The sequence below is a fragment of the Cydia strobilella genome, chromosome 21, assembly GCF_947568885.1.
Source record: "Cydia strobilella chromosome 21, ilCydStro3.1, whole genome shotgun sequence".
Classification (NCBI taxonomy): Eukaryota; Metazoa; Arthropoda; class Insecta; order Lepidoptera; family Tortricidae; genus Cydia; species Cydia strobilella.
The window spans coordinates 10,690,706-10,830,246 of record NC_086061.1 but is presented as its reverse complement, the minus strand read 5'-3'; the positions used below and the strand labels follow the sequence as shown (position 1 = coordinate 10,830,246).

The following is a 139,541-nucleotide window of genomic DNA, read 5'->3' as shown; positions in this document are numbered from 1 at the left end:
GAGGGAGGGGCCTGACCGACTCTCGGGGGTATGGGACCCAAGGGACGTCACTTCCCATTCAGCTCGCCACAAGCTGCCCTGGGGGCTTATTATTATTATTATTATTTGTAATGCAGGCAGGCAGTTTAAACAACTGATAATGCCTGTATCCAGAGTCATAAACCAAGTTCTCAGTGTTGAGTAGAATTTGCTTTGTGCTTATCTAATTTATTCTTTAACTCATTGACACTTTGGGCCGCTACTACATCCCCTGGGAGTTTGTTCCAAGCGATGCTTGCTTGTTGCTTTTTTCAATGTTTTGATTATTATAAGAGTTAGGAGTACAGAAACAAATTTTAATAATAAAAAAATCAATGAAAGAGCATAGCTATGGTGAATGTGCAATTGTGCATCAAAGTCAATACAAATAACTTCCATTATGTCAATATCCATAGAGGAAAATGTGGACCACGTTTGTATGGAGAACCGGTCGTCGACCATGGTTTGTAAAGTTTTATGAATCGGGCAATTAGTGCAGGTCCGCAAGTCATGTACGAAACACTATTTGATATTTAGGTACCAGTTGCTTTGACGTTAGTTTGCTGAAGAAAGCCCTCGTGAGGAAACCTGCACATTGAGAACCCAAATCCTCTTGTATGTAGTACATCTATATCTCTCTCGTTCTAATGCTCTCGAGCCGCAGTTGTCACCGAGACGGCTGTGTTAGAAATTATAAATAAGTAGTTTGTATTTGATCGTTATTACTAGAATTAATTGAAATTATACATATCCTTAATTAAAAAGTGCTATTTTATTGTACACTCCCGCCCTCTCCTTACCATTCGTATACACTCGCTGACGTATGGTGTCGTAAGTCGTCGTCAAGCGGCGCCACAGAGTAGATCGTAGTACTGCGACCCACTCACACCTATGGCTGGTTTTAGTGTCACGCGGACCGTCCGTGCGGATCGCTCCGCACCGCCAAATTGTGAGAAAGCTGTCCCGCCTGACCACTCTAAAACGCTCCCTGAACTTGAACTTAATACATATTGGTCCGGTGCGGAGCAATCCGCACGGACGGTCCGCGCTACACTAAAACCAGCCTATATACTCATAGAATCGCACACAGCGCCAGTGCTAGTGTTGAAGGGCTACTCTGGTTTGTGGATGCTGAATATGAACTCCAATGTAGTTACTATGAGTTTAATTATAAAAAATATACAAAAATGATCGAGCGCGGCCGAATGATCAAGTGCCATACCAATGGATACTATACGTAATTGTACAAACATGTAAAGTTAAGAAAAAACGTGCTCCTAATTTAACCAGATGGAATAGATGGCGCTGCACTGCGCCATATTTTTCTGTGTTCATTTTCTCAAACGTCAACTTTTGAGAACCATAATTACCGCATAATACCGCCGTATATTCTTTATTTATTCTTAACAATAATAATTGTATCGAACATAGTCTCTTAATAATTAAAATTATGTACATTGTACCTATTAATATTGCGCCATCTACACCAGCTTCCAAATCCAAAGCTTGACATATGATTGTGTAATCATTGAATCTTTGATGGAGGGATGTTTCGTAAGTACTTATCTTAAGAAAAGTAGAAGGTAGGAAATTGCTCGCCTTGTCCGTCTCTGCCTCAACGAGTGTCTCGTCACATGGACGGTGATGGAGGTATAAAAAGTTTCATTTCATTTAATTTATTTCAATCAGTACAGTAATAACAGCTAAACCTTACGTGCTAATTGGCATTATATTACTTAGGGCCACTTGCACCATTCACTAACTCGGGGTTTAAATAAATTAAGAAAGCAATTTTGAAAATATTCTCATTTAGTTTTTTTTTTTTCAATATTACAAAGTGACACAGTTCTAATTCAATACCTATTTTACAAGACTTATGGAACTGTACTGCAGATACGGTACATATTAATCATAAAATTGGCTACTCCCTTACTATTATTTTCCGTAAATCGTTATCCGAGGGTTGTTTCCCGTCTGTTTGGAAAACGGCTTTAATAACACCAATACATATAAGCGGGGATAAACATGATGTTACACAGTATAGACCCATATCTAAATTATGCATTTTTGGCAACATATTAGAAAAAATAGTTACATCCGAATTGACAAATTGTATCATTCGTATAATTTCCCCTGACCAACACGGTTTTCTTCGTGGCCGTAGTGTTGACACCAATCTTATTACCTTCACTGATTTTATTTTGAACGCTATTGGCAACGGTCATCAGGTTGACGCCGTGTATACCGATTTCTCAAAAGCTTTTGATAAAATTAATCACACTATGTTATTACACAAATTATACGAACTCGGTATACACGGAGACCTCTACAGGTGGATTGAATCCTACATCCAGAACCGATGCCAGGCAGTATCACTAAGAGGCTATACTTCCAGATACTTAACCATTGATTCAGGGGTCCCTCAAGGCTCTCATTTAGGACCGGTTTTATTTATCATATATGTAAACGACATGGGTTCATCGTTTTCTAGTTCAAGACATCTAGTTTATGCAGACGATACAAAAATTTTCAAAATCATAAAAACAAAGAACGACTGCCTGGACATGCAACGCGATCTTGATAGCTTTGCCGCATATTGCGGTTATAACCAATTGCTTCTGAACCCTGATAAATGCAACTGTATTACTTTCACTCATAAACAAAGTCCCCTTCTTTTCAATTATAGTTTCTCAGGAAAGATCATAAATAGAATCACCAAGGTCCGAGATCTTGGTATTATTTTGGATTCTAAGCTTAACTTCATTTCACACATAGACCACATCTCCGAGAGGGCCTACAAGAAACTGGGCCTGATACTCAGACTATCTCAACCATTTAAAGATCCAAACACCCTAAAAGTATTATACTCCTCTTACGTTCGCAGCATTTTAGAGTTCGGTAGCGTCGTCTGGACCCCTCAATATACCGTTCACATAAAAAGAATTGAAAGAATCCAAAAAAAGTTGTTAAAGTCGCTCAATTTCCGCCACGGTCTGAATATGTCAGAGAATAGCACACACCGTCGTAGTCTAGGGCCACTAGATACACGACGTGTTTATATAGACCAAATGTTTCTGTATAAACTCTTAAATGGCCTTACTGATTCTTCCACTCTTCTTGAAAAAATTGTCTTTAAATTGCCTCGTATTCCCTCGCGCCACCCCCAAACATTCCATATCGATTTTTGTAGATCTAATTTCGCCAAAAATACTTTTTTTAGACGAGCCTGTCATGATTACAATGTTAATTTCATAAATCTAGATATCTTCTCATTGTCTTTCGGTAAATATAGTAGTGGTCTGCGGAGCTTACTTTTTCCATAGCAGTGTAACTTTGCTTTAAAAAAAAAATTGTAATTGTTCTAGTCTTATGTAACGTATGTATGTTTGTAAGCATTTTTGATACTTAGGTACTTTATTAGTTGTGTATCCAATTGTTACTTCTGTGTATCTTCCTATTTATAGGCAGTGCCGAACAAGCCCTGTTTCTACTTGTTATCAATATCAGTATGTTATAATTAATGGAACTATAGGTCTTATTGTATATCTGCAAGTTTAAACTTATCTGTATGTGACTGTTTGTTTCCTAAATAAATTAAAAAAAAAATGATACGTGATATCCATATATCCAACGGGAAATAACCCTTTAACTGCGCCTTTTTATTGTACAAAAAAATCAATTGGGAATACCGTATCTTAAGGAGCCCAACCTTAATATATATATATATATTTTCCTTACAAAAAAAATGTTTTAGCACTCCCCTCCTAAGGGATTTTTTTTAGGAACCGCGGGTCAAAAATTTTGTTTTGACTTTTGACCTCTAGTATGCGTGTGCCAAACGGCTAACCTGGACATCGATTTGCGGTTTTTCTTTGAAATTGGGCTTGTACCGCTGCCGCTAAAATTACTGTAGCTCTACACGAAAAGTGGGGATGTTTTTTTTTCCACAAGCTGTCCTGCGTTATTATTCTTTATTATTATGCATCGTTTGGTGATTATTTATTTGTCATTTCTAACTGCATTTGTAGTCGCAATCGCTACATTTATGTGTCATCAGGTGTGCTTTTAGGTCTGACTTCCGACTGCATTAGGCTTATCGCCAGTATGTATCCTTTCGTGTTTGCATAAGTCTGAACTCCGATTGCACTTGTAATCACAGTGGCAACACTGAAAAGGCTTATCGCCAGTATGTATCCTTTCGTGTCTGCGTAAGTCTGAACTCCGATTGCACTTGTAATCACAGTGACTACACTGAAAATGCTTATCGCCAGTATGTATCCTTTCGTGTTTGCGTAAGTCTGAACTCTGATTGCACTTGTAATCACAGTGACTACACTGATAAGGCTTATCGCCAGTATGTATCCTTTCGTGTTTGCGTAAGTCTGAACTCCGATTGCACTTGTAATCACAGTGACTACACTAAAAAGGCTTATCGCCAGTACAGCGATTTACAGAATTGCACCTCAATTAATTTACTTACATTTGATAGGCTTTTCTCCAGTGTGTATCCTCTGGTGTGTTTTTAAATGTGAACTCTGAATGCATTTGTAATCACAGTGGCTACACTGAAAAGGCTTATCGCCAGTATGTATCCTTTCGTGTCTGCGTAAGCCTGAACTCCGATTGCACTTGTAATCACAGTGACTACACTGAAAAGGCTTATCGCCAGTATGTATCCTTTCGTGTTTGCGTAAGTCTGAACTGTTACGGAACTTGTAATCACAATGACTACACTGAAAAGGCTTATCGCCAGTATGTATCCTTTCGTGTTTGCGTAAGTCAAAACTCTGATTGCACTTGTAATCACAGTGACTACACTGATAAGGCTTATCGCCAGTATGTATCCTTTCGTGTATGCGTAAGTATGAACTCTGACGGCACTTGTAATCACAGTGACTACACTGAAAAGGCTTGTCGCCAGTATGTATCATTTCGTGTTTGCGTAAGCCTGAACTCTGACTGCACTTGTAGTCGCAATGACTGCATGTGTACGGCTTCTCTCCGGTGTGTATCCTCTGGTGTTTTCGTAAGTTTCCTGTCCACCTGAACCTGTAGTCGCAATAGCTACATTTGTAAGGCTTTTCTCCGGTGTGTATTGTTATGTGACTTTGTAAGTCGCGTTTAAAATTGCATTTGTGATCACAGTAGCTACACGTATAAGGCTTCTCGCCAGTATGTGTCCTTTCGTGACTTCGTAAGTGTTCACTCTTACTGCTCTTGTAGTCGCAGTGACTACATTTGTAAGGCTTTTCTCCGGTGTGTATTCTTATGTGCTTTCGTAAGTTTGATTTGTCACTGCTTTTGTAATCACAGTAGCTACATGCAAAATGCTTTTCTCCAGTATGCACCCTTTCATGTCTTCGTAACCTATAAATAGTTCTGCAGTTGTAGTCACAACTACTACATTTGTAAGGTTTTTTTCCAGTATGTATCATTTGGCGTCTTCGTTCGTGCATCTTCTGGTGACGTCGCAGGTTTGATTCAGTACTGCATTTAAAATCACAGTCCCTACACTTACAAGACTCTTCTTCAGTATGTATTGCTTGGTGTTTGTGTAAATCACCTTTAAACGGACTTCCGTAACTGCAGTGATTTATTAAATGAGTTCGCAAATTTCTCTTGTTAATCGTTGTATAATCACATTCAGCACACATGAAATTTCTAACACCGTGTTCGCTGTTTTCGTGCTCTAATACAAGCGATTCAGTTTGGAATGTAGAATTACAAAAATCACAAGCAAATTCTTTGGGTCTACTCGACAAGTGAGTATTGTGTATGTGTTTCCTTAAAATAGACTTCTTTATGAAACGTTTTCCACAGTGTTCGCAGCTATATGGTTTGTTTCCTCTGTGAACAGTCGCGTCGTCGCGGAGGCGCTCGAGCACCACGAAACAACCCATCGCGAGCTGTTCCCTGGCGCGGGCGGCGCTGCCGTCCGAACACACTGAAACACATTTAACAAGACAATTTCAACGGATTCATAATATCGTTCTGGCATTGTCAAAAAGAGTTAAGTCAATTAATAAAACAAAATGTTGCATATCCTGTATGTATGTATGACCTGTGTATATCGATAGTTTGGTACCCATCAAGCTTTGCTTTAGTTTGGGGCTAGGTCGATTTATGTAGGATTGTCGTCAAATGTTTATTTACCTATTTATTTTAATTTTAACCGAGCTATAACAGCCACAACCATCGTAACCAACCAACACACAATTGGCGTACAATAAAAATATCATCACTTTATTCCACGAGTATGGGTGCTACATCTAATGAATATTGGTCGTACGTGTACAAGTATGTATAATGTAGTGTGGTGTGTGTATGGTAGTGTTGCAGTACTCACCCGACACGCAGTCCTCGTCACTCGCCTCGTCCGACAGCTCCGACTTGACTGCCCGCTCCTCCACTACAACAACAACTCTACTTCATGCTGTGTCTTACATTACAGAACAGATATATTTGGACGTATTTTTGCAAACGAGAACCGATAAACACCAAATACTCAAATGTTTACTACATTGTTTTCACATTAAGGTTCGATTTTCAATGAGCATTTGGTGTGGCACGGTTCCCGTTTGCATAAAAAAGTCCATAAAATTAAATACTATTAAAGACTCGCATTTGAGAGCGTGGATTACCGCGATTGTATTTGGACAAAAATAATGCGTGAATCTATGCAATTGCATAGGACTTGCAAGGACAGATGGCAGTCATTTTTGTAAAACCCAGTGCTTACGCCAAGTTTTGGGATTAGCTGCCAAGCGGACCCCCGGCTGAGTATCCACTTTATTAATATACAGCTAGTATGGCGACGTGAGTATGAGTACTACACTTGGGGCACTTACTGTACAATGGATCTTAAGTCAAAACAATGTCTTATCACTGAATTTAAACTGTCGTGATACTAAAATTAAGCTAATTATACGGTTTAACACACGTGAGTCAATTTCTTAGCATCAGGGGTGTAGCTAGAGGATATGGCGCCCGGGGCAGTCAACAATTTGGCGCCCCCCCTTGGATGGCGCCCGGGGCACTTGCCCCCTCTGTTACGCCACTGCTTAGCATAATCTACCGGTAGCCGGGAGTACAATACCTACTGGTACTTACATAACATCTCATCTTCGTCCACAGTTTCTGGCTTGATTATGAGCTCTTCATCTGAAACAAAAATTCGTTATAATACTATATCACTACATCTTATAAAACATAGTCCCCCGCCGCGATTGTCAGTATGTATGTTCGCGTTAAACTTAAAAACTATTGAACGGGTTTTCATGCGGGTTTCACCTAGGTATCAATAGAGTGATTCTTGAGGAAGGTTTAGGTGTATAATTTTTAAGGGTTTGTGTAACCCGTGCGAAGCCAGGGCGGGTCGCTAGTAATATAATATTCTATAATCTATATAATATGTCAAAAGGTTATGTTTAGTACAATCAGCAGCAGAAGTTGCTAAGCGGTCGAGGTGTTGTTATCCTAATATCCCTAACGAACACTTAAAGAAGACAAGCTCCTGGTGGCAGAAAGGAGAATACTTAGAAAGATCCTGGGCCGTGTGAGAAGAGAAGATGGCAGTATTAGACTCCGCAAAAACGTCGAGATTGAAGATCTTGTGGCTGCACCCAGCATTATAGGCGGGACAAAAGCTCACCGTCTCCGCTGGCTCAGCCACCTTTTGAGAATCGCAGCGCTAAAAGGGCATACTTGGGATGCTCGCTGGGGCGATGCTATTGAAGCGGATTTGAGCGATCTCCATGCCGATAACTGGCGGCAGATGAAACAGGATTGAGACATCTGGCGTGTACTCGTGTCGGAGGCCAAGACTCTTTTTGGGTCGCTGCATCATTAAGTAAGTAAGTATCTTAATAACCATAGGTTTTCGAGTAACTTCACTGGGTGTTCAGTCCAATTTTGTAAATGTAATCTTAGCCAGCTGCTGTCCAGTCACGCCTTCTAAACCTGTCGTTAAAACTAAGTACTCACGCAACATATCAGGGGCTCCATCTTTATCCAGCGTCTCTAGTTTGACTTGTATGTTGTCTTCACCTGAAACAAACATACAAGTGTATAAGCAACAGGCTGTTAAGCCACAAGCTATTCAAACCTAGTAATCACTACTGTGAACCAAATGCCCATTAGCAACCACAAGAAGTGAGGGTTTGGAACAAACCAACAGAAGTGGTCACGGCCCATAATGTCAACAACTTAGACAAGCACATACCATCACCCAAACTCTTAACTGTCCATCGGTGGAGGCATAAGCCTTTTGAGGTCCACCTATGGACAGTTAGATGTAGTAGTGTAGGGACTCCCAGCCGGAAGCAGGCGGGCTATCAATCATGTGTCACTTTCATTCAGCCCATATTCAGTTAAGAGTGTTGCTGTTTGTAGATGTGTCTTCTAAATCTTAACAATCTTAACATCACTTAAATCTAGAAAGGCATAGGTCTCACAGTTACCCTTACAAACACTTTCTGAGCAACCAAGTAGTCCGGGCTTGGAACAAACTCCCGGAAGACGTAGTTTCAGCACAAAATGTGAACCGGTTTAAAAATAAATTAGACAAGCATAACACTACATCTAATACTCGTTCATGATAACTATATATCTTTATGATTACTGGATACAGGCCATATCAGTTGCCATAACTGCCTGCCTGCTCGAAGGGTTCGAAATGTTGGGATGTATTATAAATTCAATATACGCGATATAATCCGTTTTCATAGTTTTATTTCACGCCTGCCTGCTTATTAAATAATAACAATAATAATTGCTCTATCTAATGATTGGGGTTATTCTCACTAGGTACCACCAAGTTGTTACCACTGGTAACAACTTCAGTTTTTATCACTGCCATTCAGCATACTCATACTCATATATTCATAATATTCTTAAAATATTACATATTAAATACTGTTAGGTAACGATTATTATTGATGTCTTTCCCATCACGATTATTATTATTTCACTTATAGAGGAGTAGACTTACCCGATACAGGATCACTAGTCCCGTCTTCATCCTGCATTTCTGGATTTTCTGACTTGACTGCAGATTCTTCCTCTAGAGCAAATAAACACAACACTGATTACGTAATCATTCTGTAAAAGTTACGCTCTAACATTGATTTTAAAGAATTTGGCAGGATATTGGACAGTCAACCCTTAGCAGAAGTGTGTATGGTGCCGCCATTTAGATTGCAAATCAAGTGTCAACGTAACACTGCTATTTAATGGACTTCTGTATAGTTCTCAAACAGAATGACTAAATTTTACTACTTGTTTGATGTGTGGTGGTTACCTTCCATGCTGTCTCCCTGCGTGCGCGCCTGCAGCTCCGCCTGGCTGCGCTGCACTTGCAGCTTAAAGTCGCTCGCATCTCGCAGGCGGCCCACGCACGCCGAGCAGATGCCGCACGAGCCCGCGCCGCCCACCACCAGCTGCAAGTTATTCAAACAAAAACACCTAAGTTTCATCATTTTTGGTTAGTGTAGATGTTTCAATAACTAGATTGTCACTTACATGTATATCAAAGCTCTCTCTGATCATGTCAGCATATATCTCTGTTTTGCCGAGATGAGTGTACGGTGCCGTCAGGTCCTTGTCCGGAGCACACTGCAGGCAGCAGCGACACGCGTGCGTCACGTCCATCACGGCAGCCGTGCGGTGTGCAAAAACAAATATGCTCCAATGGACTCAAAACAAATACCACAACGAGACGAGCGTACAGCACTATTATTATATTGGAGAAATAGAAGCCTCTAGGGCCTTTGTCAGAGTCAGTTAGAAGTACGAAATAAGTATCAACAAAATTAAATAATTATATTATTATTAGTAAGAAAGACCAGCGTACTCCCGATGTCCCGATACAAAGGAAAAAGAAATGACACGAACACGACACTGACAGTTAACATTTGACAGTGACAGATAGCAGAGACGCAGCGTACGTTCAGAAAAAGAAGTAAGTCTACTGTAACAGACGGGCGTACCGGACCCTTAACTTGGTCCGAAGACTGTTCGATCGTGTGGTAGATAGTTTAATAAATAGATCCACACTCGTGAGCGAATCGACTACTTTATTTTTTTTTACTATTGTGATGTGACATTTTGGCGTTTTTCAATTCAATTCAATTCAATTATTTATTTCGAATAATTTTGATCCATATAGTGTTAGTAAGTGCAACAAAACTAATAATAATTAATAATACTAACCACCACCACCAACCAAGGGATATCGCTTTCTCCCTCTTACTTATGGGTGCGTCGCACAATGACCTTGGTGCGCTGCGATGGTGAGTTATAATCTTAAAAATTGCACGGAGCAATGCTGAGCCAAAAAGGGGTTAAGGCGTATGAATTCGCCGCTAGGGGCGCTAGTGTAGATAGTAGTCTTTTCCATAGTTCGAAATGTCAAATGTCACTTGTCACTTCAATGACTGACAGCTGTTCTTTAGTCTTTTGGACCACCATCAACAGAGGCGCCAACTGGTGAGCAAAAAAACGATAGCCCTAAACGGAGCCGAGTTTGTCCGGAAGGAGTAGTGTCCCCCCACTGTTTATGGTGGGTCACAAATAACTTAACTAAATTACGTAGGTTGTTGTTGGTATGTTGTCAAGAATATTAAAACCATAGAGCTAGCATTACATAGATGCGGCCTACCGCGTGCGCCCGTAAGGGATGTCGCGACAGACGCGAATTTATAACACCCAAGACGAATTTCCTTGCGGCAACACCTAACAGCGCCCTCTAGGTGGAATTGTGGTAAGTTAATCCGATGTGAAGGTTAAAGCAGTAAAAGACAATATGGCGTGTGTGAATGAGCAAGGCGCGCGAGTTCTCGAAAGTGATATAAAGTGAGGAAGTCTACAGCTGTCCAGAATCATCTAAAGCTAAGTATTTTATCTGCTTAGTGGCTCGCAGTGGTGGTATGGTTTCTCTATACGATTATCTCCTTATTTGTTTCGGCTTGCCACGGTCTCCGCCGTGGAAGCAATAAGTTTGTGTGAGTACAACTTGCTACGGTCTCCGCCGTGGAAGTTGTGTGGAGCCCATCTTAGGTAAGGCGGACTAGGTAATTTATAGATTATGTAGGAAAGGGGTGGCTTCGGCTGCTGACGACTCCTTTATCAATATGTAAGAGTGACCACAACGGTGGCCGACTCTAGGAGTTCTGTGGCCTTGGCTGCTAGGTTCTCCTTTATCCTGTGCAGGAGTGCAGAGATAACTACGGTCGCTTGGTATTCCATTATCAGCACGTATTATGCATGTACTGAGCACACACTTTGCGAAGGGCGGCTACATTGGTAGCTGATATATCCTACATCCGGCCGGGTAAGATGTGGCTCGCTAGTAAAGATGTTATATTTATGTGTGGGGTTAATTGTTAGGAGAATACCATGTTCATAGAGCAATTTCACCCACAGATCTCGGTGCGATAATACAGCCGCCATAAATTAAGCGAAGCAGAGACTGAGGCTCCTCTGGCCCTGGAGTAGAGCAGAGGTCCAGAGAGAGCGAGGATGAAGAATCCTTCATAGTATATGAAGGTATGTATGCTAAGCATTCTATAACTTTTACACCCATAGTAACATTATATTTGTTGCCGCCTTTCCCCTTTTTACGGTCTCATTTATATACCGTAGGCGGCTAGGGGAGAGGCGGCCACAATGGTGGTCAATGCTGGGATGCAGCAGATAAAGAACCAAGGCTTATATTATACATATAAAGAATGCAAAGCATACATCTTCACTATAGGCATACATTTACAATCGAAAATTATAGATGGCGCTACGAGTAGCGAAAGTTTTATATTTGATGTATACGTTTTAAGGTATTTTCTTACGATGTCTGGTTCGGCATTAATTTGGGCTCGATTAAATAAAGAGGCTGGCATTAATACTTACTAATTGAAGATAATTTGAGTAAAAAAGGTCATGTTTTTATTCGCGTAACCGGCAGAAAATAGACATTGTACGGACTGCCAACATGAAGAAATTGCATCATGGTGAACGGAAATGGCAGAAAGACGTTTCTATTAAAGATGTATTTATTTTCCAATTAGAAAGGAGAAGCTAACTAGCAAGAAGAATATACAGAGATAAAAATAAAATTTACTGAAGCATTTGTCTGTATTTATCAATTATGATACTTATTATTTTTATATTAAGTGATACTATTGAGTAATAGTACCTTAGAGTTACCAACATAATCGCAAGAATAGACTAGGCTAGACACCTAGAAAAGGCCCGAAGTCAGCGACAGGTGTTGCCACTTCAGGAAGACTACCCAAGAAGTCGGCGGAAATACATGGATCATCGGGACTATCAAGATAACTAAAGAAAAGGAAAAAATTTAGTTACTAAGTGGATTCGACTTTGAAAAGTTATGCGATAATTAATTACCAATTAGACGGTTAGGTAGTTACGTTGTAGCAAACTATACCTAGTGATAAAGAGGTAATATATTTAAGTTTATGAATTTAAGATAAATTGATTGTTTAATATTTTTAAAAGATTAGCACATTCAAAAGGAGTATGATAAGAAGGTAAAAAAGAATCATAATGACTAATTGGTATCTTATAAGAAATATACGCGTAGTAAATGAGAGTTTGTATACTCTTTATTTGCTTCGTGTATCATATTATACCTTTTATCTGGTTCCAAGAAATAGAGTCTATCATCATTTACAAGGAATTAGCTTGGAAAACGTGAGAATTTTCAACAAGAGTTCGAGATTCGTTCCGTATTTGATAAAAATTTAGGGAGAAGCTGAGTCGACTTTGGCAACATTGACTGCTGAACCTTACACTTTACTCGCTTCGCCATTTTAAATTGTTGGTGGCCGGTCCTGATACAGTCGCAAGCTTCCCCAAGAAGGCTCAAAATTTAAAGGTAATTATTGAGAATATTGTAATAAAAGGGGCTCCGACAACGGGGCAAGCGTGTATATATGTAGGATCTTCAAAAATGTGTACATTTACGTTCATAGGTACAGGGAATTCGCCGCCGCCAACCATACCGGACAAGACAACCTCGGATTTGACAAAAACCCCTGATTATACAAAGTTACTCGGACTAGACTATCTCGGTAAGTTTTTAAACATTTTCTTTGTAGTGATAGTACCTTATTCTAAAATATAGGTACAGGATCATCATTTACACCGGCGTGGTCGAGGACAACCATGCGGTGGCCATGATTATTTTAAGGTTAAAACAAAGAAAAGTATTAAATTTAATGAAGTTTCTTTCGTTATTGTGTGAATTACGGGTCTATTTCATCCTTTTATTGAATTGTTTTAACTTTCTAGAAATTTACGAGATGAATAAGCTTATACGGTATGGTAATAAAGTTCAGTCGTAGAAACTTCTAGAACATGGCGGATCTTAATATTTTCACAAGTTACAGGACCTTTTAGAACATTCTCACGGGTTCTAAGATAGATAGTTCGGTATTTTTCCATTTCATTATACTCTTATTGGAAATTCAAAATACAGTTAACTTCCCTTCTAATTGATCTTATGAGTTCATAAGTAAAGTTTTATTTGAGGTTATTTTGAATAATCACAGACATGGAAAGATTTAGTACCTGTCATTTGAACTAAAATTACTTGAGGGAATTTATACCCAATTTATTTTACATAAATTAGCTACGAAAGGCCAGGTTATGTTATATTATATCATTCATAACAATTGTGCTGTGTATAGATATAAGCTGACACTTTCTTTGCAGGTATTATAATTATAATTATGTGTTCCTGGATTTATTGAATAAGTGTTTCTTTCAAGTGTTCAAATACCAATAAATAATCAAACAAGTGAAGCAAATAAAATAATAATAATTATTTCAAGAGTTCAAGTGGTAGCTAACGTTAACGGTAGATTTTGTATTGTGGTAACAGTGTACAAACGTCATCGTCACTTACTGATTTTAACAAGGCCTCAGGCTTGGCCTGGTGGAACCTATAAATGATATAAAAGAAAGATAGGTCGCCGAGCACATTCATATGTCAGTATGTATGTTATGTTGTTAATCACTTTTATTTTGTCTTCTTTCATGGTAATTTTGAAGGAAACTTTTATTCGATTAAGTCAATGATTTTAATTAGATAAAGTAAATTGGATTCAACTTTATCTCTTTAAGTTTCAAATTTGAAAGGCTTGTAAGGGTCTTTAGTTGAACCTTGATTTCAATATTTGATTTTATTAAAATAAATAATGAATGAAATTACTAAAAAATTAATAAAACTAAATTATTATAAAATAAAATTATTGAGTTAATATCATTAAAATTTTAGATTAAAGGAATTTAGGTTATATAGGTTTGTCTCTGTACTTTACAGGCTTAGACAAGACTAAAGCTTAAACAAAACATCAAAATGGACGACATTCTTTTAAGAAGGCTTAGGCTCATTAACGACAAACTCACTACGGACTTAGAAATAATTCCTGATATAGTAAATTCAGAAAACTTAATGCAGGCTCAAATTGCATACAGTAAATTGGAAGCGTCTCTGAAAAGGCTTGGCAGCGACCTGATAGAATATTTCAGACTAGCTTCGACTCCCGCGTCCGATGAAATCTGCTTAATAAGTGAAGTACAACTTCAAGCCGAGGAGACTTTAGCGGAGCTTAAGGTGAAGATCGACCAAGTGACTTCGACGAACAAACCTTCCGAGAAACTAACAGAACCGAACTCCTCATGCCGACTTCCTAAACTTCAACTGCCGGTGTACAGCGGGGACGTACTAGCCTGGTGTGAATTCTGGGACGTCTTCAGAAGCAACATCGATTCAAGGAACCTGCCTGAAGTGGACAAGCTATCATATCTTAAGACTTCAGTGGCAGGAGATGCCAAGAAAGCCATTGACGGACTGTCAACTACTAATGCCAACTATGATATCGCAGTTTCGATATTGAAAGAGCGGTTTGGCAAGACGTCTCATTTAATAGATGCACACTATGCTGCACTATATAAGGTTAAGATGGCAAAAGGCTCCGCTGAAGATTGCAGGAAGACATTCAACGAAATTGAGAAGCATCTTAAAATTTTAGAGTCGTTAGGTGAAGATATTAACCACAATCATCTACGATTCATGCTATTGGAGAAATTTCCTTCGGAACTAGTATACGAAATAAAACTAAAAGTTAATGATGAATCTATACAGGAACTCAGAGGCCAGTTAGATAGAATTATCACCGCTAAGGAGGATTCAGAAAGGATCTCGGGCAGGAAACGCCCTCATGAAACGGAAGATAGTACCGTTGGAACTCTTCATATAAACGCAAAACGTGCGAAATACGCAAACCAACCCCAACCACAACACAGTAATCAGAAGAAACAAAACCAACAAGGAGGCTTTGATAGAAGATCGGTGCAGATCAAGAAGTTTATTGGTTTTAAGAAACAGAATAAAGGGAACAGACCGAACCAAACTCAAACTTCAAATAAAGGTCAATCCGAACCTCAGCCAGGCCCCTCTGGAGAGAAGAAAGAATGGGTATGCGTCTTTTGCAAAGGGAATCACTTTAATGACAAATGCACTGAAGCTACTACCTTGGTAGAAAGAAAGAAACGACTAGGAAAACGATGCTTCCTATGTTTTAAGTTAAATCACTTTATGAAAGATTGCAAGATCGGTCGTAAGTGTACCGTTTGCCACGGTGAAGTACTGCATAACCGAGCTTTATGTCCTTTAAATTTTCAGAAGGAAGGCCCGGTGAAGAAACAGTTGTGACTGTCCTAGAAGAGGGTATTACAACGCTCCAAACAGCAATAGTTTATGCAAACCCCTTAGATGATAAAGATAAACAATATAAATATAGACTTCTTTTAGATCCCGGTTCTCAACGCTCCTATGTCACGTTTCAAACGGCCAAAGAATTGAAGCTTCCCGTCGAAGAAGAAAGTCATTTAGTAGTGTTCACCTTTGGTGATGATCCTCCTAAAGAAATACACAGCCCTATAGTTACTCTACAGTTGCTGTCAAGAACAAATAAGAAGATAGTTATACGGGTTAACTGCGTAGAACGTATTTCAAGAGGGTACATACCTAATGTCAAGATGAAGGACTTACCGGAGACATATGTACTAGCGGATGACGGTTCGTTAAGCGGACCAGTACAGATTCTGGTCGGAAACGAGTACTATTGTAACATAACCTATGAGAAGAAAGTACAATTGGACAGTAACCTGTTTCTGATCGACTCTGCCCTTGGTTGGATAATAAGTGGTAGAACAGAATCACAACTTAGTGACGAACCGTACGTAGTGACTTACACTCAGACTTGCATTGAAACGAAGCTTCATCAACCAGACCCACCTCTTTGTGATGCTGACATAAAGAGCCTTTGGGAACTAGAATGTATAGGTATCAGTGATTCCCCAAGAGCAACTAGAGAAGAAGAAGCGATCAAGTATTTCAACGATACTACAGTTAACCTAAATAATCGTTACACGGTAAGCTGGCCTTGGATAACTTATCCACCTGACTTACCTAACAATTTTGGAATGGCCTTTGGTCGCTTATCAAGCTTATTGAAGCGTATGGATCAAGACACGTTACTAGCGTATAGCGATACTTTTAAACAACAATTAGATAAAGGTATAATAGAAATAGTACCTACTTCAAGAATGTCAATGGGTAACCTCGTGCATTACTTACCTTTCCACGGAGTACATCATCGAGGGAAACCTATGAGGATAGTTTATGATGCTAGCTCTAAGAGTAGCAAGGATACGAAAAGTCTGAACGAATGTTTGTACAGAGGACCACTCATGTTAGAAGACCTCACTGGCTTACTTATAAAATTTAGAACCCATCAAATAGGTTTAACCTCAGATATTGAGAAAGCTTTTTTACAGATGGCGTTGCATGAAAAGGATCGTGATGTTACCAGATTCTTGTGGCTCAAAGATACCTCTAAACCGGTATCTCAGGACAACCTACTATACCTTAGATTTTGTAGAGTACCATTCGGCGTCATTTCTTCACCGTTTTTACTTAATGCAACTATCAAACACCACCTGTCCAAAGCGGAAGACCAACAAGTCAAACAGAAAGCGAATGACATATATGTAGATAACTTTGTATCGGGTTCCAACACTACGGATGAAGCGATGGAGCTCTACAGAAACCTAAAAGGGTCTTTTCAAGATATTTCAATGTCACTCAGGGATTGGAGTTCGAATTCTAAGGAATTCATGAAGAAGGTTTCTGATACATATAAAAAAGATAAAGTAAAGGTACTTGGGTTAGAATGGGACATCAAAAGGGATACTCTTCAGTTGAAGCCTAACTTGCAAGAGGAAGCGGTAACAAAAAGAGGAGTACTGAAGACTATCGCATCAATCTACGATCCATGTGGTTATGCTGCACCCTATACCCTAGCGTCTAAACTTTTTCTACAAAGACTTTGAAAGGCTGGAGTATCATGGGACTCACCGTTATCAAGCGAACTAACGGAAGAATGGAACATAATCCGACAGAATTTGAAAGCCATTGGAGAAGTGTCGGTGGACAGATGCTACATAAAGACACCAATGGAAAGGAACTACCAACTACACTGTTTCACAGATGCCTCTCTACAGGCTTATGCAGCATCAGTTTTTTTAGTTTGCGGTTCAAAGAGAAGTTTCATTATGGGAAAATCCCGTCTGATACCGGTAAAAGACCAGGAGAGTCTCAAGATACCCCGTCTGGAACTTTTAGGAGTACTGATTGGCAGTAGGCTAATAAAGTTCGTTCTTAAGTTTCTTCAGCAGAAGATAGTAAGGCAAGTCTTGTGGACCGACAGCCAGATTGTTGTAGAATGGTGCAAATCTGATAAACTGTTGCCGCCCTTCGTTGCCAGGCGGGTAGAAGAGATCAGAAAGAATAAAGATCTGGAGATCAGATACCTTTCAACAGACCTGAATCCAGCAGACGTAGGCACCAGACCCACCTGTTCGAGAGAGGACAGAGAGAAATGGCTGACTGGTCCACAATTTATAGTAGAAGATCCTAAGACGTGGCCAACTACATCTAGCAGTGGACCAACCAGTTCTCTCTTGATTGGGGAGGGTCTTGGAATCCAAGAAGAAGAACCGATGGAAACAGTTGATCCAGACATACCCGATGTTAGTCTGATGGAAACGAGACATAGTGCAACCGCAAAAGAAGTAACCGCACAAGAAAATGATCAGACGCCAGATGATAAGTTTCTAAGGTTGAAAGAAATTCAAGCTGAATACTTTCCTCTAGAGGTAGAAGGAAAAGTAACTAGTTTAAGTTTGAATTTAGGCGTATTTAAAGACATAGATGACTTACTAAGATGTAAAGGTCGTATGAAACATGCAGACTGGTCATTTGATAAACGCTACCCTATACTTATACCGAAAAATTCAGACTTCACCAACGAAACTATAATGAAGATTCATCGAGAAAATATGCATGTTGGCGTGAGTCACACGTTAAGCAAGATAAGGGAAACTTACTGGATACCACAAGGAAGAAGCAAAGTTCAAAATATTTTGAGGAAATGTCCTGAATGTAAGAAACATGACGGAGGGCCATATAAACTACCGGAAACTCCTGCTTTACCGAAAGAGAGGGTTAATTATAGTTCTCCATTTACATACGTTGGCACAGACTACCTGGGACCACTTCTAGTTAACAATGGGAATGGCAGTTGCAAAAGGTGGATTAGCCTCTACACATGTTTAGCTGTAAGAGCCATTCATCTAGAAGTTGTAAAGGACCTAACGGCGGAAGAAGGTTTAATGGCCTTACGTAGAATGATCTCAACAAGAGGAGTACCTTCCTTGATAACGTCTGATAACGCGGCTCACTATAAGTTACTCTCAGAGATTCTTCAGATCCCATACTGCTTAGATAAGGAGATAAGATGGAAATTTATACCACAGTTAGCACCATGGCATGGAGGTTTCTACGAAAGATTGGTCGGTTTAGTTAAGAACTGTATGAAGAAAACTTTACAGAAACATCTATTGAACGACAGCCAGCTCGTTACAGCGGTAAAAGAAATTGAAGCAGTTCTGAACACAAGACCATTAACATACGTGGATTCAGAGCCTGATCATGTACTAAAACCATCAGACTTCCTTACCATGGGAAAGTGTATTACTATGGAAACGTCGAATAAGGATCCTACGTCACAAGGGACGGTGACTAAAGATAACCTAATTAAAGGTTGGAAGAAAGCACAGATAATTCTACGAGAGTTTAAAGAGATGTTTGAGAACAGGTACCTCCTAAATTTGAGAGAAAGATATTCCCACCACCCTAAAGAACCTAGGGTGACTTCAAAGTTAGAACCGAAGATAGGTCAAATCGTGCAGATTAAAGGTGACACGAGGAATAGGATCAACTGGAAAGTTGGGAAAATAGTATCTTTAAGGGAAAGCGCCGATGGATTATGTAGGGTTGCCACGGTACGAGTAGGAGATACCGAATACACAAGATCTATCACGCATCTCTACCCTTTAGAGATCGAAGAGAGAGAAGAACACTGTAAACAAACATCACCTTATAACGAAAGCGCAGAAGAACCTCTGCAGCTTCCTGACCTTCCACCTCCATCTTGCGGGAACGTTGACGTCCAAGACGTTGCTGAGTCTCCTTCTGAACAAAGATTCACTCCAGTAACAGCTAGAGATGATCCAGAAGAAGAAGTTCTACCCTATGCCTCGCCAGTAGAGGAAAGGAGTTCCTTCAAACAAGTAGTAGAGTCTACATCTAGTAAGTTAAACGAGCCTAAGCCTAAGTCTATGTCCGAACCAGAACCACTCACAGTCGTCGACCCCGAGTATTACGACCACACTGATCCCGAGCTACACCACTTGGAGGAAATTGCGCCAGAAGGACAAGAAGACGAATCAAGACCTAAAAGAGCCGCAGCTCTTCGGGCCCTTGAAAAGATTAAAGAATGGACCAGCAATCTAGTCGCTGTGCTTCTGCCTGAGGCGGGGAGTGTCGCGACAGACGCGAATTTATAACACCCAAGACGAATTTCCTTGCGGCAACACCTAACAGCGCCCTCTAGGTGGAATTGTGGTAAGTTAATCCGATGTGAAGGTTAAAGCAGTAAAAGACAATATGGCGCGTGTGTATGAGCAAGGCGCGCGAGTTCTCGAAAGTGATATAAAGTGAGGAAGTCTACAGCTGTCCAGAATCATCTAAAGCTAAGTATTTTATCTGCTTAGTGGCTCGCAGTGGTGGTATGGTTTCTCTATACGATTATCTCCTTATTTGTTTCGGCTTGCCACGGTCTCCGCCGTGGAAGCAATAAGTTTGTGTGAGTACAACTTGCTACGGTCTCCGCCGTGGAAGTTGTGTGGAGCCCATCTTAGGTAAGGCGGACTAGGTAATTTATAGATTATGTAGGAAAGGGGTGGCTTCGGCTGCTGACGTCTCCTTTATCAATATGTAAGAGTGACCACAACGGTGGCCGACTCTAGGAGTTCTGTGGCCTTGGCTGCTAGGTTCTCCTTTATCCTGTGCAGGAGTGCAGAGATAACTACGGTCGCTTGGTATTCCATTATCAGCACGTATTATGCATGTACTGAGCACACACTTTGCGAAGGGCGGCTACATTGGTAGCTGATATATCCTACATCCGGCCGGGTAAGATGTGGCTCGCTAGTAAAGATGTTATATTTATGTGTGGGGTTAATTGTTAGGAGAATACCATGTTCATAGAGCAATTTCACCCACAGATCTCGGTGCGATAATACAGCCGCCATAAATTAAGCGAAGCAGAGACTGAGGCTCCTCTGGCCCTGGAGTAGAGCAGAGGTCCAGAGAGAGCGAGGATGAAGAATCCTTCATAGTATATGAAGGTATGTATGCTAAGCATTCTATAACTTTTACACCCATAGTAACATTATATTTGTTGCCGCCTTTCCCCTTTTTACGGTCTCATTTATATACCGTAGGCGGCTAGGGGAGAGGCGGCCACAAGGGATAGACATAGATGACGTCATAAACGTGGGAATACCATATTGGTACAAATTACCCCAATATTTGATATCACGTTGGGGCGATTAACCTGGAGGCAAGTTTGACGGTATTAAATTAAAATTGTTAAATAAAATGTCAATGGGCCGTTCTTTTTAGGCGTATGAACAATGAAATACCTCCTATAATTCGCGCAGGTGGTACAAAACTAAACATATATTAAATCACATTTAGAAACGGGTCTATCGCGAATTTATTTTGTTACCTTTATTTACCGACGTTTCGACACAGGTTTCACTGGTCGTGGTCGCGGCTAACTGACGTCCCAGCAAAATGTCAAAACAGAGATTTGTGTGACTACCTCACGAAAAGTGCATTTAAAGTTCGAGGTAGACATCACATTTTCAAACCACCCACTACACATAAAAGTTAATTATTGTCAATAGTCCGACACACAACACTCACAACATCCGCGCACACATCCGAAGATAGATCCCTTGGCTTTAACTTCTGGATCACCCAAGAAAATGCCAAATGGAAGCCAAGGGATCTATCTTCGGATGTGTGCGCGGATGTTGTGAGTGTTGTGTGTCGGACTATTGACAATAATTAACTTTTATGTGTAGTGGGTGGTTTGAAAATGTGATGTCTACCTCGAACTTTAAATGCACTTTTCGTGGGGTAGTCACACAAATCTTTGTTTTGACATTTTGCTGGGACGTCAGTTAGCCGCGACCACGACCAGTGAAACCTGTGTCGAAACGTCGGTAAATAAAGGTAACAAAATAAATTCGCGATAGACCCGTTTCTAAATGTGATTTAATATGTGTTTAAACCGCGAAAGTTTTAAATGTTATAAAACTAAACATGTTTAGTAAATAAAACGTAAAATAAAATGTATTATGAGTTTTAATTTTATGAAATCACAAATCACAATCACATTATTCACACCAATTAATGTACACCACATTTAATCTTCACAACATTTGTTTATTTTATTTTTTGGAATTAGAAATACGAAAAAACTTCGAGGTCAAAATTACCCATAAAATTATGATATTTTCATCTGGTATCCCTAACATGATTGTTATGCAGCTAAATTAAGAAGAAGATTAAAAACGGCTGACCTCAGACTCGTCTGAGTAGCTGACATATTACCACAAACAACCTACGTAATTTGGGCGGATAATTTTACAAATAATGTTTTGTTAATTTGCGTAGATAATTGTGATTTTTTTATTGAAATCGTTTGATTCTACATTGCTTTGAGTGTAACGTAATTTTACGATGATATTCTCACATATTGCGTTAAGAGGAAGGTGTAAAATACCGTACTTACACGTTATGTTCTCATATTTTTGCTCAGAGCGGCTATTACAGCCGATTACAGAACAATTCACCATTATTTTATCAATTCAAAACGCTAACCATCACTATGTTTTATAAGAGAAAGCACAATTTCATAGAAAACAACAATAATTAAACAAGAATGACATGTCCCGTACTTATTTGTTTGCCACAATTTCGGTTGTGGCAGCGGTGGAAAAGTGAAACTATGACAAAGACAAAAAGTAATGTATTGCTCTCTGTCACTACTACTGAAAGATACATAAGACTATCCCGTTCGGTCATTTCGCCCCACCCCTCATGACCGATCCATGTTATACTAGATTCATGATTAAAACGGGTTTTTAATTTTGTTTCATTACGTATGTTCTGTCCCTCACGAGCGCACGCGTATAGCTCATCTATACAATACTAGGTCTATGGTCAATTTAATGTTAAAACTTTTTAACTGTCAGTCTCATTTCCATAATTAATTTCATTTCTTTCTCTTTGTAGTCTTTGTATCGGAAGCGTGAGTACGCTGTGGTTTCTTGCTAGTAATGTGTAATTAATTAATTTTGTTGATACTTATTATCTACTTCTAATTGACTCTGGCAAAGGTCCTAGAGGCTGCTATTTCTGTAATATAATATAATGTTATAATGTTTTGAGTCCATTGAAGCATTCTTGTGCACCGCACGGCTGCCGTGATGGACGCGATGGACGTGATGCACGTGTGTCACTGCTGCCTGAGGTGTCCTCCGGACAAGGACCTGACGACGCCGTACACACATCTCGGCAAAACGGAGATATATGCCGACATGATCAAAGAGTGCTTTGATATACATGTAAGTCGGATCCCTTTGTTTGACATAATTATTGAAAGACATAATGTAATGATTGTCAGATTATCATTAGTCATAATTCTGAAACCGTTTACTTTTCAGGATTTTCGTAAGGTTATCCTATAGATAGGTTAGGTTAGGTTAGTTTTATGGCAATCCTGAAAAGTTACGCGTTTCTGAGAAAAACTAAACTATGACTAACGAAAATGTGGACAAACAATACATTATGACTTAAAACTTTATGGGAAACAGTAGAGATCCACATGTACTACAACTTTAATTGTGGAGTAACAGCAACAATAATTTGAAGTCAGAACAGACAGAAGTGAATTATTTGCCTTCGTTATTATTATTATTATTTATTCTATATTAAAATCTTACATTACATCAGACAGAAAAGTGCCGTGAAACCCTATCGGGTTTGTATCGACACTGCATTCGTGGATACATTTTACATTTAAACATTGTTGTGGTACATAGGAAAAACAAAAATTATATAAAGTTAAAATAAATGTACTATTTAACTTGCAGCTGGTAGTGGGCGGCTCGGGCTCGTGCGGCATCTGCTTGGCGTGCATGGGCCGCCTGCGAAACGCGAGTGACTTCAAGCTGCAAGTGCAGCGCAGCCAGGCGGAGCTGCAGGCACTGATTGTTAAAGGTTGGCTTTAACAACTAATTTTAATTTACTTCATGTGTGTTTGGTGTGTCAAGATAATAATTATCTGAATTAAAATTTTATTTTGATAATCACAATAAATGTATGGGTTACTGATATAATTATACTATACACAACATGTATCAGTCATTTTGCTTCAGTTTAGGAATACTTTTTAAACTTTTTTAGGTTCAAGCAGACTCTTAAGGAAAGGTAGACGGTTAGGATTCTCTTAGCTTGTTTTATTATTAAATAACGTTTCTTGTGTTGTTCAGCGGAGTCTGCGGTCAAATCTGAGCTGGCTGCTGATGGCGCGGATGATGATTCTGTGTTTGACGTGTTATGTAAGTACTTGTCTGTTGACATAGTTTTAATATATATCTATAAATACAATACTGTTAAATTTAAAAGTGGAAAAATTTACTGCCTTGGGTGAGACTTGAACTCACTCTGGATCCAGAGGCCGTGAGTTCAAGTCTCACCCAAGGCAGTAATTTTTCCACTTTTAAATTTATTCTAAGCTTAATAGCATCGATCGCAGACGTTTCTGCATGTTAAAAATTAATTTACAATACTGTTGTCTTTGTAACTGCAATGCCCTTGTATGTATATCACATGTCGCCGCTACAAGATGGAGCACATAAGACAACACGTGCTCATTACACGTCAGCACACCCACACTACTGTAGTACGTATAGGTGTGGCCACTTATGTCAGTTGTATCATGTATCAACTTGTAGTATGCATTCTCACTACTTATAGTTACTACCAAGTAAATGTAAAATTTTTGCTCAATTGTGCCCAAGAGTAACAACTGAAAAAATCAATTCCCAGTATTACCACCAAAATATTTTAAGGTTGAAACTGACAAAAGTACCGTCATAAATATAGAGTAGGTTATTCTTTCCATCAACAGCTGGTCCAGTGAACTGCTCTATAACTTAATAAACATTTTTATATAAATTTATTGAAACATGTAAAATAATTTGATACAAATCTGTTTAATAATATTTTTTCACACTCCTCACTCCTTTCATAGTCTCCTGAACATAGTTGTTCCGTTCTCGAGAACCTCTCCGTTTTGTTCTCTTAACATTCCCCATAAGAAACGGAGAATGTTCTCGAGAACGGCACAATACTCCTGAAACACTAAACAAAATCGAGCTAGTTTTGGTATTATTACGGTTCACTATGACTCTGAGCTTGTGGTAGTAATTTGTGAGTTATGGGTTCACCTGACAATATTTGAAAAATAAAAGAAAACATAATGGAGGGGTCAGCTTTCCGCGACCCCAAAACCTTTTTTACAGTTTGTTTTGATGCAATATGTTTAGTAAAGTCGGTTTTTTCTATTAAAGATTATACAAGTTGAACCGCACCGATGTGTGGTGACCTGACTCTTCGCGAATGCTTCATAAAGCTGTGTTTGTTCTGAGTTTATGTAATTAAGTTTTGCTTCAGATTATGAAGAGCCCATACTGGTGGAGCAGTCTGAGGTCGGCGAAGAGAAGAGCAAGGAACTCATGGGTTAGTTCATGTTTTGATACATGTAATATTGTATACTTATGTCACGTTTTAAATGCGAAAGTTGTACAAAAATGTATTCCTAATTACTAAATAAGTAGCAAATATTACTAGTAGGCAAGGAAATGAATGCCCAAAAAAAGTTATAGAGGGAAATGCTTGGAACACAATTTTTGACTTCGTAGCTTTGTATAGCGGCCTCTTAAAACAGAATTTAAAAAGATGTTTTTTTAAACTCCACTTTACGCTTAAACCGCTGAACCGATTCCGTTGAAATTTGGTATAGAGATGGTTTGAGTCCCGGCCCAGTACATAGGATAGTTTTCATAACCAAAATCATCTTTTAAGGGTGTGAAAACAGGGGTGGAAGTTTGTATGGGGAATCAATAACCGCTTAACGTATTTAAATAATCAAATAATATTTGGGGTGGTCTACATGTTTGATTTAGTTGAAAATGATACAAAACATGACTTCAAACCTAAATTTAAATAGTATTAACCTCAGGAATTCAACTTCGGCGAAGAAGCTGAATTCCCCTCACACCAAATTTCACACTTTCAAAGTATGGTTTTTGAGATAAAAACTATATTATATCCTGTCTCGGGACTTAAAACATCTATTTACTAAATTTCAACTTATTCGGTTCAGCGGTTTAAGCGTGAAGAGGAGTTTAAAAAAAGTTATTTGTTTAAAGTTTATATGTTTTTACTGCGGAAAGGTGTCAATGTTGATACCATAAATGAATTCAGCACCCCCGATTTATATGAAGACGTAACCAAAACCGGCCTAGCAGCTTCACTGATGTAGATAATCATGATAAAAATGAGAGCCCTAAATAAGCGCGGATATCTCAAAAACTATACAAGATATCAAAAAACTTGACCTAATAAAACTTGTAACAAATTAAATCATTTATCATTTTGTATAAGTGGCCATGTCGCTCAGACGCATGGTTTCCGAGATATAATCGAAAAACCGAAATATTGAACCTTCAAACCCCCCTCTCCCCCCAACACCAGGGTTACGGTCGGGGACTTTTGATATGTTCATCTCCTAACTAGTCCAAACAGAGCTACGAAGTCAAAAATTGTGTTCCTAGCATTTCCCTCTATACCTTCTTATTGCTTGGCCTATGTTTAGTAAAGTCGGTTTTTTCTATTAAAGATTATACAAGTTGAACTGCACCGATGTGTGGTGACCTCACTCATTGTGAATGCTGCATAAAGCTGTGTTTGTTCTGAGGTTTATATAATTAAGTTTTGCTTCAGATTATGAAGAGCCCATACTGGTGGAGCAGTCGGAGGTCGGCGAAGAGAAGAGCAAGGAACTGAAGGAACTCATGGGTTAGTTCATGTTTTGATACATGTAATATTGTATACTTATGTCACATTTTAAATGCGAAAATTGTACAAAAATGTATTCCTAATTCCTAAATAAGTAGCAAATATTACTAGGTGTATGCGTAATTACGATGGCAATAATAATAGCTACTACATATTCCCTTGGACACTTTATTTATTTTGGTAAACAAGTGTTTGATTTATTGTTTAGAAATAAACAATTTACTTCTTTCATACTACACATTTGTGGTACACAAAAATATTCTTTTAAATACTTTATTAAGTACATATTTGTTGAGTTTCAAATTTGATATTTTTTGTTTAAGGTAGCTATTTTTTTTCTTAATACTTTAAAAATGTAGGTACTTGTGAAAACGCTCTAAACCCTTCCAAGCTACCTATCCCTTGCCAACGCGCACAAAGCCGTATCGCCGTCTCGTTTTACGGCACTTATATGAGACGCCATCTTGGCGAAGTCAGTTCCCGAATTGATGCTTGACTAACAGCATCGTCTCTAATTTGAATAAATCAAAATGTGTGAAAACTAGCAAAAACTGTTGAACTGGAGTGAATGTGATACACGTGATTGACGCTGAAGTCTTGGTGAAAGTTTTATGAAGTGCTGGCCAGCCGAAGAGACACACAACGAGCTCCAAAGGTATGTGCGCAGGCATTTCTTCTAACACCCTTAATTCTAAGCGTCAAACAAGTACTTCTCGTTAATTTTAGATACAGTCCACTTAATATTTCAATTCCCTTCTGGTGTCTTGAGGGCTCCCATACATATCTCCCCGCATCTTTTTTTTTCGCTTAAATATTGGTATAAAGGCACTACCATATTTTTTGATCCATTCGAGCCGGATCTATATCCATTTGTCATAAATATACCGCTAACTATATGGTCATTGTGTTTACGTAACTGAAATATACTGTCATTTATCCTATTATATCTCCCGCATCGGCAGTTATTTCGTTTTGTTTCCGCTCCGCGTTGCTAAACACGACAGATCGTAGGTTATTTCCTAATTTATTTTAATTTTATGACAAACATACATATACACGTGTTCCACTTTTTCTTTGTTCACATTCCATAATTGTTAGCCATCTTGGAGATAGTCTAACTAATTATTTCAATTCATTCGTGATAGTTCGGATTTGTTCGGCTAGTTCATTTATTCCGCTCGTTTCGCACCTATACGATTGCACGTTCCACGGCACAGTTAACGTCACACCGCTCGCTCAAATATTTCGGGTAGAAAAATATTCCGTTCGCTATATAACGTCGTTGACTCGCGGCTTGTATTCGTTAGGTATACCTATTTTTAAAGGGAACTCATTTATTTAAACCGCATATATTATATTCCATTCACATAAATACGTTTAGTCAAATTCCTATACTAAATAGTACACTACACCTGCATACAAATAACTCGTAGGTACACTATTTATTTACGACGTTTTAATTTAGTTTTATTGCAAAACTTATTCATACCCAATAAGAATGACAAAACAAACAAAGAATGGAAAAGGCAGCGAGGACGCTCATAGCGATACAAACAAAAATCAGCTTGCCCTCTATACAGTTCGGCGCGATGTTATATACAAGCGCGTAGAAAACATCTTGGAACTTGCTTATAAGGCGGAAACCGATGCTACTCAATATAGGCCATTTCACACGAGTGCATTAAATTTAGATAAATTGCGTGAAGATTACGAAGCCGTTTTGGAGTCATATAATTTATTGCAATTACAATTGCATCCTGACTCAGAAATAGATTACGAGTCATGGACGGCCTTTGAGGAAATGTATTGTTATATCAAGCAAGTTCTGATAGATAACGAATCCAAGGTTCCCTCTGAACCGACAAATTCGTCGAAACCAAAATGCCGCCTGCCTAAATTGGAGTTAGTTTCTTTTGACGGAGATGTCAAAAACTGGCCTTTGTTTTACCAACAGTTTAAAAGTATTATTCACGAAAACGCATCGCTGACTGACAGCGAAAAGGTGTACTATTTAGTTGGCAAATTGACTGGCAATGCAGCAAATGTTTGCTCCGGCTTGCCCACAACCGCGGAAAATTATCCAATAATTTGGAACGCATTAATACAAAAATACGATGATCCACGTTCGTTAGCATCAGCGTATTTTAATCAGCTGCTAACATTTAAACAATTAACCGCAACCAACGCCGCCGGCTTGGATTTATTTATAAATAAATTTAACTCGTCTGTAGAAGCCCTTAAGCAGTTGCACCTGAATGACTTAACCGACTTCATGCTTTTACATTTAGCGCTGCAAAAGTTGGATTCCGATACAATTAAATTGTTCGAAATTACATACCGCAAAGAGAAAATCCCCTCTTATCAAAATTTGATTGAATTTGTTAAAGAACAAAATAAAGTTTTATCTCGTTCGCCAAATGCGACAATTAATAAACCGGTTGATAATTCTGCTAAACAACGCTTGTTACAAAAATCTAAGTCGTTTGTAAACACAGATGCGGCCAATAGCACAAGCGCCAGCGATAAATGTTCATTGTGTAAAAATAAACAACATGAGCATTTATATTCATGTCAATCTTTTAATAAAATGACACCGCACGATAGGTTCAACTTCATAAAATCAAACTCTTTTTGCAATAACTGCTTAAGTGTGAAACATAAGACATTAGCTTGCACTTCCAAGCATCATTGTTCTCATTGTTCGTTAAGACATCATACGATGTTACATTTTAATACGAAAGAGAAATCTCACTGCAACGTTAGTGCAGTGGTATCCGCACCCGCTTCTAATAATTGTTTTCCCGCAATAACAAATAATGTTGTTACTCCCGCATCCGCTATCGCTTATGACTCGACCCCAGCCTTTTCAGCTGTACGGGCCGATAACCCCGCTCAAGCTAATATAGACCCTACAATTTCCGCAGTTAAGGTCGAAAATAGCTTGCCGCCTCCTCGTGAGGTAATTTCCGCGTCCATCCGCACGATGGCATGTAAGGACAATAGTGGTCCATGCCTAACTACCGCTTTACTCGCAACCGCTAAAATTAAGGTTATTGATTCCTTAAACCGCACGCATATCCTTCGCGCATTAATTGATCCGGGATCAATGTCGGATTATATTACTGTCGCCTGTTGCAATCGCCTTGCGCTTGCTATAAATAAACCGCTACACGCTACTGAAGCCTCTGGCTTGGGAGAAATAGCTCTCGAGACAAAGGGCAATACCGCGCTCACCTTTTCATCTTTATTAGATGATTCACATAAATATTCGATCCGTCCGTTGATAGTAAATCGCATAACCTCACAGTTACCCGACTCGCGCGTAAATAAAGAGGTTATTGATTTTGCTCGCAACTTACCGCTCGCCGACGGTGGCTTCTCGGAACCTGGACCCATAGATATACTCTTAGGGGTTAATATTTATTGCAAAATATTGCTGTCTAGGAAAATTGAGAGTTCGGATCCTACAATACCTACCGCGCTAGAAACGACCTTAGGGTACGTAATAATGGGTGACGCCGCTATAGCTAACCCGCCCACCGCTTCTCGCACGCTTTGCGCGTTTACTAGCGATCCGCTTCATAGGCTCGTTGAGAACTTTTGGGCAGTAGAAGAGATACCTTCGCGTACCTTTTTGAGTCCAGAAGATCAAAAATGTGAAAATATTTACACTTCTACCACTGTCCGTAATACTGACGGCAGTTATACGGTGGACCTTCCGTTTAAAGACAATCCTCAGACATTGGGCGATTCTTTTAATACCGCAAAAAGGCGTTTTTTACTTTTAGAAAAGAAATTCGCTAAAAATCCTGATCTTAAGTCTGGATACGACGAAGTTATTCACGATTATCTTGATAAAGGTATACTCACCCGCGCGTCAACTGATGACGAATCTAATACTCGTGGATTTTATCTACCGCACCACCCTGTATTACGCAGCGATAAAATAAGTACAAAAGTGAGACCTGTCCTAGACGGAAGTTCAAGGACAGATACAGGTTTATCTTTAAATGATATTTTACATACCGGATGTAACCTACAGGCTAATATTTTTCACATTTTATTAAATGTGCGCATTTATAAAACAGCATTTTTCGCTGATGTAAAACAAATGTACTTATGCATTTATGTGAACCCTTCGCACCGCAAATACCAACGGATTTTATATCGGTTTTCTGATACCGACCCGCTCGAAGTGTTAACGTTCACGAGAGTGACGTTTGGACTTCGACCTTCAGCCTTTTTGGCAATTCGGACGTTACGTCAGTTAGCGGCCGATGAGCGGCACAAATGGCCGAAGGCAGCCTCTGTGCTCGAAAGAGATGTCTACATGGACGACCTTGCTTCTTCTGCTTCTTCACCCGAGGAAGCTGTTAAGATAGCAGACGAATTGATCGCCCTTTTCAAAGCAGGTGGATTTGATTTACTCAAATGGTCTTCCAATTCACGCGAATTGCTCGAACACATACCTGAGTCGCACCGACAATCTAAATCTATTTCCTTCGACGATGGAAGTACTTTTAAGGTTTTAGGTTTGAAATGGTTACCTGCACGAGACAGCTTTGTTTTTGATATCTCGAGTCCTCCGTCCGTTTGTACCAAGCGCGCCATTCTTTCGGCTACCGCACGCCTGTACGATGTCTTAGGACTCGTCGGCCCAGTTATTTTGTACGCCAAATTGATAATTAAGCAGCTTTGGCTTCTTTCTATCGATTGGGACGAAGAGCCCCCCTCGCATATTGTTAAGCAGTGGCAACAATATTTAGCCGAGCTACCGCAAATATCTCGCCTTAGTTTTCCTCGACATTTAGGCATTGAGATGAGGTCTCAAGTTTCGTTGGTTGGTTTTTCCGATGCCAGCGAATCCGCATATGGGTGCGTAATATATTCCCACGTCGTGAATGGCAACGAGCCGCCTGTGGTCACGTTGCTTTGTTCGAAATCGAGAGTAGCTTCCGCTAAACCTAAAATTACTCTTGCTCGTTTGGAACTTTGCGGGATATTACTTCTTTCTAAACTTCTTAAGGAAGTTCATGACACCATGTCGAATAGGCATAAAATAAATAATATTTTTGCATTTTCAGACTCAGAGGTCGCCTTATGTTGGTCGGTCGCCTCTCCACATAGATTTGACACTTACGTCGCGAATCGCATTTCGCAAATTCAAACCAATATTTCACCTGACAACTTATATCACGTTGCAGGCTCGCAAAACCCCGGTGACTGCGTGTCACGCGGTCTTACTCCTTCCCAATTGCTCCAGCATGAGCTTTGGTTTAAAGGACCCGCTTGGTTATCACAACCTACAGAGTGTTGGCCTATACAAAGATTCGTTCCGAATCGGTCACACCTGCCCGAGGAGAAAACCTTGTCCCACGTGACCACGGAGGTTACTAAGATTGAACATCCTCTATTAACGCTCGCCCTCCGTTGTTCTACTTGGAACAAACTTCTTCGAACTACTGTTTATGTGCTTCGTTTTCTGAAGAAGCTACCGCGAAATGATGTAATTACCGCTAATGACCTAAATACCGCTGAACTTAAAATTATAAAAGCGGTACAAGATGCACACTTCTCAGCTGACATCAAGTCCATTTCTAAAGGACGTAAATGCTCGCTAAAGTTACAGAAACTGTTTCCTTTCCTTTCTGATGGGATTTTACGCGTTGGAGGTCGCTTATCGAACTCATCGCTGGATTATGGATCTAAGCACCCTATAATTCTACCTAAAAAAGGTCATATAGTAGAATTAATAATTGATTGCTATCACCGCAAAAACCTGCATGCAGGGCCTCAGCATTTAGTTGCTATATTAAAAACTAAATTTTGGATTATTTCCTCGCGTCGCATTGTGCGGCACCGCACTCAAAAATGTAACCGTTGTTTTAGGTTGAATCCTAGACCTACTTTTCCTCTTATGTCAGATTTGCCGAAATGTCGCTTAGAGCAATGCAAAGCCTTTATGCATACAGGTATAGACTTTGCTGGACCCCTGTATGTTACTCCTTACCGGAAACGCGGCATACGCAGCGTTAAGGCTTATATATGCCTTTTTATTTGCCTTGTAACTAAAGCCGTTCATATAGAATTGGCCTCAAATCTAACTTCTGCATGTTTCATAGACGCTTTCAAGCGCTTTCTATCGCGACGAGGTCCCTGTAACTTTGTTTACTCGGATAACGGGACGAATTTCGTATCCGCAAAAGCTTATTTTAAAGAGCTTCACGATGTTTTACAATCGGACGACTACTATAAGTCTTTCAGCGACGAGCTCGCGAAACATCGTATCACTTGGAAAATGAATCCTCCTACCGCTAGCCATTTCGGAGGTATATGGGAAGCTAATATAAAAATCACTAAGACCTTACTGTTTAGAGTCATAGGAAAGCAGATCCTAACCTTTCAGGAGATGGAAACCGTCCTTACTCAGGTAGAAGCTTTGCTCAACAGTCGACCTTTGTATGCTTTAAGCTCGGACCCTTCCGAACCGCTCGCGCTTACCCCTTCTCATTTTTTGACCACGTCTCCGTTGGAATTTTTACCCGCGGCTGATTTATCTGATGAACGCCCCGACTTACTGTCTCGGTTTTCATTAATGGACTCGCTAGTGCAGTCGTATTGGAAGAGATTCAAATCGGAGTATTTACATAATTTGCAGCAACGGGAAAAGTGGAATACTCCCTCAAATCCAATTAAAGTTGGTACCGTAGTAATATTAAGCGTTGATAACGCCCCGCCTTTACAATGGCCATTAGGAATCATAACCAACGTCTATCCTAATAGCCAAGACGGAGTCGTACGCGTGGCGGAAGTTAAGACGAAGACTGGAACGTATAAACGTCCCGTCATACGGTTATGTCCGTTACCGACTCAATAGTAGTCTTATGTTTAGTTAAGAATCTTAGGTTTAGTTCACGTCTAATATAGACCAATTAAATATAATACTTAAGTTAGCTTAGCTTATACTTGCGTTTTACGTAACTTACTTAGTTATTAGCACGATTGTTGTGCATTGTTATTTAAACCTTTTTTCTTTGGTTGTGGTGTTCGGTAAATTTTTTGTTTGAATTTTTATTACGAACTTAGCAAGTAACTTGGCACAATGACCATATGCCGCGATTATATTATTATAGTTTGAGCACTTTTGCTCTCCCCTTCCTTTTCTTTGAAGGGTTCCTTCAAGGCCGGGGGGATGTTGAGTTTCAAATTTGATATTTTTTGTTTAAGGTAGCTATTTTTTTTCTTAATACTTTAAAAATGTAGGTACTTGTGAAAACGCTCTAAACCCTTCCAAGCTACCTATCCCTTGCCAACGCGCACAAAGCCGTATCGCCGTCTCGTTTTACGGCACTTATATGAGACGCCATCTTGGCGAAGTCAGTTCCCGAATTGATGCTTGACTAACAGCATCGTCTCTAATTTGAATAAATCAAAATGTGTGAAAACTAGCAAAAACTGTTGAACTGGAGTGAATGTGATACACGTGATTGACGCTGAAGTCTTGGTGAAAGTTTTATGAAGTGCTGGCCAGCCGAAGAGACACACAACGAGCTCCAAAGGTATGTGCGCAGGCATTTCTTCTAACACCCTTAATTCTAAGCGTCAAACAAGTACTTCTCGTTAATTTTAGATACAGTCCACTTAATATTTCAATTCCCTTCTGGTGTCTTGAGGGCTCCCATACATATCTCCCCGCATCTTTTTTTTTCGCTTAAATATTGGTATAAAGGCACTACCAATATTCCTAGAGCTCCTTGTTATTGTTTCAGATGTAGACCCCCTCGTCAAGTCGGAGACGGATGATGTGCTGAGTGACGGAGACTCGTCAGCGGCGGGTTAGTAGATACTATTATTTTATCCTGCACTTCTCGTTCCTCCTACTATACTATACATTCATAATGATATTCAGAGGATAGGCCGTGGTCGTATACGATGTATACCAACTTTAATAGGAAAGGCGTAATTCGTTACATAAATGATTACAAATGTGGTTTTAGGGGAGAAAAGCTAATTTACCGATGATTTATATCGAGGCAAATTAATTAAATCGTAAGCAAGTTAATAAAATGTGTCTTCGAATACAATACATAAACACACGCAATATCTTGGAAGCACTATCCGGCGTGATAACACCTTAGCCTCGGAGATACCTTCACGTATCGCTAACGCCGCTGCTAATTTCGGACGACTCACAGATCGCGTCTGGAGGTCCCATGATCTCAAGCTCAAGACAAAAATTAGCGTCTACAGGGCGCTAATCATTCCTGTCCTTTTATATGGAGCAGAGACATGGTGCCTCGTAAACAAACGACCACGTAAAAAAACTGGACACTTACCACCTGAGGTGTCTGCGGTCTATACTCAGGATCAAGTGGCAGGACCATGTTCCCAACTCTGAGGTCTTGCGTCGTTCCGAAATGTATGGTATGGAGGCCATACTAATGCAGCGGCAGCTCAGATGGTGTGGGCACATCTTTCGAATGGATGACCACCGCTTGCCTAAAGCTGTTCTCTACTCTGAGTTGGCGGTGGGTAAGCGGAAGCACGGTGGTCAGCACCTGCGCTACAAGGACGTTCTCAAACGGCATCTGAGTGCCTGCGCCATCGACCCTGAGCGTTGGGAGGAGCTTGCTGGAAGAAGGTCATGTTGGCGTTCTACCATCCATAACGGTGTCAAAATATTTGAAGATAACCGCCTCACCAGCCTAGACATGAAACTCCAGTTGCGGAAAGAAAAACCTAAGCCCTCCTACGTGTACACGTTCAACGCAGCTGGCCAACTTTATTGTCACGCGTGCAATAGAGCATTTAAGAACAAGTTCGGCCTGGCCAGCCACATTAGGGCTCACGCTAGACAACGTCCAAAATGTTTATTTGGGGTCGCCGTCATCGAAAACGATGAGGAGGACTATATATATATATATATATATATATAAACACACGCAGTAGTGGTTATTAACGCTATTAACTTTTGGAACGCTATCTGTCAAACCCAAGAACGTCATGCGCACACGGCACCCAATATCTCTGGCATTAAGCTGGCAAATATAAACCATATGGGAAACGTTGAAGGTTCCTTTGACAACGTCCGAAGATTACTTATGCACGAATTCCGTGCACGGCTGAGGAATGTTAGGAATGTTGGGCGTCATGACAGAGTGGTGTCATTTTGTACGTACGGGCCCGGCGCGCACCCTCCCACTTCCTCGACCTCCGAATGCACGGAATTGGCGCGCGGACAGTAATAGAACATTTTTTGCTACGGGCCACCGTTTAAGAATTATTTACGAAAAACTATAAAAGGGACCTCTAATGTTTTTATAAATTTTTCTTCGGCCAACTTATGAATAGGAAAGTACATTCTTTAACGTTTTCCTCTATAAATACATTTTCTTCAACATAAAAAAATTAACTATTGTTTCGGATAAATTGAAATATTTCTTTCTTCAACTACTATGGTGTTTCTCGTGTCCGTCAACTTCGCTCTACTGGCAACCTTTCTTTGTCCATACCATCTCACCGAACAGGTTTCATGTCCTATTCTTTCTCTATTCAGGCAGCTCGCCTTTGGAATAGTCTCCCTGTTAAAATTAGACAGTGTCCGAATAGATTTGCATTTAAAAAATCCTTACGTGAGTACTTTGCTGGCAGAACGATGAATTCTTAGTGTTTCTGTTTTGAAAGTTTCATCTGATATCTTATGTATTTGTATGTATGTATATTGTATGTATTTATATGAATATTATATATGCAGATATATGTATGTATGTCTATGCCTGTCCATTATTTAACTATACTTGTATATATATATGTAATCACTATGTTGCACCGCCTACAAATTATCTACTTTGCCCGAAGGTTGACTGGTAGAGAATGCCTCATAGCATTAAGTCCGCCTTTTGTACGATTGTATTTTCTTTTGTGCAATAAAGATTAAATAAATAAATAAATAAATATGAAAACTTAAACAAGTTTATGAAAAGGATTGACTGCCTAATTACTACAGTTAGCTCTATTCTAAGAACTTTAAGGGTTACCCTGTCATTCAGGATGACCCGCGAATTTGACAAATCTAACATTAATCGCATGACAATACGAACCAAGGCACTCGTCCTCGTGAACGACACGATCTATATGTTATTACACCCAATCGGTGACCAAAGTGCTGGTTCCAAGCTCGAAATTTTAAAAATATTTTAAATTCTCGATATAACCCGTTTCAATGTTTTGTTAATTTGTGTTTCAGTGTGTTTGGACGGCAGCGCCGCCCGCGCCAGGGGACAACTCGCGATGGGTTGTTCCGTGGTGCTCGAGCGCCTCCGCGACGACGCAACAGTTCACAGTGGAGACAAATTATACTACTGTGAGCACTGTGGCAAGCGTTTCAGAAACAAGTTTATTTTTAATAAACACATAGAACACACGCACTTTTCATCCGGACCAAAACTATTTGCTTGTGATTTTTGTAATTCTACGTTTCAGTCCAAATTGCTTTTAAAGGATCACGAGAATAGCGAACATGGTGTTTCAAATTTCATGTGCGCTGAATGTGAGTATACAACAAGTTCCAAGAAAAGGTTGGAGACTCATTTAAAGAGTCACTCAGTTCAGAACAGTTTTAATTGTAGTCAGTGTAGTTACACAAGTTCGTGTAAAAGTGATTTACACAAACACCAAACAATACACATGGCTGGAAAACCTTTTCAGTGTAGCGACTGTGATTTCAAATGCAGTGTTGAATCAAATCTGCTACTACACCAGAAGACGCACAACCTGAGACACCGGAGAATACTCACTGGAAAAAAGCTTCACAAATGTAGTTATTGCGACTACAAAAGCAGGAATATTACTTGCGTACGAATGCATGAAAGGACACATACTGGCGAGAAGCCATTTACGTGTAGCTACTGTGATAAAAAATTCATTCAGAAACCACATTTATTAGGGCATCAGATGATACATACTGGTGCGAAGCCATTTCAATGTAGCCACTGTGATTACAAATGTAATCGGAAATCACACTTAAAAATACACCAGAGGATACACACTGGGGAAAAGCCTTACAAATGTAGTCATTGTGATTACAAAAGCAGAAATAGTTCAGGCTTACGAGTCCATGAAATGACACATTCTGACGAGAAACCTTTTACATGTAGCTACTGTGATTACAAATGCAATCGGAAATCAAGCTTAAAAATACACCAGAGAATACACACTGAAGAAAAGCTTTTCAAATGCGGTCATTGTGATTTAAAATTTAATAATAAATCACTCTTAAAAACACACCAGAGGATACACATTGGAGAAAAGCCTTACAAATGTAGTCATTGCGACTACAAGTGCAGTACTGGTTCTATGTTACGAACACATGAAAGGAAACATACTGGCGAAAAACCTTTTCAGTGTAGCCACTGCGATCGCAATTTCAGTTACAAATCACATTTTCAATATCACCTGATGATACATACAGGGGCGAAGCCATTTCAATGTAATCACTGTGATTACAAATTCAAAAGTAAAACACACTTAAAAAGACACCTGAGAATACACACTCGACAAAATACTTACAAATGTAGTCACTGTGACTACAAGTCCAGTTTTAGTTCTCTGTTACGAAGACACGAAAGGAAACATACTGGCGAGAAGCATGTTACGTGCAGCTATTGTGATTATAAATTCACTCGTAAATCAGACTTACGAAATCACATAATGATACATACTGGGGCGAAGCCATTTCATTGTAGCCACTGTGATTACAAATGCATTCAGAAAAAAAGCTTAAAATCACACCTGAGAACACACACTGGAGAAAAACCTTACACATGTAGTCGTTGCGGCTTCAAGTGCAGTGAGAAATCTTCCCTACGACGTCACCAGAAAAAGCATACTGAGACGAAGCCTAATACCAAAGCAATAACAAAAAGTACAGCCTGAAACAGCACCTGCGAAGACACCAGATGATACACGGAAGCGAAGTCAAAAGGCGACATGCATGTCGCCGCTACAAGAACATGCTGCTTTCACCAATTTTCGTACTTGCATTGGTTTGCGCTTGTATCTCTCGCAATGAAACATGTGTTATAAAGAATAGTGTAATATTGAATTGTTTAATAAACAAATAATATTTACTCTAAGAACAAATTAAATTATTTTCTATGAAAATATTTTAATTTGTGGTTTTTCAAGTAGACACACTACTATTTAAACTAGTAAATAATATTTATTTAAGTGAAAATGAAAATGAAAATGAAAATGAAAAATGAAAATGAAAATGAAAATTTATTAATAACATTAGGTTACAGGTCAGGGTTGTATAAGATTTGAAATTCGTATAGTATCAATAAATACAGTATACATATACCTATGAGTATATTACACATTCAATTTGTATGTCACAATGTTACAATTCTAAGTACATTTTTATTCTTATAGTTAATTTTATTTAGGTACATCAATAATTTCACTGGAAAAATATTCATCTATGTCATAAAATGGTGATTTTAGTAACCAGTGTTTTAATCTACTTTTAAAATTATGGAAGGAAGGTGCATCCCTGATACTTTTAGGTAGGTGGTTGTATATACGTGGGCCAAGTACATAGGCTGATCGTCCACTTTTCGCTAACTGATGTGGCACAGATGCGAGGCAGCCCGCGTTCTTGTTACTACGCAGATGATGATTTAGATTAACCTGTTTCACAGTAAATTTGTTCGTGTTGGCGTAGGTAAATGTCGCTATTTGCTGAATAAGTACACAGGGTAGTGTTAGTATACTGTATTCTGTGAAGTACTGACGAGCAGAGACGTCATCAGAGACACACGCTATTGTGATATAAAGAAAAGATGTAAGATGTGTAGAAATAAGTAAAAAAAATTGTGACCTGTAATACCTTATTACCAATAAATTATGTATATGTCTAATGCAAGTAAATACTGGTTGCAGAAACGATGACAAAAACCTAACCACACATTGTTTATGGTCCTTGATGAGTTTTATGACTACTACGTATATGTAGTAATGCATGCTTGTAACAGAACCCAACTGTCTACAGGGTGATCAATCTTAGTCTTCGGAGAGACGTTGGCTCTCTTTGCATGTTCTACCGTCTGTACAATGGGGAATGTTCCGAAGAACTTTTTGATCTGATGCCATCGTCTCGTTTCTATCACCGCACCTCCCGCCAAAGGAGCAAAGTTCATCCTCACTTCTTAGACACATGGCACACCATGAATAAGCGGGCATCCCGCTCGTTTCTTCCCAGAACGTGCTGAATGTGGAATGAGTTGCCTCCTGAGGTATTTCCTTTGTGCTACGACATGGGATTCTTCAAGAAGCAGGTATTTAGGGTTCTCAAGGGTTGGCAATGCTTAAGTGGCTCCTGTGATGTTGCTTACGTCCATGGGCGACGATGACTGCATCCCATCAGGCGGCTCGTGTGCTCGTTTGCTGACTATCACACGAAAAAAAACCAAATGGGTCAGTAGGGAGAAGTCAGAAACTATGAGAGATAGCGACATCTGTTCTTAGGAACCATGGCTTCGATTTTAGATTTAATAATAATCAATTTTTTATGTAAAAGCCATGCCATTCAATAATAATGGCATGGCTTTTACTTTCAACATCAATTATACAAACAAATACTACACGCGATTACATAAAGAATATTGACCAGGTTCGATTCCCGGTTACACCCCAGGCCAAAAGTATGGAAACAACGTTGTTTTATTTAATATCTCATGTTTCTATCTTTGTTGTATATATTTGTAAATTAAGACTTACATTAGGCAAACCCAAAAGATTAAAAATACACGCTTATTATCCTAAAACAACTAAAATATTGTCAAAAAGCTAAAAAATAAAGTAGGAAAAAGTTACATAATTATACCTACCCTTTAATTACATGACAAAATGTTGAAATGGCAACTATCACAGCCAGAGATTTACTTTTAAAACGCTTTGGGGAGAGAGGGGCTTGATTGTCGGGGAAAGGAGGCTGACCAACCTTCGCTTCGCCGACGACATAGTCTTGTTTTCCTCAACTTCATCCGAGTTAAGAGGCCTTATTCCTACAAACGAGCGTATTTTGCAAAATGCTTCCTTTTTCATTCAACATTACGACGTAACTATTAGTATTTATTCAAAAACTGTTAACGTTCTTAAATAATCATTTCCTAAACTAGCGGCTGAAATAATTAAAGTTTGCATTTTCTCTTTTTAAACCTAAAATAAATGAGTTTTCCTGGGAGTATTTTTCAAAATTTGCAGTGAAAGGTGTCGTTTCGGTTGCCAATTTTGCAGTAAACAAGAATCATTTGGTACATGAATGATTACAATTCAATTCACCATATCTTGGACGAGGGGCTAAAATGATTGAAAATCAAAGATTCATTTAAAAAAATTGATAAAATACCTTCCGAGTTTTCTTCATTTTTTCGGTGAAAACAGGGTCGCATTATATTTTTTTATCGCAAATTGTACTTATATTTTGCCCTCAAAATAATATTATAGCAAACTCTAACTTTATGTGAACCCATAAAAAAATAATCATAACTATAGGACCTATTTTACCGTAAATTTAAATATTTTTAAAAGACGTATAAATCACGCTGCACCGACACTGCGCGCTCAGTCTCCGCCGGGCGCGCTTAGGGGACGGAACTGTGCTCGATCGTCAGGCGTTTGTTTCGTTCGTAATCAACGAGCTAGTTCCGAGAAGTGGTGTATACTGCGATTAGAAAATCTTGATCCTTAGGTGATCAATGTAATCATAGGTACATTTTATAGCACAAATATAAAAAAAATTCACCTAGGTGATCGGGTCTGTTCAGGGTGCCTAGCCAAGATGCCAACCGTTTAGGTACCTATTATAGTTTACATTAAAACCAAATCTGTAGCTGGCCTCTGAATGGGTAGTAGAAACGGGTTCCGTATGTGTTTCCCTTTCCAGATGACCAAGGTGCCTAGCCAAGATGCCAACCGTTTAGGTACCTAGAATATAGTTTACATTAATAAATAAAATAAAATAAAAATAAAATATCTTTATTTCAGAACATTTAAAATTCCATACAATATTGTTAGTACCATCGTTATACCTATGTGTTAGTAAATACATTAAAAATAAAAACAAAATTTTTAACAATAAAATCAAAATCCAATAAATTTAAATAATTAATATGTCAGATTCAAAATAATATAGACTAGAATAATAATTAGAATGTCAAAAATTTACCATTTTCTCTTAATTTAAATTCATATAAATAATGATTTCATGTCAAAAGAGCAACAGATACACGCATAACAAATGTCGATATATGCCTACTTAATGGTTTTGACCCATGCACACAGGATGGAACTATCAGGTCTATCGGCGATGACCTTCAGTATCCCGTTGTCGCTGCGTCGGATGCGATTTAGGATAGATGCGACCCGCTTTCGCCTGATCGCATAAAAGTCGTCGGTACGCGCCTCGGCAAACATTCCTGACGCGCTACAGAACCGTGGCAACCTCAACAGGATTCTGAAGGCATCATTATACTGGATACGGAGAGCATTATAGGCTTTCAGCGTGTAGTTGACCCATAGGCTACCCGTGTAAAATACTTGGCAGAACGCCTTAAAAAGGGTGATTTTAACTTGTTTTGAACAACGGGTAAACCTACGAGCCAACATATTGCTTCTGACCGCTAATGCTCTTCGTTCCCTCTCCAAATCGAGATCGTCTTTGAGGTCTTCTGTCAGATAGTGCCCGAGATATTTAAACTGTGACACCCTTCGTAGATCATTACCATTCAAAGCTATAGAAGGCACATGCTTAGGGTTCATTTTCTTTGACCTGAAGACTAAGACTTCGCTCTTTTTGGAGTTGTATACAAGACCGTGAGTTTCGGCGTAGGCCTCACAGACACTCAGCATTTTCCTGAGTGCACTGACAGAGGGGGACAGCAGCACCATATCGTCGGCGTAGCTTATGTTGTTCACGCTAACGCCGTCGACATAACACCCCACCGGCATTCTGCTGAGCTCCTCTATCAGTCCGTTAACATATAAGTTGAAAAGCTTCGGTGAGGTTAAGCCCCCCTGCCTCACTCCGCATTCCAACCTATATGCTTCCGACTGTGCTACCCCCCATCTAACCGTATTGGTCTGGTTGCCGTACCAATATTTAAAAATATCTATTATTTCACGTGGGACCCTGTTTGAAGCTAGTTTATCCCACAGGACACCATATGACACCATGTCAAAGGCTTTAGACAGGTCGAGGAAGCACGCATATACAGGCGTGTTCCTCTCTGTGTAATACTTGACGGTGTGCTTTAGACTTAAAATGGCGGCCTCAGTAGATAATCCTGCTCTAAAACCAAACTGCCCATCATGTAACTTTAGATATCTACCAAGTCGCAAGTCCAGCACACCATCAAGTACTTTAGCTGTTATTGTAGCCAATGAGATGGGCCTATAGTTACCTGCGTCTGACAGGTCCCCGGTTTTATTTTTAATTATCGGCACGACAATTGTTCTCAACATTTCTTCGGGCAAATATGCATGAGAAATACACAGCGAAAACAGCATTGTTAGCACTCTGGGTAAGTGTACTCCAGCGGCCTGCAGATGCTCAATACTGAGCCCATCGTGCCCCGGTGACTTTCCTCGCGTCATGTGACGGATCACCTCAGACACTTCCTTACATGTGAACACGGTGAACTCAGCACCGAACTCAGGATTGCATGACTGTACTGTGGAACCCAGAGGTGATTCCACCTTGAATTTATCTTTAAATAACCGTGCTATCTCCGCTGGCTCATTACATCCATTTACACTAACTGGCAAGCTCGGTCTTACATTAAGGGAATTAGTGTGCTTCCAGAAGGACCTAAAATCACCCTTTGCGCGATGGGAGGCCAACACATCCATTTTAATTTGGTCCTGGTGGGTTTGGCACCATTTTAACCTACACTTAAACCTGCGCCTACTGTCACACATGTCATCGTATATACTTCCAGACCTAGGTTTACCACTAGCTACCCACTCCAGAAATTTCAGTCTTGCCTCCCTATGCACCGCACTCACATGTTTGTTCCATCCTGTAATATATCCTCCTTTCCGCTTTACAGACTTTTTAGAGCTCAATACAGACGCCTCAACTAAAATACCTACTATTCTATTATACATTTGGTTTATAACCACATGATGTCCCACATTGTCACAGGTCCTGTCACAACACTCTCTGAGCTCCTCAGGAAGGTCGATATCACGCAACCTGTTGTTACAGGCGTCGTGATACTCACCCACCTGTTCTGAACTCCTCTCACCCCATATTACATAATTTCGCGGTCTATTACTCAAACTTACTTTACATCTCACTATGTTTATGTTAATTTCCAACTCCATCGGAAAATGATCGGACCAAAATACATCATTATTTATTTTGATATTCACAACAGATTTCAACACTAACTCTGATACTAAACAATGATCTAACCAACGTCTAGACCCGTGGGCCTCACTAAGGTAAGTGTAACTATCAGAGTGTAAACCTAACTTAACAATATCAGCACACGATAAACCGTTCTCTAAACAAAAATTTAAAAGTTCCTTACCAAAGTTCTCGCTAGGATGTGCATTAAAGTCACCCAAGATTATCACAGATTCTACGTCCGCTGTCTCCACTATGGCACAAATTTCTCCAAGACACTGTGTAAATTCCAGTAAGTTCTCATTTATATCTACAGGCATATATACACTCATAATTAATAACTGCCGACCACCGATGGTCACCTTAATACACACTAACCGCGGACTATCACACTCGATTATCGACACCGATTGGCAAATATCCTTCCGCCACAACAGGGCTACACCGCCGTGGGGTCGCCCGCGCAGGATCCCGGCAGCAGTGTCCACCGCCGACGTGCCTGCATGCCCAAATCCTTCATGTATGCTCCCCAAGTATGGTAGGTCGTGCGGTAGGAGCCACGTCTCTTGCAAGGCGATGAAATCACACGTCACACAACACGCCTTGACAAAGTCGACAGACCTCTTTATGGACTTACAATTGAAGGACAAAAGTCTACATATATTATCACACTGCGGTGTACTAGTCATGAGTTGAGCTGGGACTTCTTCTCACTTTACTATCGCGAGCAGTCTCCCGGTTATTCGGGTTACTGCTTTTGAAATAAACATATTTACGGAATTTTATTCCGTCCGGCCACAGAATATCGTTCAAAAACACATCTAACTTTTGTTTGTTTACAAAAAACTTGTAGGCATCATACCCTTTGTCTCGCTTCATTACCACCTTTTCAAGTTTTACGACTTCATTTGTTTTGTTTCTAATGTATTCCGCTATATCCACGCTAGTTGTATCTCGATGTACATTTGAAATAAATAACGGCACTTTGGTTATAGCCGCTTTAAATTTCTCACTAGGGCTCGCCTTGCCAATATTTCCAATAAATTGATTTCGCAATTTCTTCCTTTGTACTAACGTCCATTCTTCATCCCGTTTATTTTCCTTCCAGGTCCCGTTTTTAGTAATAGCAGCATAATTATTTGACTTTAACGGTGCAGGACTTGTTGTTTTCATATAAGAAGGCGGGGTTATTAAGATTCGATCCGCGCGGTCCGTTTCGATATCGACTATGCCGTTATTATTCTTCCCACACGGTTCGCTTACGACTACGCATGCGCCTCTAGCTCCGTCGCCGGGTGCAGGTGAGACGGGCGTGTTATTGCCTGGCGGCGCGAGCGAGCGAGACAACATATGTTTCTCAGTATCCAGTTCGCAAGATTGCTGTATCGCCGGCGGCTGACTGGCCTCCACACTTGATACGAAATCACCACAATGAATCATCCCGATCGGCCCGCTGTCCATGTCATTAAACGTAAATGCACCGCGTTTTTTTGTTTACATTTTGTGAAGCGTACCTTCTATCGTAAAGAGAGTTCTTGACCTCCTCCAACTGAGACGCCGTCACATATGACTCCTTAATTGCTTTTAAATCCGACTGCATAACTAGTAAGTCTTTGAGCAATCTGGTAACATCAACATGATCGAACGTTACTGGTGGTAATTTATGTAAATCCTTTGCTACGAATGTCGGAATAAGCTCAATTAATGTGATTGTGGTTCAAATGAAAATGAAAGTACAAAAGGAATACAATGCTTTTAAAATCTTTGTTCCTAAGCATAAACTGAACTTATTTTTAAGTGATGATTTTTGGCCAGAAAATATTGCTTATCGTCGTTTTATTGATTTTGGCCACAAAAAGCCAACTACTGTGAATAATTCCATGTTGAGGCCGCCCAATATTTTGAATGGATAGTTACACAAAGTTAATTACGTTTAACTGTAAGAATGTTGTGAGGTCATTCGAATGTGTGAAAAGATTGTGTAACGTAGCGGATGTGATCGCGCTGCAAGAGACCTGGTTGCTTCCGCATGATCTAGCGTTCCTGGGAAATATAGACGACCGCTTCGCGGCAACAGGTACGTCGGCGGTTGACACGTCGGCTGGCGTGCTTCGGGGGCGACCCTATGGCGGGGTCGGCCTATTATGGAGAAAAGACCGGTTTCCTAATGTGCTGGTCGTTTCGTGCAGAAGTGTGCGTCTGGCTGCTATCAAGGTACTGTCAAACAATCGTTCTATCTTAATATTTTCAGTGTACATGCCCACCGCTTGTAACGAAAATTTAATTGAATTTATAGAATGCCTAAGTGAAATAAGTGCCATAATCGAAAGTCAAAGTGTAGAATCAGTGTTTATATTAGGCGATTTTGACGCGCACCCCGGAGAACTTTTTGCTACAGAACTTATGAATTTTTGTGAAGAACAGTCCTGGTCGTGTTTAGATATTGAAAGGCTGGCGCCTAGTACATACACATTCGTGAGTGACGCGCACGGGTGTCAGCGGTGGCTGGACCATTGTCTAGCCACCAGCGCTGCGCGTCAAACAGTGCACGGCGTATCAGTGTTATTCGATACATACTGGTCAGACCATTATCCTCTCCTTGTGGAATGTAATCTTACCATAATAAAACCTAAGATTGTAAATCATATTCCTGTTAATAACAAGGTTGCATGGGGGGAGCGTGATGAGGCTCAAATTAGACAGTTCAGTAAGATATGTGATTGTAAGCTGCGGGAAATCGATTTTCCTCCAGAGTTACGTGGATGTACACATAAAATGTGCATCGACAGTAGTCATAAAACGATTTTGAAAAATATGTACAGAATTATTGTAGGCATATTAACTGAGGCGTCAATGAATAGTTACAATACTAAGGTCGTAAGACGGCGTAGGTATATTACGGGCTGGAACAAGCATGTCCGGGGGGCTCATGGGAGGGCTAGGCTTTGTTTTCAGACCTGGGTATTGCATGGCAAGCCTACTGCCGGCCGTATTCATGAGGAGATGCGTGAATCCAGACGACATTTCAAATCAAAATTAAAGTGGTGTCAAAATAATGAACAACAGATTAAAATGGATATCATTGCTCAACACCATTTTGATAAAAACTTTGGAAAGTTCTGGAAATCCACTAATAAACTTAACCATAGGTCCGGGCTTCCTGTGAGCGTCGCGGGTGTGACTGATCCGTCCGAAATAGCAAATTTATTTAAGAATAATTTCAAGATTGAATCGCCACTGGGTCCAGCGACACAGGTGTTTAGCGCTGAGGACTTCCCCCCCGAGCTGAGTGTCACATTCACAGCTAAACAAGTGTCATCAGTGATCAATAATATGGTCCGAGGTAAATCACCGGGGCATGATGGACTCAGCGTTGAGCATTTGAAGCACGCTGGAAAACATCTGCCTAGAGTACTCGCCATGTTTTTTACACTCTGTCTGAGCCATTGTTATCTGCCCAATGAACTAATGCAGACTGTTGTAGTCCCAATCGTCAAAAATAAAACGGGTGATGCCTCAGATCTGTCTAACTATAGGCCGATATCGTTGGCTACCACCATTGCCAAGGTGCTGGACGGCCTACTTGATGCCCAGTTAGATCAGCACATCAAGTTAAATGACGCCCAATTTGGCTTTCGGCGGGGGCTGTCCACAGAGAGTGCTATCCTGGCCCTCAAGAATACCGTCCAGTACTACACCAGTAGGAATACACCGGTTTATGGTGTGTTCCTGGATTTATCAAAGGCATTCGACCTTGTATCATATGATATGTTATGGGCCAAGTTACGGAATGAGACAAGTGTTCCTAAAGAAGTGATAGCTCTGTTTAAATATTGGTATTTACATCAAAATAATTCTGTGAGATGGGGTAACACGATCTCGAGTCACTATAATCTGATGTGTGGGGTAAGACAGGGTGGGCTGTCTTCTCCCAAACTGTTTAATTTGTACGTCAACCAACTCATTGAAGAGCTGAGCAGTACCTATGCCGGATGCCGCATTGACGGAGTCGCCGCCAACAATTACAGTTACGCTGACGACATGGTGCTGCTCGGCCCTTCAATCGACGCAATGAGGAGGCTGATTAAAATATGTGAATCCTATGCTGTGACCCATGGACTCAGGTATAATGTTAAAAAGAGCGAGGTGATGATTTTTAAAGCTGGTAGAAAAAGCTACCCGACTGTACCGCTAGTGACACTCTACGATGTCCCTCTAAACTTTGTCACTAAGTTCAAGTACCTGGGTCACTGGGTAACTGACGACCAGAGTGACGACTTGGATATTGAGCGAGAGCGTAGGTCGTTGGCTGTCCGATGTAACATGTTGGCCCGCAGGTTCGCGAAATGTACTGTACACGTAAAGACTACACTTTTCAAAGCGTACTGTCAGTCATTCTACACATGCAGCCTGTGGACCAACTATACGCAGAGGGCATACAACGGCCTACGCGTCCAATATAATAACGCGTTCCGGGTGTTGATGGGGTTGCCGCGATTTTGTAGTGCCTCTGGTATGTTTGCGGAGGCACAAGTTGACAGCTTTGCGGCGATAATGCGCAAGAGGTGCGCTTCACTGATGCGTCGCCTGCGCGGCAGCCCCAACAGCATTCTGGGCGTGTTCATGGAGCGCGAAAATGGCCCCATGCTCAACCGTTGGCAGGGGCTGCATGCACTCGCCGTCTAGTTTTTAGTTTTAGTTTTTATGCGCTACTAACACTAGTAATAAGATTGTAATGTTTACTAACCATGTATGGACCTTTTAGTCTGCAATAAATGATTTTTTTTTTTTTTTTTATTAAAACCAAATCTGTAGCTGGCCTCTAAAATGGGTCGTAGAAACGCGTTCCTTGTATCTTTCGCTTTCTAGATGACCAGGGTGCCTAGCCAAGATGCCAACCGTTTAGGTACCTATAGTTTACATTAAAACCAAATCTGTAGCTGGCCTCTGAATGGGTAGTAGAAACGGGTTCCGTATGTCTTTCCCTTTCCAGATGACCAAGGTGCCTAGCCAAGATGCCAACCGTTTAGGTACCTAAAATATATTTTACATTAAAACCAAATCTGTAGCTGGCCTCTAAAATCGGTCGTAGAAACGCGTTCCTTGTATCTTTCGCTTTCTAGATGACCAGGGTGCCTAGCCAAGATGCCAACCGTTTAGGTACCTATAGTTTACATTAAAACCAAATCTGTAGCTGGCCTCTGGATGGGTAGTAGAAACGCGTTCCTTATGTCTTTCGCTTTCCAGATGACCAGGGTGCCTAGCCAAAATGCCAACCGTTTAGGTACCTATAGTCTACATTAAAACCAAATCTGTAGCTGGCCTCTGAATGGGTAGTAGAAACGCGTTCCGTATGTGTTTCGCTTTGCAGATGACCAGGGTGCCTAGCCAAGATGCCAACTGTTTACGCTCCGTAGCGAACGAAACGCAACCGTCTCTGTCGCACTAATATGCAAGAGTGATAGAGAGCGATTACCCTATCGTTCGCTGCGGAACGAACGACTGGCATCTTGGCTAGGCACCCAGGTTAAGGTACCTATAGTTTACATTAAAACCAAATCTATAGCTGGCCACTGTAATGGGTAATAGAAACGCGTTCTGTATGTGTTTCGCTTTGCAGATGACCAGGGTGCCTAGCCAAGATGCCAACTGTTTACGCTCCATAGCGAACGAAACGCAACCGTCTCTGTCGCACTAATATGGAAGAGTGATAGAGAGAGATTACCCTATCGTTCGCTGCGGAACGAACGACTGGAATCTTGGCTAGGCACCCAGGTTTAGGTACCTATTATAGTTTACGTTAAACCCAAATCTATAGCTGGCCACTGTAATGGGTAATAGAAACGCGTTCCGTATGTGTTTCGTTTTGCAGATGACCAGGGTGCCTAGCCAAGATGCCAACCGTTTACGCTCCGTAGCGAACGAATCGCAACCGTCTCTGTCGCACTAATATGGAAGAGGGATAGAGAGAAATTACCCTATCGTTCGCTACGGAACGAACGACTGGCATCTTGGCTAGGTACTCTGATTATCTGGAAAGCAAAACACATGCGGAACGCGTTTCTATTACCCATTTCAGTGGCCAGCTACAGATTTGGTTTTAAGTGGTTTTAACGTAAACTGTAGGTACTAAACCCGAGTGCCTAGCCAAGATTCCAGTCGTTCGTTCCGAAGCGAACAATAGCGTAATCTCTCTCTATCACTCTTCACTATTAGTGCGGCAGAGACAGTTACGTTTCGTTTGCTACGGACCATAAACGGTTGGCATCTTGGCTAGGCACCCTGGTCATTTGGAAAATGAAAGACATGCGGATCGCGTTTCTATTACCCATTTCAGAGGCCAGCTGCAGATTTGGTTTTAATGTAAACTATAAGTACCTAAACGGTTGGCATCTTGGCTAGGCACCCTGGTCATCTCTGGGTACAAGTATGTATATGTTCTTAACATAATAAACTGAAATTACTACTACCATGCATATGAAATAAAATAAAAGAGTGGCTATAACAATAAAAATAATGTTACTTGCTGTTGAAATCGACAAAGATCAAGATTATTCTTCTCTGCGTTCAAAACGCGTTATAGTTGCCGGCGCTCGCGTACCGCGCGTCAACGCCATCTATTTGAGTGTTATTTCGTGAAATCGATGAACGCTCCAGGGAATAAGGGCTTGTTCAGCGTTGGAGGTAATGGCGACCAAATGAAAGCAGAGAATCTGATATCTTAATTTAATGTTTTACAGAAGGCTGGTTAGAAAAAGAGCGCTTATCTACATACATGTAGAAGCTTATATAGTAAAGTACAGCGCCACACTATGACACTACGGATTGGTTAGGAACTATTACATACATTGACATAGCTAACAGCTTATTGAGCACTTAAACTAGTACACAATAGTTTCGGTAGATGTCACCTTTACATATCATAGGACGATTGAGAGACTTAATCTGTCTAGATTAGGTAAGTAGGTACTTAGGTATGCTAATACCTACTTATCTGCTACTTGTTAAGATAGGTCTTAACATTTTGCCACCCCTTGAAATAGTTAATGTTTTATGAGTAACATTAGGTATTTCAAAGAATAGGCTTTATACATTTTACCTATCAGTAAGGATGGGCAGAGTTCTTTGTTACGAGTTATAGTTAGGTAATTACTTAAATTTTAATTAGATCTGTGCCCATTCTTATAAATGAAACAACAATAGGAAATGATTTTTATTTTAAATAGGGAGTAGGTATTCTAATTATGTACATAGGTACTAGGTAAGTAAGGTAATTTAGGTACTTAATTATACTTATTAGACACTTAGTTATAATTATTTGAACTTTACATTAGGTTGGTACTGTTGGTAGGTATTTACTACTTATATGACTTCACCCGAAGTAGGTAATGGACAAATGTTATTGAACGCGCGTTGGATGTCCCCTCTGGCGGTTCGGATGACGGCCACCCTGGTGACGCCATCCCGGCCCGGCTGCGTCGCGACGATCTTGCCCAGCCTCCACCGGCAGGGCGGCAGACGCTCGTCTCGTACCAGGACGACGGTGTCGACTGCGAGGCTTGGGCCGCGCGCGCTCCTCCACTTCGTGCGTTCCTGCAGCGTTCCGATGTAGTCACGTGACCAGCGCCGCCAGAAGTCCTGCGTGATTTGTTGCAAAAGTTGATAGTGAGTTAATCGGTTCTTTGGTACATGGTTATAATCTTCGTCCGGAAGTGAATTTGGTGCTTTTCCAATTAAAAAGTGAGCTGGCGTAAGGACAGGATAGTCAGGATTTGAACTAGGTAAGGGACATAGTGGCCTAGAATTTACCATAGATTCTACCTGATATAGGATTGATACAAATTGTTCGTAAGTTAACAAAGATAACCCTAACACTCTTTTTAAATGATATTTGGTAAGTTTTATACTAGATTCCCATAGGGACCCCATATGAGGTGTATAGACAGGAATAAAACTCCATTTTATGCCCTCGTCTGCGCAATGAGATACTAGCTCGCTCGAGCTGTCCTGTAGGTATTTTTGTAAATCTTTTAGCTCGTTACTAGCCCCATGAAAGGTTGTTGAATTGTCACTCACCAACTCCTTCGGTTTACCTCTCCTGGCGATGAATCGTCGCAGCGCCGCCAGGAAATTGGCTGACTCGAGCCCTGTAATTAATTCGAGATGAATTGCCTTTGTTGCAAAACAAATAAACACTGCTATATAGCACTTAGAGACCTTGTAACCACGCCCTGTCCTATCTCTAATGTTATAAGGTCCTCCATAATCGATACCCGTGATAGCAAAGGGGGGGGAAGGATTTACCCTTGAGGGGGGTAAGTTTCCCATTATAGGGTTAGTAGTCTTTGGATTTGCTCTAAAACACGGAACGCATTTATTTACAATTTTCGAGGCTAACATCCTACCTTTTGTTGGCCAGATGCGCTCGCGAATAGTTGAAAGTAATAACTGAGGGCCAGCGTGCAGAGTACGTATATGTGCGTTTGCCATCAGTAGTTTGGTAAGCGCGTGCTCGTGACTTAATATTAAAGGATGTTTTTTTTCATATGCATAATGCGAAAGACCGATTCGTCCGCCTACGCGAACGAGTCCGTCCTTCATGAATGGGTGTAAAGATAATATTTTTGATTTGTTAAGAACCGGTTTATTGTTTTGCAATAATTTATATTCGTGTGGGAATGATTCCATTTGTGCATGTCTAATTAATGCGTGATCCGATTTTTTTAATTCTTCTACGGACAATGGTCCTGATAATTTATTATTTGGATTAATTGTTCGAGTTTTATTTTTTGTATTATATATAAATCGAAGTATGTATGCTAATACATGAATAAGTGTTTTATCGCTTGACCACCTGTGGAAAAGATATTGTATCGTGTCGTTAGATTCTGTGCTAATAGCCAAGGTGAGAGTTATGTTTACGTCGCTCTCGGCCTCGGGTGCATGATTTAGTGACTCAGAATCGTGGGTCGGCCATGTGTCCGGACTTTGGGTCAACCACGCCGGCCCAGACCACCATAACTGGTTGGTTTCCAGCTTGCCTGGTGCTACCCCTCGGGACAAAAGGTCGGCGGGGTTATCCTCCGAGCGGACCCATGACCACTCGTGCTTGTTTGTAAGTGATAATACTTTTGTGACTCTGTTACTAACAAAACAAGTTAATTTAGGGTTACTATTTTTTATCCAACATAATGTTATTTTTGAATCTGACCACAGGTTGATTCCGGAAACGTCACATTTTAATGCTCGTTTTATTTTGTCGACATGTGTCGCGAGCAGTAAACTGGAACAAAGTTCCAAATTTGGAATAGTTTGGGGTTGTATTGGACTTATTTTTGATTTTGAGTAAAGTAGGTGAACTTGTACGTTTCCTACTCTATCGCTTGATCGTATATAGATGGCAGCGCCATAGGCTTTAATACTACTGTCACAGAACCCATGAATTTGTATCGTTACATAATTGGGTATGACTGTACATCTCGAAATTTTCAATTGGTTTAATAAAAACAAGTCTCGATAGAATGTGTTCCATTCTTGGATCAAGTCTTGTGTTAATTCGGTATCCCAATCTAATTGAGCCTTAAATAATTTTTGAATAAATATTTTGGCTACTACAATTACTGGTCCCGTCAAGCCTAGGGGGTCGAAAATGGACGAAATTACCCCTAGTACCTTTCTTTTGGTGATTGGGTGTGAAATTTGGTTTTCTTTAATGGTATACATAAGCTCATCTGAGTCACTAGACCACGCTAAACCCAGGACCTTATGTGTTTTATCTCCAAATTCGGTTGTGTGTGTGTTTTGGTGTGTGTGTGTTTCGCTCACCCGTTTTATGATGACTTCGGAATTGGACTTCCATTTCCGCAGCGTGAAGTTGGCTCCCCGCAGGATCTCGTTCACCTGTGATGCAGTTTCAGCTACCTGATTCTCGTCGTCGCCGCCGGCGATAAAATCGTCCATGTAGAACTGGTTCGCTATGGCCTCTGCAGCTGCTGGAAATGTGTGTTGGTTTTCGTTTGACAATTGTAACAAACATCTGGTTGCAATATGTGGTGCTGACTTTAAGCCGAAACTTAATGTGGTCAGCATATAAATTTGGAGTCGTTGGTGAGTATTTTCCCGCCAAAATATGCATTGTAGGTATTGTTGATTTGGTTTAACATAAATACATCTGTACATTTTTTGTATGTCAGCGTTAATAACATATTGGTATTTTCGGAATCGTAGAAGTATATTTATGAGTTCGTCCTGTATTATTGAGCCTTTGTATTGGATATCATTCAAAGAAATGCCGTTATCAGTTCTGCATGAGCAGTCGAAAACAATTCGAATAGGGGTTGAGGGGGAGTCGCGAAAAACAGCTTGGTGGGGTAGAAAATTACATGGGCCATCATAATTATCTTGTAATTGAATCATATGGCCAGCTTGTTCGAACTCGCGCATGAAATTCACATATTTATCTTTAAATTCGGGGTTCCGCTCGAACTTGGATTCTAATGTTTTGAACCTCCGATATGCTATGTGCCTAGATTGACCTAACTTGGTAGGTGGCTGCTTTAATGGAAGTTCTATTTCGAAATTACCCTCAAGAGTTGTGAGTGTGAGTTTTCAGAAATATATCCTCACATTGTTTTTCATCATAGGGTAAATTTGGTGCGGAACCCTCCTCTATTTCCCAAAACTTTTTTAATTGAGTTTCTACTGTAACTTTACATTGAATGGCAGACTCGGTTTTTTTTTGTACGGAACCCGTGACTATCCATCCTAATCGCGAGCGTCTCAGAACCGGTAATCCGGGCCCGAGCTTGTATTTACCGGTAAGAAGTAAATCAAAGAATATCTCCCCACCGATAAGCAAATCTACATCTTGAGCTAAGTTAAACTCGTCATCAGCTAATTTATAACGCGACGGAATGTGCCAACGTTGCACGTTTGGTATTAAAATGTTGGTAGTACAAATTATAGGCGTAATAAAACAGGACAAATTCGTTGTAAAGGTTCCGTCTAAGGAATGCAATGTTACGTCACACGATTCTAAAAGGCTAGATACTTTTTCATTGAAACCTATGACATTTAAGGCAAGTTGTTCCTTGTTTAATTGTAACTTTTTGGCCGCGTTTTCGGTAATGAAATTTTCTTGCGAGCCATTGTCTAAAAATGCCTTCATTTTATGCACATTGTTATGCTTATCCCTAACGAGCACTTGGGCTGTTGTAAGGAAAACTGACCTATTTCGCGCATTGTTTATTTGTTTTTCGATTAAAGTGTTATTCGACAAGGTAGTCTCGATTTGACTAGAACTCGGTTGTTCGTCGATTAACGTTGATATTGGTAATCGCGTTGGTACGGGGTTACTACCTACATGAGTGTTGGTATTTGGTTTGTGTAGTAACGTATGATGCTTGCCCTTACATACTCGACATGTACTGGCCCTGCAGTTTGTTAAGACATGCGTTCCGGACAAACAATTAAAGCATAATCGTAATTTATTCACGGCTCGGATGCGCGCGATAACGTTTAATGCACTAAACTTTGGACACTGATTAATATAATGCGTACTCGAACAATACGGACACTGGTTACATTTAAACTGTTTGGAGGTTACCTTGATAGGTTCGGACGTGGTTACCATGGCCTTCTTGGAAGTGCTGGGTGCGTCCGATGGTACTGCTGGGCTGGTCGCTTCCAGCCGGTCAGCTCGGTTCTTTAGGAAGGTTTTGAAATCCTGCAACGAAGGCAATTTTCTCAAATCAACACTGTTTTCCCACTTTGATTGCAATCGACTGTCTAACTTTTTAACTAACATGTGAATAATTGCGAGATCCCAATTTTCGGTAGGTACATTTAATGAGCGCAAAGATCTCAAATGTTTGGAAATATTATCGCACAGACCTCTTAGACCCGAAGGAGTTGACGGTACCGGTTCCACGTCGAACAAGGCTCGCATGTGGTTGGTGACTAAACGTTTAGGATTATTATAACGTTCACAAAGCATCTGCCACGCGAGCATGTACGCGTCCTCGGAGAAATCGAGCGAACTAATTACCTCAAGTGCGCCGTCTTGTAAACAACTGCGTAGGTACTTATATTTTACGATCGGTGCTAAGCTGGCTTGGTTGACTAGGGCATCAAATGTGTCTCGAAATTGCAGCCACTGTGTTAGGTCTCCGTCGAAGCTAGGGAGGCTAATTTCGGGATATTTTATCGACTCACCGAGGGGTTGCTGCGGCGGGGCTTGCGGACTATGGTCATTTGGTGTTGAATCGGTATCTACCTTCGCCAGCAGCTTGCCCTTAGCGCTAAGTCGGTAAAATGTGTCCTCAAATGACATACGCTCGGCCTCGTGGGCTTCGATGTCCCCTTCGTCGCTGCACAGTGTCTCGATCCGGTCCTGTATCTCAGAGAAATCATTGTATAACTTTGGTAATTGTTCTAGTCTTAAGCTTATGTCTACAATTATTTCGGCCGTCATTGCACTTGAGTCGATTCTTTCTATAAATTTATTAAATACAGTTAATTTTCGCTTACAGACACCTCGTCTATTTTTTAACTGCCTAATTTCTAACTCTTCTAGAGTGTTTTTGGAAGTTTCTAACATGATTAAGAACGATTACAATTTACAATTTGTAGGAAATAAATCGATTACAATTAAATTTGGTAGGGAGATTTGGTAGATAGGTTAGGGAATGCCAGCTCACTTGCCTTCTCGATTGATGCTCGTGCGCGTGGCGTAGCTTGGTGATTGCCCTCGCTTGGGCGCTCCTTCTGCCTCTGGTGTGGTACCACCCACGTGGTCCCTTTGGTACTTGCGGTAGCCGTTCCCTGCTGCGGCTGCGGTGCCACGCACGTGGTCCCGCTTTGGTGGCTCGGTCGGCGCCTGTCGCGTTGGCTCAGGCCGCTCGATCGAGTGGTGTGGTCGCCTCCTAGTCACCTCTTCAGCTTCTTCAGGTCGGCGGAGCCCCACGCGGTTGCTGCCTACGTGGTAACGTTGCTCTCCCGGCCTAAATCAGGATACGCGGCGATTCCTCGACGTACCGGCTCGCAAATTTTACTAAATTTACTAGCGATTCGCTTTAAAGTACTGAGATTAACCGCGATTTAAACTAGGGGTCACCATTATGTTCAGCGTTGGAGGTAATGGCGACCAAATGAAAGCAGAGAATCTGATATCTTAATTTAATGTTTTACAGAAGGCTGGTTAGAAAAAGAGCGCTTATCTACATACATGTAGAAGCTTATATAGTAAAGTACAGCGCCACACTATGACACTACGGATTGGTTAGGAACTATTACATACATTGACATAGCTAACAGCTTATTGAGCACTTAAACTAGTACACAATAGTTTCGGTAGATGTCACCTTTACATATCATAGGACGATTGAGAGACTTAATCTGTCTAGATTAGGTAAGTAGGTACTTAGGTATGCTAATACCTACTTATCTGCTACTTGTTAAGATAGGTCTTAACAGGGCTCTTAAGTCACATGCTAGAAGACCTTAGCAACGCAAGCCTCAAGGTTGGACTGAAGATGAATATGTCAAAAACCAAGGTCATGACTAACAGCACAAAACGTAGGATTGAGATAAACGGAGAACACATCGCATATGTCCAAGAATACCTTTATCTTGGCCAAAAAGTCTCTTTCCAAGCGCGACAGGACAAAGAAGTCCAAAGACGCACCGAAAACGCCTGGAAGAGCTATTGGTCAATGAAACACCTGATGAAGGGAGACCTACCTCTGTCACTCAAGCGTAGGCTTATGGACATGTGCGTACTTCCAGTTCTCACCTACGGTGCTCAGAAGTCCAAACTCGGGGTTTGCCAGAGAGCTATGGAGCGCAGCATATTAGGTGTAAAATTAAGAGATCGAGTCCGAAACACCACGCTGCGCTCTAAGACTCAAATAATAGACGTAGCTCGGAAAGCGGCCAAGTTGAAATGGGACTGGGCTGGTCATGTCTGCCGAATGTCGGATGACTTGTGGGCCAAGTTAACCACGGAGTGGGAGCCCCACGAGTCTAACCGGGGATCCGGCAGACTTCGTCGGCGATGGCGGGATAACTTGGACTCCTTGTACTGGGTCATCTGGCACTCCCCCTTTCTGGGGGGTGTGAGGTGGCCATTTCAGGGCGGGGCCCTTTTTGGCGGGATCTGTCGCGTGCCGTAACAACGGCACGGTCTGCTGTTGCCAACTCATAGTGTTGGCTTTTTCTTCTTTCTTTCTCTTCTTGGGTTCGGTTGGCCATCATGGCTTGGTGGTCATGGTGGCCAATCTGTGGCTTTTAGTCTTCGGAGTCTTATTCTTCTTGCGGCACGAGCTCGCGTGGCTGAGCTGGCGCGGGCATCTGGGGGGCGGGTGTGGAGAGGGGCTATCCCCTTTAGGATCTGGTGTCTTGACGAGTCGGCACTGGCGAACATTTTCCGCGCCAGCTGGCCCACGAACTCGTCCAGCGTCTGTTGTTTGAGGTCTCTGTAAATGGTCACGTTCCGCACGTAGCGTGGGGCTCTGACGATCGTCCTAAGGCTTTGCGACTCCTGGGCCCTGAGTCTCCGCCGGTTAGACTCTGCCGTCCTGGCATACCAGGCCGGAGTCGCATAGGTCAGTCTGGACCGTATGTAAGCCTTGTAGATCCCCAGCTTCGTGCGGAGCGGTAGGCTGCTACTGAGCACTGGACGGAGTTTCGCGCGCGCGGTCTTTGCCCGCCGTACCACCTCGTCCACGTGATGTTTCATGGTGAGTCCTCTGTCTATTGTGACCCCCAGATACTTCGCCGTGTGCTGCCACTGTATTTCTTCCCCGAAGAGTTTGAGTGGCGGCGGGTAGTCCTTTGCTCCCGTGAGGAGTGCCTGCGTCTTGCCTACGTTCACCGAGAGCCTCCAATTGGTCAGCCACTCGGGTAGGGCGTCAAGCTGTCGCTGTATCTTGGTCGCTGCATGCTTGGGCGAGATGGACGTCGCGTAGTATGCCGCGTCGTCCGCGAATAGTCCCAGCTTGACGTCGCCGACCACCGGGATGTCGTCGGTGAACCAGGCGTAACAGGCTGGAGACAGGCAGCTTCCCTGCGGGACTCCCGCGAGGATCGGGCGTTCCGAAGAGGTAGCATCCTCCACTGCCACGTGGAAGCGTCGCTGTGTTAAGAAGGAGCGTAGCACGCGCATCACCCGACATGGGGCCGAAGATGTCGACAGTTTGTCCAGCAGGCCCTCGTGCCAGACTCTGTCGAGGAATACTGCTACTACGTGCTCCTTCTGGTTCATCCGCTCCGCCATGAATGACAGGACGCGCGTCAGTTGGAGTGTTGTTGAATGCTCGGTGCGGAATCCGAACTGCTCCGGTCTGGGCTCGATGTGGGGCTGGAGCCTGCTCAGGAGCAGTTTCTCGAACACTTTGGAGAGAGTACTCAGCAGCGTGATGGGCCTGTAGCTCTCCGGTCTTCTTCTGTCCTTCCCTGGCTTCGGGATCATGATGACCCGACCAAGTTTCCAGGTCGTTGGGAAGTGACCCGAGCGCATGATCCCATTGAACAGGCGCGTCACCGCTGCGATGGTGTGCTGCGGCAGGTGACGGAGTGCCTCGTTTGGGATCGCGTCTGCGCCCGGGGCCTTCTTGGGGTTGCTTCTGATTAATGTCCTCTTGACTTGGCCGGGCGAGAAGAAGACCGTTTCCTCTTTGTCGTTCGGCTGCTGCTGGAAGTACCTCTCCACTCGCTGCTCCACTTCCCTCGTGTGGTCCAGGTTGAGAGAGGGGTTGGGCTGGAACTGTCGCTCCAGGCTGTCTGCGAACAGTTCCGCTCTTTCTTCTGCTTTATAACGAGGGGCCCCTCCTTCGTCATATAGTGGTCTAATAGGGTCCGCGGTTTGCCCAAGCTGCCTGCAGAGACGGTGGATTGAGGGCAGCGTGCCGTCAATGCTGGCTATGCGGGCATCCCACTCTTGTGCAGCATGGTTTTTGAGTTCCGCCTTGGCTCGTTCCACGAGACGGTTGAGCTCAGTCTTCATGGTGGGGCATCGCGTGTGTTGCCACCTCCGGCGCATCTGTCGCTTCGCCTGTAGTAGGTCCCGGATCGCCGGTGGGAGAGGTTTGCTCCTCTCGCCACCGGGGATGGTCTGCGATGATGACTCGAGTGCTGCCAGTATGTTGCCGGTGATGGCTGCTGCTGCGCGCTCTACGTCCTCGGCCGTGGAGACGGGCCCAGTGAGAGGTTTCACTAGGCCTGCCGAGAATGCTGCCCAGTCCGTCTTCCGCCTCCTCTTCCTCCTCGGGGCGGAGCTCGGCGACGTATCCAGGGTGAGTAGAATCGGCCGGTGGTCTGAAGGGAGGTCGGGGAGAACCTCTTGGGCCATGGCTGCGGTTACATCCTTGTGGACTACAAAGTCGATGATGTCGCAGGACGTGTGAGCATCGGGGAAGTGTGTGGGCTCTTCAGGTCCTGATGTATCGAAATTGTAGTCCACTGCTGCACTGTAAATGACCCGTCCAGGTTGGTCATTTTTGGTGGCGTTCCAAGCTGCGTGTTTGGCGTTCCAATCCCCTGCCAGGATCGTCGGAGTTGGGTTTTGGAACACAGCACGCAGTTCTGCCTTCAGGTGAGTGGTAGCGTTGTTCGGTGGTCGGTATATCGCATACAGCCGGAGGTCGCCATCTGCCACCCGGATGTCGACGCCGAGCGCCGTGAAGGAGTCACGGGGGACGAAGTCGACGGGCTGGTGGACGATGGTTCTTCGGACCATCACGGCCAGGCCGCGGAACGGGCGTCCCTGCTGGTTTATCTCGTTCCGCTGGTATACGATGTAGCCTCCCACTTTGATATCCTGCTTCAGATGGGTCTCGCTGACTAGCAGGATATCTACATTCTGCTCGCGGAGGAAGTGGCGGAGCAGAGCTATCTTGCCGGTCAGCGTTCGGGCATTCCAGTAAACCACCCTCAGCTTACGATTGAACGCTAGGCTTTGGGGGGTACATCTGTGTGAGGGCCCTTGAGACCGCTTCTGGTCCCTGGGCGGCCATTGCCTGTAACAGTGCGGCTATCATGGCTTTCAGATCGCCTTGGTCCGCTGGAGCTGGAGTTGCGGAGGCTTTGGCTTCTTGGTTGGGAGCCGTGGTTGGGGCGACTGGAGCTGGTGCAGCCTTCCCTTGAGTTTTCTTCTTCTTCTTGTTTTTCTTCTTTGGTCTGGTTTCGGAGACTGGGGGCTGGTCGTTGGCGCCCCTTTGTTTGGGGGCGTTGGCCGGCGCCATAAGGGTAGCGGGTGCCGACTCCTCCACTGTGGGCTTTGCGACACTAGCCCTTGTCTCAGGGCCTGGTTTCTTGGGCACGGTATGCGCCTTGGTGCCCGCCTTCCAGTTGCGGGCTTCTCGTATATATACCGGGCACTTCCGGTAGTTGGCTGGGTGGGGGCCGGCGCAGTTGGCGCATGTACAGGGATCCTCTCTCGGCCTGGGGCAATTGGCTGCTGGGTGTGGGCCAGCACATCGGACGCACTTTTGCGGCCTGTGGCATCCTTTAGAATGGTGCCTGAATCCTTGGCAGTTGTGGCACTGCGGTGGACCAGTCTTTCCTCTCCATGCTTCGATTTTGACAGAGCTGAGGCACAGGAGCTCCTTGACCCCGTAGATTGCTGTGAACTCGCGGGGGGGGCCTTCGAGCTGCACGAAGTACACGCAGCCCGGCTTGCCCCCCCTGGCGTTGATCTGCTTCACATGAGCTACGGGGTACCCCAGCTCTATGCACGCTTTTCTGATTTCTTCTGTTGGTGTGTCTGAGGGAAGTCCACGCAGTGCCACCTTCATCTGCTTGTCCTTGTCAAGCTGGTAAACATGCCACTCAATTGTAGTGCCAAGGTTGTCCAGGTGGTCGTATACCACCCTGTACTCCTCGGCTGTCTCCGGTGTGAAGTGAATCCCCGACCTTGCAGGTTTGGTCGAGGCTGCCCTTCCCAGTTTGGTCTTGATTGACGCCATCTCTGCGAGCCAGTTGGGGAAAACCAGTACCCGGATGTTAGGGTACTTTTCCTTTTTTGGTTGCTGTTGTTGTTTGGCTTGGCCTGTGCCTTGTGAGGGCGCTGCCGCCTTAGCTGCGTATGTCTTCTTCTTCGCCTCCCCCTGGTCTGGCTGCGCAGGGGGGGGTGGCTGGGTTGGCTGGGGCTCCGCTGGTGGTGGCGGAGGCCTCGGGATCGATGGGGGCTCCTCGGTTGGGGGGCCCGTGGCTGCGGCCTTTTCCTTCTTCTTCTTTTCTTTTGGCCTCTGCGGTTTTGGGGTCTCCGCGAAGGGGGCTTCTGGGGGGACCTGGGGCTCCTGTTGTTGTGGGGGCCTCGATGTCTGGTCCTGTTCCGGGGCGGCGGGGCCTGGGTTACTGCCCTCTTTTGGAGGGGTCTCCAGACCTTGCTGATGTTGTTTAGCCACCCCGGGGGTGGCAGTGTTCTTCGGGGCTTCTATGACTATGAGGGGCGGTGGCCCCTCTTCCAGCGGGGGGCCGTGGGGCCTGATGTCTAGCCTCCTCGCGACCACTCCTCTGAGCCCGCTCTGCGCCACCACCTGCGACTCCTTCTTGACAGGCTGGCCGGATATAGCATTAAACAGAGACGAGTGGAAAAAGAGGGGGGAGGCCTTTGCCCAGCAGTGGGACACAGTGGGCTCTGAATAATAATAATAAATAATTATTTGTACCAAATTGTCAATGAGTAGTATAAAATCCATCGCTTAAAAGATCACATATTTCTATTGAAATACAAGCTTGTTTCCATACTTTTGGCCTGGGGTGTATGTATGAGAGTTTAAAAAAAGTTTGAATGTCATTATTATTTAATCTAAAATCGACGCCATGGTTCCTAAGGACAGATTTCGCTATCTCTCATAGTTTCTGAATTCTCCGTACTGACCTATTTGGATTGATCGCCGTGTATAATGACCCAATGCATATGGGAGTGGCAGTAACAGCGAACAGCGTCTGTTAAGTACAGACGCTGCGGAATAAGAATGAACTGTGTAACTATAGAAATACTAATAATAATAATAATATGAAATCTAATAAATGGTAACATTGCTGGACAACTCCTCGGTAGGCTTTCTCTTTCTAGTACCTACAGGAAAACTTATCCTTCTATTTCGCTCAATTCAACACACAAACACCATAGACATAACACACACACACACACACCTGTTGTTTACAATCAAATAGTAATAATGTGCCTTGATGTAATTTCTTTGCTAACCCTAAATTGTGATTTATCTTGTATAGATTAAGCTTTTATTTTTCTATAATTCTGTAAGCTATATGTATTACTTAGTATTAGTACAATGTCAAAACTTCAGCGTAGGAAGATGTTAATTAAAAACAGGAATTGTCTCAACTGACTCCACAAGACAGGCCTAGCCTAGTGTGGAGATCATAGGTTAATAAAACTATATACAATTTTTTGGTAAATAAACTATTTTTATTTATTTTATTTTATTATTAGACCGCGAGCCAGGCGCAAATTTCGTCAGTCATCGCCTCCCGGGCGAAATCTCGTATAGCAGTTAACGGCTATGTATGATGAACCCTCGTGAACGTCAGCTGCCGCTCCGTTGGTGGGTTGAGGAATGGCAGCCACTGAAACGCGTAACACGGTCTTTCCACCGCGATACAACCGGCTGACGATTTGTTTTATTATCAATAGCATCTAAACTATCATCTGACAAAGTATCAAATTTTCTTTTTTACATGTTCATGTGACCAGCTGACGGTCGGTTTTTTATTCCAGGATTACATATCATCATATCATATCGTTTATTTTCATAATAGGATTTTACAATCTCTTTATGACGTCAAACAATTGTATTTACTTAAAAATTAAATATTAAATAACATTATCTATGTTACACTATGCACATACTTATTAACTCCAAGGGTTAACGTCTTCTAAATAGTCTGATATTTTATAATATCCATTTTTGCACAACTTACGTTTAATGACCGATTTAAATTCATTTAATGGCAAACTTTGAATATCCAAAGGAATTTTGTTGTAAAAACGAACACATTGGCCAATGAAAGATTTACTTATCCTCTGAAGTCTAGTTGTAGTAGGTACAAGTTTCTCTTTGTTTCTTGTATTTCTGTTGTGTATGTCGCAATATTTCTTAAACATGTGTTTATTTTTCTGCACGTATAATAGATTTTCATAAATGTATTGCGACGCAAATGTCAAAATGTCTAATTCTCCAAATTTGTCTCTTAAGGAGACCCTGCATCCCAAATTATAAATAGCTCTAATCGCCCGTTTTTGCAATATAAAGATACAATTAGCATCTGCAGCGTGCCCCCATAAAAGGATGCCGTATGACATTAGGCTGTGGAAATAGCCAAAGTAGACCAGTCGAGCCGTATCCACATCAGTCAGGGTTCTAATTTTTTTGACTGCAAATGAGGCAGAACTGAGCCGATTAGACAATTTACGGATATGAGATCCCCACTGTAGTTTGGCATCCAAACTCATACCCAAGAAGACAGTCGAATCTTCAAAAACCAAAGGTTCATCATTAATTTTAATACTCGAAACTACCGGTTTAACATTAGGCAATACAAATTTCACACACTTAGTTTTCTTTTCGTTCAAGAGAAGATTATTAGCAGTAAACCAATCCACAACACTAGATATAGCAGCATTAACATCATTATAATTTGTTTGCTGTCGGTAAATTTTAAATACTAACGAGGTGTCGTCAGCAAACAGTACAAGGTCATGTTTGTTGCGTACTAGGTGAGGCAAATCGTTAATATAAACGAGAAATAGAAAAGGGCCCAAAATTGAACCCTGCGGGACACCCATTTTCAATTTGCTGCCAGATGAACTTGTACCATTTACAGTCACCCTCTGAGTTCTATCACTTAAGTATGATTCCAGAAGCTTAAGTTCCAACCCTCCAACTCCATAGTGGTGTAGCTTCCTGATCAGGGTGTCGTGATGTACACAGTCGAATGCTTTGGATAAGTCACAGAAAACGCCAAGCGCATCCTGTGACCCCTCCCAAGCTTCAACAATATGCTTTATTATTTGAACACCTGCATCCGTTGTTGAACGACCGCGAGTAAATCCAAATTGTGTACTATCCATTAGATTATTACCATAGAAATAATTTTGTAACTGATGTAGTAGAAGTTTTTCAAATATTTTGCTCAAAGTCGGGAGAATTGAGACTGGTCTATAATTGGTAGGGTCAGAATGACTTCCCGCTTTGAACAAAGGTATGACTTTACTGCACTTCAACTGATCAGGAAACTGCCCACTTTCGATACAATTATTAAATATTTGTGACAGATATGGAGCAATATAATCTATTATAAAATACATTTATTTACATACAAGATATATACAGTGGTACTACGTAAACGAAATTAATAACTAGCTTAAATCTAAAATAGGCCCTTGAGGCATTGTACCAAGGATGCTGGCGGCATTTCCCCGCTGTATCGCAATGCTGATACGTTGTGCGAGAATTAATTCTATTATTGAGTTAATCATGTATACAGATAAGCCATCAATGTCTATTGACTTTTTCATATTAAGTAGTTTAAAGGCTTTACATATATCCGATGGTGAGACACAATTAAATTTACAAGTAGTGCTGCTTTCAGTTATATTTTCTTTGAGCAGAGTTTCAGCAACTGCAGAAGATGAATTTAAGAGCCGAGTTGTTGTTACAGGAATTTCAGTAAAAAACTTTTCGAAGGCTGTAGCTATTTCGTTCTCGTTATTTAAGATTTGGTTACCTATGTGTAATTGGTAACTGGTGGAAGGAGAAACATTTTTCCCTGTTTCGTTGTTTATTATTTGCCAAGTTGTCTTTGGGACGTTACTACTATTTCCAATTTTCTTGTTAATATAATTGGACTTAGCAACAAAACAAACCCGTTTGAACAGCTTTGAGTAATTTATAACATAATCAGCAAATTTTTTAGACGTGTTGAAAGTTCTCTCTTCATAAAGCTCATATAATTTTTGTCTACTTTTGTGGACTCCCGCAGTCGCCCAGTCACTGAACATGAGTTTACCAGCAGCCTTTACCTTTTTTGACTTAAATACATTTTCATATTCTGATCGGATCAGTTTAAACAAAGAGTTATATAGTTCATTTGGATTGTTACTATAAGGTATACTAGGTAATTTGTCTGAAATATTCTCTCTAAAAGCCTTAAGGCGAGCTTCGTTTACATGGACACACTCTTTTTGAATATTTTTAACAGTAACATTTTTAATATCACGAAACACTGCTAATTGACCAGTGTGATCAGAGCTCAATTTGTTTATAATATATTTTTCAAGTGGTTCTATGTTAGAATAAATGTTATCAATGCAAGTTGAAGAAGTATCAGTGATTCTAGTGGGCAACATAAAAAGGTTAACAAGATTATGACTTAAAAATAGGGATTTAATTTTAGTACATTCAGGAGAATCAACCAATAAATTTACATTAAAATCCCCACAAACTATAATGTGTTTATTTGTACCATTGAGTTTACGCAAGGCTTCATCCAATTGGCCCTCAAATAAGTCATACGAAGAGGCCGGGGGTCTGTATACACTAAGAACAATAAATCGCCCTGCTTCTATGCATGCGATCTCAACAGTTCGCTCAACCGATAAACCAACAATATCTTTTCGTTCTTTGTATTTTATATTTTTGTTAATAATTATTAAGGAACCACCGCGACATGAGACTTCTCTGGCAAAAAAGCTAGCTACTTTGTGATGGTTAAAGCCAAAAAGGAGTTGATGTTTGCTGAGCCAGTGCTCTGTAACACATAATATATCAATTTGATTATGGTTCAAAAAAAGTTCAATTTCTAATTCTTTACTTAACATACCCTGAATGTTCTGATGCACAATGCGTAATTTTGATATACATTTATTTGTCGATTTTACATTAATTGTTGACTTATCGGTCATGTCCTGGCTTAGCTCCGTCATAGGGCTGTTCTTAACATCAATGCTACGGCTAGTATTAAGAAATGTTTCAGTATTATCAGCTAAGTAAGAAAGTTCCGCTAGAAGCTGGCGGCCGCTCGGACCGGGGTGGCACGCGGAGGGGCGCGCGGTTACGGTCGCGGGCGCTGTCGACTCTTTCAGTTTAAACTTTTATTAAGATTGAGTGGTTCTACTATTTCCATATTTACTCTGATCAGGCTTGTCTTACATTCATGAAAGCAGTCATTTTTAATTACATGACATAATAATTTGGCGGTAATATGCTTGTTTTTATGTGTACAAAATACATTGTTATAAAAGTTATCATACTCATTATACGTCATCGACGTCATCGTACGGTCACAAAGAAATTTATTAATATCAAATAAATAAAAACCATTTTTGTGGAAATTTGTCAAATTATACAACAGCTTGTTTATTTTGTAAATATCCTTATTATATAGGGAATCAGATGAATACGGTAATGTCGACAAAATTATATTTTTTAACTTAGAATCATCGTAGAGCTTCAAAAGGAGACTAAAACAGTGTTTGATTTGTTTTTCATTAATGTTAGTATAATTACCACTGTTTCCACACAAAAATACTACAGTTTTGTCCTGAAAATGGGATAAATTATGCTTAAGCGCTTTATCTACAAGCGTTAGTATGTTTGCACCGTGATAACAAAAATTCATAATTTTATAGTTGGGACAATTTTGCTTTAGTAATTTTCCTAGACCTCTGCCTAGTTCATCTGAGAATACTATAACTTCGTTATTACTACATGTTGAAACACTCTTAGCGTCTGTAACAATAGGTTGAAATTTCGGTTCCGGTTTCGGCTCTCCGTCTCTCAAAGATTCACCTGCCAATGACGATCTCGAGCCCACAAGCCGATGATGTTGGTCTGTATTCCCTTGGGCTGGCTTCATCGGCGTGTGTCTGGCGGGTAGCGAGAATGACTCACGTGGCTGGTTCTCGCGTGCCCCTAATTCGGCAGTAAGCACCTTCAGAGCTCCTATATATTCTTTAATTTCTTTTTGAGCTGTACAGTACTTTATTGATGTAGAATCCATGTTTGACTGCAGCCTTTTTATTTGGGCTTCAAGATCACTAATATCATGCCTATACTGCTGTTGTATTTTGCTTATTTTCTTCCTAAGGATAACATTCCTTTGTGTTTTACCTTGCAGGCTTAGTTTATACCGAATGCTGCTTTTCAAGCAGTCGTTTCTTATATATTTAGGTTTTGTGTGTCTTTTCTTCGACCCAAATTTGTCATTTTTCATGGAGCCGCTACTAGTGTTAGCCGAGGTGAGGTCAATTTCGATGGTTGGCTCGCATGGATGTTCCCTAGAGATAACTAACTCGTTGAATAGTAACATGGTAGATGCATGCTCCAATTCTTCAATACGTGATTTTTGACTAAACAGTTTCTTTTGAGCTTCGGTTAATTGTTGCTCAAGGTCGGTTATGCGAGACAGGGACTTTTCATAAATCTCAGCATCGGTATAGTGTTCATATGTGTCAATTATCGATTGTAAATCATCGCTTTGTTTGGATAAGTCTTTTAGAATGGCGTCATTTTTTGCCAGTTCACTTTTTAGGGCAGCGTTGCGTTCCAAAACTATCTTAATTTCGATTTCGCCATCTTCTCTTTCTTTTAATAACTTATCACACGTTTCTTTCGATTTCTGAAGCTCAATTAGAGCCACTCGTAACTTATTCTCGGTGTCTTTACTCCGTGTCAACATTTTACAATATCTTGTTTGTGTGAAAATAAATACCAAAAAATAAAATAAAAAAAGTCCACGGCGCACTGTGCAGAAAAAAAAATAAAAAAGTGGTGTCGGAGCTAAGGTTCGAACCGACTTCTACGGCGCACTGCAAGATTTTAAGAGCGCTCTAGGTACCACTGAACCAAAGTGGACATTACGACATGGGCGAAAAATAGCATACAGCTTCTTCAAATATAATCGAGAGTTCACTTTTGTGTTTTGAGTTCTACCGACCACAAATCGTTTTTATTAGTTTGTGTTATTTACTGGAATTTCACAATATTTTGGTAACTGAATTAATGTTTAACACTATTTTTGCATTTGCGAAAAATTGCATACAGCTTCTTCAAATATAATCGAGAGTTCACTTTTATGTTTTGAGTTCTACCGACCACAAATCGTTTTTATTAGTTTGTATTATTTACTGGAATTTCACAATATTTTGGTAACTGAATTAATGTTTAACACTATTTTTGCACGAATTCACAGTATTTTTGTTGCACGTCTCACAAATGCACTGTCTTAATGTTTCTTTAGTAATGTTGTTTATGTTTTTCTTCTCCGTATTTTAACACGTAAATATCCATTTTTAACTTGTATAAAAATGTATGAAAACACTTGTGCTTAAATTTTGACTTGTTTATGGCATATTGGGCACTAGATTTATTAGATTATATTAAAACTTTATTTTTAAACATTTTATAAATACGGAGGTGAAGTGAACTCCGATGACAGCGCCATCTCCCTCTATCTCATCTCATAGTCACTCTTTATATGTGACGTTTTCAACCAAAAGGTATTGTCGCTTGGCGATAAGGTTGATTTCAAATTAATGCTATATGGGAATAGCGCCTCTTTGACAACCGACAATAAGTACCCTTTTGATTGAGAATGGCACATATTATCACAACATGCAGCAGCCTCCAGCCGCTGTGCGCACCGCGACCTTCGAAATTTGTGTAAATATCCCCATCTCTGTCACTCCAATATTACAAGAGCGAGAATGTCGATCTCATTGTACAAGAGATATTGGTTGAATGTTGTGTCCCTTAAAATTACTTTTATTTTATGCAGGTTTCCTCGTGATGTTTTCCTTCAGCAAGCAAACTTCAAAGCGACTGGTAAATATGAAACGATTCTTCAAATGTACGGTCACCAAAACTATTAGCTTAACACCCCTGCATATACATGTGTACGCTGGGACGCTAACGGTTTTGTATGACATTCAATAATACTATGAAATAAACTATTACACAAAAAATACACTAAACTGGATACCTATGCGGCATATTACCACAGCAAGCCATAGCGCTGATTTTTAGTGGGGAACTAGTTTAAAACTAATTAATTAAACAAATTTATTTTAAAGATTCAAAGATTTATTTGTTCAACATATAAGTTACAAGATTTTAATAACAAAACTTCCGTGAGACACAGACATATTAAATATATTAATAACGGGTCACTCACGTGTTTTAAGTCGAAAACGCTCGACATGTTTCACTCCGTACCAAGGAGCGTCATCAGGAGCCCCCCCCCCCCCTCACCCCCCCTGCCACCACCGGCGCCCGCGCCGAGTCATCGGGCGCGGAGGGCTGCGGCCCGCAGTCTGCGCCGGTCCGTCACCGTCGACGCAAGCTCCTGATGACGCTCCTTGGTACGGAGTGAAACATGTCGAGCGTTTTCGACTTAAAACACGTGAGTGACCCGTTATTAATATATTTAATAAGTTACAAGATGTTAAATAAATATTTCAGTATCACTATGTCGTGTAGTTCAGTATCACTGAGTGTGTGTGTGTTTTAGGTTGACATTGCCCCGCGTGCCCGCACTCCTGCTTTGAATCTGACCTGGGGCCCATTTATCGAAAGCTTGTAGCTTGTAATACAAGTGGAAGTCCGTTTTTGACAGCTTTTGTTAGAAAGGGACTTCCACTTGTATTATAAACTACAAGCTTTTGATAAACGGGCCGGGCTGTCAGCACCGCTGCTTTCTGGGCACCTACGTACGAGAATCTCGACAAGAACGCCCTATAAGGCTTCTCTTCAGTGTATCATTTAGCTGTGCCGGCTGCGCGAACTGTGTCGCGAAGAAACTCGCCACTGCCGCGCGCTCTCTCTCTACTTAATGCGCTCTTGGCGTCAGCACCGGAATGCGATTTGATTGCATGGCGATGGGTGGCTGTGAGAAACGAATGCTTGAGGTTCTGTGAGGTGATGGACGCTAGGCCCTCGAGTGTAACGTAATGTTTGTTATCCGTGTGTGAAATGTAATGTAATACTTAATGTAATGATTCTATGTTGTTATGTGTTAGTTTCATGACGTATTGGTTTACTGTAAAGTCGTGTAAACGTATTTATAAAATAATAAAAAAAAAAAAAAAAAAAAAAAACTTGGTGTCTTCGCATGTGCTGTTTCAGGCTGTACTTGTTGCTATTGCTCTAGTGTTATTCTCTATCCCAGTATGCTTCTTTTGGTGAAGTCCTAGGTTTGATTTATCACGGCATTTATAATCACAGTGGCTACACTGAAAAGGCTTTTCACCAGTATGTGCCCTCTCATGTTTTCGTAAGTTTGACCTTTGTTCGCACTTGTAGTCGCAATGACTACATGTGTACGGCTTCTCTCCGGTGTGTTCGTCGGTGAGCTAGAAAGCGCTTCTTCTGTCTACATATGTAGTGGCAATCCCTACATTCAAATGGTTTCTCTCTAGGATGTGTCATCAAGTGTATTTTTAAGTGTGGTTTCTGACTGAAGTTTTCATCACAGTAGCTACATTGAAATGGCTTTACCCCAATGTGTATCATCTGGTGTTTATTTAAATCTGTTTTCCGACTGCATTTGAAATCGCAGTGACTACACTGAAAAGGCTTTTCGCCAGTGTGTGTCATTTCGTGTGTACGTAAGGTTGACTTTTGACTGCTCTTGTAATCGCAATGATTACACTTGTACGGCTTCTCTCCGGTGTGTACCCTCTGGTGTATTTTCAAGTTTCCTTTTCGAATGCACCTGTAGTCGCAAACACTACACTTATATGGCTTAGCTCCAGTATGTATCATCTGGTGTGTTTTTAAGTTTATTTTCAGAGTGCATTTATAATCACAGTAGCTACAAGTAAAAGGCTTCTCGCCAGTGTGTTTCCTCATGTGTCTTCGTAACAAAGAACTGTCTCTGCACTTGTAGACACAATGACTACATTTATGACGCTTGTCGCCAGTGTGTGTTGTTAGGTGATTTTGTATGTGTTGTTTTTTATGAGTTTTATAATCACAGTAACTACAGTGATATAATGTTTTCTCTCCGGTGTGTATCCTCTGGTATTCACATGGCTTGTCTTCACTGTGAACAGTCGCGTCGTCGCGGAGGCGCTCGTCCACCACGGCACAAGCCATCACGGGCTGTTCCCTGGCGCGGGCGGCGCTACTGTCCGAAGACACTGAAAAAAAAAACAGTTCAGTTTTTCGGCACGACTTGTTTAAAATGTTTTTATCAACACATTCTGCTAGCGCGAGGTACAGGATTTGAATTGTCTAGTTTTTATACCAACAAACTAAATTTTAAGAAAGAAACATATACAAATATAATATAGCCTGTAGGTAAAACTAGCCAAGTCAATTCCTGAACTTTAATTACAGCCCAAGAGCTAGAACTTAGCACTCATATAGATATAAATTCTTTTGCCAGCGAAGTCAACAACACAGCATATTCTTAATTTGAACTTGGGTCTCATTTCACATTTATGTTTTCGTTGGGATAATACGTTTACATAAGCAAGAAATACTGGCGTACCAATCTTAAGCACACACAACATATTTATAGACATGACCCATCAGAAAAACCATGATTAATGTGGCCTTAATGCTTTCCTAGTTTTCCTACCTCACTCTTGATCTTTCCTTGTTTAATATAATTTCTAACCAACCTCACATGCAATTAACCAAAATGATTTGCTCTGATTTGAATTTGATGAATTTGTTATAAACTGACCTGGAAGCACTTTCGGGCGGTGCCACTCCTCGGGGCCCATCACGAGCTCGTCCTTGACCTTATGGTCGGTATACAGTCCAGCTAGTGCGGCTGCCGCGCTCACTTCGCGCGAGCTCGCACCGTCATCGCACCTCCGCTCCTCCTTCACACACACATCTCCGGCCTCTTCAACACACTCCTCTCCGGGCTCAGTTTTCACACACACTTCTCTGGATTCCGTCTTCACACATATCTGTCCCTGCTTTATTTCAACACAAACTTCTTTAGGCTCCGTTTTCACGCAAACCTCTCCGGGCTCTGTGGTCACACACACCTCTCTGGGCTCTGCGTTAACACACACTTCTCTAGGCTCCGTTTTCACGCAAACCTCTCCGGGCTCTGTCGTCACACACACCTCTCCGAGCTCTGCCTTAACACACACTTCACTAGGCTCCGTATTCACATACATCTCTTCTGGCTCTGTCTTCACACACACATCTCCTTGCTCCGCCTTCACACACACCTCCTCTGCCTCCATACTGCACGCTGGCGTGTTATGCTCCATAATGCCTGCACGAAGTACCTGCAATGATTGTAACACATGATGACTTGGGTACACAGACCAACCACCTAGGCGGTTTTCTGTGCTTGAGTAGCAGTAGAAGTCTTTATAGCAGATGTAAATGAAGTAGGATTGACATAAAACAGTATTTTATTGCTGTCTGCAGTATTTTGGATAAATAGTGTTTGGAGCGCTTTGGTAAAGGCCTTTATCGGTTTCTTAAATAGAACATTGGTATTCAATCATATTTATAATCGGGTCTATCGCTTATTGGTGAGGGGAGGGGGGTCAGTTATAGTGTGTTTTTTTAGCATTAGAAAAAAGGTAAATAATCGTGACGTGTCTTTTTATTGAAAAATATTGAAAGAACGCTTTAAAAAAAAATAGTTTATATTACTTATGAAACCAAAAGAATGTAAAAGATCGTAAATGATTTATAATTGTAACGTATTTGCTGTCTTATTTTTCAAAAGTGATTCTTTATAAAAAGATACGTCAAGATCGCTTACCTTCTTTCTAATGCTAAAAAAACGAACTATAGCCGCGGCCACGACCAGTGAAACCTGTGTCGAAACGTCGGTAAATAAAGGTTAAAAAATAAATTCGCGATAGACCCGATTATAAATGTAATTTAATATGTTTTCAAAGCGCGAAGGTGTTAAATGTCACAGAATATTGGTTTTATAATCTATTTTAAAAAATCATATCAGAAAAAATTTAGGATTCATGAAATAAACGGCTCTTTCATAGATGAAAAATAGCTACTGAGCTACATTGAAATGTCTTTACCTCAGTGTGTATCATCTGGTGTTTATTTAAATCTGTTTTCCGACTGCATTTGAAATCGCAGTGACTACACTGAAAAGGCTTTTCGCCAGTATGTGTCATTTCGTGTGTACGTAAGGTTGACTTTTGACTGCTCTTGTAATCGCAATGATTACACTTGTACGGCTTCTCTCCGGTGTGTACCCTCTGGTGTATTATCAAGTTTCCTTTTCGACTGCACCTGTAGTCGCAAACACTACACTTATATGGCTTTACTCCAGTGTGTATCATCTGGTGTGTTTTTAAGTTTATTTTCAGAGTGCATTTATAATCACAGTAGCTACAAGTAAAAGGTTTCTCGCCAGTATGTTTCCTCATGTGTCTTCGTAACGAAAAACGATCTCTGCACTTGTAGTCACAATAACTACATTTATGACGCTTGTCGCCAGTGTGTGTTGTTAGGTGATTTTGTATGTGTTGTTTTTTATGAGTTTTATAATCACAGTAACTACAGTGATAGAATGGTTTCTCTCCGGTGTGTATCCTCTGGTATCCACATGGTTTGTCTTCACTGTGAACAGTCGCGTCGTCGCGGAGGCGCTCGTCCACCACGGCACAAGCCATCTCGGGCTGTTCCCTGGCGCGGGCGGCGCTACTGTCCGAAGACACTGAAAAAACTTAGTTCAGTTTTTCGGCACAACTTCTTCAATATTGTTTAAAATGTTTTAATCAACACATTCTGCTAGCCTAAGGTACAGGATTTCTCTTGGCTAGTTTTTATATCAACAAACTAAATTTTAAGAAAGAAACGTATATAAGTATAATATAGCCTGAAGGTAAAAACTAGCCAAGTCAATTCCTGAACTTTAAAGCCCAAGAGCTAAAATTTGGCACTCATATATATATCTATGAGTGCAGAATTCAATTCTATATATCAATTCTTCTGCCAGCAAAGTCAACAACGAAACATATTCTTAATATGAACTTAGCTCTCATTTCACATTTATATTTTCGTTGGGATAATACGTTTACATAAGCAAGAAATACTGGCGTACCAACCTTAAGCACACAAAACATATTTATAGACATGACCCATCAGAAAAACCATGATTAAAATATTGAAAGAAATCCCTTAAAGGGATAAGTTCGCCTTTGTACTGCCTATTTCTGTGCCATATTTGTGTTTTGTACAATAAAGAGTTTATACATACATACATACATTAACCCTTAAATGCATGATTTTTTGTATAACTTTTTAATAAATTGAAATAGAAGTGTCATGCTGTATAAAAGTAATAAATGTGATTTTGGATAGCTGCATATTGAGCCACGGACCATCAAATATACGATGCATATTATACATCATTATGCATTTAAGGGTTAATGTGGCCTTAATGCTTTGCATCAGACAAGCTTGAAGACAGGTAATTTGAAATGATTTTCTAATGTAGGGTGTAGTTTCGACTTTTTAGGGTTCCGTACCCAAAGGGTAAAAACGGGACCCTATTACTAAGACTCCGCTGTCTGTCTGTCACCAGGCTGTATCTCATGAATCGTGAAAGCTAGACAGTTGAAATTTTCACAGATGATGTATTTCTGTTGCCGCTATAACAACAAATACTAAAAAGTACGGAACCCTCGGTGCGCGAGTCCGACTCGCACTTGGCCGGTTTTTAATTTAGTTAAAGTTAGTAGAGCGTTTTCCAAAAAAAAATACATTTCATTCATGTCTTCAAAATATTGACTTCTTGGGCTCATTTTATTATTCAAAATCATTTGTACATTCACGCCTTATATATGAAAAAATATGTCCCAAGATTTCCTTTCCAGATCTTTGTATGAATTTGTATAAATAATTTATTTATTTGTATGCACTGGAAAAATATTTTTTTATACAAAATTTTGGGACACATTTCTTCATGTATGAGGCGTGAATGTACAAATGATTCTGACAGTGGAATGTACAATTTTCATACAAATTTTTGGGACATTTTTTTTATTATCAGGATTGAATATGCTAGTGATTCTGAGTTGAAAGAACCCAAAAACACCAGGATCTGTGAGAATCAGGTTTTCAATATTTATTTTAGAAAACGCCCAGCTGTGTGTGTAATCATCCAACTCAATTCTCTTAATGATACCTAAAGGTTAAATAAGGTAAGGTAAGGTATAAATTTTGTAATGAAAATGAACTCTAGAATTTAGTAATTTTCGGAATTTCCTCAATACACTTTACTCGTATAGCCTTTAAAGTTACAAAGGTAAGAACATAGGATTTATTACATCTGTTCTCAAGTCACTTTCTTAAATCAAAGTTTATACTAGCAAGAACTTGCACGCAATTGTCATTACACTGCGATATCTGAACTAGTCTAATGCTCGCTTAAGAAGGCCAGTACATAAAAAAAACTGGCCAAGTGCGAGTCGGACTAGCGCACGAAGGGTTCCGTACCATTACGGAAAAAAACAGCAAAAAAATCACGTTTGTTGTATGGGAGCCGACTTAAATATTTATTTTATAAAAAAAAAAAATATGGGCCGACAGACCTGAAATAAAGATTTTCATTTCATTTCATAGCGGCAACAGAAATAAATCATCTGAGAACATTTTAACTGTCTGTCTAGCTATCACGGTTCATGAGATACAGCCTGGTGACAGACAGACGGATGGACAGACGGACAGCAGAGTCTTAGTAATAGGGCCCCGTTTTTACCCTTTGGGTACGGAACCCTAAAAAAGGATGATCGATAGCCACCTTGATTAGCTTGCTTGCTTACGAAACATCCAAACATTGTTAACTGTTGAATGTAGTAAATTTTTGCACAGCCCTTTTTTTTTTATAGCCCGTTAAAGAGTCCCACTGCTGGGCAAAGGCCTCTCCCCTTGATCTCCACAACTCCCGCTGTTGTGCTTTTTCCGACCAGTTACTGATGGTGTCTAAGGTGCCCTGGAATAAATAAGTATTAAGTTGTCAAGTAAAGTGTTTCATTATAAAAGGTAGGAAGTGCAGTGCAGTATTGTGACTGAACATTAACAATATCCAATATTTCATATTTCTGCACCTAAGAAATGTCAATTGTGGAAGTATATTTATTTTTAATTTTTATGTATATTGGTGCGGTATCCTGATATTACGTGAAACAGAAAACTGTTAGGATGCTAACTAGGTTGGTAGCATTTGTTGACCAACTTCCGTACAAAAAGTGTCTGACGATGATAGATGTAATAAGTAGAGATGGCCCGAACGAATACCGATTATTCGGCCCCTATCTCGGCCGAAGCACCGAATATTCGGCATGACATGCGAACATTTTGAGCCACAATTATCATCAAAACCGTTCGCCAACAAAGCACAATGTTTGCTAAGATATATTTTTTGTTGAACAAAGTTAATGAATGTAGTTAAGAGCCATTCAAATCAGACCCATGACAAACATTTAATATTTTCTAATCAACAAATGCTCAAAAATGGGTCTTCGTATTTGACAACTTTCCAAGAATACATTTTAATTGTTAAATATACCTAGTTTTTGGTTAATTTTATTGCCAATTTTTTTTTCTTTTTAGGTAGGTGCAACCAGGGGTCGGAAACCGGTATTTGCTCCATACAAAAATACCGGTATTATTACGTTCTTTTTCGTTTTTTTGTTTATAATTTCATTTTTAATGGGACGTTCTAATAATGCAAAATTGTTTCCTAAATACATGATTTAGTCCTACGTAATGAGCATAAAAAAACAAAATATTGGGCTATTTCGGGGTTTTTAAAAAATACCGGTTCCGAGCCCTGGGTGCAACAGATACTTGGTATTAGGCCGAATGTTCCTACTATTCGGCCGCATTCCGAATATTCGGCAAAGTGGCCGAATACCGAATAGGTGCCCTTATGCTAAAAATGTATACAATATGTATGAAATACGCACCTGAGATCTGTATCTACATTTATCTTCGAAAAACCAGACATTTATTGGTCAATAAATTTGAAAGAATGCCCGCGTACTGAAGATAACTCGGGCGGACTCGCAACAACTGCATTTGCCGTATCGGAGGATGTAATAATTTATTTATTGTATGAAATACAAAATGACATGCGAATGCGATACCACTGAGTGCACTGATTTCAACTAATACTACTAATACTGATTTTGAGTTTTGACATTTTTAGAACAGATAATAAAAGATTGCCGCACGGGCTAACGAAACTAGAACAAAAAACTTTTGTATAGAGTTTGCGTGGCAAACCACTGCCAACCAAACAAAACAAAGCGTCACTGCTGTTTATCTGTCAAGTCCACGTTCTTTGATGGTTCTGGCGTACATGTTGGTATTGATTTGCCATCCAAACTGGTTCTGTTAGCTTGATATGTATGAGAATCCGCCCACAGACTAATAAGAGTTATAAGAGATACGCCTTTTATAACGTAGTGGTATCAAATCGCGACGGGATACATTTTATAAATTATGTCTGATTATGTCGCACAAAAATTGAATTTGAATTGAAATGAGATTGAGGTTAGATAGTTTGTTAAACAAAACACGAAATAGCGATTCATTTTGTTTTATTTATACTAGTTCCGGTGATTGGCATATTTACAAACAGTGTAGCGACCGTGATGGATTCTTGTCGCTGCTGCCTCCAGTGTCCTCCGGAAAAGGACCTGACGACACCGTACACACATAACGGCAAAACAGAAACATTGTATGATTTGTTCAAGGAGTGCTTTAATATACATGTAAGTACTACAATTTTCTTAGCGGCGAAATAACAATAATGTCAATAATTTTAAGGTTAAAAAAATAGTTATTAGCGACTACTATTTGGTAGTTTGTTGAGCTGGAGCGAGGCCAGAAGGGTCGCTGAAGATAGGAAGGCGTTGCGCGAGCTTGTGAAGGCCCTTTGCACCTCTGGGGAGCCATAGGACGACAACATTTGGTAGTTTTCACACTAACTTTCTATATTACCTAATGATATGACTGTTTTAACATGCAGCTGGTAGTGGGCGGCGCGGGCTCATGCGGCATCTGCTCGTCGTGCGTGGGCCGCCTGCGAGACGCGAGCGACTTCAAGCTGCAAGTGCAACGCAGCCAGGCGGAGCTGCAAGCACTGATTGTTGAAGGTTGGCTTGAATAACTACTTTTACTATCTCTACTTCATATGTATTTGTTGTGTCAATGAAAATAATGATCTGAATTAAATTTTGGAAATCACTAACCAAGAAAAGAAGAAAGAAGAAAGAAGAAGATGTGTTAAAGTCTAGTCAAATGTCCCACTTTGTTGATTTCTTATTATTAAGTTTGACATATCTATAATAATTCAATGTTTTTAAGAATAATAATAACTGCATCAATAAATTGCTCTGATATTTAGATTAAGGTAATATTTAAAACTTGGTAATTTAAAAGTGCTTGTTGCTAGGCCTTTTTGGCACAGACATCAGCTGAGCCACCTTCCCTTTCAATTAGTTAGTTAGTTTTATTTGAATAAAGAATATATTGAATTGAATTGATTACCATACCAGAGTTGTTTGTATCTTTAAACGAATAACCTGTCAAAGCATCCTGAATGCAAGCCACAAAGTGGGACTTTTTGCTTAGAAACAACACATATATGGGTTACCAATATCAAGTCATTTTACATTGGAACACTGAAAGACACAGTACACTCCGTTTTCCATAGTACTTAGGACAGCTGAGATTTTCTTAGTATTGGTGTTTTTAGGGTTTAGGGACCCTATTACTAAGACTCCGCTGTCTGTCTGTCTGTCCGTCTGTCACCAGGCCGTATCTCGTGATCTGTGATAGCTAGACAGCTGAAATTTTCACAGATGATGTATTTCGGTTGCCGCTATAACAACAAATACTAAAACCAGAATAAAATAGAGATTTAAGTGGGGCTCCCATACAACAAACGTGATTTTTGACCAAAGTTAAGCAACGTCGGGCGGGGTCAGTACTTGGATGGGTGACCGTTTTTATAGTTAATGGTACAGAACCCTTCGTGTGTGAGTCCGACTCGCACTTGGCCGGTTTTTATTATTAAATAACATGCTTGTGGTTCAGCGGAGTCTGCGGTCAAACCTGAGCGGGCTGATGATGGCGCCAATGATGACTCTGTGATCGATGTGTTCTGTAAGTACTTTGTCTATTGATATATTTATAGTATATAACAATACATACAACACTTTTTTGTCAATGCAATATATATCACATATCAGCCTAACAAGGTGGAGCCAGGAACCGTTACCGGTATAACTACAAACCGGCCAAGTGCGAGTCGGACTCGCGTTCCAAGGGTTCCGTACATTACACAATTTAAACAATATATTTTTTATGTGAAACCTGAGTGAAATGTCTTTAAAAAACCCGTAGGGGTCAGATCAAAAACTAAGTAATTAAGTCCGACACACGCTTGACTGCAATTTCTAATAGGTTTTCCTGTAACCTATAGATTTTTTTCAAAATTTTAGACCCAGTAGTTTCGGAGTTCATTTTTTGCCTATTTTCTTGAATAACTTCTAAATTGTTTATCCTAAAATTATAAAAAAAACATATTTGAGATTCTCACAATGAGCTCTTTCATTTGATATATGACACGTTATATAGGTAGTTTAAAAAACTTTATTTTTTAATTTTCTCATTTACCCCCCAAAACTGGCCCCTGTTCAGCGTTGGAGGTAATGGCGACCAAATGAAAGCAGGGAAATACTGATATCTAAATTTAATGCTTACAGAAGGCTGGTTAGAAAAAGTGAGCGCCACTCTATGACACTACGGATTGGTTAGGAACTATTACATACATTGACATAGCTAACAGCTTATTGAGCACTTATACTAGTACACAATAGTTTCGGTAGATGTCACCTTTACATATCATAGGACGATTGAGAGACTTAATCTGTCTAGATTAGGTAAGTAGGTACTTAGGTATGCTAATACCTACTTATCTGCTACTTGTTAAGATAGGTCTTAACAGCCCCCATGTTTAAAATTCATTTGTTTACGTTACATGTCCGTCTTTGCGTCACAAACTTACATATGTGTACCAAATTTCAACTTAATTGGTCCAGTAGTTTCGGAGAAAATAGGCTGTGACAGACGGACAGACAGACAGACGCACGAGTGATCCTATAAGGGTTCCGTTTTTTCCTTTTGAGGTACAGAACCCTAAAAATCAAAATATCCCATAGCATTCACAATATTTCTTTGATAATATAGAATGATTGATCACATTAGCTAATTTAAGTGCAAAAATATACATAAACAACCCTGATACCGAAATTGAATAGATTAAATTTAATTTGTATGAAAAATATACCGGTATTCGATTCGTTAGAGCACGTAGTACATTAGCCAACTCACGCTCATTTTGACGCACACAAACATATCACATATGGATATGTCTTTATACGATTTTTGGCACATTGTGCAAGGTTTTTGACAAGTTACTGAAAGGCTAGTCCAGTTATCAATGGTCTAAGAGGTATTATGATCAGTATTGAACATAATATAACAATATTTTGGTGATAACTAGTAGAATAATATGACCTGTCCTTTACTTGTGTAGCTAAAAGTCATTGAGTTTAAAAGATAAACAAGGGTTGTAGTATTAAATGGTGTTGTTTGGAGCTCGGCAGCAGGGACCGGACAACCCTTTCCGTGATAAAACCCTTTCAATGGGCGACACTTAAACACGGCTAACACATTGAAAGACTTTCCCTTTTGAACTGCAAGCCCATTCATACCCCTACCTTTGACTAACCCTTACCGAAAAGCTAACCAAAAATAAGGCTAGCCCTTAATAAGGGTTACCCTTATCTTTAAGCGCTTTTTATAAAGGTTTCCTGTAGCGTCTGTCGTCGTCCGCTATCTGTCGAGAACTAGTCGTCAACTGGTCTTGTTGGCTGTCATGTCTAATTTTGAATTTAGATGTCGGTCGTTCCAATATTCCAAATAATATGTATGTTAGTAAGCCAGTCAGTCAGTCGGTCTATGTCAGGTCGCCACGGAGGTTAGAAGCCCCGACATCCCCACCTCCAGTATTGGACGTCTGCCAATACTCAAGGGCAGAGGGGCCTCCCACCACCGTGACTTAGTCGAGTCGGGCTGTGTCAAGTTAGGCCGTGTCAGGCCGTGTCAAGTCGTCAAGCCGTGTCAGACCATGTCAGGTCGTGTCAGGCCGTGTCAGGCCGGGTCTGACCTTGTCGAGTCAAGTCAGGCCATGTCAGGCCGTGTCAAGTCGTCAGGCCGGGTCAGACCACGTCAGGCCATGTCAGGCCGGGTCTGACCTTGTCGAGTCAAATAAAGTCAGGTTAAGTCGTCGCTTAAGTCAGTCAGGGCAGTCAGTTCAATCCTGCGTCGGTCTCACGTCAAGTCTACATAGTTTAGTCACCGGTCGCTGGTACAGTCCATGACCGGTTTGGACGTCTGCCACTCGGACCTGTCCGTCACGTCCTGGGTAAGTCTTCACTACTCTTCCTCGCGGCCACAGGTTGCGAGGTGACTGGCTGTCGGCTATGACGACTATGTCACCTTCAGCGAGGGGGGTTGAGGACTGGTACCACTTTTCGCGCCTTGTCAAGGTGGGTGAATACTCCTTCACCCAGCGCTTCCACAGTAAGTCAGCCAGCCTCTGAGACTCTCGCCACGACCGCCGCAGGAGGTCCCCGTCGTTGAAGGTTCCGGAAGTTGCAGTCATTCCTGTCCGGTCTGTCATCGGCATTAGGAAGTCATTAGGCGTAAGTGGTAAGTCGTCATTGTGATCTAGGGGGACGTAGGTAAGCGGCCTGCCGTTCACGATTGCTTCCGCCTCAGCCAGCAGAGTGGTGAGGGTGTCCTCCCTGGGGATCCTGGTATTGAGGGTGGCTTTCAGCGCAGTCTTCACGGCTCTGACCATTCGCTCCCAGCAGCCTCCCATGTGCGGAGCTACAGGAGCAATAAATCTCCATTCTATCTGCCGAGGGCTACTGAAGCGGGTAAGCTCGTCTCGGTCGATGGCTCGTACGGCTTGCGTGAGTTCGCGGTCAGCTCCCCTGAAGGTGGTCGCATTGTCGCTCCATATTGTTTTCGGGCATCCACGTCTGGCGATAAAACGTCGCAGAGCCATTAGGGCGCTCGTCGTTGTCAGGTCGCTCGCGAGCTCTATGTGAATGGCTCTGACTGTCATGCAAGTGAACAGGGCACCGTAGCGTTTCTCTTGGCGGCGTCCAATCTTCACAGTCATCGGCCCGAAGTAATCGAGTCCAGTATGAGTGAAGGCACGGCCTGTCGGCGTGACTCTCATGTCCGGCAGCTGCCCCATTAGTGGGGGAGACGGCTTGGCACGAGCATTCTTGCAGACCTGGCAGTCGTTCCAGGCGGTTTTCACAGCATTCCTCCCGCTGACTATCCACCACTTGCATCTTAGGTTGAGGTGAGCTTCTTCTCGGTTCACGTGCGCTTGGTCAAGATGTTGCTGGCGGACCAGCAGTCGCGTAAACTCATCTTTCGGGTGCAAGATGATTGGGCGTTTGGCTTCTGCAGTCAGGCTTATCGCGGATTCGGTCCTACCACGGGCACGTAGGAGACCACCAGAGTCTAAATACGGGGTCAGCTGCCGAAGGCAGCTTTTGTTGCTCACCGTGTTAGACCGTCGTAGCGTGGAGATTTCTTCGGCAAAGGTTCTCTCTTGGGAGTCAGCGGCACACAGTCGTTCGGCATTGTCGAGCTCCTGCGCAGTCAGTTCGCCGGCTTGTATAGAGCCTAGTTGCTGTTGTCTGGCGTTCCTCACGTACCTGAGAAGCCAGGCTACAGACCTCACGAATCTCCAATATTTCGAGAACCGTCTGATGTCTGGGAGAGCACGTCCGCAATGTCTGTTTATTAAGCACACGGCCTTGACCTCAACGTCGTCGGGGTCCAAAGATGCTTCAGTGTCAGGTTTGGGCCAGGTCTCTTCGGGCTGTTTCAGGAAGTCAGGTCCGTTCAGCCATCTCGAGCGATCGATGGCGTCTGCATCGCGCGTTGCGTCATCGGCAGGGTTGAGGTCCGTCGGCACCCACCTCCAGTCACGGAAGTCTGTCAGCTCGGTGACTTCGGCAACGCGATGCGCGACGAAAGGCTTGAAACGCCCCGTGTCAGACTTCAGCCAGGCGACAACAGTCTTCGAGTCGGTCCAGAACGTCGTAGGTCCGTCAAATTGAATGTACTCCCTCAAGACGCGGGAGAGACGAGCACCCATGACAGCAGCTTGAAGTTCGAGTCGAGGGATGCTGAGGGTCTTGAGTGGAGCTATGCGTCCTCGGGACATCACAAAGGCTAGGTGCCATTTACCTTTAAGCAATGGCAGTCGTAGGTAAGCGACGGTCGAGAATGCTCGGGAGCTGGCGTCACAAAAGATATGAAGCTGTACCTGCTCTCCCATGGCGGAATCTTCAGTCATCAGCCATCTTGGGATCCTCGTACTCTTCGCTTGTTTGAGCTTGTTTAGCCAGGTCTTCCATCGGTCATAATGGCTAGACCCGATCTCGTCGTCCCAGCCAATGGCATCTCTCCAGACGTCCTGAAGGATCAGTCTTCCCTTGATGGTGGTCGGTAGGAGAAACCCTAAAGGGTCAAAGACGCTCATAATGAGGCGGAGCACTTCTCGCTTGCTTGGGCGCTTCGTTCCAGACTGAAGATCTTGGCTGACGCTGTGGAACTTCATGCTGAAAGCAAAGGTGTCTGCTTCAGGGTCCCAGTTAACGCCTAGGACTCGTTCGAGTTGCTCTTCTTTGTTGTCCGCCAAGAATTTCACTCCTCCAGGTGCAAGCTTATCTTCTGGCAGGTGTCGCAGTAGCTCCTTCGAATTTGACATAAGGTTTCGCATGTTGAAGCCTCCGGATGCATGTATCCGTAGTACGTCATCCACTGTGTTGATCGCCTCGTCTATGGTTTCAATGGAGTGGATATAGTCATCGACGTAGTGGTGATTGATTATCGCGTCTACGGCTTTTGGATGAGAGTCTTCAAAGCGACGAGCATTTTGGTTTTTTACGTATTGAGCCGATGCCGGTGAACATATGGCGCCAAACGTCATGACGTTCATGACGTACTCACCATCGACCCATAGAAGTCGCTGTGCTTGTCTGTCCTCTTCCCTGATTAGCACCCTGTGGAACATCTCTTGAATGTCACCCACTACTGCGACCTTGTGGCAGCGGAAGGCGAGCAGTACCCCAGGGAGGGAAGTCAAAAAGTCAGGCCCGCTTAGAAGGTGGTCATTGAGCGATTTCCCCGACACCCTAGCGGCGCAATCGAGAACTATTCGCAGCTTGTCAGGTTTGTTAGGATTAAAAACCGCGAAGTGCGGTAAAAACCATGTCTTTCCTGTCCTGACAGCTACGTCTCTGTCATTCAATTTTGAAATATAACCTTTTTCAAGGTTTTCTTTAACCTTATCCGAATAACGTCTTGCGAACTCTGGCAGTCTAGACATTTTTTTCTTAATGCCGTCAAGACGTTTGAGCGCCAAATTGTAGCTGTCAGGCAGATCAGGTATGTCATCCTTCCAAAGAAGGCCTGTCTCCCACCTGTCACCTACTAATTTTGACGTATTTTCTAAAATGGTTAAGGCTTTTAAGTCGTTTTTCGATCGAGGAACGTCGGTATACGGTTTGACACCAAATCCCTCGGTCGAAAATGACTGTTTTATTGCATAATTGAGCTCCTCACAGGCGCATAAATGCAGGACTGCAACGTCATTAGGCAAAATGTTAGGACTTTTGCCATGCACTACGTGTCCCAGGCGAGTGAGGCACACGTAGAGTGAGTCACTGCAGTTTCGCCCTGAGAAGAGCTCCCTAGTGACAATAAGGTCTACATTGTCAGTACCTAAAAGAAGTAACGGTCGTTCGTCAATGTCGTCAGTCGTCCCTAAGTCGTCGTAAAATCTTTTTATTAAATCATGGTTACGCCCTAGCCTACCTAAATCATGTTTATACATAGGCAAGGCTAAATGTTTAACAGTATCGACAAAAATATCGTAGGAGTCTTCAACCTTCACGCCGCGGACGTTGATGCTGACGCGTTGCGAGCCCTTGGCTGCAGCCTGCATCCTGCATGCTCCCGTGAGGCGTAGGTCCGTCGCAGGGCCGGAGACTCCGAGGCGGCATGCGAGATCATCGTCCATAAGACTGACACCGGCTCCTCCGTCAAGCATCGCTAATATGTTCTCCGATCCCAGCGGCCCACTGACCACCACTCTGGCGACTTTGAGTATAACGTGACTAGTCGGCTGCACGTTAGTGTGAGTGACGACAGCGGCGGCTGATGAGGGCTTCGGATCGGGCATCAAAGAGTTCGGTTCGGCGGGCTTCGGCTCGGCGTGTAGCGTCGTGTGGTGTGATCTTTTGCAATGTTCACATTTTTTTTTGTTGTAGCACTCCAAGATCTGGTGCCGAGGTGACATGCACGAAAAGCACAGTGCCCTAGATGTCACGTACTGCCAGCGGGCGTCCATAGAGAGGGCCAGGAATTTAGGGCACTTCTCTATATCGTGGTTGTCTTCGCACATGACGCACTTCTTAGTTGACTTACTGTTATTTTTGTTTACTGTGAACACGGCGGGTCGGCTGGTCATAGGTTGCTTTGTCGTTAGCGCGAGCTTACTGCGTGGTGAAGCGTAGCGTGCTGATGGCTCAAACGTACGGCTAGGCTTTTCTACGGACTTAGAAAGAATGGGAGCTATATGTGTGGCCGCGTTCGCTGTCTTCATAAGCCAGTCGGCCAAAGTTTGCATGGTTACACGGTCGTAGTATCTGTCATAAACGTAAAAACTCCATTGGTATTGCAGGATAGACGGTAATTTCGATATGATTTCCCGAATTAAAGTGATATTTGTTAGATGGCCCGTTTCATCTGTCAGTGTCATTGCTGCCACGATGTTTTGTACAGAGGTTGCGTAGTCGATGAGGCCGTTGACGTCGTCGTGCCTTATATTATTGATGGCACGAATTTTTGAAAGCATTACCTCAATGAGGTGGTCTTATCGGCCGAATCTGAGCTTAAGCGTCGAAATAATTTTATCGAGGCCAGTTGCGCTAACTAATAAAGCAGACACGGCATCGCGAGCTTTACCTTTTAGGCTTTTCATGAGCCGCGCGATGTTTTCCTCTTCACTGTATTTGCACAACTGGGTCGTTGTTTTAAATTGGCTATAGAAGATCGGCCATTCTAGGACGTCACCGGAAAAAAGGCGGCAGCTCTTTGACCGATTGTCTTGCTAGTAGTTTAGTGAGCGTTCGCTCGATCGTGGTCGTCGGTGCGGAGTCTTGCCTCATCTGTTCTTTTAGTAACCTCGCTTTCAGCTCCAGGTACTCTGCTTCGCGTCGGAGTTCTTGTACGCGGTCGGCGGCGTCGTCCCTCGCAGTTTGTCGTCGTCGGTGACTTGCGGTGGACCAGGCTGTAGAACTATGCGACGGAGCCGGTGATGGCGCGCGAAGCGCCGGCCGTGGTGATGGAGTTCGGCTTATTGCCGAAAACATTTGGGACGGGGCGCGGCTGGTTCGCCCGAGGAGCGGCGAGTGCGCGCGGCTGATTCGCCCGAGGAGCGGCGAGTGCGCGCGGCTGATTCGCCCGAGGAGCGGCGAGTGCGCGCGGCTACCACGTGCGGGGAGCGTGATGGCGCGCGGCTGTTCCGCCCGAGGAGCGGCGAGTGCGTGCGGCTACCACGACGTGCGGGGAGCGGCGATGGCGCGCGGCTGTTTCGCGCGGAACGCGGCGACGGTACGCGGCTGTTATGCGTAGCGCGCGGCGAGGGCACGCGGCTACCACGTGCGGAACGCGGCGAAGGCGCGCGGGTGCTGGTGCCGGCACGCGGTGACGGCTCCCGGGCGGGCGGGTCGAGGACTTTCTTTTTACTTCTAGTTTCCATATCTTGATTTTTTTTACAAAGGTTGAAGGACCATGTAGCGTCTGTCGTCGTCCGCTATCTGTCGAGAACTAGTCGTCAACTGGTCTTGTTGGCTGTCATGTCTAATTTTGAATTTAGATGTCGGTCGTTCCAATATTCCAAATAATATGTATGTTAGTAAGCCAGTCAGTCAGTCGGTCTATGTCAGGTCGCCACGGAGGTTAGAAGCCCCGACATCTCCCTTTGCGTGAAAGAGACAGGATTAGTATATATCTACGGTAGTGTATGAAAAGGAAAGAAAATACGTGCCTAGTCAAAGAACGCCGCCGTCGCCGCCGACGATCGCTCGGATTCGAAGTAATGTGTGCTTTATGAACAAGGTAGATGACTTAAATTAGCACGCTTATATGCTAAAAGGGAAGCCCTTTATAAGGCTAACCCTTATAAGCAATATGCAAGGTGTTGGTGAGCGGATGATAAGGGTTTTGTAAGGGTATTTGGGCTACCGATTACTCAAATGCGGTAGCTTTATATAAGGGTTTTTAAAAGCAAAACAAAGGGTTTCGTCTGGCAAAGGGTATGGTGAGTCAAGCCTTATGCAATACCCTTATAAAACCCCGATAAGGGATAGCGGGCCGGTCCCTGCTCGGCAGTGCTGCTTGCTGCATGGCATGCAGGCCACATCCCGTTTGTTTAGTCTGAGGCTTAGGATATGGTTAAGTACAAGTATATTTAAGGAAACTATATAGCATAGTTAGTTTTCAGAAATAAATGCTGCATATAAGAGCGAAGTGGAAGGAAAAAAATAGGAAAGTGGAACCCGTCACAGTACGGGACCAACGCTAGATGGATGATGATGTCTTAAATGCTGCTGATAGCGTTGTTGTACCACGGGCATTATAATTAATTCGAACAAATAAAATAAATAAATATAATAGGGAACATCTTACACAGATCAACCTAGCCCCAAACTAAGCAAAGCTTGTACTATGGGTGCTAACTATTATATAAATAATTGAAAACTATGACTTATAAATGACATTTCGAATATCGATCGTCCGAGAGATAGTACTTGCGTTTAGTAGCAAACATATAAACTCTTACTAAACACTTATCAATATGAAACAGGTCCCAAGGCAAGTGTACACGCTCGTAGAGGCCTTATCAGATAAAAATAAATTATTGTCCCCGAAATGGAGTTAAGGGTCTCCGGCAAGCTCTGTTCTCCATAAAAAAACGTAGTTCCGCTCATTGTATGTGCAAAGTTTCATTACAATCCAACACGTAGTTTTAAAATGAGAGCAGAAAGAACTACGTTTGTATGGGAAGGTGCAATTCGGCCGAGCCTTCCGGGGACTCTTAATTAGAATACCAGTGTCTTTGAGAAAGTAACTTAATTTAAGCTCAAGAATGCACCCTTGAAATTAACGAAAAAAAACACTGTATAATTAATTATTTCTGCTTCAGATGAAGTGCCCATACTGGTCGCACTGTCAGAGGACGGCGAAGAGAAGACCAAGGAAGATGTTACAGGTAAATATTTACTACTAGCTTTTGCCCGCGACTTCGTCCGCGTGGAGTTAGTAATTTGGGTAGCTTATTTTTTATCCAATCTGCTTTTTATCGATTCCCCATACAAACTTCAACCCCCCTTTTCACCCCCATAAAGGATGATTTCTGGGATAAAATCTACCCTATGTCCTTCCCCGGGACTCAAACTATCTCTATACCAAATTTCAACTAGATTGGTTCAGCAGTTTAAGCGTGAAGAGTTAACAGACAGACAGACACACTTTCGCATTTATAATATTAGTATGGATACGTATTTACGATAGTGTAAAAATTTTAACAATAATTGCTACCATTTGCTGTGCTGGAAAGCACCCCGTCACAGGGCGGACACATCAAAAATCACTTGCGTTTCTATGTGTGAACGGCACGTCTGTACACGCGTCATGCGTCATAGTTTGAGTAAGTTGCTTAAAAATAGTACCACAGAATAACTAATAGTACTACCGTACAGAAAATTCACTCCTTCACAAAAGCCAGATTTAGGTATAAAATTATACCTACACTCGCCGTCTGCAAGCAAAATTGAAACTTATAACCGCGCACGAACCGTGAATCTTCTTTGCGCGCCGCAGTTTTATGACCGAGCTGTGAGTGTCGGCACGGGGTTGTCACTTGACAAGTTTTTGTACCTATACCTACTGATTTATTATTTTTAAGATAAATATGTAGGAATTACAAACGTTGATTCTGTAAACATTTTTAGCCGGAGATAGTATGTCTGATTCTCACGAAAGTAGGTATGCCACAGCCGTATTCCTTTGAAAATATGTCGGTCAGCTCCTAATATTGTTTCTGGGCGACCAATATTCAATATGTTTGTTTATTTTAACTAACCATTACAAGTAAAGACTTCGGTAACTTAAGATTTTCAATTTTGCGCGAGCGCCACTTGACACGACTATCGTGCGAGCCAAGCGGCAGCCCACTGCCATACACCTGCCCTGGCGGTGCGCCGGCCAAATATACCTAAACTGCGTAGTGACACCCCCCTGATAGTACTGAGCGGCCGGCAAACGGCCGTCAATCTGCTGTCGCGGGGCGAGGTAATTCGCATCGGGGCGGGGCGGTGCGTGGCCGTTCTGTATGATAATTACTTATTCTGTGACCGCGGGTCGTAGATATAACTAATATTACATGTAACACAGCTGTTGGTTATTGTTTCAGATGAAGATCCCCTCGCCAAGTCGGGAACGGATGATGTGATTAGTGACGGCGACTCGTCAGCGGCGGGTTAGTGCTCTTATGTTATCCTGCTACTATATGTATATCTAGATATATAGTCATTTGTTTATAATATTCTAAGTATTACATGTCAACACGTAACCTACAAAATAAAACCGGCCAAGTGCGAGTCGGACTCGCGTTCCAAGTGTTCCGTACATTACACAATTTAAACAATGTATGTTTTATGTGAAATGTCTTTATAAAACCCGTAGGGGTCGGATCAAAAACTAAGTAATTAAGTCCGACTCACGCTTGACTGCACATTTCTAATAGTTTTTCCGGTGACCTATAGGTAAAGATCTATTTTGTGTATTTTTTTGAAAATTTTTGACCCAGTAGTTTCGGAGATAAAGGGGGAGGTATGGTCATTTTTTGCCTATTGTCTTGAATAACTTCTAAACTGTTTATCCTAAAATTATAAAAAATATATATTTGAGATTCTCACAATGAGCTCTTTCATTTTGATATGTAACACGATATAGTTTGATAAACATTATTTTTTAATTTTCTCATTTACCCCCCAAAAGTGGCCCCCATGTTTAAAATTAATTTGTTTACATTACATGTCTATCTTTGGGTCCCAAACTTACATATGTGTACCGAATTTCAACTTAATTGGTCCAGTAGTTTCGGAGAAAATAGGCTGTGACAGACGGACAGACGCACGAGTGATTCTATAAGGGTTCCCGGTAAGGGCATTTATTTGTGTGATGAGCACAGATATTTGTTCCTGAGTCATGGGTATTTAAGTAATTATATATTATATATATCGTTGTCTGAGTACCCATAACACAAACCTCCTTGGGCTTACCGTGGGACTTAGTCAATCTGTGTAAGAATGTCCTATAAATTTATTTATTTATTTAAGGCAAAGGGGTAATCAACCACGTATCTCATCAGAATTTTACTCATCATCATCGTTAACTTAAAAGTTATTCTCTTGTCGGTGGAGTATCTTCCAGCTTTCCCTATCCTGCGCCAGCTCTTTGACTTTTTGATACGACACGACCCCTACTTTTTCTTTCACTTGTACTAAAAAGCTGCGTCTGGGTTTTCCTCTACCCCGCTTCCTTCCTATCCGCCCCTCCAAGATAGTTTTAAAGAAGTAGTCGTGTCGTATTAAGTGTCCAATCATTTTTCCGCGTCTATTTGCAATAGTGTTCAGAATAGCATTTAATTTTTAATTTTTTTAGAATAGAATTTTACTATGAATATACAAATTACATTTGTAACGTTTTATTTATACTCAATAAAACTACATAGTATAAAACAAAGTCGCTTCCTGCTGTCTGGATGGATGTCTGTCCCTATGTATGCTTAGATCTTTAAAACTACGCGACGGATTTTGATGCGGTTTTGTTTTAATAGATAGAGTGATTCAAGAGGAAGGTTTATATGTATAGTACATCAGCATTGCACCCGTGCGAAGCCGGGGCGGGTCGCTAGTAGAATATAAATAGAATAGCTATTTATGCAACAAGTGCGGAAAGTGTATGATCTCCGACGAGTGGAATTTTATGCACGAGCGAGTGTATAAAGGAATACGAGTCGGAAATCATCTTTTCGCACGTGTATCATACAAAGTTTTACTATGCATTGTGCGAGTAAATAAAAAAACATATCATCGCAAATAAGTTTAATTATTAAAAGGAGTGTTTTAAATCGACACGAGTTGCGAATTACCTATTCGCACGTGTATCGTACAACGTTTTACAGTACATATGTCCCTTTAAACTTTCGACATATTATTATTAATATATTGTTTAATACACTAGCAGCTGAAAGCTGATGCGTGTATATCACTGCACTTGTTTTTTTTTACTATTAGGTCTATTAGTGTTCATTTTGTTAGTTGTAGTATGCACGAAAAGTGCTCTTTTGAGTGCGAGAAAGTAGCACCATATGTACTGTAAAAAAATTGAAAACAAAAAGCACTAGTGCGGAAAAGTAGTACTTTCCGCATGATATGGCTCCGTAGGAAACGCACTTTTCGAGCATATGCATTGTAAAAATGTTTCTAAATTCAAATAATTGTACTCAATTATATTTTTTTACAGTGTGAGTGTGTTAATAAAGCCGTTTCATGATTATTTTTTGTTAATATAATTTAAGGTTACAGTTAATTTAGAAAACAAAGTCAAGAAGTGATTTAAAGTTATCTCTCTCTCTCTCTCTCTCTCTCTCTCTAGTCGTTTCCTCATGACTGAGGGATGTGGTTCGGTGGTTAAAGTTATAGTTTTCCCCTCATTTTCATTTTATTATTGTCTGCTATTATATTGCACACTACTGTATTCTCACGTATCCGTGACCAGGAGTGCTGGTTAATAAAGGAAAACTTCAAAACGAAATGTAGTATAAATTCGTTGTACGCGTTGTATATGACGTTTAATTTGTGTTTCAGTGTGTTCGGAAAGCAGCACCGTCCGCCCCAGGGAACAGGAAACCCGCAGAAAACAACGCGTACCATATCAGATAACAAGACACACTCGCGCGAAACCTTTTACGTGTAACTACTGTGGTGACAAATTTAGTCGGAGATCAACCCTAAATAGTCACCAGATGATACATACAGGGGAAAAGCCATTTAAATGTAGCGATTGCGACTACAGCTCCAGGCTAAAAACAAGCTTGCTAACACACCAGAGGATACATACCGGAGAGAAACCGTACACATGTAACTACTGTGATTACAAATGTAGTCAACAAGCAAGCTTACAAGCACATCAACTGATACATACTGGGGCAAAGCCATTTAAATGTAGCCACTGCGACTACATGTGCAATCGGAAAGGAAACTTAATAGTTCACCAAAGAATGCACACCGGAGAGAAACCGTACACCTGTAGCCATTGCGATTACAAGTTTAGTGATGCTTCTAAGTTACGAAGACACGAAAAGACACATACTGGCGAGAAGCCTTTTCAGTGTACTCAGTGTGATTACAGATTCAGTCGGAGAACACACTTACAAAGACACAAGATGATACATAATAGGGCAAAGCCATTTAAATGTAGCAATTGCGAATACGAGTGCAGACGAAACGACGAATTGCTAAGACATCAGAAGACACACGCAGGCGAGAATTAATTTGTAGCTACAATTACCCGAGTCGACAAAAACTAACTTTAAAAAAACCGGACAAGACTCCCACCGAGGGTTTATTCAAAAGTACTTTTTAGTATTTGTTGTTATAGCGGCAACAGAAATACATCATCTGTGAAAATTTCAACTGTCTAGCCAAGCCTGCGATACAGCCTGCTGACAGACAGACGGACAGCGGAGTCTTAGTAATAGGGTCCCGATTTTACCCTTTGGGTACAGAACCCTAAAAAAATCTGGCAAAAACCCCTAGTGTAGTTTCTATAATGATCGGAAATAGTCGCCAGTTACCGATAGAGCATTATACTTACTCAACCTCGTATCTGCAACACTCATTTGATGACAAAAACACCCGTATTCCGAATGAAAGAAAAGCGACATTTCCATCAAATGATTGTTGCAGATATGAGGTTGAGTAAGTATAGCGACGATTTGTTTGACTATTTTGTAGTATAAGTATGACATATTTATAATGTAATATAAAATAAATACTGTGTATTAAAGTATAATATTTCAATGTATTTAGTTTCCCATAGAGAACTGACACCGTGGAAACGCTAGGGTGGATCGTAATAACGTCGTTAGCAGCTGCCTACCGCGAACCACGTTCGACGTGTTGTCTCCCTGTCTCACTTACGTACGAATTTACAAGTGCGACAGAGAGGCAACACGTGGAACGTGGTTCGCGGTAGGCCCTCTGGCGGCCGCATAGGTTTTGCAGCACTGACCGAATAAATGATACTACTACCGTACAGAAAGCAAACTTCCTACAAAACCGAAGTTTGACAGCGGTTCAGGGTCAAACCATGCTGTCCCTTTCTAATATATGGCACTTTCCCTTTCAGCTATTTAGGTTTGTCAAAATTCAATTATCTTATATATTGTTGTGAACGCATTTCGTGGCACTTTAATCTTATTTATATTATACAAACGAACAACATTAAACTCTAAATAGCGTCTTATCTTTTATAATCTAATGCGTCTAATTATTTATGTTTTATTCTATACTTCATATTTATTTTATATATCGTTTTCTTCTCTTCCACTTCCTTCATGTTGGCACTATTAACGTTCTGTCACCCACTTCCCGCTTTTCTACTAATTTTTGTATTCGTCATGTGTTTGTCTGTGATGTTCATAACGATTATTCGTTTTTAGGTTTTCCCAACCACACCTCCCAGACTACCGAACATTCTCCTCACGTGTGAAAGTCAAAAACCGACATTGGCAAATTCACCCCGTGCAAAATTGCGGGGAGTAAAAGCCAGATAGGATACAAAAAAAAACTTATTTTACGTTTTCTTTTATATTATGTAATGTCTTGTTTGTTTGTGCTTACGAATAAAATCTCATTCTATTCTCTTCAAAGGGACGTCAAGTTGTGCCAACCCTAATAATTGCTCGGAGCAATGCTGAGCCGAACGGAGCCGAGTTTGGCCGAAGCGAGGAGTTTCGCACCCATGGCACTAATGCGACAATTATACTTTCAAGTCAACGATTCCTGTTTCAATTTTATGGAGACTGTTAGCGACGTGCTCAAAATGGGTTTTTTTCTTTGTATTTAATTTTGTTCATTATGGTGGTACTATAATAATTTGTACAACTTTAGTCTTAAGCTGAAATTTGAAGGTAGAATATACCTACGTGTGACGCAGCGACAAGGCTCCAACGGTTTTTGTCTTTGACCACGAGTCAGTCGGCTTGTCAATCCGCGCGCGACACACGTATATACTGCTCTCATATTTAAATCACGTGGTGTTGTAACTTCTAGATAATTAAACTGTTTTTCGTGTCCCGTATTGTGAGCTTTTATTGTGGAACACCTTCACCATCAACAGTGGTCACTTCGACCGGATTTATGTTCCATACTCCGCCTGTGAAGATGGTTAATACTCGCAGTACAACGCGCAGGGAACGCGAAAGAAAAGCAGAAGAGGATAGACAACTTCAGCTACAAGTGCCTTCTCAGCCAACTAATGTAAATAATACACAGAACAATGACGAAACGAAGCGTATGCTCCCCGCGTTTAAATTATCGGGTAGCAGCGTAAAATCGGAGTATCGCCCGGTGCAACATACGCCCGCTTCGCTAACGGGGGCAAAGTCCAAGTCGTCATCATCGTCTGTGCTGGCTCGAAGAAAACAGCTGGAACTAGAAGCGGCTCAAGAAAAAGCGCGTATTCAAATGGCCCTCATCGACAAGAAACTTGAGGCTGATTTAGCTAACCTGATGGATGAGGAACAAGGAAAGTACAGTCCACATGATGAGCTGCACACTGACAAACAGAGTGAAGTGGAGAAGTGGTTGGAACGAAGCCAACGTGAGCTGGAATCCGCCGCACAGCAAGTCCCCGATTATGGTAACCAGCCGGACCTGCCGTGCCCGCCGCCGGTCGTCGACCCCGGCACCTCTAATGGAACGATTCAAATGCTCGCAAGTGCGCTTCAAAATCTAACTGCAAGTACCACTAAACATAAGAGTGACAAAAACCTGCTAAGCCGATTATGTACTCCCAGAGACCTACCTAGCTACTCTGGCGACCCTTTGGACTGGCTACAATTTAAGCAGGCCTATGAAGAGTCTACCGAAGTGTGTGGGTTCAGCCCGAAGGAGAATCTATGGAGACTGAGAAAATGTCTACACGGAACTGCCAGGGAAGCAGTTTCAGCTTTAATGGTTACTGCCACGTCGCCCGATATAGTGATGAAAACCTTGGAACTGGTATGTGGAAATCCTGAAAGCATCTTAACTCGCATTATGCAAGGATTACGAAAACTACCATCTATGTCGAACGAGTACAGTAAGGACATCGTATCATTCTCAGTCAAAGTGCAAAACTTCATCGCAGCCGTACATGCAGTCGGCCGCAAAGAGTACCTACACGACGTAAACATGGCTAATATTATCCTATCTAAATTACCGACCGTCATTATATCGAAATGGTCTGACTACAGTTTCCCTATAATAACCGAAGGCAAGAAGCCACGCTTGGAGATACTCGGAGACTTTTTAAACATCGAAGCAGTCAAAATAACTACTACAGCGAACATTCACGTCATGGATCAGCGCAATAGTTATCAACATCACTCGAGAAACAAAAGTGATAATAATAACGCCAACCGCCCGCAAACAGTGTTATTGCAATCGGCGCGCAGTGACAAGTGTGACAACAAATGTTTATTTTGCCGCGGCGCAAAACATGAGTTAACTGAGTGCAAGATGTTCAAAAAGGCGTTAAGAAAGGACCGGTGGCGTCATGTGAAGCGCCACGGAGTATGCTTCAAGTGCCTTGTGTCATGCCACGATCGCGAAAACTGCCCCGCGCCCGCTTGTGACAAGGATGGGTGTGGCGAGGCGCATCATCGACTATTACATTATGTACAACATCGCGATACTGATAAGGATGCTACGTTGGAATCTGCAGATACGCGGGAAACAGCCGAGTCGAGCCCTACTAAGGAAACAGTATCCTTTATAAACATAAATGACCATAAAGTGTTGCTAAAAGTAGTGCCGGTAAAAATACGCGGACCTAACGGTGTGTTTACGACAAGTGCATTTTTAGATGACGGAAGTAGTATCAGTCTTATCAGTAAATCGCTCGCCGCGCGCGCCGGCCTGCGCGGGCGCACTGAGACTATGCGAGTGAGCGGAGCTTGGAAAGATAGCGATTTAGAGTGTACTTATACAGTTGTGTCTATCGATGTATCTAGTTTAAATGGTAGTGAGATTTTTAATATTAATTTACGAGCTGTAGATAATTTGCACATTCCTGAGCAGGACTTTAGGTCCATTGATTGTAATAAATTTGCCCATTTACAAAAGTTAAAAGACAAATGGTCACCTAATGTAATTTCTTGTAATCCTGAGGTTTTAATTGGGCAGGATAATTATGATTTAATTATGCCGTTAGAAATATGTAAAGGTAAACCCTTTGAGCCGTTCGCTTCGCGCACTGTCTTAGGTTGGTCCGTCCATGGGAAGATGCGCGCCCCGCACGGCTGGGGCACCCACGCCGCCCACAACCTGCTGATAGCGGCAGAGGGCGCCGGGGCGCCCTGCCCGAGCGCTCACGATGACGCGCTCCGCGACCTTCATGAGGAAGTAAGACGTTATTTTTCTATTGACTCTCTAGGTGTGTGTAACAAGCCCCGTCAAAACAGCGATGACGTCCGTGCCTTAGCCCAGTTGGACCGCACGACGACCTTCGCTGACGGCAGGTGGCAAGTGGGTCTGCCGTGGCGCGACGAGAACAGCGTGATGCCGGACAGTTACCCTAACGCCCTAAATAGGTTAAAGGGAGTTGAAAAGAAAATGGCGGCAAACAGTGAGTATGCTCAGAGGTACACGGATCGAGTAAATCATTTGTTCCAAAATGATTTTGCAAGGGAGGTCAGTGACCCTCGTTCCACTTCCCCTCACACATGGTACCTACCTCACCATGCTGTGGACAATTTAAACAAGAAAAAACTTCGTCTTGTTTTCGATTGTGCCGCCAAAAGTAAAGGTACATCGTTGAACGAATACCTACTTCAAGGTCCCGACCTGCTCGCGTCCCTATTCGGCATTATGGTACGATTTAGAGAGAATAGGTACGCTGTGGCCGGGGACTTGCGTGACATGTTCCTAAGGGTCAAAATACGACCCGAGGACCAGGACGCACTTAGGTTTTTATGGAGGACTGACTCTAAACAGCCAGTCAAAACATATGCTATGACGTCACTAGTGTTTGGCGCTAATTCGTCCCCTTTTATCGCCCAGTACGTCAAAAATAAGAACGCACGGCGTTATGCGTCCACAATGCCTGCTGCTGTTGCTGCCATCTGCGAGCAACACTACATGGACGATTACTTGGACAGTTTGCCAGAGGAGGCCGCGGCTATAAAAATGGTAAAAGATGTTACTTTTATTCACAAACAGGGCGGGTTCGACATGTGCAACTGGACAAGTAACAGCGAGGCAGTGTTGGACAGCGTGCCAAAAGAAGCCTTAGGCATAGCAGCCTTAAGGTTCAAATTAGATAGACAGCAAGAAGGTGAGAGAACGCTTGGTCTTATCTGGTACCCCGCTACAGATGAGTTTGGGTTTGATTTGTCACTCAAACGCATACCTACCGATATAGTTAGCGGTAAACAAGTACCTACTAAAAGGGTCATGCTTCGTGTAATAATGTCGATATTCGACGTGTTTGGTTTCTTATCTCCATTCACTATTCAAGGTAAGATAATGCTACAGTCTTTATGGCAATTATCCATTGATTGGGACGAAAATATTCCAAATAATATTTTCATTAAGTGGAGTGAATGGATTAATCTTTTAAAACAAATGCGTTATGTACGTATACCTAGATGCTATCTAAGTCCTTTAGGTGCAAGCGGCTTGGGCAACCGAGCGACGGCAGAGCCGCCGAGCAGTGCTACGACGCGCGTAGCCGGTGACTCCTCCCCCGCGCGGCCCGCGACCGCCGCACCGCCTGCTCATACTACGCCGCCACCTACTTATCAGCCGCGTAGCAGTGCTACGCCTAATGCGCCGGCATCGACTACGAATATTTATAATTCTTACGGTAATAATTTAGAGATGCATATTTTTTGCGATGCGTCTACCAAAGCAATGTGTGCGGTTGCTTATTGGCGCTGGATTTATAATAATGAAATACACGTCGCCTTTATAGCAAGTAAGTGCAGAGTCTTACCCGTGAAACCTTTGTTGACTGTACCTCGTGCCGAGTTACAGTCGGCTCTTATGGCAGCGAGACTGGCGGACAGTCTACAAAAGGACCACAGGTTAGTGGTACAGCGCCGTTGTTTCTGGAGCGATTCAACCACATTCCTGCACTGGGTTAAGAATGACGCGCGCAATTATAAAACATTCGTAGCAAACCGGTTAGGGGCTATTGATGAGCTCACGCGCAGTAATGAATGGCGGTATGTACCTACCAAACTGAATGTTGCGGATATTGCAACGCGCGAGACTTATGACGATACTCTCTTCCAAAACGAGTGGTTAAAGGGCCCCTCGTTCTTGAGAAGCGACGAGTCATCCTGGCCGCGTAATATTGTCGGCTCTGCAGCCGATGAACCTGAAAGGTCAGAAATTATTAATATAATTAATGACTTACCTGCTACATACTTACCTGTATTTAATCCGGAGCGCTTCTCTTCGTGGTTGCGGCTGTTGAGGAGCACATATCATGTGTTAGTATTCGTGCATAAATGTCGAAAGCAGACTTACGATGACTCTGAGTTGATGCGGCGAGCTGAGCTGCTACTGGTGCGACAGGTACAAGAAGAGTGCTTTGGCGCGGAGTTAGCTGCAATTAGAAAAGGTATGAGTCTCGAACGAAATAGCCGAATACTTACCTGGTCACCTTACCTGGATGATTGTGGAGTCCTACGCTGCGGCGGCCGTATCAATGCCGCACAGGGTGTAAGCGCTGATACAAAGTACCCGATTATTTTGGACGGGCGGCACCAGGTGACGCGATTGCTCGTGAAGCATTATCACGTCAGGGCTGCGCATGATTACCAGGAAACAGTGGTGAACAATCTCAAGGAAAAATATGCAATCACGAGGATAAGGCCAACGGTTAAACATGTGGCTGCGAGATGCATGTATTGTAAAATACGCAAGGCGCAACCACATGTACCTGTAATGGGTGAGTTACCTCCAGGCCGAATGGCGCATCACCAGAGGCCATTTACACATTGCGGCCTTGACTTGTTCGGCCCTATGGAGGTGGTGGTAGGCAGAGGACGCCAGAAAAGGTACGGGGTAATTTTTACTTGCCTTACGGTAAGGGCGATCCATTTGGAGATCGTACATTCTCTCACCACCGACTCCCTCATTATGGCGTTACGGCGTATGGCGTCGCGTCGAGGATGGCCAGACTGTTTCTACTCGGATAACGGTACGAATCTACGGGGAGCTGATACCGAGTTGAAACGATCTGTGCAGGAGCTCGACAACAAAGCTGTCAATGACTTCGCATTGACCAATGGTTCGAGTTGGAAGTTTATACCTCCCGCGAGTCCCCATTGGGGTGGGGCATGGGAGCGCCTCATACGCAGCGTTAAGAGAAGTCTTAGCGTTGTTCTCAAAGAGCGGGCACCGAAGGACGAAGTTCTCAGCACTCTGATGGCGGAGGTGGAGAATATTGTCAACAGCCGCCCGCTAACCCACGTCTCCGTGGAACCAGGTAGTGATGGTGCTTTAACGCCGAATCACTTCCTTCTCCACTCTTCCCCTAATATTCCCGCTTTAGGCGTCTTTGACGATTCAGACTTGTTCCTTCGGAAGCAATGGCGGACGAGTCAAAGGCTGGCCGATATGTATTGGCAGAGGTGGGTAAAGGAATACTTACCGGAGCTACTCCCGAGAAGGAAGTGGAACAATGAGCAAGCTCCACTCAAGGTAGGAGACTTGGTTTTAGTTGTAGATCCAGGAGCACCACGCAATGTGTGGCCGAAGGCGGTCGTCCAGCAGGTTTTTCCAGGTAGGGATGGTCGGATCAGGCTAGTGGAAATAAAAACCAAATCTGGCGTTTTGAAACGGCCTGCGGCGCGCGTCGCTAGAATCCCTTTGGTTAATGAGTGCTGAGCCAGCACTGGGGTGGGGCGTGTTAGCGACGTGCTCAAAATGGGTTTTTTTCTTTGTATTTAATTTTGTTCATTATGGTGGTACTATAATAATTTGTACAACTTTAGTCTTAAGCTGAAATTTGAAGGTAGAATATACCTACGTGTGACGCAGCGACAAGGCTCCAACGGTTTTTGTCTTTGACCACGAGTCAGTCGGCTTGTCAATCCGCGCGCGACACACGTATATACTGCTCTCATATTTAAATCACGTGGTGTTGTAACTTCTAGATAATTAAACTGTTTTTCGTGTCCCGTATTGTGAGCTTTTATTGTGGAACACCTTCACCATCAACAGAGACATTTTCAACAATGAATATGTGTCTTTTCCAAGCAAAAAGTTCCACTTTGTCGCTTACCATAAGGACGCTTTGACAGGTTATTCGTATAGAGATACAACTGATACAAGGAAATCTCGTCCTTATGGTAAGCCATAAAGTGGGACCTTTGAGTAAACTTCAACACATTTTGATTAGTACGCCGGAACCGGTAGGATTATTAGCGTTTAGGTACCGGCTAAACATCTAACCATAAACACGAAGATGATTGTTTATCAGACATGTATTTTGTCCATACTCTTGTACGGTGCTGAGACTTGGACATCGTATGCCAAACAGGAACGGAGGTTGAACAGCTTCCATATGCGCTGCCTTCGACGTATTTTAAATATCTCGTGGAAGGATCGAGCCACAAACGAGAGGGTACTTAGCATCGCACGTCTACCCAGTATCACAGCAGTCTTAAAACAGAGACGTTTACGGTGGTTGGGGCACGTGCACAGTATGGAGCCCTCTCGTTTGCCACGTCACTCTCCTGAGCGAAATAGCGCACGCGAAACGACCGGTTGGGCGACCAATGCTTCGTTATAAGGATTGCGCAAAGCGAGATATGTTGTCCTTCCGGATCGATCCCACCGACTGGGAAAGGGAGGCTGATGACCGCGACCACTGGAGGAAAACCCTGGGCAAGGGAGCAGCTGCACACGATGAAGCATGGCTTGACCTCCTTCACACTAGGCGAGAACTAAGACACCAGCGCGCTGATTTCCCACATTCATCACCGGGCACAACATTCTCTTGCTATGCGGTCGCGGCTGCCGCTCTCGCATTGGACTTACTAGTCATTTACGTAAGTGCCGCAGTGTTAGGGACGCTGTTTAAACCATCATTTAATTGATGTTGAAGGCCAATGATGATGATCACCGGCTTAACACGCGAGTTTCGTTCTCACGTGCAGTTCCCATATAAATTGCAGTCGGGTGCAGTCCGTCAGCCGCACGCCTTAAAAAAATCGTGTTTTGAATTTGACAGTTGGTGTTGATGATTACAATAAAAAAAAACCGGACAAGTGCGAGTCGAACTCGCCCACCGAGGATTCCGTACTTTTTAGTATTTGTTGTTATAGCGGTAACAGAAATACATCATCTGTGAAAATTTCAACTGTCTAGCTATCACGGTTCATGAGATACAGCCTGGTGACAGACAGACGGACAGTCTTAGTAATAGGGTCCCGTTTTACCCTTAGGGTACGGAACCCTAATTACAATCTCGTGACCACAAAAGATGAAGCAATACATTTATCCTTCCATAGAAAATGGACCAGCCAAATGTATGAAACAGCCAATTTTTTTTTCGCGATTTCGGGGTCATTCCCATAGGAAAAGTTGCTCACCATAATCCCAAAACCTCCCTGGCAACGTGAATGCACTTACTTTTCAGCCAACCTGTATATACTCATCGGAAGATCAGCACTGGAAGCCACCAGCAACATGCTGAAATAAAGCCATTTCGTGGGACTTTAATCTTATTCTACGTTTTATTTTATATTATGTAATGTTTGTTTGTGCTTACGAATAAAATTTTATTCTGTTCTATTCTACTCTGTGAAGTCGATTTACAACGACAACATTTGTGCCATTTTCAATCAAAAGGGTACTTGTCGGTTGTCAATAAGGCGCTATTTCCATACAGCTTCAATTTGAAATCAACCTTATTGACAAGCGACAATGTGGTACCTCTTGGTTGAGAATGTCACATTTTAACAACGCTTTAACGATAGCCCAGGTATTCAATCAGTGTGTATTGAAATGGAAAGAAAAGGAAGTTCAATAAAATAGTGTTTTTAATATTTTTTAATTTATATATTTACTTAAAGTCAGACACAAGTGTGAGACCAAATGGAGGCATCTCGTCTAATGTACATGTTAAGACGCCCGCTTCTCGATACAAACATTGTCCCCATTTTCCTCCCTGGAAAACGGAGAAACTGTTTCGTGACGTCGTCCACTTTCTTCTAAAGAGCTGAAGTGGCCTTCTGCAAACACCGAACTTCGCAAAATGCGGGCATCTTTCTCTTTACTCCAATTAAGGCGTAATTAGAGTGACAGAGAAAGACGCCCGCAATTTGTTGCCATTCCCGAGAGAACCGCGACACGTTCCCTATAAGCAAGGCTCGGAACCGGTTTCTTTCTTCATACAAAAAAATACCGGTATTATTACCTACGTTCTTTTTCGTTATTTGGTTTATTATTTCATTTTTAAAGGGACAATATAATAATACGAAGTTGTTACCTATACATGATTCAGTCCTACGTAAAGAGCATAATCTTCTTCGACCTAGCGTTCTCCCGGCCTAGCGCCAGGGTCCGCTTTCCTACTCAATCTTCTTCATGTTGCCTGGTCTTCGGCATCCTCAGGTGTGAGATTGTTCTCTTGCATGTCCGCTATCATGACGTCCAGCCAGTGCTTCTTAGGCCTACCGGGACCAAGTGATCTAGGGCCTTGGACAGTGAGGTTGAGGTAACTGTTTCTGACGTAAAGCGCATAATATAATTAAAAATATTGGTCTATTTCGGGTTTTAAAAATAAATCGGTTCCCAGCCCTGCCTATATGGCTTCTACGTGTATATCATCTGATGACTCCGCTGGTGCTGTTACAGTACAGGTTGCACTTTTAGTCGCAATTTTAGGCTCCGTTCGAGTATGCTTCTTCTGGTGGCGTCGTAGCATTGAATTGTTACGGCATTTGTAATCACAGTGGCTACATTGAACAGGCTTTTCGCCAGTATGTGTCATCTCGTGACATCGTAAGGCCGACCTATCGCTGCACTTGTACTCGCAATGACTACATTTGTATGGTTTCTCTCCCGTATGTATTCTTATGTGATTTTGTAAATTTGATTTTTTACTGAATTTGTAATCACAGTAACTACACTGAAAAGGCTTTTCGCCAGTATGTCTCATTTCGTGTTTACGTAAGACTGAACTGGCATAGCACTTGAACTCACAGTAACTACATGTGTATGATGTTTTTGGCTTTTCGCCAGAATGTGTCATTTCGTGTTTTCGTAAGTTTGCCCTGGCACGGCCCTTGTAGTTGCAAAGACTACATGTGTACGGTTTCTCTCCAGTGTGTACCCTCTGATGTATTAGAAAAGTTGCTTTCAGCCTGCAGCTGTAGTCGCAAACGCTACATTTAAACGGCTTTGTCCCAGTATGAATCATGTGGTGTCCTTTTAAGGCTGACTTCTGACTGCATTTGTAATCACAGTAGCTACAAGTGTAAGGTTTCTCGCCAGTGTGTATTCTTATGTGACATTCCAGGTGATATTTTTTAGTAGCTTTGTAGTTGCAGTAACTACATTGATGAAAAGGCTTCTCTGCAATGTGTATTTTCTGGTGACTTCGTTTGCGTGTTTTTTCAATCTGTGATACAAGCAATTTGGCCTGGGATGTAGAACTAGAAGAATCAGCAATTTTTCTTGGCCCGGTCGACACGTGTGTGAGTTGTATATGTTTCCTTAAGATAGACTTATTTCTGAAACGTTTGTCACAGTTTTCGCAGGTGTATGGTTTTTCTCCACTGAGAACAGTCACGTCGCTGCGACGCTCGACCACCACGGAATGAGCCAACCGTTTGGCGCCGTCCGAACACACTGAAATGAAAAATATCAGATTTGGCGGATATTCAAAAACAGCTCAGATCATGTTCAAAATAATTTACCGCGAAAGTATTAATTTAAGGTTTATTTCCTTACATATCTATTTTATCAAAAAATTGTATTAGAATAATTGAAACCTTTAATAAAGTCTTGAATTGTGAGTTCAAAAATGTACATGAATTCAGTGACCTTTTATTAATAATAGACGCGTGACGTTCATAGTTGACCAAAACCAAAATGCAGGCAATATTTAAGAGCTTATTACACTATCCTAATTTAGTGACTAACAAGAGGGACGCCGCTATATGTGAGAAACAATAGGATGTATCTCTTATCGCATCTTACTTTTGCGGCTTCCCTCTTGTTAGTCACTAAATTTAGGAAAGTGTAATAAGCCCTTTAGTAGATGATTGTGACAATCTTGACACATTGGCGTCAGCCGTACAACTTACTCAATATAGGTTCCGGAACCTATATTTGATGGCTCACGACCGAGCGCCGGGTGCATGAATTCATCCATCCATGAATTGAATTGCATGCATGAATTGTGTAAAATATGTAAAGTCTTAGACAAAGTCGTGCCTCGAATTTGACAGGTGAGTATCGCTTTACAAGAGCTAATAACCGTACACAGTCTTGTACTAACCATATAATATTCGTCTATATCATAGCTCCCTATACCTTGACACTGGCTAAATTGTCCTAATGGACTGAAGCCATTTAATTTTAAAAACTGAACTGAACTAATACGTAAGTTTTTACGCGATTAAGTCCCTTGTTAGCTTAAAATGATGAATTCTTATTAGGTCCAAGACATCTAAAAAACAGTTAATCAAGAGGTGAAGGTTTTTTCATAAACTGACCTTGAGGATGGTGCCACTCCTCGGTGCTCAGCACGAGATAATTCTTGAGCCCATGGTCGGTATGCAGCCTGGCCCGCGCGGCCGCCGCGCTCACTCCGCACGAGCCCGCGCCGCCCTCGCACTCCTCAGGCTCCATCTTTATGCACACCGCCTCTCTGGGCTCTGTCATCACACACACCTCTCCGGGCTCCGTCTTGATATACACCACCTCTCTGGGCTCTGTCGTCACACACACCTCTCCGGGCTCTGTCTTGATATACACCACCTCTCTGGGCTCTGTCGTCACACACACCTCTCCAGGCTCCGTCTTGATATACACCTGTCCAGGCTCTGCTTTCACACATGCCACACTGGGCTCAATCTGCACACACATCTCTCTGGACTCCATCTTTACACACCCTGCCTCTGCCTCTTTAACATGTGCTGTCTCTAGTGGCATGTTGTGTGTTGTAACTGATACTTGTAGTACCTGCAATTAATGTAACACAAGGATTTATTTAGAGATTGCAATGTGTTAATGTCAACAACAAAAATAAAGAGTATAGACTTGATGTCTATGATATTTGTCTGTCAATGTGAAAACAAATGAAGGTGTTTTTTAGATTGTATGAGACGCCATTGTGATGTAGTCTTACTTAAAGAATAATATAATATTTTGGTGTTTAAACTAGCTTTTCTTTCCTGCCTGGAGCCCTAATCCTAACACAATGGGTCTTTCACGATATAATTTCATGATTGTTTGTGGAAGTGGATTTACACCAAAGTTTGTTGGTAATGGTGGCTAACTCGGTTGGTAGCATCCATAGCATCTGGTGACCAACTTCCCTACAAAAAGTGTCTGGCCACTGTATACAATATGTATGTAATACGCACCTGAGATCTGTATATCTATCTTTTTTTTCATCGAACAAACAACCAGGTATTTTATTAGTCCAACAACTCAAGACAGGCACAGCACCAAATAATAAAATACTGCACTGCAGTTCACTGCACGTACTGAAGACGATTCGGGCGGACTCGCAACTACAGCATCAGCCGTATCGGAGGGTATAATAATTTATTTATTGTATGAAATCCAAAATAACATGCAATACCGCAGTTAAAAATACAATTACAACCATATTACAACCCGAACTCGTACAGCCTAAAAATTATTTCGATTTTGACCACAGAGTCCACCAACCACGAACCCATCAGACTTTGACATTTTAATCACAGATAACAAAATATTGCCGCATGTAGACGATGTAACGATATACACAATCGATTTTTCGGCAAGACTCCTAAGTATTTTTTTCAGTAGGAGTATTAAGCGCAAAGAATATAATACTCACTAATTAAGCGGCTAACACATTACCGCACCGCACCAAGGTCATTGTGCGACGCATCCATAAATAAGAGTGAGAAAGAGATATTGCTTTCTCGCTCCTACTTTCGAGAAAGCGCTAATATTGTTTGTCCTTGTCAGTCTCACATTTTTTTATTCCCCACCGTAAAAATAGTATAGTTTATGCACGGTTTATTTATTTGATATTTATTGAAATAAAATTTTACAGCATTACAGCTAAGGGAGCCAATGCGCTGTAAAACTATCTAATTAAAGCTATATGCATCATATGTAATAAAGTTATAGGATAAATATGACAATAATGAATAAGCTACCTATGTTAATTCACAAAAACGTAAAAAATCTTTAAAAAGTTTATAATTTTTGTCGGCAAACAAGTCGCAGTCAGGTGCAAAAGATAAAAAATTGTCGAGGAGTGTCCGAGAGCGGACGATAGATTGGAGAGTACTGGTGTGCTATTGTGTGAAAGGTTTCATGGTGCGCTTACTCATGGCGAGTCGCAGTAAATAAATAAAACCGGCCAAGTGCGAGTCGGACTCACGCACGAAGGGTTCCGTACCATTACGGAAAAAACAGCAAAAAATCACGTTTGTTGTATGGGAGCATCATTTAAATATTTATATTATTCTGTTTTTAGTATTTAATGTTATAGCGGCAACAGAAATACATCATCTGTGAAAATTTCAACTGTCTAGCTATCACGGTTCATGAGATACAGCCTGGTGACAGACAGACAGACGGACAGCGGAGTCTTAGTAATAGGGTCCCCGTTTTTACCCTTTGGGTACGGAACCCTAAAAAGGAGATTGGGAAATCCAGAAACGGCAGAATAAGAAACACAAAAAACTTATTTAATACTTTATTTATACAATTAAAATACCACTAGAAATACACGATTTGGTATGAATATACCATTACAGGCATTGGATTGAACTCATAGACCTAGCATTACACAGATGAGCTATACGCGTGCGCCCGTGAGGGACAAAACATACGCAATGCGACAATATGATTGGTCGAGTAGATTTGTAGCCCACCATAAACCATAGTAAATTTACGGTGGGGAATAAAAAAAATGTGAGACTGTGACAAGGACAAACAATAACAGCGCTTTCTCTGCTACTCCTACTGAAAGATACATAAGACTATCCCGTTCGATCATTCCTCCCCACCCCTCATGACCGATCCAGTTATACTAGATTCATGATTGAACTAGAACACAAATGTGAAAATAAGGCTCATTTTTTGTAAAATACAAAACAGTTTATAGTTAATGATATAAGACAGGTTTACCTAGTTTAGGGCTCGGACAATATTCCTAGGCTGTCTAACATTAGAATACTCCTAAAAATGTAATTCTACTATGTAATAAGCTGCATTTTTGATACACAAATAAATAATTTTCATTTCAAATAAGGCTTCTATCATAAAATATATGGGACCGAGATCTCACCCGTGCCACTCGCTTAGCACGTTTTCCTCGCTACCAAGATTTAGATTTATTTATTTCATAAGCGAAATTTAATAAACTTTAATGTAATAGAAACAGAGTACATTCTATTTTAAAAAAAACAGGTTAATTGTTTTGACAATCTAGAGCCGCATAAGGTACGGAGTTATCCATATTAGATTTAATTTAATTTTAATCAATTTATTTGGGAAACATACAGCACATAATAATACCACTTAGTTAATACAAAATTCCTTTGCTCCGAAAAAAAAAAGTACAATTATTAGGTAGGTATTTTAAATTTAACAGTAACATTGAGGGCTATCGTTTTTTTGCTCACCAGTTGGCGCCTCTGTTGATAGTGGTCCAAAAGACTAAAGTAGACTAAAGAACAGCTGTGTCTTCTTCTTCTTCTTCTTTTAAAATTATGGCTTCAGCCCAGTGGGACTATTTCGCCAGTATCAAGGTATTGAGAGGTTTACAAACGACAAAAATTGTACGGTTGTACAAGACAGTGTACGGTGATTTGTTAGCTCTTGTAAATCGATAGCTAGTCTTTACAAGAAGCACGTGGACTACCGGCCGTTGACTCCAAGATGGTGGTTAAACGCGCTTCAAAATTAATTCTCCATTCACTGCACACTACCACATTAGTTTACTGTATAATAAGCTATCGATATTACACTTTAAACAATATTAATAAGCAAAAAACAAAGTAATTAATCACGATGCTAACTATCAAGATGGCGCTCGAACCGGAAGTCCAACAGCTGTGTCAGTCATTGAAGTGACAAGTGACATTTGACATTTCGAACTATGGAAAAGACCACCATCTACACTAGCGCCCCTAGCGGCGAATTCATAAGCGTTAGCCCTCATTCCACAAGCACGATTAAAAATATAACAAGCATAATTTAGAATTTGGAAAATAACAAGCACAATTTTCAATTTAGAATTTGAAATATCAAATAGGTACGTATACGTATAGATGTCAGATTCGAAGCACAAATTCGCTTTAAACTAAACAAATCGAATACAATCAGTCGCTGCTTGCCAGTAACTAAAGAGTTCCAAGTAGCGGCGTCTCGGTCTCACGATAAGGAACTTCTTTGGCGGTCTAATTAATTTTATATGTCTAAGTAAGTAATCATTTATAGTCAGATTGTGTAAGTTAGTTTACAGATGTTATAATAGTAAGTGTCACAATCAACCGTTTTACAGTTTAAAATGTACCGGGACATTAGCAGAATCTACCTTGCTAAACTTAGCGAGGAGCAGAAGCCATGAACAGGAAAAAAAAAACATTCCTAAAATACATATAGAGTTGCAGATGTTATTTTAAACGTCAAACTTCGATGAAATTATGACGTATAAATAACACTGGCACTGCGTGTGCTGTCAAAATCTCTGCAAACTTTTCTTCAATTAAATTTTTCAGGTAGTATGGCTCCATCGATACTGTCGATGATTTCGCCAACGTCAAAGTGGGATCCACGTGGGATTGAATTAATATTTCTTGATTAAAACATATAGGCCATCGGCCATAGCCAGTGTACGGTAAACAATAAAATTATGGGCCTCTAGGGCTCTAGCCAGACACGGTTGGAGGTAGAAATACCAAATGCTCTTAGAGCACGACGTTGTTCGGTGGTTGTTGTAGTTGTCTCGTAAAACCGATAGCTGGATTTTACGAGAAGCACGTGGACTACCGGCCGTTGACTCCAAAATGGTGGTTAAACACGCTTTGAGATTAATTCTCCATTCACTGCACACTACCACATTAGATTACTATATAATAAAGCTATCGATATTACACATTAAACAATATTAATGAGCAAAAAACAAAGGAAATAATCACGAGGCTACTATCAAGATGGCGTTCGAACCGGAAGTCCCTGACTTTTCTTGGTCTAACTAGTAATAACGTAACCACATAAATAAACTGAAAATTAAATAATTGTCACAGGTACAAAATAAATATAAAAACTATTCAATGTATCTTTTGGTGCTTTTGTAATTGGTCCTTTCGTCTACACCTGTAGTCGCAATGACTGCACTCGTAATTCTTGTTAAGTTTCTCACCTGTGTGAACCCTTTGGTGATCCATTAGTCGTCGTTTCTGGATACATTTGTAATCGCAGTGGCTACATTGATAAGGTTTTGTCTTAGTGTGCAGTAACTGATGACGTCGTAAGTTCGCACTATTTTTACATTTGAAATCACAATCTTTACATTTAAACGGCTTTTCGTCGGTATGCGTCTTCTGGTGTGTTTGCAGGCTCTCTTTGCGACTGCATTTGTAATCGCATTGGTTACATTTAAAAGGTTTCGCCTCAGTATGTTTCATCTGGTGACGTCGTAAGTTACTTTTATCCCTACACTTGTAGTCGCAGTAGCTACATGTGTATGGCTTTTCACCTGTGTGCATCAACTGATGACGTCTTAGTTCTTGTTTCCGACTGCATTTATAGTCACAATCGCTACAGCTGTAAGGCTTTTCATCGGCGTGTATCTTTTCATGTTCCTTTAAATGACCTCTATGTTGAGTTTTGTAACTGCAGTGACGGCAGCTCCAAAGTTTTTCGGCAGCGTGTCTCTTCAAATGAGTTCGCAACCTTTTTTTCTCAGGCGTTGTATACTCACATTCGGCACACATGAAATTCGTAACACCATGTTCGCTTTTCTTGTGCTCCAATAAAAGAAATTTCGTTTGGAATGTAAAACTACAAAAATCACAAGGAAGTTTGGAAATTAAATAAGTCTGTTGCTTGTGGTTATTTAAATTAGACTTGTTTGGGAAACTTTTGCTGCAGTGTTCACAGGCGTATGATTTCTTTTCAGGGTGAATAGTTATATTTTCCTCATCGCTGCGGAGTCGCTCGAGCTTCACTGGACGAATGTCTGCGGGCTGCTCTCTGGCGTGGGCAGGCACGGAGTCGGAAGCTGAAAACAAGGACACATTAACTGGGGTTTTGGGTACTGCGTCGGTGGTCAGTGTGGACCGACCCTTAGCAAGTGAGTGAGTGTTGTGTGCGAACCGACATTTGACAAACGCAATACGGAGGGTAGAGCCATCCTCGCACCGGTAACGTCGCCGGCACCGCCGACGCCGCCTGTCGTGAGCGGCCATGCGAGTCGGGCTTTGGCCCGCAGTACACGGCGCGCCCTCGACCAGTGAAGACGTGTCGTTGCTCCGTGAAGACGGTCCTTGTAAATTGGACCGAAACATGTCGAGTTATTCGACTCATTTAATACGTGAGTGACCCGTTTTAAAATAATTTAATAGGGACACATTAAGACATAACTGTAAAAAGCCGATAACAAGTATATATGATGACTAGCGACCAGCCCCAGCTTAGCACAGGTTACATAAAACCTTAACAAATTAAACAACCTTCCTCAAGAATCACTATAAAATCCGTTCAGTAGTTTTTGGGTTTATCGCGAACACAGACAGACGCGGCGGGGGGACTTTGTTTTTTAATATGTAGTGATATATATATTTGTCTACAGAAATACTTAAGTACTCTAAAAACAAATTAAATTATTTTCTATGAAAATATTTTAATTTGTGTTTTTTCAAGTAGACACACTACTCAGTTACTAGGCAGTCTATTACAGTTTAATACTTAAGTAAACTAATACCAAGTGCTAAAACTAAAAAAGCCTTAATTTTTTAAATATGACAACTATATACATAATTATTTCACGGTCAAACATGACAGACATGACCTCGGTCTCTTTAAGGCCGTTCCATCGGTTTGCCGCTGTAACTGTCACATTTCGCAAGAAAGAACGGTAAAGAGCATGCGCGCCAAGTGTCAATTTTGATCGAATTTTGTCGATTTTTATTTATTTTAAAAACGTTACCTTACAATATCGAAATTCGAAAGTTATGTAATTACTATTTAAGTTAAGATTGTATTTTCTTCTTTTTTAGTTTATAGTATCCCATAATAAATAACCGAGTAAGGTTGGATTAAAAGTCCGAGTTAGAGGTTACTTTGGGAATTAATTGTATCGAGTGAAGTGTCATAATTCGTGTATCGGAAGCTATGATATTAAAGATAATATAGTCAAGAACTACATATATTTTTTCCACGTCTACGAATATCAACGCCTCTTAGAAAAATATGATCATATAAGGAGATTTTTCACCTTCTGTCTCAGGGAACCGCCTTAAAGCAAGAGTGAATAGGCTGTTACTGAACCGGTGAGCTCCATCTTACGGCCCGGCCACGACACCGCGCGGCGAGCGGCGGCCATAGGTGGGAACGAAAGGTCGTATCGATGTGTCTCACTCCAACCTATGGCCGCCGCTCGCCTCTGCCGCCGCCGCGCGATGTCGTGGCCGGGCCGTTAGGCCCTGTCTTCACTTTCCATCAGGTGTGACTATAGGGCCAATCGCCAATCAGTTTATAATAATAATAATAAAACAGCATTTTTTCTATAGTTTTACCGTTTAACAGAGGCGGTTGTTAAGAAGTTATTATGGTCAGCTACAGACTGGTTGAAGACTTGGCTGCATGCTCCTGATTTTTATTGTAAAGTAAGTAAAAAATTAATTATTTGTGTGAAAAATTAACTAGATTTAGTCCCGAAAGTTAGTTACCTACCAAAGAGAATATATAGGATAGAGGGGTACTGTTATAGTAAATGTTATAAAAATGCCGTGGGTCCACACTGACATTTGATTCTTATAAAATTTAGGATAAAGAGACCAGATTTAGTCAGCATGCGTATTGTGGTGATAAGAAAAATATAGGTTTTTTGCCGCCCTACTTACTGACATGAATAGCAAGAAAGACTGTAGAGTTTGTGCTAACTTTAGTAAGGTTGCTTTTAAAGGAGCACTTCGTCCTACAGACGGCAAGTTATTGCTAAAAATCATACATGGAAATAAAACAAATATACTGTACGAATTTGCGTATATTCTCGTAAGTCTAAATGTACATTCAAGTATACATATTCGTTGCAATCTAATTTGAACCTTTCATGAAACAAATAAAGTAGCATTTCTATTGTTTCATTGCGTTGTAAAACAAACGAAATTCGTTCCAATTTACTTATCGATCAAGGTTCAAATTCAAAATTGGAAAACTTTATATGGTGGGTCTTACGAGGTTAGATTAACTTAATCTACATTCTAAAAGTAAACGTTATTAGATTAGATAAATTTAAAAAGTTTAATGCACACAAAACAGACAGTACAATACAGAATTGGTGTGACATCGGTTGGTGCATAGCATGCTTTTATAAATACCACCCCGCACTAGGCCTATACCGCGGGCAGTGGCGTAACTAGGGGGGGGGGGGGGCAGAGGGGGCAAGTGCCCCGGGCGCCAAGGGCGCGGCAGCAGCGGGGAAACTTTTGTCAGTCGTCAGGGGGCGCAAATTTGGTGACTGCCCCGGACGCCATATCCTCTAGCTACGCCCCTGACCGCGGGAGACCAAGGTACGTAAGTTACGTATGCATTTATGTGACAGTTGCAATATAAAGAAGAAAATATTAATTAAAAATACATTGTTTTTTGTTTGTGAAATAAATAACATTACATTACAGTTTTACAGAAACTACTTTTATAATGGACACAGGTTTAGACAATGTTATTCTTAAACTATCTAGTAGTAAGTAAGCAACTTTTCGTCACTACACACGCACACACATACCGGCAAGACACCGGGAAAAACCAATACATCAAATATCCCACACCCGACAAATGCTCTATCGCACTAGTACATTAGTTTTATCATAGTATAAACAGGGCAAAGTATGTTATCTTCATACAACGCACCGCGCGCGACTTGTATGTGTGCGCGACTTGGCCGCACGCACACTCAAACAAAATCTCGACCCGCGTTTCTCAGTGCGTCAAACTTGTTATTTAACTATACAGCAAATAAAATAATTTAAATTAGTTAAAGTGACGTCACAAAGTTTTTGACTCTCCCCTCCCCCTTGTCACAACATGTCACATATTCTTGACCCCCCCCCCCCCCCCAACGTGTGATGTAATGGGGTTGGCAACTGTCAAAGGTTTGCAAAAATGGCGCCATCATAGCTTGTCCCTTTTTCTATGAGATTTGGCTTAAAGGGCTGGCATCCAGGGCATTAAAAAAACAAAAATTTGACACAATTCTAGGGACTGACAGGGCAAGCTATGCTGGCGCCATCTGCTAATTATTTCGACCGGCCAACCCCATGAATGGCCCCTCATCTAAATATTCTGTTATACACTAAGGCTGTTCATCGGGATGTTTCGCTCTAAAGTGTACATTTAAACTATTTCTATGCGCACAATTGTACTCGCAGATCCTACATTTAAAGGGTTTTTCTCTGGTGTGTCTCCTTTGGTGACTATTTAAATCATTTTTACGTCGGCACTTATAGTCGCAATATTTACATTGGAAAGGCTTTTCCCCAGTGTGACCCATCTCATGAGTTTTCATGTTGGTTTGATCGTTGCACTTATAATCGCAGTACCTACACTCGTAAGGCTTTTCCCCAGTGTGCGTCATCATATGTCTTTTCAATACTGATTTCCGCGTGCACTTATAGACACATTTGTCACATTTGAATGGCTTTTCCCCGGTATGTATCCTGATGTGAGACTTTAAGTTGGAGTTTATTCTGGTTTTGTAATCGCAATAGCTGCATTGGAAAGGCTTCTCGCCGGTATGAGTCATTTCATGTTCTCTCAATGCATATTTGTGCTTAAAATTGTAGTGACAGAAACCACACTTATGAGTGTTGCCAGTATGCATTTTTTTAATGTGTTTTTTCAGAAGAGTTTTATTTGTAGATGTTCTTCCACAGTCATGGCATTGGTAGCGTGCAGTGGATGTCTTAGAGTTGCATGGAGGGGGCTTCTCACGTAGTTGGTGCAAGAAGCGGCCGATGCGGCAGCTGGCTGCCACCAGCTGGCGCTGGCTGAGCGGGGTCGGCGGCTCGCCAGCGTCCTCTGCTGCAATACCACATTCATTGTTGACTTTTTTGTATAGCTTCAAAGCATGAAGGGAAGTAGCAAAGAATTAATTATTTTTCACCGCACCCGTTCATGCGACCAGCTGACGCTCTTTCCACCGCGATTTTTTAAAATCCTAATAGCATCTAAACTGTCATTTGACGAAGTATCAAACGGTAGGCGGACTAAAAATATTGTTTTATTTTACATGTTTCGGTGTCTGCCATTTCTCAACCGGACAACAAACTAACGGAGTGGCAGCTGACGTGCACTAGAGTTCATTTTTCGCCCGGGAGGCTATTGGTCATTGAAATCTGTTCGTGGCTCGCGGTCTATTAGTGTTTGCACTCTGGCGGCAGAACATGGCAGTAACTCCCTATAGAGAAACCCTAAAACGAATTAAATCTCAGTGTAAAATGTGAGTACTCACCTGCATTTGATAAATCCTCCATCATCATGTTACCCGATGTCTCCGGCTTCACTAGAGGATCTTCGTCTGTAAAGAAAACCACAATTTAAAGCTGTAATGTTTGGACGACCGGTCTGGCTTAGTGGGTAGTGACCCTGCCTATGAAGCCGATGGTCCTGGGTTCGTATCCCGTTAAGGGTATTTATTTGTGTGGTGAGCACAGATATTTGTTCCTGAGTCATGGATTTCGCAGACCTGGGACACCCGCTCCACACTCGCGTTCGCGGCTTCGGGCCGCGATTCGCGCACGAGTGTGGAGCGGCCTTTAGAATTAGAAATATTTTTATTTAGTAAACATTTTCTACATATACATATATATATATATATTAAACTTATCTGTATGTGACTGTTTGTTTCCTAAATAAATTAAAAAAAAAATATTTAAACATGCACTTACCCATAACTTCCCCTGTCTCATCTTCACCAAACTCTGTTTTCTGTACGGGCTCTTCGTCTGAAGACAAAATAAAATTATATTAAATTAATTAATATCTAGGGACAATCTTACACAGATCAACCTATCCCCAAACTAAGCAAAGCTTGTACTATGGGTACTAGGCGACGACAGGTACGCAAAAAAGTTTAATTACTAATTTTGCAATTACTTTACGTGCTGTAGTCCAGTAATTAAACCTTTTTTATTGCGTTCCTCTAAATTTGTCCATGAGCATAGATAAATACATACTTAGATACTTAAAACACATCCACAACCAACATAACTTGGGAACAAATATTCGTGATAAACACAAATAATTGCCCTGACCGGGATTCGAACCCGGGACCTCCTGCTTCATAGGCAGGGTCACTACCAACTAGGCCGTCATTGCGACAATTTCTTTCACATGTCAATGCAACACGATCCCTCCGGCTTGCCAAATTTGAAATGATTGCGCTGACGCTTTCAACTAAAAGGTACCACATTGTCGCTTGTTGATAAGGTTGATTTCTAATTGAAGCTATATGGAAATAGCGCCTTACTGACAAGCGACAATAAGTACCCTTTTGATTGAAAATGGCACATATTTCATAAGTTTTAAAGAAACAGTAGGCTCACTCAACTCTGGCTCTGCATGATGCGCTGTCATTGCCAAATGAGGTTTCATGTATACTCTATACCCCGTTTTGTTTTAAATATTAGAACTTTTCTACCTTAAAAGTAGTGGTATTTAACTTTTTCACATCACCAATTCGAAAAAGGGGTTTTTCTTCCCTGCTAGGAGGGATCAAAGTGACACTTCTCTTCCCTGCTAGAGGGATCAAAGTAACACTTTTCGGTTCAAGTACACTATTTAAAAAAAATTAGCACATTATTTTTTTAGCTTAAATAATATTTTTAAACATCATAATTTCCTCATAGGTGATGTGAAAAGCAGTATGTGTCACATGGTAGCAAAATTATTTCCATCTTGGACGTAACACACTTGAATCCCTCACTACGCTCAGGATTCTACTTTAGAATCCCTCGTTACTCTCGGGATTCTTATTAAATCACATTTAGAAACGGGTCTATCGCGAATTTATTTTGTTACCTTTATTTACCGACGTTTCGACACAGGTTTAACTGGTCGTGGTCGCGGCTAACTGACGTCCCAGCAAAATGTCAAAACAGAGATCTCGAGGTCGAGGTCAGAGGTCGAGAGGTCTCGGGATTCTATTATAGAATCCTTCGCTTCGTTTAGGATTCAATGTACGCCCTCGTCGTAAATATGTCATTTTGCTCCCTTGTAACACAATCTACTATTTCTTCCGAAATGCTAGGGGTTCCTATGATCGTCGCAGTTGAATGCTCACCGCGATCCTGCGCCGCCCCTTTAAAGGCGGAGGTGGCACTCGTTGGGTTTTTAGACGGTAGTAGGATCCTCGTCCTTTACGGCCCGGCCGCGTACGACATCGCGCGGCGGCGGCGAGCGGCGGCCATAGGTGGGAACGAAAGGTCCGATCGCTGTGTCTCGCTCCAACCTATGGCCGCCGCCGCGCGTTGTAGTGGCCGGGCCGTTAGTCCGTCATACCCGTCTCGCTCCCCTCGAAACGGGATGCGTGAAGGCATTTTCCCAACGTATAAAAAAAGGGTACCTATGATATCTAATATTGTGGTACAATAATATGTAAACGACACTGATAATTCAATACATTCAGTGCAGTGGAAAAAAGTTACCACTACTTTTGAGGTTTAAAAATTTTCTAATATAAAAAAGGGACTATAGTTTGGTCGACCATTCATGTCACTGGAGAACATATTATATTCATATTATAAAAAAATGAAATAAAATGAAAATGTGAAAAATGTATGGACGCAGATTTGTTTAGCAGTTCATTAGGCTTGTTTAAAAGAACTTCTTTATTAAAATAAGGGTGAAATGTTGCAAGCAACCCGATAGTAAGTACTTGTAATTTTAATAATTTAAGTCTATTAAGTAAGTGAAAAGTATAAGTATAAGTCTTTTCTCTTTTTTATACATTTATATGCTATTGTATTAGTAGGTATACTATTGTTTTGATTATGTACAACTACTAGGTACTACAAGTTTGCACTATTTATCATTACTTTTTAATTGTACCTCGATATGTGAATTAGGAAACTATAGGTCTATAAAAAATCAATTTGTAGCTATTAGCTAAGTTGCTTATGTTTATTTTAAGACTGTTAGTTTCTCAATCAAAAAATAAAAATTAAAATTATTTCTTCGGTGTAAAATTACAGGATAGAAACCGCAGTTCTGGCATAAGAACCAGAACAAAAGTAGCAGATATCCTCACCCACATAGACATGCAAAAATGGAGGTGGGCAGGTCACACTATAAGATGCAAGACAGAGAAGTGGAGCCAAAGAGTTCTAATGTGGCACCCTACCGATGGGTCAAGAGCGCAAGGCCCTCAATTAACACGTTGGGAAGACGAAATCATACGTACAGTGGGACCACTCTGGACAAGGGTGGCAAGAGAGAGGAAATACTGGAAGGAGTTGGAGGAGGCCTTTGCCGACAGGCACACTGAACTAAGAGACTTCATATAAACACTCAAAACTACAATCACAAAACAAACATGTTCAGAAAAAAGGGCTATATAATAATAATAATATTATAATTATTATTTATTTCTTACACTAGCTTTTTCTAGGGTTCCGTACCCAAGGGTAAAAACGGGACCCTATTACTAAGAGTCCGCTGTCTGTCAGTCTGTCTGTCTGTGTCTGTTTGTCCGTCTGTCACCAGCTGATAGCTAGACAGTTGAAATTTTCACAGATGATGTATTTCTGTTGCCGCTATTACAACAAATACTAAAAAGTACGGAACCCTCGGTGCGCGAGTCCGACTCGCACTTGGCCGGTTTTTTTAGCCTCACTCTACTACTGACGCAGACATAAAAAGTTGACAACAAAATATTCATTAAAATTTACTTTTTTGCAATCTATTATTTAGTCTAAAGTCTGTAGACTGTAGAATTCATCTCAATAAATTCACTATGAAATAACAGCCATCGTATTAGATTTTTTTTTAAATATAAATAGAAAAGTATACTTACCTAACACATCAAAATCAGTATCATCTTCTACGACATCAACTGCCACCTCAATCTTCACATGCTCCTCTGGGCAAGACAAACAACATTATAATTAGGTCAATCAAATTAGATTCTTTCGACAAAATATTTCCCAGCAAGATGAAAATCGTGCACACCTGGCGGTCTAGTATAAGTTGCGTTCTCGCGCGCGAGAACGCAACTTATGCTAGACCGCCTGGGATTGCCCAAACTCTGATTACACGCATTTAGAAACAAACGAAGGTTTTAAACCATATCCAGCTTGCTAAGTAAGCGTATTACTCCATTGACGAATATAAAAGAGACAATAATTTAATTTAATGTAACACTTAAATATTTAATGTTTAGAGTAAGATTTATGCATGCAGTTTATTATTAAACTTACCAACACAAACAAATTTGTATACCTAATGCTGGTAAGACATAGTGATTCTAAGTACTTATTGTAACACCTATGTACCTATGTTTAACAAATAAAAATGTGCTGACTGATGATTTGATTGACGACTCTGATATTGAAAGGGAACGGAGAGCGTTGTCAGTTCGTGCCAATATGATTGCCCGCAGGTTTGCCAGCTGCTCGAATAACGTGAAGGTTCCGTGCATTTTGCACATCTTTCTACACATGCAGCCTGTGGGTTGAGTTTACACAAAAGGCATACAACGCTCTCCGTGTCCAATACAATGATGCCTTCAGGGAGCTGCTGCGGCTGCCGCGGTTTTGCAGCGCCTCAGGTATGTTCGCGGAGGCGCGCGTGGATTGTTTTTACGCCACCATGCGCAAGAGGGCTTGGTCAGCTGCCTGCCGCGTGCGCACCAGTGGCAGCGCCCTACTAGTGGTTGTCGCGGACCGACTTGACTCTCCATTTGTGAGACACTGGTTGTCATTGCATGCACCAGTGTCTCAAAATTGGGCGAAATAAGAGATATATTTATAATAAATAGATATATGTATCATATTAATTGATTTATCGGAGACATGTTAATGATTTTACTTTTGACATCAAATTAAATTGAAATAATAATACAATACAATAATAATATGTTTATATTTTTCTAAATCTTAAGTATATTTCTGACATGTTTCCCATAGGTCAATAGAATTTGTATTTTAATTTTAATTAATTTTAATTTTATTCTTAATTTTTTAATTTCGATTTTAATGTTTCACTGCTTTTATGAACCATGTTGCTTGAAATAAAGTATTAATAAATAATAATAAAAAACATTGATTGATTGATTGATTGGGAATTAATTCCTCAAAACGTTTTTTATAGATCTAATTTGATTGGGCTAAATGCAAAAATACATCAAATCAGTTCAAAAATATAAATGCGGCTTTTGCTACCCAAATATAAACTATTAGAAACTCTTCTTTCTCTACATTTCTATGTAAAACTAAAGAACTGGAGAAATATGTTGTATGTCATAGGGCACCCGGAAGTGCATAGGGCCTCCACAAGATCCCGCCACGCCTTTCTGTTTTCTGCAACCTTCTTGGCCTCGCTCCAGTTCAGTCCCACTGGAGAAATATATTCACTAAAAAGTTGTCTGGAATTGAAAACTGCCACCTGCTTTATTAGTTAAAACTAAATAAGTTTTTGGCAAAAATATAATTTTTGGTACAAGCTAAGTACTTTTCTTTCCACAGGCAACTAATACTTATCGAGACAATTCTAAAAACCCCAAACACAATTAGGTTGCGTTATTTTATCACCGAGTTCCTATTACCACCTCGTGTTTCCAGCATCAGATCAGCTCAATGGTACCATAATATTGCATTGTCACCCGACTTACATATGTATGCAAATTTGCAGCTTCATTGAAAACCGGAAAGTGGGTCAAATTTAACTTGCAAGACTTGACCCTTACATACATAGTTACATATTACATACATACTTACTTATATAGGTACATTGCAAGTTAATAGAAAGCTTGTAAAAAGTGCCAACCTTTTACAAATACAGCGCCCTGCAGCATCACCTGGCTGCGCTGCACTTGCAGCTTGAAGTCGCTCGCGTCTCGCAGGCGGCCCACGCACGCTGAGCAGATGCCGCACGAGCCCGCGCCGCCCAATGTGAGCTATATGTTTATGAATAAGGTTAAAAACTATTGATTATTATCGTAACAAGTTATATACAATGTACAATAGGCTTGAGTCGGTCATGAACTAAGAACTGTTAAGAATGAAATCCCGTGAACGACCGAAAGGAACTAAATCATTGTGCACGCTCTTAATCGGTCTTTAGGTCCTTTAGTTCAGTGGGATTGGAGAGCGCATGACTGAGTGAAACTGAAACGGTAAATGGATGGAACAAAACGGTTGACACTGTCCCTGGCACGAGTGTGAAAGAGATTAATGAACGACGTGACACTTCTAAGCCCTTAAAATATGAAGGAAAATCAAATATTTTTATCATATTAGATTTTTTTGTATCATGTTAAGGTGTTTTAATGTTTAATATCAACAAATCGTATCGTACAAGTTAAATTGTATTCAGTTACGAAATATTGGAAAAAATCCAATGAAAAACCTATTCCTATTCATTCCCGGCTCTCAACAACCGAACTGAACTAAAGGAACTAAAAGACCGAACTAGTTCGTTGACCGATTGACCGAGAGCGGAGCGCTCTCTGTAGTGACCGAGCAGGCACAAGCCTAATGTACAACCACTGCTTACTAGTTATTTTGCATCATATGATTGAAAACACTATGAATAATTTACAATATTTGTAATATTTACCTGTAAATCGAAGCAGTCTTTTAACATCTCAACGTAAATCTCCGTTTTGCCGAGATGTATGTACGGCGTCGTCAGGTCCTTGTCCGGAGGACACCGCAGGCAGCAGCGACACGAATGCGTCATGTCCATCACGGCGACGACTTAACTTACACCCCAATTGTTACAAATATAACAGTTAACAAATACAATGAGCTATAAAATAAAATTGTTGCAGCAGCTTCAGCAAAGCAATACGCCAATATTCCAACAAGAAATACAAGAATCAAGATCATATATATATAAATGTATACAACACATTACACATAACCTCAATATTTTGACAATGACAGAAGAACGGATGCGTTTAAAAACAGTATGAGATTTATATTTCTTTAAATATTTTGTACAAATTATTGTACCATAGTACAGCTTATTCCTTAAAAACTTTATCTTGAATTTATGCTGTGATCAAATGAGACCAAAATCATGTTCCATTTTTACGATTGATCCTTGTAAAGCGAGGTTTAGACTAGCAAGAACTTGCATGCAATTTACGTAACATTGCCGACTACTAAGGTAAACTGCATTCAAAATGTTTATCATATACCGCAATGTAATGAAAATTGCATGCAAGTTCTTGTTAGTCTAAACCTCGCTTTAGGTTAGAATGGTCCAAAAGGGCCCTCCACACTCATGCGCAAATCACGGCGCGAAGCCGCGAACGCGAGTGTGGAGTCGATTTCGCTGATTAGCGAACTAGACTCCACAATCGCGTTCGCGGCTTTGCGCCGCGATTCGCGCACGAGTGTGGAGGCCCCTAAAGAAAAAGATGTGTAATTTACGTTGAGATGTTAAAAGTGACATTTGACATTTCGAACTATGGAAAAGACCACCATCTACACTAGCGCCCTTAGCGGCGAATTCATACGCGTTAGCCCTCATTCTAGAGATTGACAGGACAAGCTAATGCTGGCGCCATCTGCTAATTTTTTCGACCGGCCAACCCCATTGTAGCACAATTACAGAATTGTAGCACTACATATATGGGCGTCGGCGTCGCCTGTGGCCTATTTAATAAAGTTACAATTTACAAGCGAAACTCTTTCTAACCCTATGTATTAGAGTGTTGGAATGTATGTACACCCTTTTTCATAAATACAGTTGTTTAGTCTGTTAATCTATGAACTCTATGATACATTATCCGTCACTGTCAAACTATACTGTTTTTTTTTAACTTGCTCTAGTATCTACTTAGTAATCTGTGCTCTCCGTCTCTTGCCGCCCACCGGTTAACACGTGTATGTAGCTTAATTATAATATAATAAAAATGTCTGTCCATGTCTGTCTCATCTGTCTTTCTCTCAATCAACCACTCCGCCGCGCTCTGCCTCTTTCCAATTTCCAATATAGAGACTTCCGCGTGTAAATTGTAACTTTATTAAATAGACAACAGGGTGTGGCAGGGGGGTTACCTGCCTTTTTAAGATTCAATTTGTCTCAAACGAACTTAATTTCGGATAGGCAATGTCATATCAGAACTTAATTCAGTGACATCGCATTACGATATTTACGATTACCTACTGATACATAAAATTCATCGGTAAACTATCGACTCGAAAATTTGGCACATAACCACACACATTAACATCGCTTCTGCTCATAAAACTGCATTAACTTTGTATGCGTGCGACTAGCAACAAATTAATAAAAGATTTAAGTTTAAATTAAGTATTTATTTGAACTTTAGAATATCACTTTGATCCAAAGAATCATAATCAAGTAGATGTGTAAAGAAAATCCACGCTCTAGTCACCATCAGATATATCGATAAGAGGCGTGTTCAGATATTTGTGAGCACCTTCCGATATGTCTGATGGCGACTAGGTACTACGGAGCCGTAGCTATATTTGTCAAAAATCGTCGTTTGACAATCCGTAAAATATACTCTGATGAGCACATTTTTTTTATACGTTAATACAGTACATCTGGTGCTCCATTACGACACCCTGTGGGATTATAAAGCACATTACGTAACTACGTCGAAAATTTAAAGGGCTATATATAATTAAACGTTGTACGATAATACACGTCCGAATAGGTAATTCGCAACGTGTCGATTTAAAACACTCCCTTCGGTCGTGTTGTAAAATTCGTCACTCATATTTTTCGCACTTGTATCGTAATAGTACATTACGATACAAGTGCGAAAAATAGGAAATTCGAAACGAGCGGCGATAAATTAAAACACGAAGTCGACACGAGTTGCGAATTACCTATTCGCACATGTATCGTACAACGTTTTACAGTACATGACTCTTTAAGCTTTCGACATAGTTGCGTAATGAGGTTATTATCGCACTAGTGCGGTAAAGTAGCACCATATGTACTGTAAATAACTATTATGAAATCAATCTTAACCTACCTAGGTATGCTTATGTGTTAATTTATTGGTTATAAATTATAATTATTTACATTAATTAATTAACTATTAACTACAGGTAGACGTCCCAGTGCTCGTCACTGTCAACTACATATCATTTTTGATATTAAATATGTCATTAGAAATAGAGACCACTACATACTACATCGAGCAATGGGACGTTTGTCTTATATATTCATAAAAAATACAAATCCCTTTTTCCTTTAACATTTTCTTATCCCTTCTCCTCAGAAACTCCTTTGAAATGCTTTTCTAATCACATATACAACATCCTCTTGATTAATCTTCGCATTTAGGTATAGATCTCAGTCTGATTACCCAAATTGATATCACTGAGCCTTCTCCAAGCAGCAAATTCAGGTAACAACCCGTTTTTCCCCAAATAAAACGGGTATCCTTTACTAGTAGACACATAGAATATCCCATGCTTCCTCCTATCCACATTCAGACCCAGGACATTCGTCTCTATAGGTCTATCATAGCATTCAGAGTCTCTAGCCTGCTGGATACTATCACATTTTAATCCTATGAACTTCCCTGGATGTTTCAAAGCCGATAACCAAACTCCTAACACTCTAAAATGGCTGCACGTAGTCGCGCAAGGAAACATAGTTATCTCCGAAGGCTGGTATTCTCCTCCATTTATATAAAAGTCCACATGCCCCATTCTACTCGCCATTCCATATCCATCTATATTCGTATGGATAACCTCTACGAAATCCGCGTTGGAAGCGTCTAAACGGTCGTCAGGTGTCAAATCTCTAAAGCAAGGTCCTGAAGGTTCTAAAGCAGTGATCTTGGAGATATTTCTTCCGGTGGCAAGCTGGTAGTTTCTGGCGATGTAGCTGACGGTCTGGCCTCCTAGACTGAAGCCTAGGAGCTCTAATGTGGATGGATTCAAGCCTGAGTTTGTTAGTTGTATGAGGACTTCGGAGACGTGCTTGCCGACAGGTCGCATAAGGCGGCTAGCCCTGTAAAGAAAAATTAAGTTTTCATCACTCGCTCAGTAAATGTGGAATTACACGCAAGCTTATCGGGAACTAAAGAAAAAGCGTTTTCCCTAGGGAGTTATGAAGTTTCTAGACTTTCTAGTATTATAATTAATAGTTTTTTGTCTTTATACTTCATTTTTGTATCGCAAGTGTGATGAAATCATTGTGTGTAACTCGGGGCGTAATAATATTGCAAACTCGAGTCTATAACATTGTTGATACAAGCTTATATCGCCGACTGATACTTTTGTGTTTAAAGTTTAAATACAACTATCAGAGATAATTTTAAAGAACCCAAACCTAATGAAATTGCGTTTTTTTCACATTTTGTATACTTTTAAATATACGAAATATAAAATAATAGAATAAATAAAAGCTATGTAAAAATTATAGCAATATTGGTGGTCATGGAACATGGAAATCAACCATTGCACAAGTATCAACCGGCTATGTAAATTATGGTTTGATAGTCGTTGACATATTGGCAATCATGGGTATGGGGACATGAGTGGGTTGAAAAACCTGTGGAGGTTGTCTAATAATAGTAGAATTAACGGTATGGGCCTAATAAGTGCGTCCCGTATTAATCGGAGGCTCTGCGCTCGAAGTTGTTGACGATTATGTATACCTAGGACAAACAGTCCAGTTAGGTAGGTCCAACTTCGAGAAAGATGGTGGAAAGATGTCACTCGTCGAATCCGACTCGGTTGGGCAGCGTTCGGGAAGCTCCACAGTATCTTTTCGTCCAAATTGCCGCAGTGTCAAAAGTCTTTGTCCAGTGTGTGTTGCCAGTGATGACATACGGATCTGTGACGTGGGCGCTAACGATGGGCCTCATAAAGGCTCGAGGTCACGCAAAGGGCAATGGAGAGAGATATGTGATAGTCAAAAATGATGATATCCGCAGTAGAACTGGGGTCACCGACATAGCTCGCAGAATTGCAAACCTTAAGTGGCAGTGGGCGGGGCACATTGCTCGCAGAACTGATGGCCGGTGGGGGAGTGGCGTCCGCGTACCGGAAGACGAACTGCTGGTAGGCCTCCAACGAGATGGAGCGACGACCTGGTGAAGGTCGCGGGAATTCGGTGGATGCGAGCGGCACAGGATCGGTCGGAGTGGCGAGCCTTGGGGGAGGCCTATGTCCAGCAGTGGACGTCTATCGGCTGACATGATGAAGTGCTCAATGTGGCCCTTTGATATGTATGCATAGGGCTACCAAAAGGGCCAAGTTTGGAGCATCGAAGATGTGTCCAGCAAATGAGTTATTTTAGCTGAATGATAAATAGGGGATCGGTTAAGCCTTACTATAACTTTACAACTAATAGTGATCAGTTACTGGTTATTTAAAGCTAGGTTTAGACTAGAAAGAACTTGCATGCAATTTACGTTACATTGCTGACTACTAAGGTAAACTGCATTCAAAATGTTTATGAGATACCACAATGTAATGAAAATTGCATGCAAGTTCTTGCTAGTCTAAACCTCGCTTAAAGGACACTCACAAGTAATAGTGGACAGTGGCGAACCGCTGGTTGTCCAGTAAGATGACGTTGTACCCTCTCGCCTCGTACTCGTTGGCGAACATGCTCGAGATGGGGAAGTTTGTGCTGTCCAGGTACCCGATGGCGAGCAGTAGGGTCTTTCTGGAACGACAAGAATATTCGTTTAGTATACCAATCCGGAACAAGCAAATGGCATCCCATCCGGTTCAAAACATTTGGAAAATCCGGCGTCTGTTCTGTGGACATTATCTATAAAAGTTAACGACTTGGATATCTTAATGGACTTTCATCGTAGAGGTCATCCGCCATTCATTTCTAGGTTTTTTGACCCCCCCTCCTTGTCACACTTGGTTTTTTCAATGAAATCGTAAATATTTTTGACAAAAGAAATAAGTATTAGTAATTTTATAACCCAAATTTGATTAGGAAAGAAAATTAAACAATATAAAAACAAATCGTTCCAAAAACTTGTTATTTAACTGTACAGCGAATAAAATACTTTAAATAAGTTAAAGTGACGTCACAAAGTTTGTGACTCTCCCCTCCCCCTTGTCACAACATGTCACCTTTTCTTGACCCCCTCCCTCCCCCTAAACGTGTGATGTAATTGTGGTGTTTTTTATAAAAAGGGACCTTATTGACGATGGCGCTCCGATATAAATACAATGCCGCGCGGCGTAAGCGCCATCGACAATAAGGTGCCTTTTCATAGAAAATGCCCCAATTAATGGATTACCCCGTACAAATAAGGTTTTAATACTTTTAACATGCCGATAAGGATAAAAAGTACGCAAATTAGGCTTTCGACAACAATAAAATCGTAACACTTAGAAAAACGCTGACCTGTTAAAGTCTATCCTAGGGTCCGTGGCGATGTGTTTCGCGTTCCAATAGGTATATCTCTTACGAGTCCGCCCAAGGCCTTGCACAATGAAGAGCAGGTGCCGCAGCTGGCTGCGCGGGATGGAGGCCGGCTTGGATGACCCTGGACCTTGGAACACAATCGTGGAACATAATTGAATATTTTTTCTATTTGCAAATTGGTTCGCCATGCAGACTATAGGTAACTATAGGTACTATGTTTTGGGAACACTAGTCAGTGGCGTAGCTAGGCGTGGGCAAATGGGGCCTTTTCGCCCTAGGCCTCGCACTTAGGGGGGCCTCGCAAAGCCAACCTTTGAAAAGGGCCTCGCATGCAGACAGGCCAAACAAGCCATGCCTGGCATCAACGGAAAGCTCACAAGGGTGCTCCTTCAATTAGGAAGGACCCGACTGAGCATGGTAACCAGTGTCATAACAGGTCATGGACTATTTAACAAACATCTTTTTATAACAGGTGTCACAGACAGTCCCCTATGCAGAGGATGCATGGAGACAGAAGAAACAGCCTCTCACGTGGTGCTGGAGTGCAGCGGAGTGGCCCCATACAGGGCAAAACATCTCGGATCCCCGAGAGACCTCCCTGAGGTCCTACTCAACATCAAAGGTTTGATAGGTTTCCTCGAGGAGTTGGGCTGGCAGGACTAGCCCACCCCCATGTCACGCAAAATAGGCGCCAGTCGTCGAGTTGCGGAAAATCGCCCGAACTACAATACAATACAAGGGCCTCGCAGATGTGGTTTTCGCCCACGGCTAGATTGTTTCACGCTATGCCACTGACACTAGCTGTCCGATCTACCCACAATACATGCTATGCCTATGTGTAGTTTGGGGATCACTGTAATGTAAATTGTAATACTGTGGTAAAAGGTACTTAAATATAAAATACAGTACGTAGCAACCCCCTTTTTAACCGACTTCAATTTCATAGAAGGAGGAGGTTCTGTATTCGGTTGTGGCTATTTTTTTTTATGTATGTTCACCGATTATTCTGAGACCCGTGGTCCGATTTGAGTAATTCTTTTTTTTTAAATATCTATCGTTAATTTGCCGAGCTTGCCGTGGACTCTTAACTCCTTGATAATAGAGGCGTGTTCAGATATTTTTGAGCCGCTCCTATATATCTGATGGCGACTATATAACTACAATGTAGCTTTCCAGCCATAAAATAGATGCCTGTCTAATTTAATTAATTATGATATAAACCGCTCTAGAAACCATTATAAACACTTTACGTCATATAAATTGTTATAAATTGCCACATGATGTCCGCTATCACGTACTGACACTACATTGTGTTGGTATCATTATCATCATCAAAGATAGATATAACTCCGTAATAGATGGATGGATACAGTCTAAGGAAAAAACGGGCCTCGAAAATCAAGAAAAATTGATTCTCGTTCAGAGGGCGCTACTAGCTTTGGCCTACTGTCGTATAGATGGCGTTGACGGTTTCGTTTGTTATTTAACAACTAGCTTTTGCCCGCGACTTCGTCTGCGTGGAATTAGTAATTTGGGTACCTTAATTCTTAAACAAATCTCCTTTTTAAACCATCCTTTTTTCACCCCCAAATTGGTCCACACTATACATTTCCATCCCATTTTTTACACCCTTAAGGGATGATTTCGGGGATAAAAGTTATTCTATATCCTTTCCCACAGCTCAAACTATCCCCATACCAAGTTTCATCTAAATCAGTTCAGCGGTTATTGATTCCCCATACAAATTTCCACCCCCCTTTTCACCCCCTTGAGGGGTGAGTTCTGGGATAAAAAGTATCCTATGTCCTTCCCCGGGACTCAAACTATCTGTATACCAAATTTCAACTAAATCGGTTCAGCGGTTTAAGCGTGAAGAGGTAACACACAGACAGACAGACAGACACTTTCGCATTTATAATATAAGTATGGATTAGTATGGATTTTGACGCATATCAGTGAAAGAATATGGGTCAAAATCATAAAAATAATTAATGCAAATAAAAAAAATCATTTATCCATATTTAAATACATTTTATCGTATTTTTATAAATCTTCATTTTTAGTTTTAAAGTGTGTCGATAGATGACAGTGAATATAATGAATATAAGTATGGATTAGTATGGATTTTGACGCATATCAGTGAAAGAATATGGGTCAAAATCATAAAAATAATTAATGCAAATAAAAAAAATCATTTATCCATATTTAAATACATTTTATCGTATTTTTATAAATCTTCATTTTTAGTTTTAAAGTGTGTCGATAGATGACAGTGAATTTACTGTGGTTACAAAATTTACTGTGACAGTACCGCTCTAGTATAAGTTACTCTATGCTCTATGTCATCATTCATAAGTAAGGTAGGTCTAAATTTGCCGTAATTAGGGTTCCGTAGATACCCAAATGGCAATAATACGAGTACCTATTAATGTTTTTGAATGTACGAAATTAAGTGGACTGTATGGTTTTACAACAAAAATATCAAAAAAATATAACAAATTCAAAACGACCAATTAAATGCAAAATTTCTAAGCCCGCTCTAGACTACGCGGCGCGAAGCCGCTATCGCGAGTGTGGTCTAGTTCGCTATGATTAGCGAACCCTTCGTGCGCGACTCCGACTCGCACTTGGCCGGTTTTTTTTTTTACTTAAGACGAAACATAGACGAAAGGGAACGACCACTTCTCCATACAAACGTGGTCCCCATTTTCCTCTTTAAATATTGCCATTATAAAAAATATTTTTTGTGAAAAATTTTGTGTTTCACTCGGTGGCAAAATTTGTGCTCTTGTACTCGTGCCTTGAACTCTCGCAACACCAAGATTAAACTTTTCGAACCGCTCGCTACTCTCGTGGTCCAATTTTAAATCTTTCGCTTACTCGGGTATCAATATATCCCTAGAGAGTAATAGCTTTTTTTATTACGACGCTAAATCATGCGAACCAAGTAGGTATGTATAAATATAATGAGTAAATACTGAAGCCCGCTCCAGACTCAGACAGCCGCGAACGCAAGTGTTGTGGAGTCGATTTCGCTGATTAGCGAACTAGACTCCACACTCGTGTTCGCGGCTTCGCGCCGCGATTCGCACACGAGTGTGGGGGGACCTTTATATATTTTTTTATGTTTTTAATAGCCGATATTTGTAATCTCGACAGTATAGCAATTACACATCCATACTAATCCATACTATCCATATCCATATCCATATCCCTATCTATATCCATCCATACTAATATTATAAATGCGAAAGTCTGTCTGTCAGTCTGTCTGTGTGTTCCCTCTTCACGCTTAAACCGCTGAGTCGATTTAGATGAAATTTGGCATAGAGATAGGTTGAGTCCCTGAAAAGGACATAGGATAGTTTTTTATCCCGAAAATCATCCCTTAAGAAAGTAAAAAGCGGGGTGGATTTGAGATAATTAATGAAGTGTCTGCTAATTTGTGTGCATAATATGCTCAAATTGAATAATTGCTATAAGACTTTCTCCAGGCGCTATTCTTACTCTAGCTGGGGTTACTAAATCCACGCAGACGAAGTCGCGGACAAAAGCTAGTGACAAATGTCAGGATTTTCAGGGTGATGTAAGATGTAACCCTAGCCGGGATAGTATTCGTTTCTCACTAAAGTGTTATGTATTTTTTAATTACCTATTATTCGTACCTAATTATAAAGCATAATCAATTATTGTCTACTCGTAACTCTTTCTTGTCTATTATTGACTACAATCGACAATAAACATGTAACAATACCTATTTAAGGCATACTCACACTATTCAATTTAAGTACAAAAATAGTTTTTCAATTTAATTATATCACACAGTCAATTTACTTACTCTTTGTAGTTTTTCCTTTTTAGGGTTCCGTAGCCAAATGGCAAAAAACGGAACCCTTATGGATTCGTCATGTCTGTCTGTCTGTCCGTCCGTATGTCACAGCCACTTTTTCCGAAACTATAAGAACTATACTGTTGAAACTTGGTAAGTAGATGTATTCTGTGAACCGCATTAAAAACAAACAATAAATTTTAGGGGTTTCCCATACTTAAAACTGAAACCCAAAAATTTTTTTTTCATCAATCCCATACGTGTGGGGTGGGGTATCTATGGATAGGTCTTCAAAAATGATATTGAGGTTTCTAATATCATTTTTTTCGTTTTTTTTTAAATACAGTCATTATCCTTATTAAGTTATTAATCAATGGCTTTTTAGCTCTGACAGTCGTTTATGAACGCCACAAGTGTGGAGGAGGCATAAAAGGAATGCATAATATATGGGAAGTGGATTAAAAAGTAGTTTCCTATTACGCGTGTTGGGTGAGATTACGTTTGCACTTAATTTGTCGCGTCCTGTTGATGCAAGTACACTACGCAAGGACGTACACTTCTGGAATGTTACCTTCTACTAATTGCCAGAATGCATTCACTTTCCTACTATTTTTAGGGTTCCGTAGCCAAAGGGTAAAAACGGGACCTTATTACTAAGACTCCGCTGTCCGTCTGTCCGTCTGTCTGTCTGTCACCAGCCTGTATCTCATGAACCGTGATAGCTAGACAGTTGAAATTTTCACAGATGATGTATTTCTGTTGCCGCTATAACAACAAATAGGTACTTAAAAGTACGGAACCCTCGCTACGCGAGTTTTTTTCAACACGACAGTGGTTATATTTTCTTTATCTTCTCAAATGACTTACGTCTAAACACTGATTTAAACTTTCACGATTTTTACTCATTATTATTTACAACGACGGGACTTAATCGCGTAAAATAAGTATTAAACCCACCTCCGACGTTTCGAGGACGGCGTTGTCCCCGTGGTCTCGGAGAAGACTGGCTAAAGTTGACATCAACATCTTCTAGGCGCGCGAGTTTTTCGAACTACCCGCACTTGGTCTTGTTTATTAACTTGAACGTTTTGCGCACTAGGGATGTTACCGGGTCGACACACAACACTCACAATATTCGATTTTTCAACTTTCGATATTTGGTTTCGCTTACACTTACTAATGACTGGGTTCCATGTGGATGAGATCTTAAAACCTTCGTCTCGATTGAAATTTCTATGTTTCTTGATTTCAATGGCTTCACGGATTTTTCTACTATAAAACCCACGATCTGTAGAAAGTATTCTAGGGTTGTGAAGCTCAATCCAGTGGTTTGGCCCTGACTCTAGTAAATGCTCAGCAACAGCAGACTTGTTCACCTGACGGTTCTTGACAGCTGCGATATGTTCCTTGACTCGCTCCGCAATGGTACGTTTCGTTTCCCCGATGTAGGAACTACCACAACTGCAATCGATCTTATAAACGCCAGGTGACTGGAACGGGATAACGTCCTTCGGTGACCTCAGGTTTCCTGCAATTTTGGATAAAGGAGTGTATACCGTCTTTATAGAGTACCTCTCAAGTACTGTGCCAACCTTATCCGTTATTCCTTTCACATAAGGTAAAAATGCCGGTTGCCTGGAGACATCAGGACGCTTCACTCTTGCTTTTCGTCTGGGTTGCCACTTTCTCACCTTATACCCGTTCCACCTAAGTACCTCCTGAATATGCGACATCTCGCTCTTTAAATATTCAGGGTCACACAGATCTTGTGCTCTGTTCACCAGCGAGCTGACAACTGATTGTAAGTGTCGGGGATGGTGGTGAGAAAAAGCGCTCAAATACCTATCCGTGTGAGTTGGCTTCCTGTATACAGTATGCGTCAGGGTTCCGTCGACTCGACCAATCACTTTGACATCCACTTACAATCAGTTGTCAGCTCGCTGGTGAACAGAGCACAAGATCTGTGTGACCCTGAATATTTAAAGAGCGAGATGTCGCATATTCAGGAGGTACTTAGGTAGAACGGGTATAAGGTGAGAAAGTGGCAACCCAGACGAAAAGCAAGAGTGAAGCGTCTTGATGTCTCCAGGCAACCGGCATTTTTACCTTATGTGAAAGGAATAACGGATAAGGTTGGCACAGTACTTGAGAGGTACTCTATAAAGACGGTATACACTCCTTTATCCAAAATTGCAGGAAACCTGAGGTCACCGAAGGACGTTATCCCGTTCCAGTCACCTGGCGTTTATAAGATCGATTGCAGTTGTGGTAGTTCCTACATCGGGGAAACGAAACGTACCATTGCGGAGCGAGTTAAGGAACATATCGCAGCTGTCAAGAACCGTCAGGTGAACAAGTCTGCTGTTGCTGAGCATTTACTAGAGTCAGGGCCAAACCACTGGATTGAGCTTCACAACCCTAGAATACTTTCTACAGATCGTGGGTTTTATAGTAGAAAAATCCGTGAAGCCATTGAAATCAAGAAACATAGAAATTTCAATCGAGACGAAGGTTTTAAGATCTCATCCACATGGAACCCAGTCATTAGTAAGTGTAAGCGAAACCAAATATCGAAAGTTGAAAAATCGAATATTGTGAGTGTTGTGTGTCGACCCGGTAACATCCCTAGTGCGCAAAACGTTCAAGTTAATAAACAAGACCAAGTGCGGGTAGTTCGAAAAACTCGCGCGCCTAGAAGATGTTGATGTCAACTTTAGCCAGTCTTCTCCGAGACCACGGGGACAACGCCGTCCTCGAAACGTCGGAGGTGGGTTTAATACTTATTTTACGCGATTAAGTCCCGTCGTTGTAAATAATAATGACTTACGTCTAAGATGGTAATCTGTTAAACAAAAGCCATTGTTTATTTTGTGTAAACGGTTGGCCATTGTGTGCCATTGTGTGTGAGCGCCGCACGCGCCGTGGCACGCGCCAACACACAATAGCACACAAAGGCCGACCGCTCGCACAAAAAAGACAATGGCTTTTGTTTAACAGATTACCGTTTTAAACGAAAAAGTCGAGACTATATCTAAACATTACAAGCGTTGGTGGCCTAGCGGTTAAGAGCGTGCTTTCAATCGCGAAGTCGCGGTCGCGGGTTCAAACCAATGACGTTTTCTGAACTTATGTACGAAATATCATTTGTGGTATTTTTTATAAAAACCGGCCAAGTGCGAGTCGGACTCGCGCACGAAGGGTTCCGTACCATTACGGAAAAAAACAGCAAAAAAAATCACGTTTGTTGTATGGGAGCCCCATTTAAATATTTATATTATTCTGTTTTTAGTATTTGTTGTTATAGCGGCAATAGAAGTACATCATCTGTAAAAATTTCTACTGTCTAGCTATCACGGTTCATGAGATACAGCCTGGTGACAGACGGACAGACGGACAGCGGAGTCTTAGTAATAGGGTCCCGTTTTTACCCTTTGGGTACGGAACCCTAAAAAGGGACTTTATTGTCGATGGCGCTTACGCCATTATAAACGATGCTCCGATAGAAATACAATGCCGCGCGACGCTGTGCGGCGTAAGCGCTATCGACAATAAGGTCCCTTTTCATAGAAAATGCCCCATTTGATATTTACCAGTTGTTTTTCGGTGAAGAAAAACATCGTGAGGAAACCGGACTAATCCCATAAGGCCTAGTTTCCCCTCTGGGTTGGAAGACTTGGAAGGTCAGATGGCAGTCGCTTTCTTAAAAACTAGTGCCTACGTCAATTCGTGGGATTAGTTGTCAAGTGGACCCCGAGCTCCCATGAGCCGCGGCAAAAGCCGGGGACAAATCAAGAAAGATGATGATTGGTATATATATATATATATATATATATATATATATATATATATATATATATATATATATATATATATATATCTAATATCATAGAGTAACTTATACTTAGAGCGGTACTGTCATAGTAAATTTGTAACCCCAGTAAATTCACTGCCATCTGTCGACACACTTTAAAACTAAAAATAAATATTTATAAAAATACGATAAAATGTATTTAAATATGGATAAATGATTTTTTTAATTTGCATTAATTATTTTTATATGATTTTGACCCATGTTCTTTCACTGGTATGCGTTAAAATTATAAATAACAAACGAAACAGTCAACGCCCTCTATACGAGTGTAGGCCAAAACTAGTGGCGCCATCTGATCGAGAATCAAATTTTCGTGATTTTCGAGGCACGTTTTTTCCTTAGACTGTATCCATCTATTACGGAGTTATATCTATCTTTGCTAATATTCACGGCCTATCTCAATGTAAACATAGGTATACGTTAGTATATATTAGGTACTGTAATCTCTGTATTATAAACTACTTATAAACTACAACTTGCATTTGAAAAATGTAGCTAGAATCTAGGAGAGAATTCATAAAAAGCGTCATTTAAGTTTTAAGGTAAGTACGTATAGGTATAGTCATAGAGTAACTTATACTAGAGCGGTACTGTCATAGTAAATTCTGTAACCCCAGTAAATTCACTGCCATCTAATTGTAAAGTGTGTATGTGTATTCATCACACACTTTAAAACAAAAAATAAATATTTATAAAAATACGATAAAATGTATTTAAATATGGATAAATGATTTATTTATTTGCATTAATGCCATTAGTACTTATCTCGAGAGTAAGTAAATATATTTCTATTTCATTATATTAAACACTAAGTATAAAAAAATCAAAATTACAAACTAAATTAAAAACTAAAGTTAAAAACTAAACTTAAAAATAAACTATAAATAAAAAATTTGCCCCAAATCAGTACTGTCTATTGGCAGCGTGCCCAGAAGGCTGGCAGCATTGCCATGTTGTATGGCAATGCTGATCCGCTGTGCTAGATATGAACCAGCCCTCTGGTCACGCGTCAACTCTACTAACCTGCGGAAAATTTGCATTAATTATTTCTATGATTTTGTCCCATGTTCTTTCACTGATATGCGTTAAAATTGTTAAATAGCAAACGAAACCGTCAACGCCATCTATACGACAGTAAGCCAAAGCTAGTAGCGCCCTCTGAACGAGAATCAAATTTTCTTGATTTTCGAGGCACGTTTTTTCCTTAGACTGTATCCATCTATTACGGAGTTATATCTATCTTTTGTATAGTTATCGCTATCTCTACTGAGCTCGTTCACTTACGTACTAACAATGGCATTATGTTAAACAAAAGCCATTATGTCTTTTGTGCCTGAGCGCGTGGCCTTTGTGCCTGAGGCTCCCACACAATAGCCACGCGATCAGGCACAAAGGCCACGCGCTCAGGCACAAAAGAAATAATGGCTTTTGTTTAACAGAATGCCATTGTCAGTGAAGGTAAGTGAACGAGCTCAGTAGATAGACCGCATACTATACTCACTACGCTCGGGAATCAAAATTGGCCCTCGCCATAAAACAGTGATAGTATAGTGATGGTGGTGGTAGTGTTCAGAATGTGGTAGTCATTGTGTTGTATTATAATTAAAGTTAGTATTTTTTTTATTTCTATGTGAATGCGTCCCTACTAACATTAGCATAGGTACCTACTACCTATCTTTAATTGTGTTCTATCGGATTTAGCTTAAAGGGCTAGCATCCAGGCAATAAACTTCCAAATAAAAATAAGAATTTGACACTCTGTTCGTAGGATTGAGAGGTAAAACCTATGCTGGCGCCATCTGTAAAATGTTTCGACCGGCTAACCCCATTGCACTACTGTCTACTTGCAAATCTCATAACAACATTTGATTAACGCGCCAAATTGAAATTACATAATAAATTTAAGTAGGTGCAAAAAGTAATTGGGAAAAAGGTTGGGAACCCCTGGTTTTTTAAGTCTAGTGGAACCCCTGATTTATTCAAGTATCTTTAGAAGTTGCAAAATATTTATTTTCACATCACCTATTCGAAAAAGGGCTTTTTCTCCCCCGCTAGGAGGGATCAAAGTGGCACTTTTCTTCCCTGTTAGGAGGGATTCTATTCTAGAACACGATTTTTATTCTTTTTTGCATACTATATTTTTGGAGTAAATGATATTTTGGAACATAACAATTTCCTCATGGGTGATGTGAAAAGCAGTATGTGTCACATGGTAGCAAAATTATTTCCACCTTGGACAACACTTTAATCCCTCACTACGCTTAGGATTCTAGTATAGAACCCCTCGCTACGCTCATGATCCTTCGCTTCGTTCAGGATTCAATGTACGCCCTCGCCGTAAATGTGTCAATTTGCTCCCTTGTGACACAATCTACTAATTATTAAACGTAGTTGTCAAATGTCAGATCGCTATTCGGAGTTCGGTATCGCTATTTCTTGAATTATTCGCTAAAATACGAATTATAAACGGGGGCGGGGTGTCATATTATTTATAGGTTTGTTTAAACGAAAAAAAAAAACATACAAACAGCCATGAAGCCTTTCGGATACCCCTCCTCCGCTCTCCGATCCATTTTGACACAAAAACACAAACTCACAAGAACTATACACACACAGACTTTCATTTTCAATACTGTCACATCACTATTCCCTAAAATCTAAAAATAAACGAATCCGCGGCTTCATAGTGCAAAATTAAAAGTAAACTATTTTTTTTATTTTTAATAAGGCTATGACCGTTCGTTCAGCCAGTTTGAATCGAACTGAGCTAGGTTAGTTACAAGTTTTGAGCATAAGTAAGCGACTGGATTACAACATTCGTTGGGAAATCTTGGGACAAGATATCTTTAATTTAGAGTACAGTCAAAGGGCAAATGAAGGATTGAGATTATTTTGTCTTTACAAGGTTAAACCTCTTACCTTTGAAAGATTTCGAGTAAACGTTAGATTAAGTACGTTGTCGGTTTAAAAATTAGCAAGATATTTTCGGGAACCTAACGTACCTAATAATAACCGGCCAAGTGCGAGTCGGACTCGCGCACGAAGCGTTCCGTACCATTACGAAAAAAGTGAAAATTTCAACTGTCTAGCTATCACGGTTCATGAGACAGACGGATAGACAGACAGACAGCGGAGTCTTAGTATAAAAAAACGGGAACCTCTTTCTCTGACTCCACTGTCCGTCTGTCCGCCTGCCCGTCTGATTGTCCGTCTGTCTATCACCAGGCCGTATCTCATGAACCG

At 41.2% G+C, this 139,541-nt stretch overlaps 10 protein-coding genes across 26 annotated transcripts; 4 read left to right on the top strand and 6 right to left on the bottom strand.

Annotated features, from left to right (window-relative positions):
• Positions 1–4,283: 4,283 nt before the first annotated feature.
• On the bottom strand, positions 4,284–9,875 carry LOC134750959 (zinc finger protein 345-like). The gene is made up of 7 exons (XM_063686253.1): positions 9,538–9,875; positions 9,317–9,455; positions 9,008–9,079; positions 8,002–8,064; positions 7,129–7,179; positions 6,365–6,427; positions 4,284–5,962 (listed from the first exon to the last, which is right to left on the bottom strand). Exons 1-7 carry the CDS (start codon positions 9,664–9,666, stop codon positions 4,491–4,493), a joined length of 1,989 nt encoding a protein of 662 aa, XP_063542323.1. The 5' UTR covers positions 9,667–9,875; the 3' UTR covers positions 4,284–4,490.
• Positions 9,876–14,392: 4,517 nt separating this feature from the next.
• Positions 14,393–20,010, top strand: LOC134751288 (uncharacterized). Its single transcript, XM_063686672.1, has 3 exons — positions 14,393–15,656; positions 15,722–16,473; positions 17,503–20,010. Exons 1-3 carry the CDS (start codon positions 14,393–14,395, stop codon positions 20,008–20,010), a joined length of 4,524 nt encoding a protein of 1,507 aa, XP_063542742.1.
• A 2,818-nt stretch (positions 20,011–22,828) lies between these two features.
• Positions 22,829–38,879, top strand: LOC134750957 (oocyte zinc finger protein XlCOF6-like). Of its 2 annotated transcripts, XM_063686250.1 has the most exons (7): positions 22,829–23,145; positions 23,674–23,800; positions 24,073–24,141; positions 25,259–25,324; positions 26,591–26,665; positions 34,435–34,500; positions 36,912–38,879. In XM_063686250.1, exons 1-7 carry the CDS (start codon positions 23,008–23,010, stop codon positions 38,597–38,599), a joined length of 2,229 nt encoding a protein of 742 aa, XP_063542320.1. In that variant the 5' UTR covers positions 22,829–23,007; the 3' UTR covers positions 38,600–38,879. The 2 variants fall into 2 exon arrangements, with proteins under 2 accessions (XP_063542320.1, XP_063542321.1); XM_063686251.1 differs by lacking the exons at positions 25,259–25,324; positions 26,591–26,665.
• A 12,402-nt stretch (positions 38,880–51,281) lies between these two features.
• On the bottom strand, positions 51,282–57,279 carry LOC134750948 (uncharacterized). 15 transcript variants are annotated; one of them, XM_063686220.1, is made up of 4 exons: positions 56,292–57,279; positions 55,684–55,803; positions 52,155–52,225; positions 51,282–51,716 (listed from the first exon to the last, which is right to left on the bottom strand). In XM_063686220.1, exons 1-4 carry the CDS (start codon positions 56,328–56,330, stop codon positions 51,437–51,439), a joined length of 510 nt encoding a protein of 169 aa, XP_063542290.1. In that variant the 5' UTR covers positions 56,331–57,279; the 3' UTR covers positions 51,282–51,436. The 15 variants fall into 15 exon arrangements, 12 of the variants coding, with proteins under 12 accessions (XP_063542290.1, XP_063542285.1, XP_063542289.1 ...); XR_010128592.1 differs by lacking the exon at positions 56,292–57,279 and adding an exon at positions 55,971–56,198 and having other exon boundaries at positions 51,282–52,225; positions 55,708–55,803; XR_010128591.1 differs by lacking the exon at positions 56,292–57,279 and having other exon boundaries at positions 53,904–56,194.
• A 13,924-nt stretch (positions 57,280–71,203) lies between these two features.
• LOC134750958 (zinc finger protein 84-like) lies at positions 71,204–78,234 on the bottom strand. Its single transcript, XM_063686252.1, has 5 exons — positions 78,025–78,234; positions 76,857–77,048; positions 74,125–74,768; positions 72,795–73,356; positions 71,204–72,243 (listed from the first exon to the last, which is right to left on the bottom strand). Exons 2-5 carry the CDS (start codon positions 76,891–76,893, stop codon positions 71,414–71,416), a joined length of 2,073 nt encoding a protein of 690 aa, XP_063542322.1. The 5' UTR covers positions 76,894–77,048; positions 78,025–78,234; the 3' UTR covers positions 71,204–71,413.
• A 338-nt stretch (positions 78,235–78,572) lies between these two features.
• LOC134750976 (zinc finger protein 501-like) lies at positions 78,573–94,217 on the top strand. The gene is made up of 6 exons (XM_063686277.1): positions 78,573–78,834; positions 79,092–79,218; positions 80,162–80,230; positions 89,436–89,501; positions 90,705–90,770; positions 93,166–94,217. Exons 1-6 carry the CDS (start codon positions 78,715–78,717, stop codon positions 93,849–93,851), a joined length of 1,134 nt encoding a protein of 377 aa, XP_063542347.1. The 5' UTR covers positions 78,573–78,714; the 3' UTR covers positions 93,852–94,217.
• A 4,444-nt stretch (positions 94,218–98,661) lies between these two features.
• LOC134751167 (uncharacterized) lies at positions 98,662–101,760 on the top strand. The gene has a single exon (XM_063686540.1). The coding sequence runs from the start codon at positions 98,665–98,667 to the stop codon at positions 101,461–101,463; it is 2,799 nt and encodes a 932-aa protein (XP_063542610.1). The 5' UTR covers positions 98,662–98,664; the 3' UTR covers positions 101,464–101,760.
• Positions 101,761–104,227: 2,467 nt separating this feature from the next.
• LOC134750943 (zinc finger protein 84-like) lies at positions 104,228–107,426 on the bottom strand. Its single transcript, XM_063686200.1, has 3 exons — positions 107,178–107,426; positions 106,305–106,773; positions 104,228–105,435 (listed from the first exon to the last, which is right to left on the bottom strand). Exons 2-3 carry the CDS (start codon positions 106,741–106,743, stop codon positions 104,387–104,389), a joined length of 1,488 nt encoding a protein of 495 aa, XP_063542270.1. The 5' UTR covers positions 106,744–106,773; positions 107,178–107,426; the 3' UTR covers positions 104,228–104,386.
• A 2,554-nt stretch (positions 107,427–109,980) lies between these two features.
• LOC134750973 (gastrula zinc finger protein XlCGF46.1-like) lies at positions 109,981–123,080 on the bottom strand. Of its 2 annotated transcripts, none has more exons than XM_063686271.1 (6): positions 122,821–123,080; positions 122,029–122,158; positions 120,059–120,124; positions 116,934–116,990; positions 116,498–116,563; positions 109,981–112,045 (listed from the first exon to the last, which is right to left on the bottom strand). In XM_063686271.1, the coding sequence occupies exons 1-6, from the start codon at positions 122,947–122,949 to the stop codon at positions 111,093–111,095; spliced, it is 1,401 nt and encodes a 466-aa protein (XP_063542341.1). In that variant the 5' UTR covers positions 122,950–123,080; the 3' UTR covers positions 109,981–111,092. The 2 variants fall into 2 exon arrangements, with proteins under 2 accessions (XP_063542341.1, XP_063542342.1); XM_063686272.1 differs by lacking the exon at positions 109,981–112,045 and adding an exon at positions 115,117–116,067 and having other exon boundaries at positions 122,821–123,076.
• A 2,336-nt stretch (positions 123,081–125,416) lies between these two features.
• On the bottom strand, positions 125,417–139,069 carry LOC134750978 (pancreatic lipase-related protein 2-like). Its single transcript, XM_063686279.1, has 4 exons — positions 138,823–139,069; positions 128,578–128,725; positions 127,735–127,875; positions 125,417–126,210 (listed from the first exon to the last, which is right to left on the bottom strand). Exons 1-4 carry the CDS (start codon positions 138,920–138,922, stop codon positions 125,532–125,534), a joined length of 1,068 nt encoding a protein of 355 aa, XP_063542349.1. The 5' UTR covers positions 138,923–139,069; the 3' UTR covers positions 125,417–125,531.
• Between the last annotated feature and the right edge of the window lie 472 nt (positions 139,070–139,541).

Bases quoted from the DNA above. Each gene is read 5' to 3' on its own strand.
- LOC134750948 (XM_063686210.1), bottom strand. From the start codon at position 54,521: ATGCGCGAGTTCGAACAAGCTGGCCATATGATTCAATTACAAGATAAT.
- LOC134750957 (XM_063686250.1), top strand. From the start codon at position 23,008: ATGGACGCGATGGACGTGATGCACGTGTGTCACTGCTGCCTGAGGTGT. The intron at 23,146-23,673 runs GTAAGTCGGATC...TTTAACTTGCAG, and splicing joins AAGAGTGCTTTGATATACAT to CTGGTAGTGGGCGGCTCGGG. The intron at 34,501-36,911 runs GTTAGTAGATAC...TTTGTGTTTCAG, and splicing joins CGGAGACTCGTCAGCGGCGG to TGTGTTTGGACGGCAGCGCC.
- LOC134750943 (XM_063686200.1), bottom strand. From the start codon at position 106,743: ATGCCACTAGAGACAGCACATGTTAAAGAGGCAGAGGCAGGGTGTGTA. The intron at 105,436-106,304 runs GTCAGTTTATGA...TTTTCATTTCAG, and splicing joins GGAGTGGCACCATCCTCAAG to TGTGTTCGGACGGCGCCAAA.
- LOC134750958 (XM_063686252.1), bottom strand. From the start codon at position 76,893: ATGTTTGGATGTTTCGTAAGCAAGCAAGCTAATCAAG. The intron at 74,769-76,856 runs GTGGCTATCGAT...AAGTTTTTTCAG, and splicing joins AAGCAAGCAAGCTAATCAAG to TGTCTTCGGACAGTAGCGCC. The intron at 73,357-74,124 runs GTAAAGACATTT...CAATCATTGCAG, and splicing joins ACCAGATGATACACACTGAG to GTACTTCGTGCAGGCATTAT.
- LOC134751167 (XM_063686540.1), top strand. From the start codon at position 98,665: ATGCCTGCTGCTGTTGCTGCCATCTGCGAGCAACACTACATGGACGAT.
- LOC134750976 (XM_063686277.1), top strand. From the start codon at position 78,715: ATGGATTCTTGTCGCTGCTGCCTCCAGTGTCCTCCGGAAAAGGACCTG. The intron at 89,502-90,704 runs GTAAATATTTAC...TTATTGTTTCAG, and splicing joins GACCAAGGAAGATGTTACAG to ATGAAGATCCCCTCGCCAAG. The intron at 90,771-93,165 runs GTTAGTGCTCTT...TTTGTGTTTCAG, and splicing joins CGGCGACTCGTCAGCGGCGG to TGTGTTCGGAAAGCAGCACC.
- LOC134750978 (XM_063686279.1), bottom strand. From the start codon at position 138,922: ATGAAAGTCTGTGTGTGTATAGTTCTTGTGAGTTTGTGTTTTTGTGTC. The intron at 128,726-138,822 runs GTATGTTTTTTT...TTGTGTTCCAAG, and splicing joins GAAAGGCTTCATGGCTGTTT to GTCCAGGGTCATCCAAGCCG. The intron at 127,876-128,577 runs GTCAGCGTTTTT...TTGTCGTTCCAG, and splicing joins CCTAGGATAGACTTTAACAG to AAAGACCCTACTGCTCGCCA.
- LOC134750959 (XM_063686253.1), bottom strand. From the start codon at position 9,666: ATGGACGTGACGCACGCGTGTCGCTGCTGCCTGCAGTGTGCTCCGGAC. The intron at 9,080-9,316 runs GTAACCACCACA...TATTTGCTCTAG, and splicing joins GCAGGGAGACAGCATGGAAG to AGGAAGAATCTGCAGTCAAG. The intron at 5,963-6,364 runs GTGAGTACTGCA...AATGTGTTTCAG, and splicing joins TGACGAGGACTGCGTGTCGG to TGTGTTCGGACGGCAGCGCC.
- LOC134750973 (XM_063686271.1), bottom strand. From the start codon at position 122,949: ATGGACATGACGCATTCGTGTCGCTGCTGCCTGCGGTGTCCTCCGGAC. The intron at 122,159-122,820 runs GTAAATATTACA...ATAAACATATAG, and splicing joins AAGACTGCTTCGATTTACAG to CTCACATTGGGCGGCGCGGG. The intron at 112,046-116,497 runs GTGAGTACTCAC...CCTTGTTTTCAG, and splicing joins GGAGGATTTATCAAATGCAG to CTTCCGACTCCGTGCCTGCC.
- LOC134751288 (XM_063686672.1), top strand. From the start codon at position 14,393: ATGGACGACATTCTTTTAAGAAGGCTTAGGCTCATTAACGACAAACTC. The intron at 15,657-15,721 runs GTAAGTGTACCG...TTAAATTTTCAG, and splicing joins GAAAGATTGCAAGATCGGTC to AAGGAAGGCCCGGTGAAGAA. The intron at 16,474-17,502 runs GTAAGCTGGCCT...ATAATCCGACAG, and splicing joins ACCTAAATAATCGTTACACG to AATTTGAAAGCCATTGGAGA.